Source organism: Pantherophis guttatus, chromosome 2 (assembly GCF_059756535.1).
Source record: "Pantherophis guttatus breed Tessera chromosome 2, ASM5975653v1, whole genome shotgun sequence".
NCBI classification, from domain to species: Eukaryota; Metazoa; Chordata; class Lepidosauria; order Squamata; family Colubridae; genus Pantherophis; species Pantherophis guttatus.
The window spans coordinates 102,431,230-102,563,172 of record NC_142064.1 but is presented as its reverse complement, the minus strand read 5'-3'; the positions used below and the strand labels follow the sequence as shown (position 1 = coordinate 102,563,172).

The 131,943-nt window shown below is 41.3% G+C and overlaps 3 protein-coding genes and 1 pseudogene across 7 annotated transcripts; 2 read left to right on the top strand and 2 right to left on the bottom strand.

Annotated features, from left to right (window-relative positions):
• Nucleotides 1–35,011: 35,011 nt before the first annotated feature.
• CASR (calcium sensing receptor) lies at nucleotides 35,012–76,411 on the top strand. Its single transcript, XM_060690311.2, has 6 exons — nucleotides 35,012–35,473; nucleotides 39,720–40,026; nucleotides 44,706–45,581; nucleotides 70,298–70,528; nucleotides 72,701–72,824; nucleotides 73,598–76,411. The coding sequence occupies exons 1-6, from the start codon at nucleotides 35,289–35,291 to the stop codon at nucleotides 75,025–75,027; spliced, it is 3,153 nt and encodes a 1,050-aa protein (XP_060546294.1). The 5' UTR covers nucleotides 35,012–35,288; the 3' UTR covers nucleotides 75,028–76,411.
• A 6,445-nt stretch (nucleotides 76,412–82,856) lies between these two features.
• On the bottom strand, nucleotides 82,857–99,948 carry PEX5 (peroxisomal biogenesis factor 5). Of its 5 annotated transcripts, none has more exons than XM_034411019.3 (16): nucleotides 99,756–99,948; nucleotides 98,040–98,228; nucleotides 96,928–96,963; nucleotides 96,673–96,805; nucleotides 96,338–96,472; nucleotides 94,842–94,947; nucleotides 90,949–91,039; nucleotides 89,306–89,428; nucleotides 88,979–89,071; nucleotides 88,769–88,888; nucleotides 87,535–87,678; nucleotides 86,434–86,504; nucleotides 85,907–86,122; nucleotides 85,634–85,799; nucleotides 84,779–84,936; nucleotides 82,857–84,018 (listed from the first exon to the last, which is right to left on the bottom strand). In XM_034411019.3, the coding sequence occupies exons 2-16, from the start codon at nucleotides 98,187–98,189 to the stop codon at nucleotides 83,817–83,819; spliced, it is 1,944 nt and encodes a 647-aa protein (XP_034266910.1). In that variant the 5' UTR covers nucleotides 98,190–98,228; nucleotides 99,756–99,948; the 3' UTR covers nucleotides 82,857–83,816. The 5 variants fall into 5 exon arrangements, with proteins under 5 accessions (XP_034266910.1, XP_087742637.1, XP_087742638.1 ...); XM_087886511.1 differs by having other exon boundaries at nucleotides 99,711–99,763; XM_087886512.1 differs by lacking the exon at nucleotides 99,756–99,948 and adding an exon at nucleotides 99,568–99,711.
• Nucleotides 99,949–104,321: 4,373 nt separating this feature from the next.
• LOC148115228 (uncharacterized) lies at nucleotides 104,322–105,433 on the bottom strand (annotated as a pseudogene).
• Nucleotides 105,434–117,725: 12,292 nt separating this feature from the next.
• On the top strand, nucleotides 117,726–129,673 carry LOC117661837 (solute carrier family 25 member 36-A-like). Its single transcript, XM_034411018.3, has 7 exons — nucleotides 117,726–118,900; nucleotides 125,208–125,384; nucleotides 125,987–126,064; nucleotides 126,293–126,393; nucleotides 126,608–126,674; nucleotides 127,860–128,143; nucleotides 128,241–129,673. The coding sequence occupies exons 1-7, from the start codon at nucleotides 118,809–118,811 to the stop codon at nucleotides 128,435–128,437; spliced, it is 996 nt and encodes a 331-aa protein (XP_034266909.1). The 5' UTR covers nucleotides 117,726–118,808; the 3' UTR covers nucleotides 128,438–129,673.
• Nucleotides 129,674–131,943: the final 2,270 nt, after the last annotated feature.

Genomic DNA, 131,943 nt, shown 5'->3' with positions numbered 1-131,943 from the left:
TGTTTTTGTCTCTGGACAGTGGTTGAGTGATCTCGAGATAGGGGATATAGTGATTGAACCCTTGTCATGGTCAGATCACTCCCTCCTTCGCCTGGACCTTCGAACCGCCACACCCCGCCGCAGGGAGGCGGAACCGACCAGGTGGTTCCGCCCCAGGCGCCTGATGGATCCTGAGAGATTCCAGATGGAGCTTGGGCCATTTCCTGAGGTTCTAGCACACAACTCGACTGAGGACTTAGTGGCCGCCTGGGATAGGGCGGCGGCTGATGCTTTAGACTGAGTCGTGCCTTTGCGGCCTCTGACCCGGCGCCAGTCTCACCTGGCTCCTTGGTATACTGAGGAGCTGAGGGAGATGAAGCACTGGAAAAGACGCCTAGAGAGCAGTTGGAGGGCTAGTCGTTCTGAATCCGACCGGACACTGGTAAGATCTCATATTAAGAATTACCTAGTGGCGATAAGAGTAGAGAAGAGTAACTACTTTTCTACTCTTATTGCGTCATTAGATAATCGCCCAGCCGCCCTGTTTAGGGTGACCCGCTCTCTGCTCCATCAAGAGACGTGGGAAGACCCCTTGGAGGGTAGAGCTGAGGATTTTGTACAATATCTGTATGACAAAATTGCTCAGATTCGTGAACAGCTAGATTCTGACTGGATTGATCCAGAGGAGATGACAGGGGCAGGTCCTGAGAATATTATTTGGGAAGAGTTTGATCCTGTGACTCCCGAAAGCGTGGACAGGATACTGAACAGACTAAATGCGACCACATGTTTATTGGACCCGTGTCCATCCTGGTTGGTACTGGCCTCCCGGGAGGTGACACGAGGCTGGCTCCAGGAGATTATAAATGCTTCTTTGAGTGAGGGTGTCTTTCCCACTGTCTTGAAAGAGGCGGTGGTGAGGCCCCTCCTCAATAAGCCCTCCCTGGATCCAGCTGTATTAGCAAATTATCGTCCTGTCTCCAACCTTCGATTTGTTGCAAAGGTTGTTGAGAGTGTGGTTGCACGACAACTGCCTCAGTACCTGGATGAATCGAATTATCTAGATCCGTTCCAGTCGGGATTCAGGCCCGGGTACAGCACAGAGACAGCATTGGTCGCATTGGTTGATGATCTCTGGAGGGCTCGGGACAAGGGTTGCTCCTCTGTCCTGGTCCTACTAGACCTCTCAGCGGCTTTTGATACCATCGATCATGATATCATGCTGCACCGGTTGGAAGGGTTGGGGGTGGGGGGCACTGTTCTACAGTGGTTCTCCTCCTTTCTCTCTGACCGGTCGCAGTCTGTGTTGACAGGGGGGCAGAGGTCGACCCCGAGGTCCCTTATATGTGGGGTGCCACAAGGATCGGTCCTCTCGCCCCTTCTATTCAACATTTATGTGAAGCCGCTGGGTGAGATCATCCGTGGTTTTGGGGTGAAGTACCATCAGTACGCTGATGACACCCAGCTGTACATCTCCACCCCAGACCACCCCAATGATGCCCTCGAGGTGATGTCCCGGTGCCTGGAGGCCGTACGGATCTGGATGGGGAGGAACAAACTCAGACTCAACCCATCCAAGACTGAGTGGCTGTGGTTTCCGTCGTCCCGATATAGTCAGTTGGCGCCATCTCTGACTATTGGGGGCGAGTCGTTGGCCCCCACAGATGGGGTTCGCAACTTGGGCATCCTCCTGGACTCACGGCTGTCTTTTGAAGAGCATATGACGGCTGTAGCCAGGAGGACTTTTTATCAGGTTCGCCTGATTCGCCAGTTGTATCCCTTTCTGGATCGGGACTCATTACGCACGGTCACTCACGCCCTTGTCACCTCACGCCTGGATTATTGTAATGCTCTCTACATGGGGCTCCCCTTGAGAAGCACCCGAAGGCTCCAACTGGTCCAGAATGTGGCCACGCGGGTGGTGATGGGAGCAATGTGGCGCTCTCATGTAACCCCCCTCCTGCGCGAGCTGCACTGGCTCCCAGTGGTCTTCCGGGTGCGCTTCAAGGTTTTGGTTACTATCTTTAGAGCGCTCCATGGCTCAGGACCAGGGTACTTACGAGACCGCCTCCTGCCACCAATAGCCTCTCACCGGCCAGTTCGCTCCCATAGAGAGGGACTCCTCAGGGTGCCGTCAGCCAAACAATGTCGACTGACGGCCCCCAGGGGGAGAGCCTTTTCTGTGGGGGCACCTACCATCTGGAACGGGCTTCCCCCAGAGTTATGAAACATCCAAGACTTACGCATATTCCGCCGTGCCCTGAAAACATTTCTATTCCAACAAGCTGGTCTGGCCTAACTCTCCCTTTTTAATTGGCTTTTAAACTGGCTTTTAAATTGGGTTTTTAAATCTCTTTAGATAAATTTGGATGTTTTTAATCTTTGAGCCTAAATTACTTAATCTGTTTCTTAATAGTTTTTAACTTCTATATGTATTTGTATTTATTATGGCTGTTCACCGCCCTGAGTCCTTCGGGAGTAGGGCGGTATACAAATATGAAAAATAAATAAATAAATAAATTTACAAGAGCATGTGGAACATACTGTAATGTATAATGTTGCAAGAAAGTGGAACAGCTTGCCTCTGGAAGTGGGTGCTCCATCGTTAGAAGTTTTTAAGAAGAGATTGGACAACCATTTGTCTGAAATGGTTTAGGGCGGGGTCACCAAACTTTCGGACCCCAGGGACCACTAAATTCATAATTTTAAATCCCGCGGACCACTAATATGATCTGCCTAATGACTGGCTGGGTGGACGTGGCTAGGTGGTCATGTGACTGGTTGGGCATGGCCAACTTGATCTCACTCACAGGAAGCAGTTGTTGGAGCTAAGCAGCCACCATGAGAAAGAGTTGGCAAAACAGCTGGCTCAGTTCAAATTGGATCTGATCGAGAAGGAGGCTCAGCAGAAGCACCTCACTGAGGACTGTGAGCATAGGCTTTCCAAGTAGAGGGAAGACCTGTGGGAGTGCAAGGCCAGGTGCCAGCACCTGGAGGCTCAGCAGGCCAAGATGGTAGCCAGTTCCAGGCCATGATGCAATCCCACTGGAACAAGGCCCTCCGGCTCTTCGCCACCAGCGATGCTTCCCTCCAGCCTTTGCCCAAAGCCCCGCATCAGGAGGCTGAAGCAGACCCTGAGTCAGAATTTCTGCCCCACTCCGACCCACACAAAAAGACCCTGAAGGGGGAGACTTTCTGCAGTAACACAAGCATTTATTGCACATATCCCAGGGGCCGTAGTTTGATGACCCCTGATTTGGTGCAATATAAAAAATGGAAATAATTTTTATGCGGACCACCAAAATTTTCTCATGGACCATCAGTGGTCCACGGACCCCCAGTTGATGACCGATGGTTTAGGGTCGTACTTGAGCAGGGGGTTGGACTAGAAGACCTCCAAGGTCCCTTCCAGCTCTGTAATGTTATGATATTGAGATGTCTCCTCTGTAGAAATATGCTTCTAAAGATATGAATGTATGAGCTGTGTCAGTTCATGACTTAATTCAAGAGGCTTATCCTAAAATCATTGCATATATGGCAAAAGATTTTGACTTGAAGTTGGTTCCTTTTTAGTAAATGTTCTGTAGCATGTTGCTATCATAAATTATCAAGTATTTGAAGAAGGAGGAAAAAGAACTGGAATCTTGACGAAAGCAGTCCCTAGTCATGGGAATAGATAATATCAGTAGCTCCAAATTTATTCTGAGAGTGCTTATTAAAATAATTGAACCTCTGGAGATAAATAGGAATTAAGAATTAAACCAGGATTTTCTGAGACATATGATTAGGCAACAGATTTCCTCCCTCCACCCAACCTATCTATAACACATAGGAAAACAAAAGATGGTGAAGACAGAAGTTCTTACTTTTTAAAATTTGGCTTTCTTTGTAGGTCTTTTTTTAGCACTTTAAATTCAGTGTCTCTGTGCAATTTAATAAATTCCAGTGATTTATATATAGCTGAAAACTAGACTTAAACCGACAGTCTGAGAACTTCAACATTTAATTTTTGCTATTGTAATATTATAGAAGGATATTCTCTGATAGAAATTCAAATTAACATCAGACCCTCTTCTATTGTTCAAAACCAACAGAATACTTTTCAGAGATGATATAGGACACTCTAAAAATTTTAATGTTCCAGGTTTTATCTCATATTTGTTGTCTAAGAACTCTTCAAAATATATCTGGACTCCAGAAAATAATACATGGATTTTTAGGAACATAGAAACCATCTTTACACTAAATAAAATACCCAGGATTTGATTACCTAATCTACTTGTGACACAGAAGAGAGGTTTGCTTGTTCTTAACCATTTAGTCGTGTCCGACTCTTGACGACTTTAGAGGCAAGTGTTCTCACTACCCTGTCAAGCACAGCTTCTTTCAATTGTTGTATGTTCAACTTTGTATCAGATTCTACGTTATCAGAAGAGAGGTAGGAAAAGGTAAAAACTCCCTTGAGATGACCTTGACTTCTAGTGATTTGATGGACATATCCATGGAGTAATCTTGGTAACAATATATAAATAATTTGCCATTGTTTTCTTCTGGATTATTTTCCAGTCTAAGCCTCTTATTTTCCATCCAGGTTCTAATTAAGTCTGACCTTGCTTCATTTTTCATGCTCAATCACAGGTCCGCATAGGTAGCTAACATCATGCAAGAAAAAGATTCAAAATTATCTTCAAAGCTGGTACACTGGGCAAAACTAGCATAATAAAATTCTATAGATATTAATATATATTTTTATAAAATAAAGATAATTGTTAAACTATTTAATCAAAATATTTAGGTATTGAATCATAGAGAGAAGTGAACTATTCTGAGAACATTCAGAATTATCAGTAACAAGCTGCAGTAATGGAATTTTAGGTTGTTGCACTAGTAAATGCATATGTTACAACAGATGAAGTAAGTGGTTTTTTTTTTCATTTTCTCTTGTAGTTGAGCTGTATTTGAGATTTTGTGTCAAGGTCTGGATAGTACAATTTAAGAAGGCTGCTAAAAAATGAACAGATTCAGAGATGAGTGAACAGAATATCAAGGAGGAACAGACTGAGTGGAATAGTTCAGGGAATGAAGCTTTGGTTAACCTAGAGAAAAGAAGAGAAGATTAGGGAGAAAATGTGACAGCAGATTCGTTTGCCTTAGAGAGCAGGGACAGATAGACAGTATAAGGCAAATGCTGAGTAAATATTAGGAAAATGTTATAAAAATATAAACTGTTTAGTGATATGTATTTCCTATGAAGTGTTTTATCAGGATTTAGACAACCATCTGTCAGAGATGTTATTATGACATCTTTGCAGTTCCTGCATTTAGGAAGAAATTGGATTAATCCCCTGCAAGTCTAGCCCTTTATGCATTCAGAGGAAGAATTTGGTGAGTCAGTTCTCAGATTCCAGAAGGCAGCATGTTGCCAATGCCACGTAATCAGTTGTGCACTGCTTCCTCTCTGTTACCACTGCACTTGCTAGGTCCAAGAAGCATGGTAGCTCCACCCACCACTGTCTGGGCTCACTTCTGATGTCCTTTCACTAATAGGCTATTGTTTACTCCAGCACAGAACTAATAGGATACTCCAGTAAGGTTTCCAGTTTGTAATGCTGCTAAAAAACCAAAACACTAATTAATTAGCTGGCCAAAAAGTGATGTTGCCCTTGAGTTGAATTCAGTGCAGACCTTACATGGATGCAGTGTAATCATTTTGTTTTCTTGGCAACCATATGAAACCAATTTGCCATTGGCTTCTGCTGTTAGCTGGATAGATGAGTGCCAAATATTAGTTATGCTGGCTTTAGAGTGAGCCAGCACTAAATGTCAGCATATCTTCTTATTTTCCTATTCTTTTCTCTCTTCACCAGCAGTCAGTCAGATAATATAATTGTGTCAGCCCTTGAAATTATTGTACTTGTCTCAGATGTCAGTTTCTGCTAGCTCTCAGCTGCTGACATTACATTGAAACTGAACTACACTGAGCATATTTGATGCATAGGATAACAAGACTGAATTAACTTCAGCAGAATTGAACAATTAACCTCTGTTTTTAAAAATCAAGAGTGAATTTTTAAAAATCAACATTGAGAAAGTGAGCTTCTCAATGAAATTCAATAGCTGTTACTCAGCCATTTCTGACTCTGATATTTCCTTTCTAAATTACTAAAGCTTGCCCCCCCCAAAAAAATCAAATTTAACCCACAAAAAATGTAATCATTGCAATAATATGCTTAAAGTACCAAGAAGAAAAGTTGCAAGTCAAGAAATCAGCTGTTGCCTCTCACGTTTTGATTATATAAACACCACATAAAAACCCTGGAAATATCATTGGAACATGTTCAGTTTCAATTACCATGAAAAAAGAGTCATAACTGAAGAGCAAAAATAAATGTGCCCATTATCTTTACCACTACATTTTTATACCCTATTTCGTCCTCAAGGAAAGCTTCTAGAGAAATCCATGAGGTTCTTCTTTCAATTTATTCTCACATTATCCCTAAAAGGCTGAGAGAAAATGGTCCAGTGTCATCCTGTGAACTTCATCACCAAATACATTTCAGCTCACTTAGAAACATGTTTATTCAGACTTTTTTAAAGTGTGCTCACTTATACATCTGTTTAGGATTCTGGCCTTAATTTTATGACAGAGTGTAACTGATACGACCTTGTAAGGTGAATGTTCCAGAATGAAATAAAGCATTCTGAATAAGGGGAGGGGGGTTAATAAATCATAGCTGTTGAAGACTTCTAAAAGTCAGCAGAGGGAGATGTTGACTTGATAGTAGGAACACTATTAACACCCATGGCTTTGAAGTGTTCTTGTTTATTCTTTTGTACCCTTTCCCCCCATCTTGCTTATCTTCACATCAGCCCTCAGTTGAATAAGAAGCTGAGGTAAAGTGGATGCCCCAAGGTCATTCATTGAGCTTTATAGCTGAGCAAATTTAAATCCTAGCCTACCCCTTACACAACAGCCCTGATTCTTTTTGAATACAGAATGAATCATTTGTCCTCATGGACATGGCTATTGGTAGGCAAAAATAAAAATAAAAAATGCCCACATTGATCATATTAATGTTTCGCATAGGAAGGAATTAAATTTACTGATATTAAATCATTGGAGAGCATTACAGTTATTTCCGTGATGCTTTATTGTCAACTGCAGAAAAAAATACACAATTTTCACTACAACAGTGCATTTTAACAATATTTTGAAATTTATATCTACTATAAAATGTAGCTCCCCCAGGTTTTTTTAATGCAGCGTCCTGAAAGTAATGAATGTTGAATTGGGCTTTTATTACTGATTTGCCAGTTTACTCCTATTTTTCAGTTTCAATCTTACATACACATCTTCCCCAAAGCAAGACCCCATCCTCAAGTACCCTTAGTCAAACAATAATGTGCCCTAATAAATTCTTTTAAATGCTACATCTCTGCTACCGTTTTCCACCAACAGCCAAGATAGATTGAAGTTGTCTCTAGCTGTTCTAGTTTTGAATTAGTATTTTTCTTCTTCTCTGTACTAAAACTGACCATAGATATGATTTAGCACATTTCACCACACAGAGATTGGGATCTGTCTGGTTCCTATTTAAGGTGCTGCAAGAATGTCCCTCCCTACAGTTTCAGGGCACTGCCCTTCCTGATAATCCAGTTTGGGGCTGCAGGAAGAAAGCGGTCATCTAGTTTCCACAAAGATATCTGACCTGACAATGCCTAACCACCAGTGCCTTCCAAAACACTTGTAAACTTAGACTTAGTGCTCCTTTGAAACAGTGCTATACCTCAGTGGTGGGATTCAAGTAATTTAACAACCGGTTCTCTGCCCTAATGATTTCTTCCAACAACCAGTTTGCCAAACTGCTCAGAAAGTTAACCGGTTCTCCCGAAGTGGTGCGAACTGGCTGAATCCCACCACTGCTATACCTACAATATGTTTAAAAAACAACAGTGTGAAAACTCTAGTTCATTCTGCATGAAGTTCAACTTAAACTGGGAATAGGATGCTCTCAGTTGGGTCACTGCTGTGGAATTACAGGTTTTCGGCTGCTTCTGCCAACAAAAGGGTTGCAGGGCCATGTTTTTACTGTTTTTCTTACAGAGGGAAGAAGATTGTTTCACTTACTCTATTCAATCCTATGTTTACCTAGAGTCTATTTCTAGATGCTGCCACCATGCACTGGTCTTTGCCACCACAGCCAATCTTGGGCAGCCCTGTCTGGGGATGGAGTTTGCTAATTACTGTAGTGATTCCTCCTTCCTGTTTAATCCAGTCCCCTACTCCAGGTCTCCCAGTACAGATCCCCTAGGACCTGTTGGTTGAGCAATAACAGATGGCTTAATGTGCTGGACAAAACACCTGTCTGTTGGCCTAACCTATTCATACCACACATTAGGGAAGGCTGTGGGAAGGGGTCTCCAGCTGGTAGGCAACACTTAATGGAAGGGGAAATGAAGCTGGGAAATCCTCCAGTCCATTTTCTTGCCATCTCTCACATTAAAATAATAAGAATAGGACAAGACTTAAGCTTTGTCATTGTGACAGAATAGGACTCAGCAATTGAAGGAAATTTTATAGCAATATACTTTTTTGCCAGTTCAAGGACGTATGGATAACATTTTAATCTGGCTGTCTGACTGCAGGTTTGTTCCCCAGCTAGTCAGTTTCAATTCTCAGAACTACAGGACTTCTCTGGTTGCACAATTGTGTCAAAGTCTGCCTCTATCCACCCTACAGCAATTTATGTCCCAGAGTCATCTTCTTTATTTCATATTCTTTTAACTTGGGAGATGTCCAAATGGGATGTGGGAGAAGGGCCGAAAAACCAGTTTAGGAAAGACATTCAGAATTATTGAAGTGGATTTACCCCATTCCTTTAGCAGGAATGCATTCCCTGCAGCTTGATGATGTGCTGAAATGAGGCAGAAGCTTGGCTAGAAGGGAACACCAATCATCACCACAAACCAGGATCATACCACTTGGCAGGGAGAGATTCAGAACAGATGTCACAGAGGCAGGAAAGGGATTGGTGATGGTTAGAAATGTTATGCCAATATTGCTTTGTGCTAGATGGGGGGTAATATTTTAATTCAGTAGTGGAGAAAGGCCTTGTTGACCTCAGTATGGCATTTGATTCTATTAACAGAGTCATTCTGTGGAAGAAATTGGCAGATCTAGACATGGAACCTCCTATACCTGATTAAGGCCCTCTGAAAGTCCTTACAAGAATAAATAGTACCCTAACACACACCATGCCTACTACCAGTAGTATTAGACAAGAATGTTGTTTAATATCTAGGTCCATGACATCCCAGAATTCCTCTGCTGATAGGCTGTCCACATGCCAAAGTTACTTAATACATTTATCAACATTCTGCTTCCTAAGGTCATATTCTATGGATTTTCATTTCCATATTTCATCTTAGTCATCCACCAAACCAAAGACATTTTCAACAGAGGGTCCTGGAAAGTAGTGAAATCCAAATTTTTTTACTACCGGTTTTGTGGGCGTGGCTTGGTGGGTGTGGGCATGGCTTGATGGGCATGGCAGGGGAAGGATACTGCAAAATTTTCATTCTCACCTCACTCCAGGGGAAAGATACTGCAAAATCTGCATTCCTTCCCCACTCCTGGGGGAAGGATATTGCAAAATCTCCATTCCTTCCCCACTCCTGGGGGAAGGATATTGCAAAATCTCCATTCCCACCCCACTCTGGGGCCAGCCAGAGGTGGTATTTGCTGGTTCTCTGAACTGCTCAAAATTTCCACTACTGGTTCTCCAGAACCTGCTGGATTTCACCCCTGATCCTGGATATTAGTGCTCAAGTTGACAAAGAGACACTGGGTAACATCAAATCCTTAAAATGGCTGCCCCAGAGCATTTTTCAACTAGAAATGACAGCCTTAACCAGATTTAAGCTCATGGATTCTATAGCAAAACAACAGTGATTCATCGTATCTTATCCAAATAGGAGAGAGACAGAGAAAGAGAGGGAGAAAGAGCGGGGGGAGGAGAGAGGGAGGGAGGGAAGGAGAGAGATGACATCTCTGATTATCCTCTTTGACTTCCAACTATATGCTTCAGCTACAGCCCAGCATTTAAGATTACTAATTGACAGGATAGTCCATTGGGGCACCATTAACAGGCTATCTTATCTCCTTCAAGGTACAAACATATGGGCAGTAAGAAAGACTGCCAAGTCTATAAAGCCATCCAACTGAAAGGACAGATTGGGGTCAACTGCCATGGTGATGACCTTACTGTATATGATTATTTCACTGTTTTATATATTGCTATACTCTCTATTATTTTACTCTATTTTATTTGATATGATTATTTGACTAATCAATAAATGATAAATGGATCTGAAACTGAACAGTAGTGGGAAAAGGCCCTATAGTCAATAATAATACCATAAGGAAGGTCAACAAACATGGCTTTTACGCTATATTCCGAAGGAAATCTCTTTCCAAGAACACACTATACTTGCCAATTTATTTATTGCTTTATTTATTTCCCCAAGATGGTATTGGAGTATACTGGCCAGAATTGGAACTTCCTAGCAATGAGCAGTTTTAAAAACAAAACAAAACTTTATTTCTGCAGATTATGTCTTCAAAAAAAGCAGGTTTACATTAGAATGTGTCTTCAAGAAAAACAAAGTCGTATAAGAAGAAAAGGAACCTTTTATCCAGATGGAATATAATTTCTGTCATAAGGCTTCTTTCACACTCTGTGGTATCTTGAACTTGTTAATTTTCTTCCAAAATGTTTGCTTAAAAACATCTGCTAATGCACATTTAGCTGAGCTCTTTAATGTAAGGTATTTTTCCACATCATATCTCACCACCTACTTATTATTATCAAGAGCTGTTCTGACTCTTGAGGCACATATCCTTGATCCATGAATATTACTATGGATCATTGCCTGAATGCTTCAACTCAAGAAACATTTCTATTATAAAAACAGCTGTGCAACTACAGGAAACTGAAAGGAAAAGAGGGGCAAAACAATGAGTGGGAAAATTCCAACATTCAAGTAAGTCTTGGGATATTTCATCTGATTCCTATTCCTGACTTAAATGAAAAGTAGTGAACTGCAGTCAAAATGGAACTTCTTTCACATGTGAGATCCAGGTCAGTTGTTCTCAAGTCTCCAAAAATGTAACCGGTTGCAGTGTCGTGGTGTTGAGCTCCACAGAAAACCCCATTAAACTGATTTGTATGCTGAAGAAGGAAAGGTGAGCAGACCACTCCTATGATCACTCCTCTTTTGGGCATGACAAGACAAGCCCAAGACTAGCAATCTATACGTATAAGGATAATCTGATTCGCCTCCCCAACAGAACATGGAGGAATGGATCCAGAGGCAGGTCTTCTCAATTGCTGTTCCAACTCTATAAGGTATTCTGGACACTAAAATATCATTCCACTAAGTAACAAAAGACTGGCTCTTTATGAGATCTTTTGGAGATTGAGAGCTACAGCATACAGCATAGAATAAGGTTACCAAGACAATGAACATTTGCAAACTATTCAAGACAAGCCTCCACCCAGTGGTGGGTTGCCCCCGGTTTGCACTGGTTCTATAGAACTGGTAGTAAAACTGGCGGGAGGCTCCGCCCACCAACCCCAATGTCATCAAAACGCTTCTTCATATGCGCAGAAGCTTCTGCGCTTGCGCGCGGCCCCACTGCACACCAGTAGTAAAGGTAAGTAGAACCCACCTCTGCCTCCACCCCTTTGCACTGAAAAATGCATAAGAAAACAGGCAAGAGATTTGTCACCCTAAATTGCCTATACACATAGTCCTTGATTTACAACAGTTCATTTAGTGACCGCTCAAAGTTACAACAGCACTGAAAAAAGTGACTTATGACCGCTTTCTGGGTTACCACTTTTGAAGCATCCCCATGATCATGTGATCAAAATTCAAATTCTTAGCAACTGGTTCGTACTTATGACCACTGCTGTGTCTCATGATCATGTGATCACCTTTTGCTACCTTCTGACAAGCAAAGTCAATGGGAAAGCCAGATTCACTTAACAACCAGGTTACTAACTTATCAACTGCAGTGATTCACTTAACAATTGTGGCAAGGTCGTAAAATGGGGCAAACTCACTTCAAATGTCTCACTTAGCAACAGAAATTTGGGGCTCAGTTGTGGTCGTAAATCGAGGACTACCTGCATACATTTGAAAGCACAGTATTTACTGGAATCCTTTTATTACTGCATAACCTTAATCTTCAGTATATTTCAGGGCTTTTAGATTCTTTTTGGATCGGGACTCCCTACACACAGTCACTCATGCCCTCGTCACCTCCCGCCTGGACTATTGTAATGCTCTCTACATGGGGCTCCCCTTGAGGAGCATGCGGAGGCTCCAACTGGCACAGAGTGCGGCCGCGCGGGTGGTTATGGGAGCAACATGGCGCTCCCGTGTGACACCTCTCCTGCACAAGCTGCACTGGCTCCCAGTGGTCTTCCGTGTGCGCTTCAAGGTTTTGGTTACCACCTTTAAAGCGCTCCATGGCTTAGGACCTGGTTATTTACGGGACCGCCTACTACCACAAATAGCCTCCCACCAGCCGGTACGCTCTCATAGAGAGGGGCTCCTCCGGGTGCCATCAGCCAAACAGTGTCAACTGGCGGCCCCCAGGGGGAGGGCCTTCTCTGTGGGGGCACCCACTATCTGGAACGAGCTCCCCCCGGAGATACGGAGGATCCCAGATCTGCGCACCTTCCGCTGTGCTCTTAAGAACCTCTTATTCCAGCAAGCCGGTCTGGCCTAATTTTTCTCCCCTTTCTTTTAAATTTTAAATTGAAATTTTAATTTGTTTTAAATTTATTGGGATTTTAATTGTCGTGGGCTAAATCATTTAATTTGGTTTTAAATTGTTCTTAACTTTTGTATTTCTGTATTTTATCCTGTGCCTGTTCACCGCCCTGAGTCCTTCGGGAGTAGGGCGGTATACAAATTTAATAAAACTAAAAACTAAACTAAACTTGTTCCTGAGATAACTATTTCCTGTTTAAATTGCAATGGGAGAAATCTGACATACAGTCAGGTCCAGAAATATTGGGACATCAACACAATTCTAACATCTTTGGCTCTATAAACCACCACAATGGAGTTGGAATGAAACAAACACAATGTGCTTTAACTGCAGACTGTCAGCTTTAATTTGAGGGTATATACATCCAACTCAGGTGAACGGTGTAGGATTTACAGCAGTTTGCATATGTGTCTCCCACTTGTTAAGGGACCAAAGGTAATTGGACAATTGGCTTCTCAGCTGTTCCATGGCCAGGTGTGATATTCCCTCATTATCCCAATTACAATGTGCAGATAAAAGGCCCAGAGTTCATTTCAAGTGTGCTATTTGCATTTGGAATCTGTTGCTGTCAACTCTCAAGATGAGATCCAAAGAGCTGTCACTATCAGTGAAGCAAGCCATCATTAGGCTGAAGAAACAAAACAAACCCATCAGAGAGATAGCAAGAACATTAGGCGTGGCCAAAACAACTGTTTGGAACATTCTCAAAAAGAAGGAGTTCAGCAACACCAAAAGACCCGGGAGACCACGGAAAACAACTGTGGTGGATGACCAAAGAATTCTTTCCCTGGTGCGGAAAACACCCTTCACAACAGTTGGCCAGATCAAGAACCCTCTCCAGGAGGTAGGTGTATGTGTGTCAAAGTCAACAATCAAGAGAAGACTTCACCAGACTGAATACAGAGGGTTCACCACAAGATGTAAACCATTGGTGAGCTTCAAAAACAGGAAGGCCAGATTAGAGGTTGCCAAACAACATCTAACAAAGCCTTCACAGTTCTGGAACAAGATCCTATGGATAGATGAGACCAAGATCAACTTGTACCAGAGTGATGGGAAGAGAAGAGTATGGAGAAGGAAAGGAATTGCTCATGATCCTAAGCATACCACCTCATCAGTAAAGCATGGTGGTGGTAGTGTCATGGCGTGGGCATGTATGGCTGCCAATGGAACTGGTTCTCTTGTATTTATTGATGATGTGACTGCTGACAAAAGCAGCAGGATGAATTCTGAAGTGTTTCAGGCAATATTATCTGCTCACATTCAGCCAAATGCTGCAGAACTCATTGGATGGCGCTTCACACTGCAGATGGACAATGACCCAAAGCATACTGCAAAAGCAACCAAAGAGTTTTTGAAGGGACAGAAGTGGAATGTTATGCAATGGCCAAGTCAATCACCTGACCTGAATCCCATTGAGCATACATTTCACTTGCTGAAGACAAAACTGAAGGGAAAATGCCCCAAGAACAAGCAGGAACTGAAGACAGTTGCAGTAGAGGCATGACAGAGCATCACCAGGGATGAAACCCAGCGTCTGGTGATGTCTATGCGTTCCAGACTTCAGGCTGTGATTGACTGCAAAGGATTTGCAACCAAGTATTAAGAAAGGAAAGTTTGATTTATGATTATTATTCTGTCCCATTACCTTTGGTCCCTTAACATATACGAACTGCTGTAAGTCCTACACCCGTGATGGCGAACCTATGGCACGCGTGCCACAGGTGGCACGTGACACCATATTAATGGGCACGCCAGCTCAGCTCTGGGGCGCATGCGCATGCTGGACAGTTGATTTTCGGGCCTTCTGGGCCCACCAGAAGTAGGGAAATAGGCTGTTTCCTGCCTCTGGAGGGCCTGGGGGGGTGGGGAAGGCCCGTTTTTCTTTCTTACCTGGCTCCAGATTCTTTCTATGGATCTGGGAAGGGCGAAAACAGCCTTTCCCACTCCCTTGGAAGCCCTACGGAGGCTGAAAGGGCCCATTTCCCGACTCCCGGTGGGACAGGAAGTGACATTTTTTTCTGTCCCCAGCCTCCAGAGACTCCTAGAGAGGCTCCTAGAGACTCCTAGAGAGGTTCTGGAGGCTGGGGACAGCAAAAAACATCACTTCCTGTCCCACCGAGAGTTGGGAAATGGGCCCTTTCAGCCTCCGTAGGGCCTCCAAGGGAGTGGGAAAGGCTGTTTTCGACCTTCCTAGATCCATAGAAAGGATCTGTAATCAGGTAAGAAAGAAAAATGGGCCTACCAGGCCATCATGTGCCAGGAGCGGGGGTGGGTGGGGTTGCGTGTGCATGCGCGTGGGCACATGCATGTGCGACCCTCCCCCCGCCCCCCCTCTCCTGGCACGCAATGGCAAAAAGGTTAGCCATCACTGTCCTACACCATTCACCTGAGTTGGATATACATACCCTCAAATTAAAGCTGACAGTCTGCAGTTAAAGCACATTGTGTTTGTTTCATTCCAACTCCATTGTGGTGGTGTATAGAGCCAAAGATGTTAGAATTGTGTCGATGTCCCAATATTTCTGGACCTGACTGTATATGTGTTTCCCCCATTTTTTTCTATTTTTATTCTTTTGTAAGTGTAATTTAGATGTTAGCAGCCTGGATTTTCTAATCTGAACAGGATATAAATTTTAGAAAATAAATATGTAAAATGAAAACTATAAATATGTCACCCAGAGCTGAGCTGTAGGATGGAAAGTTTCTGAATTAATTGACAATGTACTCCAGAATAAAGCATTGTGATTTCATCTGAGGTACATAATAGTGTAAAATGAAAAAAAAAAAATCCTATTACCCACATTAGTAAAAATCAATTTCTCAACATATGTATATATTTTTAAAAAAACATTTAAAAAGTGCCAGTATTCTTCTTAAAAGGTAATTTATATAACTTTGAAGGTGATTATGGCACATTTCTTGCACATTAATTTTTCTGCTAATTTACATAGATATAATCAAAGCTAGTTTGAGAGTCATCCAAGATTAAATCTAAGCCTTTAATTTAATTTTAAATTTAATATTCCCCTGGAACATTAAGAGGACTTTAACTTTCAGTATTAATAAAATTGATGGAATATGTTTCATTCTCCTTAGTATTTGGACACACTCATGTCTTAATTCCTTACTTACATCTACCAACCTAGAAACAACAGGAAGGATGCCTAAATGCTAGCTCAAGACATGTATGAAACTTGTTTGCTTCTCTCTTTGAAATTCCGAAATGGCACGCACCGCAGCCCAAAGGACCACTTTCTATTCATCTAATGAATATGCAGACCGCCTGCGCCCTCATTCAGGGCCCCGGAGCGAGCGAGTTACTTCGCGACCCCAACCGCCCGCCTCAGGGTGGAGCAAGAAACTTTTGCAATCTTGGGACGGGACTGCGGCTGCCCCCTCCTTCCCCGGCACTGAGACGGCGCCCGAACAGGGGCTCCCTTGGCCCTTTCTCCTTCTGCAGCGGTCTACCGACGGTAGCTGAAGAAACCCAGCCTCGCGAGGCCAAGGCGGGCTGGCGATGGAGAAGGCTAAGCGCGCAGGCGGCTCCCAGACAGGTGGGCTGAGGCTGGGCGCTCTGCGCGGGGCTCTGCCGGTGGGCTGGCCCTGTTTCGCTCCTCAGTTGGATGCCTAGACGGCGGGGAGCCTGCAGATCCATTTCCCTGGCAGCAGCCCGGACCCTGGACGTGCGGGTCGTCGCCGGGACAGGTGGGCGCTGCGTTCTTTCCTTTGGGGTAAGAGCTGCTGGCGTTTGAGGGTGGTCGCCGCCACCGAGCGTTGCTGCGCTCTGTGGCGCTCGCTTTTGAAGCTTTTAAGACGAGAAACTAGATGGAGTAGCCACTTGAGGGACTAGAGCTGGAGCGGAACGGCTGGATTGTTTAAAAAGGTCGCGGTTAATACGTCTGGCCTTCGCGCATGCCTTAGCTTTTGAGTAGCGCATAATGGGGGAATCTTGGACGGTGTTCCAAAAGGGATTTGCAGTTGCGATCCTATAGGCACCCATTTCCTTAGGCTTGAGATCCATCGCCTGCGGTGGAAATCAGCTGATGGACTCTTACTGGTTCTCATGCATTGGGCAGCAGCCACATCTAGACCATATTGGGGTCCCGTTAAGTTTGAGTCTAGCTAAGTTTGCATAAGAAAGCTGCCCCGTGGTTATAATTACCAATGGGCAGTCAAGGAATGGCCTTCAGTTCTGCAATTCTTACTGAACATTTTTTGAACACTGCAAATCTTGTGGTGTGCCCATGCGCACACACCCATGCATTAATGGGTCCCTAAATCCAAGAAGGAAATGCAGATGGATTAGTTACTGGTGAAATAAAACTTAAATTGGGATAACAGAAGAAAACAAGGTATTTTAATAACAGATTATTAACTGTCAAGATATACAATGGTCATTATCTTTTTTGAATTGGCCTTAAAAGTTTGGTTCCAGGGTCTGATGCAGCCACCTTCTCTAGCAATAGCATCTTAGGTAGGAATAAGGACAGCATACCAGTTGGGAATCATAGTTCCATCAGAACTGGAAGATATAAATTTGAAAAACTTTCCTTTGTGGTGATAATCCACTTCAAATTATATTGAACTGTTAAAAGGGGATCTACTTGAGATCTCACCCAGGGTTAGGCATTTCTATTGCAGAAAAAAGCCCTACTTTAGCAAGTAAGTCAGTGTTTTCATGCTAGTTCTATACATAATCACTCAGGAAAAAGTCTTGTATTTTATGAGGTTTACAACCCATGTCTGCAAATCTAGGATTGCAACTCCTTTGCACTGTGTGTTCTTGCAGACTACAGGAGCAGGAGTCTTACTTATATGGAAATTAATGCCATTAATAACAAATTTATTCTTATATGTACAATTTACTCAAAATTCATCTTGCAGCTGAAAAATGAGATTTCCTAAAAGAAAGGAATTCTGATAAAACAGTCTTTCTTTTAAAAACATTTTACTAATACTGTCATGTGATATGAAACTTTTGAAATTACGCTTTTGCTTGGTTTTCTAGTGTCTTTGAATATTCATCTATGATTTTCAGATCTATACCTGTTGTGCCCCTCTTAGGTTTGACCTGTATGTGTCAATGCAAGGTATGTAAATGGGATAATGTAAATAAACCATTGCTACTTTTGCTAAAAGCTATATTCTAAACAAAGCAAGTTTTCGATACATGGAGGAAAACGGGAAAACAAGGTTTCCTCCAAATACTCACTTCAATAAGATCTTCTAAACTATGTCATTTAAGAATGAAGAATGAAGAAACAAAATTCAGCTCCCAGAAATAAATCTCTCTTACACACATCACTTGTTCTTTAATTATAGATCTTGGCACATTTGGCTGCTGACTACAGATGAGCAGAAGATCTGACCGGTCTACTGGCCTGTATAGCCTGATTTATTTATTTAATAATAAAAATGCTTCAAGCTGTACATGTACAGGTGCCTGCTCCAATTTTTCTCCCCAACAGCTCTATAAGGATGTCTGGGCTGAGAAAGAATACCTGGCTAAAAGTCAGTGCACTTCCATGGCTGAGACTGGGGTTAAGGTTTAAATATTGATCTCCCCAATCTGCTACCTCCCCTTTATCCCTTCATGGCACATACGAGTCCAAAGAAGAATGGGGCTGGGGGGGCAACTGATGAAACCATGTCATGATGTTGCAATGTAACTCTTCCCCTTACAATCTTACCTGTGATGTTATGATTCTAGTATCATTGTGTTACGATGTCTTGACGATGTTTTATCATGTTTGCCTACTACAATTAGGAATGGATCCTTCAGCCACTGCCCCATGCTGACTGGCTGCATGGCCTGTATACATGAGTGAATGAGACTGATGAAAGATTAATTAGAGGATAGTTTTCCCCAGGATTTTTTTTCTCCAATAAAATCACTCATTGCTTTGAATTCTAGTAATTACTTCATGGGGTAACATCAGCATTATATACCAAAGACATCAAGTGATGTTCATTCTTTACCTCAGAAAGGGTGACAGCATTACAGAGATAATGTCTCACTACCATGGATTTTTTCAAGGGAGGCTCTATGAGGCGACTCTGCTTCTTTTGTACATCTGTTATGACATCATACAAGCATGATAAGGGGTGGAGCTTGCTTCATAGCACTGGCTTCATCATGCTGATTAAACCATTGGATCCTAGAGAAGCCTCTGCTCTGATAATTTTTTAAATAGATTCCGGCAGAGAAGTTCTTATTCTCTCAGTTAAATACACTTAAATAAATGATTCAATAAAATTATTGTAAATTAATTCTCTGGGTTTAGTTGAAATGTTAGAGTGAATACATGCATTTATTTCAAGCAAAAGATTTATAGTGCGTGATCTGAAGAATACACCCCCTTGATCTCTGCCTAATGTTTAAAAGCATCGCAACATTAGGGATAGTTGTAATTTATTCAAGGACAATATAATCCTATATAAATAAAATACATCACTGTTTGGTACACTTCATCGTAGCTGAAGGTACCCTAGCTATAATCTCAGCAACTTCTATATGTATATATATAGGATTATTATTTAATTCTCTTAATGATTTAGTAATTATTCAATCAAGTTTAGTAATCAGGATTGTATTATTAATAATACTGCAATTTAAACCATTTAAATATTTTAGATCTCCTATATCTTAACATTTTCATTTTATAGCTTTTTAGCTCACCCTTTATTGTATGGAATTTTCCTAGAATTTTTTTCTCCTCCTCCCTCCCAGCTTTGCAGAAGTGCAGAACTCTTTTTTGTAGAACTGTGTTTAAATTTGGTCACTGAGCTCAGTAAAAATTTACACTGTGTATTATGGTGGGAAAAGTAACTATTGTTTTACTAGATCCTGATTAAATGTTAGGATATTACGTTCATTTATTACTTCCTAAGAAACCTCCCAAGGAACTGCAAAAGATTTAGAATAGTCATATGAATAGCAATTTGTTCAGCTGAAAAAATTCAGGGATTCCTGAAAGTCAATCAACTTGGAACAATCAGATCAGCTCTTTTACTAACTTGTTTGTTCCATTATTATTGCATCTAATGAGAGGTGCATTCCAACTACAGCTAAGAGAATAGATTGAGCTCTAGATCTGAAAGTCTCTAGACTTCAAATGTACTATTAAATATTTTGGCTGAGATTATTGGCACAGATATCCAACATATTACAACAGCATTAAGTTATCTACATTAACAGGAAATAAAGCCAAGCCAAATGATCTGAGCAACAAAAGGTTTCTTTTCCACACTTGGAGGTCACAAGAAATTTGAACATTACTATCCAGTCTTATTAGGAGGTATGCTGAAGATCCATCATTTAGATTTAAGTCTCTTTATAATTAATTGAATACACTGCTCAGGTGGCAAATGCAAATTGTAAATGACTGATTTACACTCAGCACTGCGTGTAACAGTACAAATATAAATACTGATAGCATGCAATATAGTCTTGCAGTGCTATAGTAATATTATCACAGATATTAAAGATTCAATGCCTGCCAATCCCAGCTTATCTATTAGCAAAACTTCATTTAAGGTCATTCATTACAAAATATCACAAAGCTACTGCCTTGCTCTTTCCAAGGAATTGCAATTCCATTTTGAGCAGGTGGATCATCACTTAACAGGCAGATGAACCATTAGAACTTCTATCTTATCTGGTCTGAACTCTCCATTTATTGGCCCTCATTCATACCATACTCATTCATACTCAATCATAGTTCACCCTACCTGCATAGAATGGAAATGACTTACATTCACTCCACCCAGTTGCTTTCTGGAACAAGATAATCACAACTGCTATCCCTGAACACTGTGGTGTTTTTCCTCTTAGTAGTAGACTGCCAGTGCTGCAAAGATGGACTATATAACTGAAGAAGTATGGGGGCACAGATACATTTGCAGCTAGTGATTTCCAGGGAATTCAGTTATGGAAGTGGTGGTGCTTCTATTAGGAGTACTTATGATATTTGGTAACGATGAGCAAGATAACTGTATTCTACTTAGATTTAAAAACAAATGTAGAATCTGAGCTCTCCATTCTTAATGTGGTTCACAAACAAAAGGTTCTGTAAAGCTCTAGAGATGTCTGAAGGGAATGGCTAGAATTGATGAGAATAAAAACCAAGGAAGGATTCTTACAAGAGTTTGCAAGGCCATCTCCTGGAGCAGATGGAGATACCAGAAGTTTAAGGATCCTAATCAGTCCAAATCAGGTAGGCCAGATCTTCCATGAATGGATTTTTGGGATACCTTTATGTTGATGGTTTCCAGGTTTAGGGAGATGAAAGGCATTGAGAAGTTAGGGAGGAGGGGGTGACAGCATGCTGGATAAGAAACAAAAGACATGAATTCCGTCTGGTTCATGTCTGAGATGTGAGAATTGGTCATCTTTTTGGGGGGAAGAGTGCCTCTCCACTTGGCTTTCAATTGACCTTAGTAGGCAGGTCCTTGGCAATGTCTGCCCCCACAAGGGATTAAACACAAGGTAGGGCACCACCCCATGCCATGCAGAAGATCAAGTGCCCTATGCTTGATGTACTCTACCCCTTGTCAGCTCATGAACCTGCAATTTACCAAATTTAGGTAACACCCTTAATAAAGGGACAGATCTTGAACTATTAACTAGAAATTTGTCATAGATTCATAACACATATGACTGTTATTCAAAGAGTAATAGGGAAATACAGTTGTGGATTTTAGGAGAAACAATGGAATAGTGAGGAGAATGGGGGAAGGGGCCTTAAAGTGAAAAATTTTGATTGTCTGAAAGGGGAAGCTAAAGTGCAGTATTGTACTATCCTTATCTAATCAGTTATTTTAAACATTGAAATGGTTATACTTTAATAATTATAGTACTGGTGACTTTGTCTATTCATTATATGAGTATGGAATACCATTGTGTTTATTGGAGTAACATGATGTTAAAACACCATGAAAGAGTGTACAAGTATATACTTGTAAAGTATATTTTTATACTTTACAAGTACATTTAAATCTGGTGTAGAGAGTCCGCCTCCCTAATTATTTACAAGCAGGCTATGAAAGAGATAATGTACACAATAGCTTTTCATGGACATGACCATGGTGAGATTATATCAAATTTCATTAGCAGGAGACTCTTGCTACTATAAGGACTTTGAGAATTCTGAAATGTCTTTTATTGGAGGTTTCATATCTTCCTCATGGGAAATCATGACTCCCAGTAGAAACCATTCTCTGCTTGCCTCGGTGGTTGGAGCCACTGGGTCTACAGTCAGTGAGCCTATGCACTGACACAGGGAAGTTCTTAATATGTAATTTCAATTTGCTGAAATGCAAGTAGGGTGAATGTTTGGACTCAGTAAATCTTTGTGCCACTAACAATAGCAGTTTTGATTAAACTCTTGTATTTTTAATGCGTATTTATTTTTTAAAAAGAAGAAACGCTCCAAATGCAGCATTGCAGCATATATGAACTATATACAATAGATGCAGCATAAAGCAGTTGTAAATCTCAAAGGCTAAGATATTCATGAATGAACATCTATGCCATGACCCACATTCTGTTTAACAGACCAACGTGGGTTTCTCCTTAGAAAGGACAGTGCCACATTGAAATAGACTTTAGCACCTGCTAGGTCTAAAAGTTGCTGTTATTTTCCAGCACTTTGAACACATTATGAAAAGATTTGGCTCTCTTGAGAAGTCTGTAATTCTTGGAAAGATGGAAGGAAAGAGGAGAATAGACAACCACCAGTAGGGTGGATGGCCTCAACTACAGCAGTGATGGGTGCACCATTGGAAGGACAGGCTGAAGGCAAAGCAACCTAAAAAAAGTTTATCTACATAGTGGCTAAGGGTTGATGCTAACAACGTCAACCATTCCCCCCCCCCCAAAGTTTAAAGTTCTTCATGGCCCTGCCAATATTATTACATGGTCACAAATATATTAACAGTTGTAACCCACATTGTAGTTGGAGGATTTGGAGATGGCCTGCAGTAAACTGAAAGGACATCATATAAAAGATATAAAAGAATGAACAATAAAATATCAACCCATAATGCAACAAGTAGTAAGGTTAAAACATTACTGTGTCCAGATGTTCAGATCTCTCTCTTTCCATAGCCCTCTCATAATAGATTTTCACCTGCTTTAAAGAGGCTAGATCTCTTCTTGATCAACAGTACCCTGTTTCCCCAAAAATAAGACATCCCCTGATAATAAGCCCAATCGGGCTTTTGAGCTCATGGCAATAAGGCCAAGCACTTATTTCAGGGTTCAAAAAAATATAAGACAGGGTCTTATTTTCAGGGAAACACGGTATACTTCTTAGGCAGTCACTGTGCTTAAATGCCACTGATGGGAATGTACTATTTTCATGAATAGTTTTCCCCACTAATTCATTAAATATATAAGCATGCTTGGGTTTTTTTTCCTACTTAGGCTCTTTTGGCTTAAGTCTAATTATGCCTTTGTGTACTTGGTTAAAAAGCTGCTGAACATGACAAATTATTTTCCATTTGCTTTCTTATAGGAATATCACACACACGGCATATGTTCTCATAATTCTTTTTGTCCACTTCAAAAAAAACCTGATGTGCTCTGTTTCCACTAATTCCTTGCCTATTTGTAAGCATCAAGAAGGAAGTTGGTCAAGGAATTCATATCAATTTATGTATATTGACATCTTGGCTGTTTCTTCTAGGCCTCAGAACAATGATGATTCTCCACACCAATTTTGGTACAGGGGAGCAAAAACATTCTTTGTGTGTGTGACTGATCACAATTTAATCCTATATTGTTCTAAGGCAGGGAAGATTAGGGGTTCTTAGATAAGGGGTGTCAAACTTGCGGCCTGTGGGCTGGATGTGTCATGCGCTGGCCACGCCCACACCCGGTTTAGCAAAGGGGGGAAAGTCGTGATATGTCACATGATGATCCGTAATGACGTAAATTTGACACCCCTGGCTTAGATGGAGCATCCCTCTTCATTAGCCAGTTCAGCAATTGTCTAATGGCTTCTTCTAGGCTTTTCTTATTGCTGCTGTTAAGAGGTTTGGGAAAATACAGCATGATTAGATTTAAAGATAATGTCATGTAGAGACTAGAGTGCTGGACACTGAAGAAGAAGGTCAGATTCTGAACTCCAGTAAAGCTGATGGAGTGAACTACCTCTCAGCCTAAACTGCTTTACAAAATTCTTGTGTGTGGAATCCATCTGCATTGCCCTGAGTTCTACGGTGCATCTAGTGTGTAAATGTTATAAGTAAGTAATGCTATTTTATTGTAAGCAAACTTTTTCTGTAATCCCCCCCACCTAATAATAAGGTGATATCCAGAAATTTAAGATATTCTGGACATGTTCTGTTGCTCACATTTAAACTTTCCATGTCAGAGAATGAGTAGGTAGGCACAATAGCTGAAATGCTAAAAAAATAAGCCAAGTAATGTCATGCTGAAATTTATCCTCCAATTTCCAAACTTTGCCCCTCAAGTATTTTTGAACGTATATCCTTCTCCATAACCTTCTATGGCCTGCCTTGTTGCTCCTGCTTCCAGATCTGTAAAAGCCCAGTGGTAGGCATAGCTTCATGATTGGATTTAATCTGGGCATGAGAAGGTAGAAGCGCTACCGACTTCCCCAGAGAAGACTGTCTGGCAAGAAACAGCACACATACAAATCTGGTAGCCTTGTTGCTAAAATATGTGGTCTTCTGCACTTTCTAATATGTAGCCTTCTCAGCATGAGAACATAGCTACCTTTTTCTTTTTTAAAAGAAAAAAAAAATAGGAAATGAGATTTTGTCCCTTTCAGACTCAAAATGATACAGATGAATATTTGGGCCCTGCTGCTAGCCTTATAGAATATTCATTGAAAGGATGTTTTTACTAGTGTCACTCCCTCTTGCAAGGAAAAAACAGATCCTGCAGTTGACTGGCAGACATGTCCTCTGGGATGTCGGACCTTATGACTGATATTTTGACAAAGATGGATTCACATCTTACGCAAATCTATGAGCAATATGCTAAACAAGCTATAGCAGCCAATTTCACCCATCACACTACATCATAAACCAGGTTTATAAGTCATAATGGTTGGATTTCAATATCATGCTGAGCTAAAGTAATACACAATGTTGTTGTATAGTTGTTGTATAGAGACCCGAAGATCAGTTGGCTGTTGGGAGGCGTGCGCACATGTGAAGCAGAACTGGGGTGATGGCTTGCATGCCATCAGAGAGGGTGCTGCGTGCAACCTCTGGCACGCATGCCATAGGTTTGCTATCACGGCCATAACCCATTGAATCATAAACTGACCTATGTATGTAAGGTTTAAGAATGGGAAAATCTATTGACATATCTAAGAGCAGTTAAAGTTTGTGATGATGCCAAATTTTTCTGCTCTTTAAATAAATTTGCCAGTATATAATCATGGCTATATTATAAATAGCCATTCTTTTCTTTTGCAAGAGTGTTAAATGAGATTCTGTACATGTAATTATAGCATTCAACAAACTGAAAACCCCAAGGAAGCTTCTCTGTATTGAATGGAACAATTTCTTGAATATTAAAACCCTGTTCTCCATGAAAAACTTGTTCAACGTGGTAACATGATGTGACTTGTAAGTGGGCATATCATTGATACTAAATAATAGTAAATTGCAAATTTAAATAATTTAAATTTGCAGGCCAGGGCAGTATGGTATCTGTATTGTCTCCTGGCTGATGAATATATATTATGGCAAACCAAGCTACAATTCTTAATGAAAATTCCAGTATTGTCAGATAGGAAATGAATATTTTTTGAAGCATTTGTCTTTATGTTGGTTCTAAAACTTTGGTGACTATCTGTAATTTCAACTGGTCAATGACTATTATATATAATTTACACAAAAATATCACATAGGTAATAATCTTTTGCAAATTAAGTCAATTGACCCAAAGAATTAAAGTATATTGGCCATCGTTTTCTACAGAATTTGATATTAACAAGTGTATTATCTCTATAGATTTTCCTCTAATAAATTAAAAACTTATTATAGAGCTATAACCTATTGTTATTGAAAACAATAACAATATATGTAACTGGTTACCTCAACTATGGTAAGTGCCTTATGAACTATCTTAGTCTGAATTAGTGTGTCTAGTTTAGTATTGCCATTGGTTCCCCAAGGGTTTCAGAGATAGGATTTTCACAGTTCTATCTGGACAAAGCCTTACTGGAGATGAGCTAAGTTCATGGTGACTTCACGGATAAGTCCATGTGATTTTCATGGTGCAAGTATGGCTGTGATTTGCCATTACCTTCTTCCAAGCTTCTTTTTCAATATCCCAATCTGGGATACCAGGTCTGAGTCTGAGACCTGCATTTAAAGCAGAAGCTGCATCATGAAGCATCAAAGGATCTTCAAAGTTTACAGATTAGAAATCATTGTGACAAATTGCCAAATTCTGACCACTAGATTATACTCCTCAAAAAGGCCTAGGGTATTTCCAGATAAGAATTTTATTGCATCTCATATGCTTTGTAAAAATGATTTATAAACAAGGTAATCAACAAAATATGTTAAGACAGATTGTATTTAAATGGCCACTAATGGAAACAGCTTTTGCATATGTATGCACACTCAAGATGAGGATGCATTAGCGTTCCTTCTGCCCACTTGTTTTTTTACACCCTGTTGAGTTACTTTTCATATTCATAGCGTGGATGCCTGTGATGTCTAGGTGATGGATTTATTGCGTGTTACTTCCTGCTTTGTTTGTCACATACCTCCCACTCAATCTGTTTTTCTCAACGGGTGTGCCAGAAGAAGCTTGTGTAGGGATACTATATTTATTGTTCATGTCCAATACTGACACATCAACTTCCGTTTTAATACTAAAGATTAAGCGTCAGATTGAAGAAGTTAGAATGCACTACGTTCTTTTGGTGCAAAGAGGTTGTAAGCAGGGGCAAACTAATTTAACATATTTTTTAATCAGAATAACAGGATTGGAAGGACCTTGATGGTCTTGTAGTCCAACCACCTGCTCAAGCAAGAGACCCTATACCATTTCAGACAAATGGCTGTCCAATCTCTTCTTAAAAACCTCCAGTGGCAGAGCATCCACAACTTTTGGAGGCAAGTCCCTCCACTCAATTCATTAATTGTTTGAACTGTCAGGAAATTTCCTCTTAGTTCTAGGTTGCTTCTCTCCTTGATTAGTTTCCATCCATTGCTTCTTGTCTTGCATTCTGGTGCTTTGTTAGAATAGGTTGACCCCCTCTTCTTTGTGGCAGACCCTCAATTATTAGAACACTGCTGTCATCCCAGTCCTTCTTTTCATTAAACTAGACATACCCAATTCCTACATCCATTCTTCATATGTTTTACCCTTCTTATCTATACAGTAGGTCGTTGTCTGAATATTACCAGGATAGTATGAAGAAGTATTTGAATATTTCACTCTGTTCTCTATGTTTCCACTAACATAAAAGGGACCCTCTGTGATTGTCATGATATGTAATATGCAAACCCTCTTCTAACTGACCCCACATCACTTCTATGCAAATTTCAAATACCTGAGATGCCATTTTATTTAGAACGCTTGCCTTCCCAAGGGAAAAATTGAGATGACATTCCAAAATATGGAGAGGAGCCCAGAAATTCTGCCAGCCATTTTGTCCACAGTAACACAAATCACACTTGACCTGCCATGAGGCTGCAAACTGATGATGGCCACAAATCAACCAAGCACAGAAGAAGTCAATCCTTGTGAAGTATGTGAGAAAAAACATGTAATCATCAGCTTCCCACACTAAAGTACACACAGCCCAACTCACAAGGTTTAATTTAATCTAACCATCCAATCTGTCATCAGATATTAGGAAACGAAGACGAGGAGGCAGTTTACTTGCTTATGGGGAAACTTGTGGAATAAATGCACACTGATTTCTCCTCTCCCCCCCCCCAATTCCCTAACTTGCAAAATCCCAAATTATGGGAGGGGACCAATATTGAAAAGGAGTCAGTGAGGAAGATGGATGGGCAAAGATAGGGGACAAGGATGACTGTGCTCTTAGAGAAGGTAGCCACCTCAGGCAGGAGATGCTGGGAGACACTGGCAAGGTGTTAGGGAACAGATGGGAGTGGGAGGCACAATCCAACTTTCTTGCAACCTCCCCCCCAATAGCCTTCTGTTCCTGGCTGTGGGAAGGCTGCTGTTCCACTGTCATCATTCCTCCAGTCAGTTTCTGTTACTGGGAACAAGAGGGATGCTATTTTATTCTTGGCTTCAAGCAGCAAAATGTCTTTGACTAACAACAGGTGGAAAATATACAAAGTAGAGTCAAGCTTTGACACAATTACATCAAAATGGACCTTTTGCAGTGGTTGGCCAGTATCAGAGGCAAAAGAAGAACCAAAACAAGGGATATGCTGTGTGCTTCGTGGTCACAAAGCAGATCTGGTTCACTTAGGAAACTGAGGCAGCAGGGGAGTTTTGATGTGGTGTTTTAGTAAGGAGACAAAAAAATGCAATTGCTTAAGAAACGAGGTGCAAATGACAGGGGAAATACTACCTAATAATGGAGAAGGAAATAAAAGGAAGTATAAATCTTTATTTCTAACCACAAAGGTTAACCACAAAGGAGTTATTTGGAACTAAACTAGGAAAAATGGAAAGATTTTGGAGCATTGATCAATAAAAACAACTACTGTACATTATTTAAAAACAACAACAAAAGAACCGATTGAAAATCTTGCTTTCTTCACACCTGTTAATGTTTCACTCTCTTGCCTCTTGTGATGTCATTGCTTTATTAGTAGAACAGTTACCATAGAATCCATCGGTGTGGGCAAATTTTCCAAAATGTTAAAACATTTTTAGCCCTTCTTTTTACATCACTGAGACAATGGCACCTTAGCCATATTTGGTCTTAGTTTCCAATTCAGTTTTAAAGTTTTCTTGAGAGAGAGAAAAAAAAACTTGGAGGAAATGGTAATTGTTCTAAATATATAGATCTCTTTCCCAAACCAATGAGTATCTGGACTTTTATGCTTATAACCTTTGATGATTCAGCTTTGATGTTATAAACATGAAAACAAAGTTTGAAACAACGAAAATGCAAAGAACAGAATGACTGGAAGATACCTAAGCAGTGGAAATCTTACTAGAAATTAATATTTAATCATAAGTTTCTTTTTGTGACTCTAATTATTCACTTTCAGTGAATTTGATCTGTTTCATTTAGCCTTTCAGGACTAATAAGCTTTCCTCTTTGCTGACAGAGCAACCTCAGGCTTGTTATCTGAAAATCAACCTGGGCTTGTTCTGCTTCACTTCAGTATCTCCCACAGGACAACTGTTAGCATTTGAACTCATCTGGGTCTTTGAATACAAACACAGGTGCAACTTTCTCATAATGCTGACATAAAGGGAAAAAGTTGGTTAAGTAAAATGGAGTCAAAAAAACATACAGAACAAATATGGACAGGAACTTTTTAAAAACTTACATTAGAATAATAGAAAATACCAAATGGCTTGCTATGGCATTTATTGACATCTTCACTAGATTGAGAATTTTGTACATCTCTTTATTTTCCACTGTCAGATCTGGATATCCATTTCAACTATCTCATTCAGAAAATCCTTTGTTGATTTTTAGACTGCTTTGGCATTCTCCAGTTCTTATGCAAGAGACAAATCATCTAGAATACAATCTAGCATCCCAAAACTAGATGAATGTTAAATTTGGGGCGCAGCATAAAAAGCGCAGTAACAATATGATCATCAATGTATGTTTAAAAGACTTTTCCATATTGCAATATTAAAGTTGATTACATGTCTGATATTCTCTGGTTTCAGGAGCTAAGCATGGTTGCTCCTAAATAGCATTTGGGTGGGAGACCACTCAGGAGGTTGTGAGCTGCAAAAAAAGATGGGAAAATAAAACTTTAAAAAGATCCCCAAAGCAGGGAATGGCAAACTACTACTGTTCTGTTGCCAAGGAGACTGTAAAGATGTGTCCATGAAGGGTCAGATTCAGTCTTGCTAAGAATTCTGAACAACAGCAATTTTATACCAGTGAGAATGTCCTAATATTGCCATTATCTTTCCTTTCTTGCCCACCAATTGCTGAAATATAAAATGTTTCCAATTATAACTGGAAATAGTTTATACAAGCTCATACTAATGTGCTACCTCTGGATCTTTTGGGGGAACCCACAGTTGGCTATTCTCATTCATGCCTAAGTAATATTCAAATTGGCTGCTACATTTTGACCAAAACACATTTTTTGTTTCTGAGACCATCTCAGGTTGCTAGTTTCTTTTAAAGTACTAACTGACTTAGGACCAGGTGTCAGCATGCTCACATTCAGAGAAGAGTAGCAATAAACATCGTGGTAACTGGCTGTTGCAGAGAATCTCTGCTATCCATTGAGGCTTTCCTTGCTGCAGGGAGTAGGATAGATTCTTATCAGTCATTTGAAGAGCCTCAACAGATAAAAGAAACTCTGCTAGACACAGTTGTGTGCAGGGATGTTGTATTGTTCTTTCTAATCAGAAGAATGCTGAAAAGGACTGAATTTGCCCCTTTTTTAATCTGGCAGCCATAGCCATATGACTAAAAGCTGCCCTTATCCATTATACAGACTTTTTAGAGCATTTGCATGGCAGACTACTCAGGAGTCTGAGAGCTGTACAAAACCTGATAATAAATGCTTTAGAAATATAAATAAATTAACCTTTAAAATCTGTCTTACCATGTTAAAGTATATATTGCTCAAGTTTATTTTAAAAAGTTAAAAACAATTCCCATACAATATCTCTTTAAAATATCTGTTCCTCCCCAAAGATTGTATTATTGTCTAGTTATGTTCTGCCTCTTATTCTTGTTCTTTTGCCAGTAATCTTAAAATCAAATAAAAATGAGAGACATTGTCCTTAATTACACTTTAATAGATTTACAGTAATGGAGAAAAATGGAGAAAAGGGAAAAGAGAAGCAACATTTTTTCAAGTTTAGAAAGAAACAAAAGATAAAACTGATTATTACCCCTTGGCAAGATTATCATTTTTGTTAACTTAAAGGAAAACCATGTACAGTATTCAAAAGGTTTTTACACCATGTAGCATTTCATCACTTATTTTTCTTTAAGAGAAGTATCATTTTTCATCTTCTAGCTGTATTTAATAATGGCTCTTTCAAAAACTTGCTTTTAGCAGTAATCTTAAAAGCTTCTATGTGTTTCTGGAATGTGTTGCTTTGGTACATTTGTAAAATGTAGGACATTATAGCAGGAAGAATTTGCCTTCTTTGTTATAACATCCAATATCCCTATTTTTTATAGTTCTTTAAGCAATCCTGGGAAGTAGGCCGTTCTTAGAACTGGAGACTACCTAGATGAGAAGGGTGTGTGTGTGTGTGTGTGTGTGTGTGTGTGTGTGTGTGTGTGTGTAACTAATGGCAAAGTTCATCACTTAGATTTCCCCGTGTAACATTTCTCTGTATCAAGCAGAATGATTTCCAGAATAGCTACAATAGATTTGGAGGAGAGAAAACAAAAAAACTTTGAGTTGAATGAAAGCAATTAAACATTTTAAGATAAGAATCACCCATAAAACTTTGCAAAGATGCTGTGTGAATTTTGCACCTTACTTTTTCATATTTGAGGTAATACCATTCATAACATTACAGATAGCATCAGTCTTTGAAGAAACACTCTTAAGTGCATGCTTAAAACTAAAACTAAAAAAACAAAAACATAACCTCAACCAAAAACCCTTCTCTTTCCACTGGCATAAATAAGCACCACCAAGCTAGTTTTTAATCACACTCCTGCCCCTGCATTTTTCCAACCCAATTAGGCCATTACCAGAATTAAATGAGGCATAGAGCCTCCAAAAGTCACACCGTTGTCCCGGAGATGGAACGTGTACTGTGGTGGACTTGGCAGGGAGGTGAGCTGATGCTGCTCACTGGAGGGTGACTCCAGGTGTTTGTACATTCCAACCTGGGCAGAAAGATCACCTTCACAGAGATGTAACATAGTAGATATTTCCCTTCCTTCCAAGCTTGCTTGAATTTTAAATATATATTTACCAAAATCAGTCTTCAAATGATTCCTACAGCACACCTAACTGGATCAGCAAACTGTTGTGGGTGTACCAAAATAAAAACAAATGTCAGTTGATTCAATCAATTAAACCAGCGGGTTAAATTTAACCCAAAAGAGAGCTGGTCACGCATGGGTTGAACTAATGCTATCCAGTCAATTGTGTTGGAGGAACAGCTAAACTTAGGCAGTTGACCTTTACATGAGTCTCCATGTAAAAAGAACTCGAGGGGGGAAAGTGGCTGAAAAACAGAAGTCTCCATTTCTGAACTCGGTGCCAAAGCTTGAGAGCACAGAACTGAAATACAGGCCAGGCACTATAGACTAGCCTTGCTTATTCTACCTATCTGACCAATGGAGAATGGCTTGGTGATGTTGTGGCATGTTGTGTCTCCTTTGGTGGGATACTATGCACCTTTGAAAAAAAGTGAGGGAAATGCCAGTAATTTTTAAACTGCTGACTTCTGACCCAGTTAGCGTGACTGTACGTTGCCAGAATATGAGGTAAAGGGATTTCACTGGGATAGTGGCTGACTAGGTTAAGTATGCCACGAGGAAATCAGACTACTGGGTTAATAGGACTGAGATTATTATTATCCCTTAGGGAGCATGCCAGGGAAATCACATATTACTCTTCATCATAATAATGACTTGTACAGGGTGCAATAAGGATTAGATTATTATAGCCCCATATTGCACAGTTTTCGATATTTAGGCAGAAGACTTTCTTCATAGACCTACCTTGGAGTGTTATGGGGGATATATTACTGGGTCTCCATGAGTGCCCCCCCCCACCCCAGTACAAGCTCATTCCTAGTGTATGTTTAAAGCATATCTTGGCATCTGAGATGCATTACTGTTAAGTTTGGTCTTTCTGATGGAGTGGGTGGCACAAAAAAACATTCCCTATTTCTTCACTTTGCAAAGGAACTATTCCAGACTTGTTAGCTGCCACTTAGTTACTTCTTAGTCTCCTCATTTATGCTATCTTCTATCATTCATTATCTCAGAAGGATTTTCCCCCCTGAAGTTACAGAAAGAATACAACCTTTGGTGAGGCTTAAAGACAGCTATTCTGCTAAAAGCAGGAGATGCAGTCCTTTTATATGACTAATGTAGGTAATAAGTGATGCTTACAACTAAAGGAACCATTGGTACTCTCAATTTTCTTCTCCCCACCCCCCACCTCCTTATCTCAGAATTTGGAGGCTGTCTAAGGGTATGAAGACTGCAGACTCTAGTTGGTTTTGCCCTTATTCCTATTCCTTTTGTGTGATTACCAGATCTAACAATGGGAGAATGGGGATGATTTGTCCTTCAGATCAAGGAAACCCAAGGAATAAGTTTTCCTCTTTTGTTTTCTGAGCTATTTAAAATATTCAGAAATCTGTCTGACTGTGGTTCTATCAATTTTTTCCTGTATCACTTCATTCAACATACAAATACTTAAAGTGCTAACATGATGGTTTGTGTGCATTGTAGACATAAGACAGGAGTAACATTTTAGAACGGCTATGTTTTACAATTGTTTTCCTTTATTTAATTTTGCATAATGTGAAAATGAGAAATTAGAGTGAAAAATATATTGGAATTGCAAATAATGGAAAGTTATGCATTTGGTTTTATATTAAGTAGAAATGTCTGCTGGTGACTTTTTCCTTTCCTTTCCTTTCCTTTCCTTTCCTTTCCTTTCCTTTCCTTTCCTTTCCTTTCCTTTCCTTTCCTTTCCTTTCCTTTCCTTTTCTTTATAAATATTAATTTAACAACTCTTCCACCAAATGGTAGTAAATGAAGAAAAAAAATCTGTCCACCTACTGTTTTATAGCATAGGGCAGTGATGGCTAACTTTATCTGACTGAGTGCCCAAAGTGCGTGCCTGTGCGCCCGAACCCCTAAAATTCAATGCGTGTGATTCCCATGCATATGCTCCGCCCCTGCACATGCCCCTCGCATGCACCCTCGCACGCGCCCCACGCATGCACATGTGCCCACTCATGCGTGGCAGAGACCCGAAGACCAGCTGGCCAGCGGGAAGTGCATGCATGGAAGAGCTTAACTGGGGCAGTGGCTCACATGTTGACAGAAAGGGCATTGTGTGCCACCTCTGGCATGCGTGCCATAGGTTCGCCATCACAGGCATAGGGGAAGCGTCTTTGTCAAACATGAAATAGTCACTTAGTGGTGCCAAAGAGCTATGGTGGCACAGTGGTTAGAATGCAGTACTGCAGGCTAACTCACTGCTCACTCCAGGAGTTCTATTCTGAGTGGCTCAAGGTTGGCTGCTTGTGTTGACTGCTGGCTGCCTGCAATTTGGCAGTTCAAAACTCAACAAGCTCAAGGTTGACTCAGCCTTCCATCCTTCCGAGGTCAGTAAAATAAGGACTCAGATTGTTGGGGGCAATATGCTGACTCTGTAAACCACTTAGAGAGGACTGTAAAACACTGTAAAGCTGTATATAAGTCTAAGTGCTAGTGCTAGAGATCTATGTGGGTGTTGAAACCTATTTTTCTTTGTGTATTTTGGTATGGATTTCTTTATATAGACTCACTGTCATATAATAATTTCAGCAACTCATCACTGTTTCTTTAAATGGCTATACTTATGTCAATTTTAGTCATGCCAGCCACATGACCACAGAGACGCCTTCGGACAGCGCTGGCTCTTTGACTTTGAAACGGAGATGAGCACCGCCCCCTAGAGTCGGGAACGACTAGCACATATGTGCGAGGGGAACCTTTACCTTACTTATGTCTATAATCATCCTCCTTGAACTTGATGCACATTTTGGAATTTCTCATTAATTATTGTTAAATAGGAAGCACTTTAACTGGTTTTTCACTTGGGAAAAATGGATATTGAAACTAAGACATCCTTGTTAGGGATATCGTGCCTGAATTTATTTGTTTGCTATAGGTAAATATAATATGTTGGTTATTTATTTATTTTTTCCTATATGTAAAGCAAATGTGATGTTTTATGAAATAATTATAAGAAAAAAAATTAAAACAGCTTTAGAACAAGGCTGTGATTTGTGATTTGTGGACAGTTCTATGTTCCTTTGTATACATGATTTTTTTTTACATTTTAATATTGTTTTAGGAAGTCTTGAAGATGAATTCTACGTGAACTGCTAGTGATACTGAAGAAGCAAGGAATTGCTGGATCAGATAAATTGAAATGGAGAAGTCCACTGAAGAGACATCAGAGCTATCATTATTGTCCAGTGACTTATTGGACTTCAAGCCTTCCCATCTCAGCCATAGTGTATGGTGTTTCAAATAGAAAAAAACATGTCAAATTATATTAGGCTTACGTTGCTTCTTAGGTACCTGATTTGAAATTTGCAACGTAATTCCTTTTGTATAAAGGAGGAACGATGACTTTTTATAGTTTCTGTTTGATCCTCTTTGCATTTACTTGGAGTAGCTCTGCCTATGGACCAAATCAAAGGGCACAGAAGAAAGGAGACATTATTCTTGGAGGATTGTTTCCCATTCATTTTGGAGTGGCTGCTAAACACCAGGATCTGAAATCTAGGCCAGAATCAGTAGAATGCATAAGGTAAGTCCACAAATCTCCCCCAAACTCACTCATTCCCCAGATTCGCATGCCAGAGGCCTTAAAAGTTTTAAGATTTCTGCTAGATAATAGTTCTTTGTTTCAAAAAAAAAAAAAAAAAAGCACCACTTCCAAGCTTGTAGGGAAGAAACTGAACTCTATTATGTCTCCCACACCTTGTACATGGGCTTTTCTGAAGTATTTGACTGATCCCTTTTGAAGTAGGCTTTCAGTCAGACCTGGCTTTTATTTACTGAATTTGACTATATAAGCAGATTTTCAAAACAGTATGTGGCTTACAAAATAAAATATAATTGCATTTGATATAACATATTCAATTCAGCACAAAGAAATCTGTAATGAGGTTGGTTACCCTTAGAAAGCAGCTAGTACATGAAACCTCTCATTGGAGGGCATTCTATGTTTTGGGGATGACTTGTAGGAAGCCTGCTTCATGTGTAATTTGAGCCTTGCATCTCTAACCATCGGAATAGTGAGCAAAGCTTCTTAATAATGGTTTTTTATATTCTTCATCCTTAACCCAGAAGGCACTTCTATTGCTTTGATAGTAGGCAGGAATATTTATGAAGTAGGAGATTTAGAAGTTGGTTGAAAAGCTTTGATAGTAGGCAGGAATATTTATGAAGTAGGAGATTTAGAAGTAGGTTGAAAAGAAGAAGCATCTGACCCCATGCACCTGTTTCTCTTTTGGTTCTTTTAAACTGTTCCTGGCTGCTTTATCATTTTCTCTTTGGTTGATATTGAATACCAGACTGGATCAGAACGAACTGAATCAGAACAAAGGCCCCCTCATTTATTTTTAACTATCCATTTTACACATAGTAAAAGAGTGTAACCCAGGGGTGAAATCCAGCAGGTTCTGACAGGTTCTGGAGAACCGGTAGCAGAAATTTTCAGCAGTTCGGAGAACCGGTAGTGAAAATTTTGAGTAGTTTGGAGAACTGGCAAATAACCACCTCTGGCTGGCCCCAGAGTGGGGTGGGAATGGAGACTTTAAAATATCCTTCCCCCAGGAATGGTGAGGGAATGGGGATTTTGCAGTATCCTTTCCCTGGAGTGGGGTGGGAATGGAGATTTTGCAGTATCCTTCCCCTGCTACGCCCACCAAGCCACACCCAAAGAACCGGTAGTAAAAAAAAATTGGATTTCACCACTGGTGTAACCTCAGCATGGCTGGAGGAACAAGTAGAACTGAATCTCTCATTGAGGAGAATGCTGCACTGCCCTTGGAGGATCAGGTGTACGATTTGGGATTACTTACAGATTCTCTACCATCACTAGAAATATTAATGAGCTTCATGCCTGGCAGTTGGTTTTAGAACTTTATATTTTCCCCGGTTAATTAGCCTGTAACTCTAAATCTTGGCTAAGTTACCTAAAAGATCCATCCATATTTGCTTTTCTAGAGCATCATGATGGCCTCACCTGCGGCTCTTCTCTAGATGCCTCACCAAATGAGGCAAGAGAGCCCATCAGCAAAGAAAGGATCTTTTCATGAGTGGCATCTTGTTTGTGGAAAGCCTCCCAAGAGATGTTCACCTGACACTTTCATTATGGCCTTATAGGTGCTGTGTGAAGACCCAGGGCCGGATTTAGATGAAAAGAGGCCCTAGGCTATTCCACTTATGAGGCCCTTTCACCTATAGTGAAAGTGTAATTTTAATTATTTTAATTTTGCTAACAATTTGAATGTAGGCCCCTCTTGATCTTGAGGCCCTAGGCTGAAGCCTAGTTAGCCTATAGGAAAATCCGGCCCTGTGAAGACCTCTTCATTTTCATAGAGAAAAGAACTCGTGCTATTTTCTTAGTTTTAAAAAAACGTTTTGTGTTTGGTTAATTTATACACTGTCTAGAGACATTTAAGTGTCCAAATATTATAAAAAAAAGAACACACTAAATTGTACAATTCTATCCTGCAATCAGGGGTAATGATAATAAATTATCAAGATTTATAAAAATAAAAAAAAGGATTGTAAAGAGCACCTTAATGGCATTTCCAGGCTAGAGGAATGAATTTTGTAATAGGGAATGTAGTTCAGTGTAAACAAATGCAAAGTTGTGTAAATTGGATTAAAAACCTAATCTCTACACAAGGGCTAATGAAGTCCAAGCTGCCAGTGATTAAGATAATTTCTGCACTAGTAATTTGCAATTTCTTATAGCATCACTTAGCTGTGGTTGAAATGAAGTAGCCTGTTTGCTTAAGCTGTTAAATTTGGCATAATAGTTGAGTGATTCTAGAAGATGTTATAAATAGAAATCATCTAAAAAAAAGTTCTCAGTGTTACAGTATATCAATATGCTGATACAATGAAAATGTCAACCCAATGTGTTTCTTGTTTAAAATTATGAATTCCATGCTAGGATTCATAAGAATTGAAAATAAAACTACTAATCAAGGTTCTGCAATGATTTTGCTTCAGTTTTCCAATGCTTCATAGCAATCACACAGTCCTAGGAAAAACTATAGACCAGGGTTGTCAAACTCGATTTCATTGAGGGCCGGATCAGGGTTGTGTTTGACCTTGGTGTTTGACCTTGGGCTGGTGGGCATGGCCAGGGTGGGCATGGCCAGCTCGATGTCACTTGTGTCGGGGGCACCTATGGCCCAAGCACTCTGCCAGAGAAAATGGGCTCCTGCAACCCTCTGCCAGTAAAAACATGTGACCCTCCCGAGCTCTGTTTTCACTGGCAGAGGCACCACAGGCCAGTCCTTCACTGTTTCAAGGATGACCCTGTGGGCCAGATCTAAGCACCCCGCGGGCCAAATCTGGCCCCTGGGCCTTGAGTTGGACACCCCTGCTATAAACAATTATTATGTTCATGCTTCTATATACTCCAAAACACCTTTTGGAGACTGAATCTGAAGGATTATTCAGCCCTAACTGTAAAGCCCTAAAATAAGCAGATAGTGGAAGACAATATATATTTTTGGTCACAGTGCCTCAAGGGAGGGGTGGCATTGTGGCTCAGTGTTTAAGACGCAAGTTCGAGACCCAAGCACCACATGACATGATGAGCTCCCATCCTCCACCCAGCTGCTGCTAACCTAGCAGTTTGAAAGCATACAGATGTGATTAGATAAATAGGTACTACTTTGGTGTGAAAGTAACAGCACTCCGTGATGCCATGCTGGCCACATGACCGCAGAAATATTTTCAGTGCTGGTGCAATGGCCTTGAAACCGAGATGAGCACTGTCCCTATAGTCGGCAATGACTATTGGAGTAAAATACACAGGGACTTCTTTGCCTCAGGGGAATACTTTAAAAAAAACAGCTAGTATTGTTTAGTAAAGTATTACTTAGAAGGTTTTTTTAAAAAAAATAGATAAATCTATGTTAAAGTTACTAATTTTGGTGGTCACATATTACCTCATAAATTACAAGTAGGTTGCCATATAATATCAACTCTCTGGGAACCCTGCATGAAATTCTTCTATTATCCTTATGAGCTTCCTGCATAATTTGATTGGTCATTGGGTGACACAGAAGTTTGGATAAAATGGGCCTTAATATTCTGATAATATCTCATGTAATACCTCATGGATTGCCCAGAAAGTGGGATATCATATAAATGCTAACTACTTACTTCTGAAAAATTTCATAGGACAATTCTGAATACGAATAAAAATACTTTCTTGGCACAACATTCTCTAGACTATGTGTAATGGAATCATTCAAAACAAGACCTCAAAACAAGACCTAACCTTTTAGATAATAAGGATATGCTGTTAAATTGTGTCAGTGGTTGCTGAGAATTCCAGGAAGAGGGAGAGGTGAGAGAGAGAGAGAGACCATCTGCCACTGTCCAAAATGCCCATTGTTCTGATCCAACAGGGCTCTGTTTTGTATGTGGTACAGCTGCCATGGTTGTCCATTGGAGGATTCAAGGATCAACTTACGTTCTGTGCATTATTACCTCATCGCACATATGACATGCACTCTGTAATTTATATCATTTGCTTGATAATGACATAATGAAACTGATGTAAATTGCATCATTTGCACAATATAACAGTGGTCATTGTGATTTGTAATGGATGCCTATGTGAACTGGCCCTATTTTTGGTTAATTATTTTGAAATATGTAGTTGCATTTCTCTTTGGAGGAAAATGGATTTAGGAAGTGCTCTTCCATTCACTCAGAAACGATATATGTTCCTGTTTCTCTCCTCTATCTCTATATAAGACATTGTGCTTATTTCGATTTCTCTTCCTTTTTTGTAGGTATAATTTCCGGGGTTTTCGCTGGTTACAGGCAATGATCTTCGCCATTGAAGAGATTAATAACAGCCCAACTCTTCTTCCCAATATGACGCTTGGATACAGCATTTTTGATACCTGCAACACAGTGTCTAAAGCTCTGGAAGCCACACTGAGTTTTGTAGCCCAAAACAAGATTGACTCTCTGAATCTGGATGAGTTTTGCAATTGCTCGGATCATATTCCCTCAACAATTGCAGTGGTGGGAGCAACAGGCTCTGGGATTTCCACTGCAGTTGCCAATCTTCTGGGTCTCTTTTATATACCTCAGGTGAGCATATGTTGTCTCTTTCCATTGCTAGAAAGAGGATGGTCCTGGGTAGGTGAGCTTGTTAATTACAAAATGTTTCTACTGTTGCTATGGCATATTTCATCATCTCTTCAGTCAACCTCACAATGTATATAAAATCTTAAAGCGCTAATGTAGCATTTCCACATCTTCCCTTTTTTAAAAGAATAAATATCCCTTTTCCAATTTTGAACACCAACAGTATTCAACAAGTCATTGTAGCAGTCTGTGCCTATATGTCTGAGTAGCCCCTAGATTCAAAAGGGCAGCTCTACAACCCATTATAATCATACGATAATTTCTCTATAACACCTTTATTTTCTTATGCCCATATTAAATAGCATAATGCACATTGTGTATTTACATCAGCCATAGCAATTCATTTTGCAGCTTCCTGCTGAACTCTGTTTCAGCATGTAACAACCCATAATGAGATATGATTCCATCTGGCCATTGATTTTCTTTAATATATTTAAAATATTTATTGTTGTGGCTGCTGTTTTGGCCTAATTTTTAACAAGCTAGTTTGATTGGGTATTGATTGGGTGTTTGATTAAGAATTGGTTATGTCAAGTCTAGTGAAAAAAAGGTCTAGGGATGACATGATATCAGTGTTTCAATATTTGGGGGGCTGCCACAAAGAAGAGGGTGTCAAGCTACTTTCCAAAGCACCAGAAGGCAAGACGGGAAGCAATGAATGGAAACTAATCAAGGAGAGAAGCAACCTAGAATTAAAGACAAATTTCCTAACAGTGAGAACAATTAACAAGTGGAACGGTTTCCTTCAGAAGTTGTGGATGCCTCATCACTGGAAGCTTTTAAGAAGAGAATGGACAGACACTTGTCTGGATTGTATAGAGTCTCCTGATTGAGCAGGGGATTGGGCTATAAGATCTTCAAGGTTCCTTCTCATTCTATTATTCTGTTAACTGTTAAGTGATTGTGACTAAACAAATTCAGCCCAATTTCCATTCCTTAAGTCTTAAACTAATATATCTATTTTTTTCCTTAAACTAATATATCTATTTTTTTATCTAGCTGAATCTGCCAAAATTCCAGTGGTGAAATCCAAATTTTTTTACTACCGGTTCTGTGGGCTTGGGTGTGGCAGGGGAAGGATACTCCAAAATCCCCATTCCCGCCCCACTTTGGAGCCAGCCAAAGGTGGTATTTGCTGGTTCTCCAAACTACTCAAAATTTCTGCTACCGGTTCCCCGAACTGCTCAAAATTTCTGCTACCGGTTCTCCAGAACCTGTCAGAACCTGTTGGATTTCACCCCTGCAAAATTCCTAAAATAAATACAGATTTGAAAACGCACAGTGGTTGCTTCTATATGTGATTGGAAATTTTCTTATATATTGGGGATATTCTCAAAGTTCCGGATGGGCTGAGGAATATAGAAATAATATGGCCATCATTTCTAAGTACTTCTTTCTCTTTCACTGATCCAAGCAAACCACTTGATATAATGGGGAACTGAGGATGATGAAGTGGGGTGGCATAGCAATTTAACTGATAGAAGAAAAATCCTGGGATAAATGAGACACAATATGATTAGAGCCTACTTGAAGGTCTGCTCTGAAATGAAAAAATATCATAAATTATGTATTGCTTGAACAATGGGAGAATATGTGGAACAAAGGTTTAAAATTTACATTAAATTATAACTTAAAAAGAAAACTAATATAAGTTGATGTATCATTGGTACTTAACTCCAGACAAGTTGTCAAGAATATATAAAGGCATTTCAAATGAATATTGGAAATATAAATGTAAAGAACGGACTTTTTATCATTTATGGTGGACGTGTGATAAAGCAAAGAAATATTGGAGTAGGATTCATGCCTTAATACATAAAATTCTTAAAGTGAATGTAAACAGAAAACCAGAGACTTTTCTTTTGGGTTTAATAGGAAAAGATTTAGAAAAAAAATGATCTTTGATGTTATATATGTTGACAGTAGCAAGACTACTCTATGCATAGAAATGGAAGGCTACCTCGATCCCCACAATGGACAAATGGCTGCAAAAACTGATGGAGTTAACAGAGATGGCTATATTTAGTGTTTGTTCAAAGAAAAAAAATACAAATACTTTTTTTTCTACTTGGAAACCACTTCTAGACTTTGTGCTTGAGGTAGAAAAAAATAAAACTTTGATTTTGGATTTTACCGATTAGATAGATTTATTGTTACAAAAATGGCTAGTTTAAAATATTATGTAAAAGTAAACAGTTGAGGTTTTATGTTAATGTCTTATTCTACTGCACTGAAGGGAGTTGGAAGTCAATGCCTTTTCTTTCTTTTCCCCCTTTTCTTTTCCTCATTTTCTCTTCCCTTCTTCCCTCACTATCTTTCCTATTATTTACTTTTGTATTTTCTGTGTATGCTACATTATAAACTAATACAAATCGTTAAACATAAATAAATTACCATAAATTGCCAATTTACCGTTTAAAACATTCGTAAATGATTTATCATCTGATTGAGGGAACACTTCTCCCATTTGAAGGCCATTTTTCAGGATGATAGGAGAAAACTTTTCTCACATTATGGGGTGTGTTTCCTAGGAAGTAATGTTTGGTTGTCATCAGTCCAGTGGATAGATTGATAAAGACACATAATCTCAATTAGGCTTTAAAATGTTATGGTTATTAGAATGGATATTTATTTTATTTTATTTTATTTTATTTTAAATTTATATACCGCCCTTCTCCCTGAGGACTCAGGGCGGTGTACAGCCAGAATTAAAAAACATGAAATACAAATATTAAAAACAATTAAAATATATATAAATTTGGCCCAAAATTAAAAATACAAACCAATTAAAACATTTAAAATTTCTTCTTAAGCCAGCCCGGCTTGCTGGAAAAAGTGGGTTTTAAGGGCACGGCGGAAGGCGCTAAGGTCTTGGATTCTCCTTATCTCTGGGGGCAACTGATTCCAGAGGGTAGGTGCCCCACAGAGAAGGCCCTCCCCCTGGGGGTCACCAGCCTGCATTGATTGGCTGATGGCACCCTGAGGAGGCCCTCTCTGTGGGAGCGCACGGGACGATGGGAGGTCGTTGGTAGCAGCAGGCGGTCTCGAAGATAGCTAGGCCCGATGCCATGGAGCGCTTTAAAGGTGATAACCAGCACCTTGAAGCGCACCCGGAAGACCACTGGGAGCCAGTGCAGCTCGCGCAGGAGCAGTGTTACATGGGAGCGCCATGCTGCTCCCATCACTACCCGCGCTGCTGCATTCTGGACCAGTTGGAGCCTCCGGGTGCTCTTCAAGGGGAGCCCCATGTAGAGAGCGTTGCAGTAGTCAAGGCGAGAGGTGACGAGGGCATGAGTGACTGTGCACAGGGAATCCCGATCAAGAAAGGGCCGCAACTGGCGAATCAGGTGAACCTGACAAAAGGTCCCCCTGGTTACAGCTGTCAGATGTTCCTCCAAGGACAGCTGCCTATCCAGGAGGACTCCCAGATTGCGAGCCCCTTCTGTGGGGGCCAAAGACTCTCCCCCAATAGTCAGTGATGGAGTCAACTGACTATATCGGGATGCCGGGAGCCACAGCCACTCAGTCTTGGAAGGGTTGAGCTTGAGCCTGTTCCTCCCCATCCAGATCCGCACAGCCTCCAGGCACTGGGACATCACTTCAAGGGCATCATTGGGGTGGCCTGGGGTGGAGATGTACAGCTGGGTGTCATCAGCGTACTGGTGGTATCTCACCCCAAAGCCACGGATGATCTCGCCCAGCGGCTTTACATAAATGTTGAACAGAAGGGGCGAGAGGACCGATCCCTGCGGCACTCCACAGATAAGAGGCCTCGAGGTCGACCTCTGCCCCCCTGCCAACACAAACTGCGACCGGTCGGAGAGAAAGGAGGAGAACCACCGCAACACGGTGCCTCCCACCCCCAACTCTTCCAGCCGGTACAGCATGATACCATGGTCGATGGTATCAAAAGCCACTGAGAGATCTAACAGGACCAGAACAGAGGAGCAACCCCTGTCCCGAGCCCTCCAGAGATCATCAACCAATGTGACCAATGCCGTTTCCGTGCTGTGCCCAGACCTGAAACCTGACTGGAACGGATCTAGATAAGATGTTTCCTCCAGGAATTGTGGGAACTGTCACGCGACCACACTCTCAACAACCTTCGCCATAAAGCGAAGGTTGGAGCCAGGACGAAGGTTGGCCAATATTGCCGGATCCAGGGACGGCTTCTTGAGGAGAGGCCTCACCACCGCCTCTTTCAAGGCAGCGGGAAAGTGGCCCTCACTCAGCGAAGCGTTGATAACACCCTGGAGCCAGCCTCGTGTAACCTCCCGGGAAGCCAGTACCAACCAGGAGGGACACGGGTCCAGTAAACATGTGGCCGCACTAAGTCTCCCCAAAATCAATATCTCTTTTTGGATTGTTAGTTTACCTATTAAAGAGTCTTGAACTTTTTGTTTAAGGTGATCTTTCTAAGGCATAAATTTGGCAACATGCTGTCCATGTGTACCACTGCATCTGTGAGCAATTTCTTATTCACTTGAAAACCGCCCTTCTGATACAACATTTTTCCTTCTTTAAGGATGTGTTCATGGGATCACATCCTGTGTGAAATGTTTCAGAATAGTTTTTACTTAAAAGTGTTGCATAATAATTTATTCCCCTCTTTCCTTTTCCAGGTTAGCTATGCTTCATCCAGTCGGCTCTTGAGCAACAGGAACGAATACAAATCTTTCCTGAGAACTATACCTAATGATGAGCACCAAGCCACTGCTATGGCTGACATTGTAGAGTACTTCCGCTGGAATTGGGTGGGTACCATTGCAGCAGATGACAATTATGGCCGGCCGGGTATTGAAAAGTTCAGGGAAGAAACAGAGGAGAGAAACATCTGCATTGACTTCAGTGAGCTCATTGCCCAGTACTTGCCTGAGGATCAGATCCAACAGGTAGTAAAAGTCATCCAGAATTCCACTGCCAAAGTGATCGTTGTGTTCTCCAGTGCACCTGACCTAGAACCATTGATCAAAGAGATTGTCACACGGAACATCACTGGCAGAATTTGGCTGGCAAGTGAAGCCTGGGCCAGCTCGTCATTGATAGCAATGCCACAATTCTTTCATGTCATGGGGGGCACCATTGGATTTGCTCTTAAGGCAGGACAGATCCCTGGCTTTCGTGACTTTCTGCAGAAGGTAAACCCTAAGAAGTCTGCTAATAATGGATTTATTAAAGAGTTTTGGGAGGAGACGTTTAATTGCTACTTACCAGAAGGAAACAAAAATTTCCCAGGTTTTTTCCACAAAGGCTATGAAGAAGGCACTAGAGCTGGAAATGGTACAGCTTCATTCTGTCCCCCATGTACAGGGCGTGAGAACATCACTAGTGTGGAAACACCATATATGGATTATACCCACCTGCGGATATCTTATAATGTGTACTTGGCAGTATATTCCATTGCTCATGCTTTGCAGGATATATACACTTGCACTCCTGGGAAAGGACTGTTTGCCAATGGGTCATGTGCAGATATCAAGAAAGTTGAGGCATGGCAGGTAAGATTTGTTTTACTATAATTATTGTACTACATAATGTCTGATATAATTTGCAGAACAGCTAGCAGATTCTCACCTAATTGTCAGATTTGTGCTGCTATATGTATTAACATGCACAGTAGCCCTCTTCTAGGTTTAAATTAAATACAATGTGAAAGATACCCAATCAGATTAATTTCCCTTGCATTTGGAGAGCACCCAATTTTCCTATGTTCTTTTCCTTATTTAAGTGTCCCAGTCTGTTTTACAATCATGAGGGCAATGGAACAGATTCAAATGTTCTTGGTGCTTTTTATAACCTGATGGGTCAATAATAAACTCCAGAAAATCTCTTCTCTCAATATTTAAATCAGCTACATGAAGCTGCTAACTACTCCAAAAACTATTATTTGAAAGCAATGATAGCTTCTATGCAGAGTTCCTTAGTCATAAACAGTGTTAAACTGTGTTTATGGTTTCAATTTGTTTGTATTTTGGTTGGAATTTCATTCTCTGAGAATAATCATTTTAGCAGCTTGGGTGCATTTGATGACATTTTCTGTTGTAGTTTTGGTTCTTGATTAATCATCTTGAGTGATTCAGGTTTTCAAAATGAAAGGCAAGCTGTAGATAATCACGTGGGTCAACCCTATTCTCATCATTTGGTTGAAAGCAGAACTTAAAACAGTTCTTTTCATCCAGACACCAAAAAAGTTCCAGGCCAGGATGAAAAGATTTAAAAGATCAGATGAGGGAGCTGAAAAGTAAAGGGAAAGAGGCAATATTTCCCAAAACAGTTCTTAAAGTCTCAATAGTTAATCTGCATTTGTAATCAAGCCAACACCCACAATCTGCTCAGTAAATTTAGCATTAGCCAACAAGCTCATGTATACACATTGACTAACACATCTCCACAGTGTCAAACAGTTGGACTAAGAACCTTGTTCCTTCAAACATCTATAATTCGACACACCACATTTAGTGGGCCTAGAACAGGGGTGTCAAACTCACAGTCCGTGGGCCGGATGAGTCATGCCCTGGCAATGCCCTCGCCCGGTTTAGCAAAAGGGGAAAAAGTCATGATACCTCACGTGATGATGCTGTGACGACACGAGTTTGACACCCCTGGCCTAGAAACATAAAACATACTGAGATTCATCCCCACTTTACAAGCCATGCCATCCAATAACTCCTATCATTGGCATGTCTTATGCCACTGATTCTCATATAGTTGACTACCAGTTTCAATTCTGGGTTGACTGTGTAATTAATGTCAGTATTGCTCTGGAAGCATATTAATAAAGCAAAAGAAGAGAAAAATGGTGCTTGACGCCTGTGTTGATCTAAGTCCTGTTTGTTAAACTTAAAAAATTGCTTGATCCTTTTGATATTTGAAGGGGCATAATGAAGGTATTACATTGATGTGGAATTTGGTTTTTTTCTTGTTCATTGGTCAATGCAGTTATTATTGCCTTTTATGTAAACTGTAGGAGTCCAATGAAGAAGATGTAGGAGCTATTCCATGCTATTAAGGCCAGATAGAACAGAGCTGTTCCTGAAGATCCTTTGACTACTAATGGACGTGAAATATGAATGCAGTGGGAGGATATTAAAGTCTAAAATGGGTGTTTCCCTGAAGCAGAAAACATTATTAGCATGATAGATTGTAGGTTAAGGAATAGGATAAGGTGGTTTTCCAGTTTATTTGGGGAAATGTCTGGGTGTGGTCCATGCACATGAGCATTGTGTAAGATGATGAGAAGCTGATATAGCAGATGGAAGAATCTGAAGACAAGGACCAGTTGAAGGAAGGCTGACTGGTACAGATGGCAGGGAGGAAGAGTAACAGTTTACAGTGATGGGAAAGTGTATGAACAGAGTAGTTCACCTGTTATTAGAGCCAAATGAGTCAATTCTGTCTCCTATACTATGTAATACTTGCATAAAATCTGTTAGGAATTTTAGACTGGAGAATCGTTAGAATGCTATACACCCGTATTATGCCAAGTGCTTTACTGCTCTTTGCCGTCAGTGTCTTAAGACGTGTATCGCCTAAATTCATGCATTCATTTTATTATTGAATGTATTGCATTCCTGAATATAAACAGAAAGTTAGTTTACAACAATTTAAAAATAGAAATTATAAAAAGGAATACAATTGATACATTTACAGTTAAGCCAAAATTTAAAACCATATCTTTCAAAAAATAAAAACGGCTAGATTGCTAAAATTAGCCCAGGCAAATGCAGTGTTGTTAATCATGAGGAATCGGGACTCAAAGACTGGAGGCCTGACATTCTGGAATATATCACATTTCTCCTGAATGAACAGGTGCAGAGTGTCCGGGAGTGCTCCTTTATCCTCAGGTGTCAGTGGGTTCCCAGGTAACAGTTGTGGTGTGTTATACTGTTGTGTTGTTGTGACAAGGGTTTCAGCTTCATTCCAATGTAATTATTATCACATGTTTTCTGTGAAGCTGTCCTTAAATTGTCCATATGTCAGGCCCCAAAAACCAAGAATGATACAGGGAGTTATTTCTGAGTAGTTTCTTTATTCTTCACCTACAGAAACAATCTTACCATGCTAAAACAACTACGCTATATGCCAAAACTATAGATGTACTCTGTGAACTTCTAGGAAGGGTCTTTGCCCTCTTCCTGCCTACCACACCTTCCAAGCTCCGCCTCCTCTTTGCTCTCTGGGAAGTAACCCCTCCTTCTTGGGATACCAGATTACATTCCAGCATAATAAGATCCAGTTGATGCAAAATACAAGAACTAGGTTAATGATGTAAGTACTAAGATCACATGAAAGCTGTTTTAACACCTGTGTTGGTTGTGAGTTGCTTTCTAGGCACAGTGGAATAGGTTGTATGGTTGAATCTAGCATTGAAATGCAGGAGGAAGGGAATTTTTCCTAACGGGTTAAGAGGCAGATCAGCCTTGAGTCCTTGGTTTATAGAAAGAGCTCCAGAAGGCACCCTCCCTAAACCTTTATGGGATTTATCTGATAATTTTGCAGAGTATGTTTTTATCTGACAAGATTCCTGATTATGGTGGAACAGCAATAAAGAAACTATTATGAGCAATCCCTTGTGTTGTTCTTGATACCTTATGCCTGACATGTTGTATGAAGGCTTGACTTTTCCAAAATCTGGGCTTCAGGATCCCTACTAAGGTGGGTCTGAGTGAATTACTATGGAGGAAGCTGGCAGCATCTGGGTACACTAACCTATATCTATTGGACTGGAAATATTCCTTACAAAATGGAAAGTAAAGCAGATTGACTTTATACCAATCTACATATTCTTAAACACTTGATATAGATAGCATGGACTTAGACTAGAAGAGGGCGCCCAACATTTCTGGGCATAGGGAATTTTGATAATGTGTATATTCTCCTATAATGGCTATTAACAAGACCATTTTCCTGGTTATAATCACTCTCATAATGACATGACTACTTCCAAAACAAAAAGGCACAGTGGAGAAGTTGACAGAAAAATTAGTTGCCTAATATGCCAAATACAAGGCAGAAATGGGTATTTGCGCTCAAAATACAAAACCACTTTTCTAAACAAGTTCACAGAAGGAATAATTCCAAGTAGCCATCTGTGAAATAGTATCCACTTCACAGATGATGAACTGCTGGTGCACACCTATCTTGAAAAATGCATACATACCACATCAATAAAAGTATTCCCTGTATTAAACTGGGATTACAGTATTAAACTGTAATTAAATAGCCACCACAGAAGGAACACAAGCAAAACATCATTCACATCATTTTTTGCTTCTTCTACGAGGTTGCACCATTCTGTTCTAGGACAGGTCATGCATCAGAGTAACTCATGGAATTTCTATGTCAAATCCAGGCAATTACATCTCATTCAGAAAATCATTAATTTGATGTTATGAATGAATGAGGGCCAGTAAATTAAAAGTCAGTCCTAAAAATACATTGATATGTTGCTGGATGATTTGCCTCTCCAGGAAGGACAGATCAACAGTCTGTTGCAGATGGATGCTAAAAAGGATCAGTCTGCAGTCTAGATGTAAGCTAAGATCCCCCATGGTCACTGGGATCTCCAGTATCAACAATATGGTTCACCAAGGTGAGACAGGTGTGCCTGTTGTGGCCCCTCTTGTCCAAGAAGAGCCTGTTTAAACTTATCTATAGTGAAATAATTCCCAGATCAGATTACTTCTATCTGCTGCATGTGCTGCTGTCTTTTAAAGCTGCTCAGAAACTAGCAATAATTCAAAACAGAAATGATAGACCACTAACTGGGATCAGTTAATACTGCTTTAAAAAAACTCCTTTGACTCCTTGTCTGTTAGGTTCTGGGTTTTTGGAGAACTGGAAACTCCAAGTATCCATTTGTATATATACCAAGATTGGCTTTAGATGAGGCAAATGTCTGTTAAGGCAGACAGTTCCCTCAGGTATAGAATTCTCATTTTGAAGAGGCTTGTCTGCTATCTCCTTGACATGGAGCTGCCTGAGTGCCCAGTGGGCAGGAAAATGGGACCCATATATATTTTTAAAGCCCTGTAAATGTTTTTATGGAGAACATTTATTCAAGAACAATGACTTATTTATTTATTCAAAACAAGAAATGCATACAAATAGCTTACATTCCTTAATCTGTTTTCTTTTATGGCAGGCTTCATGTCCTGGCTAATTCTTCCTACTTATCTTTCTGAGTTCTTCTTATCCTAAAAATGTATTCAGTCTTTTCCCTTTTCTCCTAATAGGATCACGGTCCATTAAATCTTCATTCCTATTCTGTTTTTCCTTGCTTCTTGACTTAAAGTGGCAATTTAAGATCCTTTCATTTTTAATGCTGCTTATTGTTCTCGTCTTATGCTGTATGACAGCTTGGAAATGTTCTATATTGAAGAGCTGGCTGCAAATATTGTTTCTTTATGCAATGTTCAACCCACTTTTATTATTAAAAAAAAACAATCAGTGGATGGGCAGCTCATAAGGAAGCAGTCATGCCAGGTTCTGACCCATACAAAGCTTTGTGTTTGAGATGAGAATTTAGCAGTGTATGGCATGTGTGGAAAAGATTGGTAATGGGCAGGGGGAAAAGGCCATCTTGCGTAAGCGGGCTATTTTGTTCTGTTGTTTAAATTATGAAGAATAAGAGTAAGTCACTTCGCAAGTCATCCATAAACTATCTCATAGAGAGGCAGTCCACCTCTGCTGGTAGTTGAACTCTGTCACTGGGTTCATCTAATGAGAAACTCCTACACTGCACGGTAATGTTCCTTTCTTTCAACATATTAATTTCAGTAAGACAGGGCCATGCTGCATGTTCTAACATTTGCCTTTCCACAAATTAATGGACGTGCTTTATCAGGTGACAGAAGAATTCAGTATCAATATTGTTTTCAGTTTAGGTTGAAACAGATGGGGTCAGGACTTTAATGTTCAGATAGAAGTCCCCACATCTAGAAAGGAACTCAGGCTAATGGGCTGCTTCAGGAGAAAACACGTATCATTTTCGAAAAGTTTCCATACTGGGCATATTTGTGAAAAACCCTAGCCATTATATCATGTTTTGCCAGAATTCTCCCCAGAAGAACAGATGAACTGAGCTTTAGGTCAGAAAGAAAAAGTCCAAGAGAATATGATTTCCTTGCATTGAGAATAAAATGTATATATATGCTTTGAAAAGAAACAGGAAGAATATAAAATATTAGAGCAAATTGCCTAAAGTTAGAAAAGTCTCTGTCTTGAATCTTTTATTACATTTATGTTTACTACCTTTTTAAATGGATTTCCTGCCTAGAGCTCAAGGCAAAACAATTTGTATCCTTCCCTTCCCCCATTCTTATTCCCTCTTGGTCCTCACAATAACCTAGGTTGGGTTAAGAAAGAAGGGCCAATCTGCAATAGGATTGTAACATGAACATTTCTCAACCTATTCTTTTGGGCTGTTTTCCTTCATATTTTGCTTTTTGAGTGCTGTTTTTATGAGGTTGGAGTGGAAGCAATATTGTAATTTCTCTGTGCTACCAAGACACACCTGCTGCAATCTAGCCATTTTATAATTCCTATTGGTGATAATGGTTTAGGTGCCAAACCTGTTTTGTGACATTTTCCTCATCTTCTTCTTTATCCTCTGGCAGAGTATTAGGAGCTTTCAGGTAGCAAAGTTAGTATCACTTTTTTAAAAAAAGGATTTTAGGCCATTTTTCACTGAGCCCACATGAAATTATACAACTAAGGAACAGTACTCCATTTTTACTTTGAAGCTTGTGTTCCTGTGCAGTGATAAAGCTGTAATGGCAGTGTGATGTCCTACTTCCCTTATAATTGTAGTACAGTACTATAGATGGCTTGCAGTATTTGTTGCTTCTATAAACACAAATGCTAAGACAGAAACCAATAAATAAATTTGATTCAGAATCTGATCCAATTATACTAGGAAAAGTAGGCATTGCGACCATCTATAACATTCACAGTGCTGCAGGAAAAGCAATTCAGAAAGAAGAAATGTCTGTCTACAGTATGTCTTTTAAAATGTTTGTGTTGAGTGTAAGGGAAGGAGTTGGTTATTGTTGTTTTTGGACTAGAATACACCCAGTCAGAAATTTTCCATCAATGCCTGACTAAACTTTAAAGAACAGTTGAGTGGGGGGAATCCAATTCTCTTAAATGTTAAAAACGTTTATGAATTATGCTCAGTGCTTTCTCAGGCCTAATTTGATTTGATCCTAATTTGATCAGGAAGAAGTATTTCCTAATTCAAATCTGGAAGGCCTTTTGTCCTGAAGTGTTTTTCATAAATTGAATATTTGAATAATCTTTTAAACCTTGAAATTATCTGGGTAAGGATTATAATAGTCCTGTAGTATTATGTTGCCAATGTGGGATTGAAACTCAGAAAATACTGCAGTAACTTGCTTAAAGCTCAAAGATTTTCCCCACTGCTGAGCTGAACTGTTCACCACCTACATAATCTTGAATCAGCAGAAAGTTAGACTGGCATGAAATCGACTGTCTCCATGCCAATTCCCATCCTGTCTCTATTGTCTCTGTTCCCAGTCACTGTCATTCACCTAATTTCCTTCAAGGTGTCAGAACTATGAAGCAGCAATCAGGACTGCAAAGAAACTAATAAGCATCAAATCTGAGATCTGTTAAGTAAGATTTGTTAGAACACCACAAGAATTCTGACAAATACTCTGGCTTTCAGATGTGAGCTTTATTTACAACTAATTCAAAGCAGTTTAAGTTCTTTTATTCTTTCTCTTGCCCTTCAATGTAGGTGGGGAGAAGGCAAGTCAACCAGTACTTTGATGTAATTTACCCAATGGCTGCCTCTTTATCAGTGTGACAATATACTCCCACAATAGCTTAGCATTTCTTTAACATCTTCAATTGTGATAAATTAAGAGGAGAAATGCTAAATCATCATCATCAATTAAAATTGCATGCTGGCTGATTTTCAACGACTTTCAAACCAATCCAAGATCAAACTTGACAAGGTAACAGATTAGATCAGGGATGTCAAATTTACGGTGTCACGACGGCATCATGTGACATATCGGGACTTTTTCCCCCTTCACTAAACCGCGTGGGGGCAAAGCCAACACGTGACGCATCCGGCCCGTGGGCCGCAAGTTTGATACCCCTGGACTAGATGGATACTTTTTAAACACTTATACATCTGCAGATGTCTTAAACAGGTTCCATGGGATGGGGAAAAGAAACTGACAACATCATGGGGAAACTGCAGAGAAAATATGTTGTCAAATGATTTTGTGCCATCATGCTTTGATATAAGAGTAGAAAGGCTCTCAGTCACTTAAACTGCACAAAAATATTAGATTGTACTGTATATTATTTGGCCTAATAGGTGGCTAATTCAGTCAGAGACTGGTCTCCTACACATTTACACAGAAGTGAGTAAATGCTTCTGGCCAGCTCTGATCACCATGATACAAAAAAGATGCTGGGACCCTAGAAAGAGTGCAAAGAAGAGCAATAAAGATGATTAGGACACTTGAGGCTAAACAGTACAATGAGCAGCTAAGGAAATTAAATATGTTTAGCCTTACAAATAGAAGGCTGAGGTGTGCTATAATAGCTGTCTTCCAATATTTAAAGGGCTGTCACAGGGAAGAGATATTGATTTATTCTCCATAGCACCAGAGGGTAAAATAAGAAGAAATGAGTGGAAGCTCATCAGAGGAAGATCCAATCTGGAAATAAGGAGGAATTTCTTGACAGTGAAAACTATTAAGCAACGGAACAGCTTTCTTCCTGGAGTTGTGGATGCTCCATCAATGGAGGTTTTCAAGAAACATTGGACAATCATTTGTCTGGGATGGTATAAGAACTCCTGCCTTGGGCAGAGGGTTGCACTAGAAGATATTTAAGTTCTTTTCCAGCCCTATGATTCTGTGATTGCCACTGAGATAAATGGTGACCAGTTTTAAGTAAGTGTGCATAGGACTCCAGTCATATAAACTACAGCAGCTTAAAATATACATCTATGGAAGGAGTGTGTATCCACACATCCTGGTATACTACTCTCATCTTCAGCCTCAGCGGTCCTGTTTTGATGGAGAAAATCTGAAGAAGTATTTCAGCTATTTGTGACTAACATTGAGCTGAATGTAGACACTATATTCTTGAATTACAGCTACTTTTCAGATTATCCCAGTCAACAAGGAAAGACTAGAAATGTGGGGCAAGGCCAAAATTGTATCCCCAGCATCTTTCCTATAATCCAAATTTTCATCATTCCAAAAAGAGATTAATAAGTCGGTTTGCTTTTTAACATGACAAATAAATAGAAGTAGAAGAGATGTGTGCAGATTAAGGGGGGATGTTTTGCAAAACTGCAAAAAAAATTATTTTTTAGAAGTTGCTATGAAATTTGGAGCAAGGTAAATCAGCTAAGGGTGCTTTTCTTAAAGGAACGACTCCTGTCCATCATTCACAAAAGACATATAACTCCCTCCCCAACCGTATCATGTTCTGTCCCATTACTATGGAAAAGAATCAAAAAAGCTGCACTTGAGGAAACTCTTGTTGAGAAAAAAACTTGGGGATCTCTTGAACCAGGATTGTATCAGGACACCTGACAAAGCACAGCCACCACTTTTTGGAGCAACTTCCTACTTAATAACTATAATCCCCTTTGTTTATAATGTATTTTTAAATATCTTCTCTGTCCTTATTGCTGTGACTTTTGCACCTTTTTATAGTTACAGATTGTCAATGATTAGCCCAACTGTTTTGTGTTAAGAGCCTGTCCTCTATGTTTGTAACTAAAGATAGAAACATAAGTACCCAGGAATCTATTTCAGAGCATTTAAGAGAAGCCCAGTGCATATCAGGGAAGTCTGAACAGAGGTTACCAGGGCCAATTAAAAGAGTATATTAGATTACTGATATGACATATGGGCTTGTTTTTAAAATATGGGCTTGTTTTTAAAACAAGTCATGGAGGCTAGCTGATTGCAGTGATGTTTAGGCAGAAGGGGGCATCTAATCTTGTGACTTCCCAATTGATTCATCTAGTTCCACTTCTGGTACCAGAACATACATACAGTCCTGCTGGGAAAGGGTCATAATCATTTATCATACTAAAGAATAGGGACTCTGGGGCCACTAATGGAAAGACAAAAGATGTTAACTTCTGTTGCATTAGGTAATGAGGGAACAATTTCATGGCTTCTCCTTTCCCATTTGGTGTTCAAAGAGAGGGATTGGCAATTTGGACCATTTGGAATTTTGACAACATGAAATAGACACTCACAAAATTTCAGCATGGAAAGATACAAAATGTTATTTTACCCAAAGGCAAACTCATTATCTACACTCCAAGATGTTCCCTATCAGTTTCTGGGCCGGTAGATAGAGGTCACTGGACTTCAACCACTTAAGTTTTTTTTTTTTTTTATTGTCTATAGAGGCTGGAGACATTCATGTAAATAAAACTGACATTGTAGGTTGGGCTTTTGTTTCAGAATGTGCTAATTAAATTACACACACACACACACACACACACACACACACGAGAGAGAGAGAGAGAGAGAGAGAGGGAGGGAGGGAGGGAGGGAGAGATCACACTGCAGAATTTTTAAAGATGTCCATGTTTTTTCAAGCTGTTTCTTTGTATTGGGAGATCTGCAATTTACATATTAGAATATGATTTCTGGTGGGATTAGGGCTCATCCATCCCTAGGACCAGATTCATCTTTTCTTTTCTTCTTACTTCTTGGAAAACATTGTTACACTTTTGTTAAAAACCTGGTTCTCCTTACCCATGATAATACAAGAAAACAAGACTGAGCATTTTGAGACAGTATAATTTTTCTATCCTTTCCAAGACAACTCCAAAACAAATTAAGAAACAAACATCCTTGGTGAGACCCACCTGTAGCCATTAATCTCTTGGCAGTGAGAAAAATAATTTGATCATACTAAAAAATTTTCCCAGCACAATTTGTTACAAGGAACTCCTATTTCTGAACATTGCTCGAACCTTTAACAATTATACTTAATCAGTATTACTGACATATAAGAAACTTCAAAGAGAATGGACAAATAAAATCTCAGATTACATCTCATCCTTAGGATCTACACCAGGCAGCATTTGTTTCACCCTTTTTGGCATGAAAGAGTGCAGTCATCCTTCAGCCCTCATCTTGGCTGGGGAACAAAATGCCTATCTCAAGTCCATGGCATAACTGCCATCATTTTCTTGCCTCCATAATCTTTTTTTAACACAAGGAAGTAGAAGGAAATTTATTAGAAAGGAGATCTTCCCTTTCTAGTCCTCTACATGAAAGGAAGGCAAACAATATTCTCATGTGTGCTGCTTGAAGAGTCCACGCATGGATTTCAATTCATCTGATTGGCCAGAGACTGAGTTGCAAAATCTTTGGCCATGCCTCCTCCTCCTGGCCGAGCCTCAGTTTTTTCAACTCAGTCGGCCTAGAGAGACATATCTTCAGTTGATCATACTAATTAATAAAGCATAATTTGGAAATTGGGCATTAAAAAAAATCGGCAGTCATTTTAAAGCCACTAGAGCGCTGAGAGCGTGCTTGGGTTGCCTTCCACGCCGGGAGCACTGACGCAATTGCTGCCGCCGCCGTCATTGCCGCGTGGTCAGCTTATTTATCCAGCAAGGTAGCAGCGACCACCAGAGGTCGGAATTAGTCTTGGGAAGACCGAGGAGTCGGTCAGAGGCTGGTTGGACACAGCGTGCTGGAAGAGCTGTTCGCTGTGCTGCACAGAGATTGGAGCGCTGATAGCCACCATTTTGGGGCGGCAGCCAAGATCACCAAGCCATTGCGAGCTGCAGCAAGGGCCAAGAGGCTTGTAAGACAGCTTTGTAGCAGAGAGCGGCCATTCAACGACCGAGGCTTCAGTCAGAATCCAGGAAGACAGCCATTACGCACAAGTAAACCGTGTTGCCTGTTTCAGGAACTGATTGTGAGGTGGCATTAGTAATTGTGTTGTCGGTTTTGCTCCCTTTTCCACTGCTCTGCTTTTGCATCCTGTATTGCACAAACAAACAGTTTGGCACTTTTCTAGAGGCCTGGACTGCACAGTGAGTATCCAGCATTTTTGCTCAGTGATTAAACATTCCCTTCTAGCAAATTGATTGCAATCTGTGTGACTTATCAAGACTCTCACTACCAGCTGTTACAGCAATAATGGCAGACTGCATAGATTCAAACAGCAGTATTTCTGCTGGATCTTCCCCCAGATAGCAGATAGCTGGGTGTTCTGAGCCAAAGAAGGCAAGATCAGGAGCAAAAGGACCTTCTACCAGATCCAAGTCCAAGCATTCCAAATCAACTTCTTTAGCATCTGACAAAGATGCCAAAAGAAGATAGAAGGCCCTGGAAAAGCATTTTGCAAAAGCAGGCAGAGGCTGCAAGGAGCCCGGGGATTTCTGGTAGTGCTAGTGTGCCTTGCATGCCTTTAGCACTGGAAATACCATCACAAACACTACTGGAGGACCAGCTAAATTGGTCTCCTAATGTGATTCCAGAGGGACAGGAATTTCATGCTATTCCCTATCAGGAAGAGAGTGATCATGCCTCCGGCCTGTCTGCTTCAGGATTGCTGTATCTGTATCTGGCAACAGACCTTCCGTTCCATCTGCCATCTTTACTCCTACAGTGGCGGGGCTCCACCCTTAGGAGAATCCAGACCAGAACTTGTCTGTAGAATTATGTAATGCCATAGCACAAACTATTGCGCAAGGTATCAATGCAGCTTTCATCCAAAGGGGATTAATTGGGCCATTAAATCCAGGACCTTCGCAGTCTGGAGGCCTACATCAGAACTTGCATCCAGATAAAGGTTATTTCAGGGAGCCTCATTCCCCACCCCCATCAATGCAAAGCAAGGCCTTGCTGGTGGGGGAGGAAGAATTGGGTGGTTTTGAATTTTCTGAGGATGAAGGGGTTTCCCTAGACAAACCCTCGTATTCTGGGCTTTTCCACCCTAACCTTTTTAAGACCTTATTATTTAAGGCCAAATCAACAGCCAACATGGGTAGGACGGGGAGTGTTGATGAAATCCCCTTGGAATTTTGGGATCCCCGTGCCAGTCTCTTTACAGAGCAGGTCACAGCACAGGAAGTGATTCCTTCTCCCAAGTTCTTTGTGGATGTCATTCAAAGGCAGTGGGTCCATCCCTGCCCCTAGTGGCATTGACAAGAAAATGTACACAGCAGAGCAGGAACTAGAGGAGCTCCTACAGATTCCAACTGTGGATGCACCACTGGCCACCTTGGCTTCAGCAGCAATTCTTCCCTCAGACACTGCAGAGGGGTTGAGAGCTGAGGATAGGAAAGCAGAGCTGTCTGCCCGTAAAACTCACCAAGCAGCCACTTGGGCAATTAGATCAGCCACAGCCGCATCCTTCTTCTCTAGAACATTGCTCTTATGCCCGAGGCAGATGCAGACTAGGACCTCTTCAGAGGATACCCGTCTGCAGCAGGATATCAGTAAATTAATTGCTGCAGCTGAGTATTCAGCTGATGCAACTCTCAATGCGGCCAAATTCGCCTCAAGGGCTCTGGCGTCCAATGTTACTTCCAGACATTAGTTTTGGCTACGCCAGTGGCAAGCCAACATGAAATCCAAATGGAGATTAGCATCTGCTCCATTCAGGGGATGTCAGTTGTTTGGGGAAGTCTTAGATCCAATCCTGGTGGAGGAAAAGACAAATGAAAGGCCTTTCCTCATTCTTAAAGCAAACGGACAGGAGATCTGCTCCCTTTTATCACAGGCAGCCCTTTCATGCCTTGGAGGTGGGATTCTCCACCCCACAGTATCACAGACAGTATCCCCACAGTATGGATAGGGCACAGAACAGGTCAGCATTCCGCGACAGAGCTCGTCAATCACAATCGAGATGGCCCTATCGGGGTGCCAGTAGCCAGCCTTACCGCCACACGAAATGACTCTCAGTCACATATCCCCATTGGCGGCCAGTTACAGATGTTTGTCAGTCAGTGGCAGGATACCACTACAGATGCTTGGGCATTGCAAACAATGAAGCTTGGGCTCACTCTAGAATTTTGTTCCAACCCCCCATGACTGTTTATTCTATGCCCAGTTCCCAGGGATGCCACCAAGAGGGCTCTGATGGACGCCGAGATTCAGCACCTGCTGGACATCATGGTCATAGAACCGGTGCCAGGGGATCAGAGGGTCTTGGATTTTATTCCATCCTCTTTCTGGTCCCAAAGAGTTCGGGGGGGTCAGAGGGCCATTTTGGATTTGAAGGAACTCAATGTACATATCCAGTATAAGAGGTTCAAAATGCAATCCCTGCATACGATCCTGGGTTGCATCAGACAGGGAGATCTTTTAACATCGATAGATCTCAAAGAGGCATATCTTCATGTCCCCCTCAGACTGTCCCACAGAAGGCTCCTCAGATTCTCATATGTAGGTCACCATTGGCAATACAGAGCACTTCCCTTCGGCCTTTCCTCGGCCCCACAAACTATCACCAAACTGCTAGATGTTGTAGCAGCACATCTGTGGGCGAGGCCCATATACCTACAATGTTACCTGGATGATGTACTAATTCAGTCATTGTCCTTAAGGCAGGCGGAAGAGGACCTTCAGATCATGGTCCACACTCTCCAGGATCACGGATTTTCTGTGAACTGGGGGAAAAGCCAGTTGACACTATCCACCAGTCTAACTCACCTAGGGGAGGTGATCAACACTCAGACATCACAGGTATTCCTGTCTCAGGAACGCCGAGCCAGCATAAGAGGGATGGTGGAGCAGATCAAATCCTTAGAGCTAGTTCCTTTACTACTTCTCTCCCAACTACTGTATTAGGGAAAATGATATCTTGCCTGGCCATAGTCCCTTGGGCTCGGTTGCATACAAGGGTCTTACAATTGCTCCTTTTACCCAGTGGGAGACCAGGGTGCAGCAATTCAATGGCCAAGATCAGGGTTCCCAAGCAGATCCTCTGTTCCCTGGACTGGTGAACGTCAGTCGCCATGGAGAACAACTGTCTCTTCCGAGAACCTTCCCGACTGGTGCTGACATTGGATGCCAATCTCTTCAGCTGGGGTGCCCACCTGTACTCCAGAGTGACGCAAGTTTGGTGGTCTCAGCAAGACCTGCTCAATGACATTAATTGGCTGGAGCTGAGAGTGGCTCATCTGGCGCTACGCCACTTTCAAACCAAATTGGCAGATCAGCACGTGATTCTACTGACAGACAATGTAACAGCCAAAGCGCATGTCAACAGACAGGGAGGCACTTGCTCCAGGGTCTTGATGCGTGAGGCAAAAGACTTATATCTCTGGGCAGAGAAACATCTGCGGTCCTTACGAGCGGAAAACATTTCTGGGACGTCCAACACTCAAGCGGACTAGTTGAGCTGAACAACCATCAACCAGTCCGAATGGCATCTCCACCCAGATCTATTTCACCAAATAATAGAAAGATTCCACCTTCCAGTCCTTGATTCATTTGACAGCCCACAGAACACTCAACTTCCATGATTTTATTCCAGGTTCTGAACACCAGCAGCTGAGGGGATCAAAGCCCTCCATTGCCAGTGGTCTGCCGAACTGTTGTACGCCTTCCCTCCAACCCCCCTAATACCGAGGGTCATCAGGAAGATCTTGGAGAAGGAGGAGGTGCTGATGGTGGCATCTCACTGGCGACGGCGCTCATGGTTTGCAAACCTGGTGATACTTTCCATCTCATCCCCATAGAAAATACCGCCCCACAGGATCTCCCTCAGCCAGGGGGCCCTGCAACACCCGGACCCTCATTGGCTCCGGTTGGCCATTTGGCACTTGAAAGGGAGATCCTCAGGAAGGGACATTTCTCAGGCAAATTAATTTCGACCATCCTTGCGTCCTGAAGGGCATCAACGAACAGGATATATGAGGCTACATGGGCTTCATTTTATTGCTGGTGTACTAAGGAGAAATTAGTTCCATAGGTCTTGGACTTTTTGGAAGTGGGTCTTGATAAGGAACTATCTACAAACACCCTCTGCCGGCAAGTGGCAGCTTTGGCCACCATCCTACCTGGCAAGGGAGCAGCTCCTTTCCCAGCACCCAAGGGTGCGTAGTTTTTTGAAAGGGGTAGCCAACCTGTTATCTCCAACTGTCCATAGATACCCAACTTGGGATCTGTCAGTTGTCTTGCAGGCGCTCACATCTCCTCCGTTTGAGCCCTTAGGACCAGCCAGCATCAGACTGTTTACTTTCAAGATTGCCTTTCTTATAGCGATCACATCTGCACACAGAATTTCGGAGCTGCCAGCCCTCTCTGTGCAACAAGACTTGTGCATTTTTCACCCAGATAGAGTTGTTCTCCGTTTAGACCCAACATTTGTACCAAAGATTAACACCTGGTTTCACAGAGCGCAAGAAGTTATTCTACCAGACTTCTGTCCCAAACCCAGGCATTCGCGTGAAAAGCACTGGCATACCTTAAATGTCCACAGAGCTCTATGTAAGTACACTAAGCCTACAGCTACTTTCCAACGAACAGAATCTCTGTTCATTTCATTTCAGTCCAGGTCTATGGGCAAGAAGATGTCTCCATCTACCATCGGATGTTGGCTAAAGGTGTGCATTGCGTTGGCCTACGAACATCAGGCTAGGTCCACACCACACGTATCACAGCACATTCAACCAGAAGTGCAGCCACCACAACGGCATGGGCTACGCAAGCCTCGATTCTAGAGATTTGCAGAGTGGCCACCTGGACTTCTCCCTCACCGTTTGTGAGGAATTACAAATTGGACAAGTTTGCCTCAGTGGAGGCGGCGTTTGAAAGACGGGTGTTACAGCGGGTTCTGCCGGCCGAAGAGACCGTGGACAAATCTGTCTCCCGCCCTACGACAATTTAGCTTGGGTATATCCCATGCTTGGACTCTCTAAGAAGTGCACAGGAGAATGAAAGTTGGACTTACCTGAACGTTCGTTCTATGTGCGCTGCAGGAGAGTCCAATCTCACCTTGGTTCTGGTACAGCCCGGGGTCCAGGTGTGATCAATTTTATCAGTTGGGGCTACGTCTTCTCCAGATCTATCTATTCGTTGAAAAAACTGAAGCTCGGCTGGGAGGAGGAGGTGTGGCCAAAGATTTTGCAACTCAGTCTCTGGCCAATCAGACAAATTGAAATCCATGCTTGGACTCTCCTGCAGCGCACATAGAACGAACGTTCAGGTATGTCCAACATTCATTTTGGCATTTATAATAAACTAGAAGATCAACATCAATTTATAATACAAAATAAATATTCACAGAAGCAGAATTGCAAAGATTTACCCAGGGCAAAGAAACTGAAGCCTTACCAGCAGTAGCTCAGACAGAAGAGGCAAACCAGCAGGAATTCGTAGTAGAGAAAGACATCTTACACATTGATTCATTTTCATTCACAAACCAGGAAGCACCGTCTTCTCTGACTTCTCAGGAAAAAAAAGCCCTCTAGCTAAAGAATAATTGAAACAAAGAATAACTGAGCATCTAGAACAAAAATAATAAAGTTGCCTGCATTGAAGCTTGTTCAAAAGTAACAGCTAACATAAGCATTAAAAGATGCCAATACTGTAATATGAAATCTAAAACAACATTTGCCTATCCCAGGTCCTTAGTAAGGGATGGGGAATTGTGGTGGGTGGGAGTGTGTTTGGGGATTGTTATGTGTGTTGGACCTGGTCTTTGGGTGTTAAGTGAATTTCGTTGTATGGGTATACTGTGTATACACGTACAATGACAATAAAGTTATTATTATTGATAGACAGATAAAAATGCCAAATCCAGTTCAAACATTTGGCTGATTATGTGATGAACCATAACTATTAATAATGCAACCAATCATAATAATATAGCCCTATATAGAGATCAACATGTTCCTAGATAATAATTTCATTCAAAAGAGTGGGACAGTGATGATAGTTTGCAAGAACTAAGGCAAACTCATTTTTCCTTATCCGATTCTTGTTCTCTTATTTGTTTTTTTATACAAAACATTTAAGCCCAGAATGACTGAAATTGAATTATTTTTCTATTGCAAGTGATATGACCTTGACATGTATTTGTACAAACAGAGAATGAGGGAGGGACCTTGTAGAAGTCCCAATATTCCTTTCATTCAGACTTGGGTCTTATGGAAAACAGGCTCAACTGGCTTGCCCAGAAAGATACTGATTTAAACTTCTAGTATGTAAAACTGAGACAGCTTGGATCATATTGCTTTCTTGGCTATTATTCAGGTCACATGGAAATATTTGAAATAACACAGCAGGTAAATCAGTTCAATATTTTAATACATAGTAGGTAGAAGATAAAATGTGGAAGACATGTTCAAGATCAGCCATTAGCTAAGCCAGGGTTGATGGCATTGGCAGATTCTGCATCTTTTGTTATTCCATAGGCTATAAATAGCAGAACTACACTCTCCCTTTTTGCTTCCTTCTGCTCTTCATTTCCATTCCTGCTATTGTACTGCAAGTTAAACAGGAATAAGAACTATACAGTAGTACAAGGGAATGCGGCAATTATTGTTTGATAAGGGAATTCTAATTTTAAGAGTCACAGGCTTTGGATCATATATAATTTTTATCATAATGTTAAGTATCTTAATTTTTTCTCTGGCATTAAACTCCGAAGTGAAATCAATTTAATGAAATCCAGGTTTTAAAGCAAATTTCCTGATAAAGCACCATAAACTGCAGTGTTCTTTTTCTTACAATCCTGTAATGAGTTTGTTATATCCAGATTACTCTGCTGTGAGTGTTACACATATAGCTATCACCGGGCATCTTCAATTAATCTGAAGTATAGCTGGACTGTTTCTGGTTGAGATCAACCAAATGGAACTAACAACATCAGTCCCAAATGATGCCATGCACAGATAGTGTTTCTCAGTATAATTCAAATGTCTAGCACTTATTTTTGAAGTCCTAAATAGCTTAGGATTTCAGCCAGGTAGCTAAAGAAAAGGCTTCTTGCTTTAGGTCCTCTTGATTCATCTCAAATGTTCTCCTGCTAGTTGAAGTGAGGCAGAGAATGGGCTTTTTCTGAGATGTGGACAGTGAATTGTCCTTCCAAGGATCCTTGATCAGCATTACATTTATTAACAATCTTTGGGGGGGGGGGGTTCTTGGAAAATTTTGGAAATCAGCATGATAGGCGTGGTCAGTCTCAAATAATCTATTCAACTGTAATCGGTTACACTGCTTCTCCCAATTCTCCCAAGATGCTATGTATCACCCCAAAATATTATTGGAAACAGAGATGATGCTAAAATGGGCTTTCTTATTTGAGAGCAAGCGAGGGTTTTTTTGGGGGGGGGGGAAATAAGAAACAAATCAGAAGATTTGGGAGTTTCCTTGTACATATTGGTGTCTATGGGTATCACACTGCCCATCACAGAGAGGGCCTTTCACTAAAGCAGCCTCTCCTACCTGGCTTTAATCCAATGATATTTCTTAGCATTTTTTCTCTGGTCCAACTGCTCTGTTGTCTTATGCAGCCTTGTAAAATGTTTTTATTACTACCGGGAGCCATTTTGAGAATTTTATTAAACAAAGGCTGACATAAATACTTTTGGCCAAACAAAAGCTGTTAAATCATTGGAAAAACAATGGTGATCCTTCACCACCTCCCATCTCCATTTTGCAAGAAGCTAATCTGAGATTTTGAGAATGAATCAGGTTATCATATACTTATTTAATTTCATCTTCCATTTTACCTCTAGGCACAAAATGAATATCTCTAGTAAGTTTTCCCTATCATCTCTGATTATCAATACCACACTTTCAAGAATAGGAAATTCCATTTCTTTTTGTGGGGGAGAGAGAAGTAACAATTAATAGCAGGAATGAGCCATCCAAGTTAAAGTGCACTTACCCGTATTTTTCGGAGTATAAGATGCACCTTTTCTCCCCGTAAAAGAGGGTGGAAATGTTGGTGCGTCTTATACATCAAATACAGCCATTTTTGGCCTCCTGAAGCCATGCCCCGCTTGTTCCATTTTTGCGAAAAACAGGCCCCTTTTTTCGCCCTGATTTTTGCAAAAATGGGGGCATTTTTGCCCTCCCCCAGCCCCCAGGAACACTCTGCAAGTTTCCCAAACCCTCTCCACAGTCTGTTTTTTGCAATAACAGGCCCATTTTTTGCCCATTTTTACAAAAAACGGGCCTGTTTTTGTGAAAAATGGGGCACCAAGAGGATTTGGGAGGCCTGCAGAATGCTCCTGAAGGCCAGGGAGGGCAAAATCTTTTTTCTCTTTCTTACCTCTTCAAAATCTTGGTGCATCTTGTATACACCGGTGCATCTTATAGTCCAAAAAATACGGGTATATACAAATTTCACTTGGGCAGTTTTTTTCTGAATAAATGTCACTACAATGATGGAATCGCCTGAATTTGCTACCAAAGCAGCCAAATGCTGAAATAATCCTTGTTTATGATTTAGTGCTGGATTGGGCTTAACCAGGAAATCTTTTATCCCTGATAAAATAATATGTACTCTCTTCACATTATTTTATTTGAAATAGGGTAGAGTTAATTATGAGCTTTGGAGCTTGATCCAAATGGCTACCATATTTGAATGCTTTATTCTAAATTAAGAGTGGTAGAAATGCCAGAATTAGTAATACTATGTTGGTATTCTCAAGCCTGTTAAACAGAACTGAAGAGTGATTTTTACCTTGCTATTGACCAATCTCTGTTCGTCTTTCAGCAAAATTACCCAGTAAATGCTTTGATTTGCAGGTCACAAAATAACTGCCCAGTAAAACTCCCTTGCATAGGAGACTTTTTAAAAATGTCTAATGAGTTTGAGAGGGTTTGTCTCCAGTTTTTTAATCTCTAAAATGAATGGTCAAAATTCCAAATCCAAATTTAACTCTGAGACATGGTTTGGTTTCCAAGCTTGAGTTGGAGCTAATACCAAATTAAATGAAGGAAGTTTAGAAATAATAAAGGAGTTTGATCATGGGGATTGGCTTTGAAAAAACAATTGAAGTCTTTGTTGAAAAGAAAAGAAAGGGAGGTACAAATGACTAATTGGTGGAAGTTAGTACAAGCTGTAAAAGATTAAAGCTCTTCTAAATTTTGGTGTCTTGTGGTTTACTGATCTTCTAAGAGTGCCTCTGGGGCAAGGAGGCAAATCTCATACCTGAGGTCTAGGCAGAGCACTTTGGGTTGTATTTAATGAAACAGTTGCTCACTTGAGTTCATTTGAACTACCTGTTGATCACTTATTTCTTATTTCCAAGATACCTAAATGAGTGAAGAATGGCAAAGTGTAGGGGTAGGTGATTTGATTTCTGATTGGTGGGCTCTCTCCTTTCCTATTCCGTGGAGTGATGTTGATTAATAACTGTCCAAATTTTTAAGAAAGGAAGTAAGCTATTAAGTTAATTTCAGATCAATTAGCCATTTACTTATTAACCCGTTCATTTATTTAACACTAGCTGTACCCGGCCACGCATTGCTATGGCCCAGTCTGGTGCTTCCGCTGGGCTAAAAGAGCAAGGCTGAAGTTCCAAACTCTCCACAAACATTTGGTGGGCGTGGCCAACTCGACGTCACTCACTTTCATCAGTCACATGACAGCCCCCGAGCCACGCCTACCCAGCTGGTGATTAGGGCAGAGAACCGGTTGCTAAAAAACAATGGGAACCACAAAATCCTCCCTCTCTGTCTCCCCCTTTCTCTTTGTATCTCTCTATGTCTCTCTCTCGCCCCATCTCTCTGTATCTCTATGTCTCTCTCTTTCTCCCCTCTCTCTGTATCTCTCTATGTCTCTCTCTCCCCCTCTCTGTATCTCTCTATGTGTCTCTCTCTCCCCCTCTCTCTGTATCTGTATGTCTCTCTCTCTCCTCCTCTCTCTGTATCTCTCTCTGTCTCTCTCTCTCCCACCCTCTCTCTCTGTATCTCTGTATATGTCTCCCCCCCCCGTCTCTCTGTATTTCTCTATGTCTCTCTCTCCCTCTCTCTCTGTTTATCTCTGTCTCTGGCCCAGCCTCTTCTGCATCCCCCGCCATTGCCCTTACCTTTTCAGGCCAGGCCTTCGCAGCTCTCCGCACCACAGCAGAAACTCAAGGGACCCCTCCATCCTCCCTACACAGATGTTCTCTGGGGGCTCGACGGGGAGACGCATAGTAGGGAAGGGAAGGGGAGGGAGGGAGGGGGTGCAGCAGGTGTTCGAGGCTGGTTTGGGGCTTCCCGCCCGAAGGAAGAAAGTGGCAGCCAGGAGCCACGCACACCCCACTGGACCCCTGCTGTGCAGTTCTCCTCCCCCACCTGCCAAGGGCAGGGGAATGATTAATTCCCCGCTCTTCCAGGCGAAACAAAGGAGGACCGGCCATTCTCCCTCCTGGCTGTTTCCACACACACACCCCAAAGCCTCCTCGGAGCCCCTTTTCTGCCAGAGGCCGAAATTTTCATGTAGGCTCCGTGAACTGCCAGAGTGCCCACCTGGGAATCCAAGGCGGCGCTGGTCAAAGGCGACCCCAAGGCTCCAGTTGCCTCCATCTCCCGTTCACTGACCAGATTTGCATAATGCCGGTTAGCGGCTGGTCTTTCTGACCTCGGGATCCGTGGTAGCACTGGGCCAGATGCGATTTGGGCCAGGTGAGGGATGGAGGGTTCCCGCTCGGCGGACCCAGTCAGCCTCGTTGCCAGGTGTTCTTTGGAGGGAGCCCCGAGGGCGGCTGGCGAGGGGGATGGGCAGCAGCGGCGGGCAAGGCTAGTTCACGGGCCGGCTGGGGGAGAGGGAGGGCAGAGCCAGGCTCAGGCAGGCCCCAGCCAGCTGCCTACCTGCCGAGCCTGGTGGCAGGATATGGCCCTCGGACGTCTCTGCCTTCCAAATGCTCAGTTTCTTGGAAGCAATATGGAGAGTATAAATATAAGGAGCAGAAATCTGTTGAGCATAATCAGGGCTGGGAGGCTGCCATGTTGGTTTTACATCCAGCAGATGGCGCTGTTTTTCAAGGTTTTCAAGGTTTGTCAATGTCTTTCAATGTTTTCCAATGTTTTTCATGTTTTTACCTGTCACAGGTGTGACATGTATATAATATAAGTATATAAAAACACGCCCGTAGTCGAATGCAACATTGTGTCAAAATTTGAAAGCAATCGGTGAAGAACTTTCGGAGATGTGTGGTTATGTACAAACGGACATTTACATTTTTATTTATATAGATTATTTATATCTTATCTAAATCCTAGCAGAATCTGAGTATGGTACAACAACATAAACAATAACAACTCTACAATGACATTATAATAAATAAACCAAAATCTAAACATTGTAAATGCCAATAAAAGTAATAATATGAGTGAATGATGGAATAGGTCTATATAGCTTTTTTATAAATGCCAGCAAGGTTGGGGCCATAAGTACCTCAATTCTGACTTGGTGTTGGATGATATACTCCAATTTTACACTATAAAGAGCTTTAAATGTGGTGAACAAATCCTTGAATTGGACAAGAAATCAATCAGCATCCAATGTGACATATTCAAAATAGGTGTTATTCTAAGCTATTGAGGGTAGCCATATGACAATGATATAAATTAGGCAAATTTGTTCATTCCTTCTGACCAGTCTCGGGATACTCTATATGACTCTTTTATTGACTTAATGATAGTATTTTACCTAAGGAAAGGCTATGAGCAAAATTAGCATTCTGGACCATAAATCACTTTTTTACTTTAATTATTATGTTACATGAAAATACCTTCATGCAGGTTAGTGTTCCACCACCATAGGCTTGTCTGATCAACTCAAAAGTTAAACAAGATTACATTCTTGTTCTGCTTTTTTCTGAATTAATTCCATTACTCAAGCTTTTTTAAAAAACAAGCTTTACCCTCTCTATTGTTGGCAAAGAAACCTATATCCATCCTGTTACATGCTGACTATGCAGTTATTTTATCTTTTGACACAGGATGGCTTAAGCCTGGAGGCATTGTCTGCAAACCTAGGAGTTTATTGCAGCAATAAAAAAATAGATATTATCCCAAATTTAAGTATTCTATTTACCAAGAAGTACACTAATTGAAATCATAATTAGAGGATAAAAAATACCTGCATTGAGCGGGTTAAAGATTCTAAATGTCTTTGAGTCATCTTCCAATAATCAACATCAAAGAAACAAATACCAATGCTGAAGCTTCTAAAGCTATTAATGCAATAAACTGAATTGTCAGTTGCAGGGACAATAATTTTATACATGCAACCATTAAATTATTGAAAGCCAAAATGCTCAGCTTTCTGTTCTATGGCTCACAGTTTTGTATATTTAGGGAAGAAAAATTTTTAGAAGTAATAAAAACTAAACATATTACAGCAGTTCTATATATCCCGATGTATATCGTATGCCCTTTTGCTTTTGAAATGTGGTCTTTGCTCTGTTGAGGCTCATGTGAGAAAATGCCAACTGAAGTATTGTATAAAAGTAACTTAGGGAACTTCAGCCACCTTAATTTTTGCTAATAGGTTTACTTCTTTGCTGAAGAGAAGGCACTTTACTGTAACCTTGTAGCCAATTTCTTCTTCCAAAAAGCACATGAGAAACAAACACAGAGATTAAACAGTGTATTTTGGATACTGAGTTATAAAAGGATCAAAGCTTATTTCCCCATTTCTTTAACATTGGTTTATATGGAAGAACTTTGAAAAGATAATCTCTGTTCCTTTTAAGAAAACATTGGTTGGTTGGTTAGTTAGTTAGATAAAATGCTATATCATCTGTGGCTCTGGAGAAGAATAATAGTCCCTCAGTATTACCTTTGCCGTCTCTGTCAAAACCAGCAATATAGTAAATTTCCCATATTTTATTGTGCTCTCCTATGTATCATTATGTTGCTCTGTTGAAGAAGAAGCTTCTTGGATGAGAAGTGAAACGTCTTCAAAGAAAAACCAGAAAGTCCAGTTGCCTCTTGAAAAAAGCACCTTTGGGACATCCTCATTTGAATCTATTCTGTATTGGCTTGGGCTAGTAATTAATAAATAAGCAGTGGTGTTGTCATGCAAATTTCCAAAAAATGATTAAAATTATAGGAACCAGACAGGAGTATTTTATAAGCAAAAATCTGCATTAATTCTATTTTCTCCTTATTTCAGGAAGCTTATTGTTTTTATTTAGGGTGCCAGTGAGGCAGCCCTCTTCCAACGATGCCTCATTCACAGCAGTGATCACTTTCAGCATCTCTGGTTCTCTGTTTTTTAGGTACTGAAACATCTGCGACACTTGAACTTCACTAATAATATGGGGGAGCAAGTGGATTTTGATGAGTCAGGAGGCCTAATAGGAAATTATTCAATTATCAATTGGCATCTGTCCCCTGAAGATGGCTCCATTGTATTTGAGGAAGTTGGACACTATAATGTTTATGCCAAAAAAGGAGAAAGGTTATTTATCAATGAAAATAAGATCCTATGGAGTGGATTTTCCAAAGAGGTAAGTCTCACCCAACATTTTAACTGATATTTCTCAGATTGTCCAAGGGGATCCACAGTATCTTCCCTTTCCCTTTTCCCCTTTCCCCTTGAGATCAAGCTAGATCTGTGTGTGTGTCTGTGTGTGTGTATATATGTATTTGATACAACAGGTATCAAACAAAAACATTTTAATGTGTGTGTGTGTGTGTGTGTATGTATATATAAAACATTAAAATGTTTTTGTTTGATACCTGTTGTCAAGTAATACTGTTTTATGGTGGAAAAATAACAGCAGGTGCAACAGCTATTCTCCACAGCAACTCTGATGCTGTATTCCAGTGCAAATGAAGCCTGGCCTCATTTTGAAAAAAAAGGTTCAATTCTTCTTTGCATTGTGAATTTTTTTTTTTTTTTTTTTTGCTTCTGTGGAATTTCTTGGGTATTTGCTTCTTAAATATAATCTCATGAAAACAAAAATGGCTGATTTAAATGTTTCTATAATTCAAAACTGCTTATTCAGTTCACATGGTGCCATTCATGATCACCTCAGTTGTACTCTTCTCAAGGTGCCTGATTTTTGCAGTCTGAAGTCCTTCACATTGCTCTGGGCCCTTCAAATTGCACTGATCTCACACACACCCCGCCCCCACCCCTTGGGTGGTCGAATAGCTGTCATCATTTTGCTTTTCTGTGGGCTTTAGTACAACATCCATTTTCAGCTTGCTGATGTCAAAACTAATATTTAGCACAAAATTTAAATGGAGAAGTATTTTACTGTCCTTTAAGTGTCCTTTGTTTGTCTCTTTGTTCTTTTTTCTACCAATTGTATCTTAAAGAAAAGCTTTTTTTATAGTGTTGCTCATTCATAACGGTTGACCTTAAAAAATCCAATTCAAAAGTCAGCAGATCTTCCTTTTGGCTCCATCTTGTGGCTGTTTGGACAGTTCCAGATCTGATCTTGCTTGCAAACCTGGGATTATAGGATTACCATAGAGTTCATATTACCGTAGAGTTCATAGCTTCCTCAACTAGATGCCCTTTCTATGTTGCCCTTTTTCATTCCCAGCCAGCAATAATTAGTTGACAGTGTTAAACATTGACAGTGAGCTCATACACCCTTAGGCTAAATTCACATTTGTAGAAAGAACATGTCATGTCAAAAGCATGGTTCATACATTTATCAGATGGTGATGCTTGTCACATGGTGGAGAACTAGGTACAGTATACGCACCACCTTGTTCCCTACTTCTTATAGTACATGCTAGAATATTGGGGGGAGACTATTCCACTGTTTAAGCAGTGACCAGGAGATCCCTGGCTCTGATTTCCACTTCTGAGAAGAATGTGCATCTCCTCAGTGGGAAGGAAACTGAGCCCGTTCTGATGTGCTATCCAGTGCCAGCATAATTCCTTCTCACATCTATGGTCCAAAAGAAGTGGGCAAGTGAAAGCAGTGACTCCACCTGTTTTTTGGTGCTATGGCAGCTATTCACTAACTTGCCCAAGTGAGCAAGACATAATGCCCACCTGCCTTTTTTCTCAGGTTGATTTTATTTTATGTAGTGTGTGGCATATAATGTCAGGGAAATCTACACATGCTAGACAAACAATGCAGTCCTGATAGTGTAGAATACTAGTTCATTCTGATCAGTGGTTATGCACCTTTTCTTGGTGCACCATGGGAAGTGAACTAGTTTTTCACCAGATAATTAGTGGCACTCGGGTTGCTGGCTTTTCCAGACTCCTCCACCTGTGTCACCTTGCCTCATCTTGTGTCGCAATGCCTCACATCCAGCCATATCCAGTACCAGCTTCCTGCTTTCTGTACACATGAATGCAGCTAGATTTTCCCCACCAAAGTGGTACCCATTTATCTACTCACAATACTCAGTATACTCAGGTTGACTACCTCTCCTGGTCTGCATTGTAGCATCTCAATCACTGAGAGATTCAGCAAAGAATAGCAGTTTTGCTTCTCACCTGTTTCCTTTTCTTGTATGTAGAAGAGAAGAAAAGACCACCATTGGCCTTGTTTTGACAACTAGCTCTAGGGAGATCTTGACAGTGGATCTTCATCCAGATTGTCTCCATTAACACATGCTTGATGGACAAAGGGTTGGAAGGGTATTGCTTCACCACCAAACAGGAGAATCAACCTAGATATTAATAAAACCTATCTTTATTTCTTAAGGTACCATTCTCAAACTGCAGCAGAGACTGCCTTCCAGGTACAAGGAAAGGTATCATTGAGGGGGAGCCCACCTGCTGCTTTGAATGTGTTGAATGCACAGATGGAGAGATCAGTGATGAAACAGGTATGATCTGATTCTGAGAAAAAAAGCAGATCCCTCCTCTATTAGAAACATTTATGCAAATGGCCTCAGAATTCATTTTTGAAAGTCACCATTGATAACGACACACAGTTACAATGTGTTAATGAATTACTAACCACTTCCATCACTCCATCCAGTTAGCATATTTACGGATTAGCAGTGGATTTTGTCCCAGAAGAGAATGCAATTGGAACAGGGTAGGTTTGGGAGAAAAGCAACAAAACAGAAATGTGCTAAAAATGATTAACTGGTCTTTGGGTTTAAGAGTTGGCTCTGTATTCTGAACGTAATTCCATATACAATTCCTGGGGGCTGTACTGTATATTAAAAAATCATGAGGTAATCTCTGAGTCAAGGAGGAAAGCTAATGAACTCAATTAAACTGAAGGAGACATAAGCCACAACTGACTCTTTTCCTCCCACTTCTTCTGCCAAAACACAATCCCTTAGGAAACTTCCGTCCTACTTTTCTTTTTTCTGAAGGAGGATGGAACATACTTTCTTTCCTTTCTTTGTAAATGAACCAAACTAAGGATTAAAGATTGTACAAACAAACTATAGTTTTTTTGTACCACCTCCTAGGAGTTTCTCTTCTACAAAAGCCATGGAAAATAAAAAGTCTGAGCAAGAATAGAGCCATGGTATTTTGGCAGTATTGCATGTAGATGGTCTTTGGGCCTCTTGACAGAGATGCCACTAAGTGCAATTCCTGTTCAGATATCTTCTTTTAAGCAAGGATGTTTTGTCTTTTCCAGATGCCAGTGCTTGTGAGAAATGTGCTGAAAACTTCTGGTCCAATGAAAACCATACCTTCTGCATTCCCAAACAAATAGAATTTTTGTCCTGGACAGAACCATTTGGAATTGCTCTCACTCTTTTTGCTGTACTAGGCGTCTTCTTAACCTCATTCGTCTTGGGAGTCTTTACCAGATTTCGCAACACGCCCATTGTCAAGGCCACAAACCGTGAGCTCTCTTATCTCCTCCTGTTTTCCTTGCTCTGTTGCTTTTCTAGCTCCCTTTTCTTCATTGGTGAGCCTCAAGATTGGAATTGCCGCTTACGACAACCAGCCTTTGGTATCAGCTTTGTGCTCTGCATCTCCTGCATTCTGGTGAAGACCAATCGTGTCCTTTTGGTTTTTGAGGCTAAGATACCAACAAGCCTCCATCGCAAGTGGTGGGGACTTAACCTTCAGTTCCTCTTGGTCTTCTTATGCACATTTGTGCAAATTGTCATCTGCGTCATCTGGCTTTATACAGCTCCCCCTTCTAGCTTCCGTAATCATGAAATGGAGGATGAAATCATCTTTATCACTTGTAATGAGGGCTCCTTGATGGCACTGGGCTTCCTAATTGGTTACACTTGTCTGCTGGCCGCTATCTGCTTCTTCTTTGCTTTCAAATCCCGCAAACTGCCAGAGAACTTCAACGAAGCCAAATTTATCACCTTCAGTATGTTGATTTTTTTCATTGTTTGGATCTCTTTTATACCAGCCTATGCCAGCACCTATGGCAAATTTGTCTCAGCAGTGGAGGTGATTGCCATTCTGGCAGCCAGCTTTGGGCTTTTAGCATGCATCTTCTTCAACAAGGTATACATTATCCTCTTCAAGCCATCCCGCAACACCATTGAGGAAGTACGCTGTAGCACGGCTGCTCATGCTTTCAAAGTGGCAGCCAGAGCTACACTGCGACGCAGCAATGTGTCCCGCAAGAGGTCCAATAGTCTGGGGGGCTCCTCAGGCTCTACCCCATCCTCATCCATTAGCAGCAAAAGCAACCATGAAAAGCCCTTTTCAATGCCAACATCTGCAGAACCACAGCAAAAACATGGGTGCAAGCAGAAGGTGAGTTTTGGGGGTGGAACTGTCACCTTGTCATTAAGCTTTGAGGAGCACCAGAAAAATGCTGTAGCCAATAAAAATGCAAAGCACAGAAACTCCTTGGAAGCCCGCAATAGTGATGATAGTCTCATGCGACACAAAGCCCTACTTCCTCTGCATGGCAATGAATCACTGGAGCCCAAATTCCAGATACCCTCAAATCAAGAATCCAGCATAAAAGAATCAGTAGTGGGAGAAACCAAGCAAGGAGAACATGTAGAAGGGCCACCTTCTTTGTCAGCTGCATACCTGAGGGATTTTGTAGGCAGTGACTCCATCAAAGAGAATGCCATCCATTCATAATCAAAAGAAAAGGAACCAATTATTGAGCAATTTTCTCCTGGATGGAGAGAAGAATTGAATACATCTCTAATTCCTCTTACTGTTAGTCTCAGCAGGTTATATCCACTTTCAAAGGAAAACTGAGAGAAACAGTTCCTTAGCATGTCTTTAGCTATCCTTTTAGTGCAACCACCCATGGTTGTGGAAGATACAAGAAAGAAAACTTTGGAGGGGCAAGAATGTATCTTTCCCAGCTGTCCTGTAGAATTTCTTATTCTCCTTTCCACCACTGTCCAAATCAGCAACCTACTGGTTGTGAGTGTGTCGAAGGTTCCATTAATATGCTCTGCTTTTACATCAATGGACATTATCCCTTTTCTTCCTTGTGTATATTAATTCCCCTTTATATGTAAAACTGCTTAGCAACTTTACAACAAGATGAAACTTGCTGCTTTACATAAAACAAGTCACACAGTTTGCTTTAGAAAATATTCTCCAGTACTCATGGAAGCATGCTAAATAATGTTCAGCCAGTGGCTTGAACTTGTGAAATATTTAACATTATAAATAGTGATATTTTTACACATGAAGCCAGAGCAGATGCTTCGTATCTGAAAAATAGAATTCTGTGGTCTTCAGAGACATCACCCTGTTATCCAGTGCTGCTGTCCTGGAAATGGACATAGAGGGTCCAGATTTAATTCACCTTGAAGGCAGAAATAGGGAAGAGAAACCATATTCCTAAGGCAGTGTTTCTCAACCTTGGCAATTTTAAGATGTTCAGATTCAACTCCTAGAATTCCCCAGCTAATTGAAGTTCACATATCTTAAAGTTGCCAAGATTGAGAAACACTGTCGTAGAGAAAATACAGAGAGTGAAAATGTGTCCTTTATTTCTTGTCAGCCTTGGGTGGTATTTCTACCCTAGCAGGCCTTTAGTGCAGGGGTCTCCAACCTTGGCAACTTTAAGCCTGGCGGACTTCAAAGCTGGCTGGGGAATTCTGGGAGTTGAAGTCCACCAGGTTTAAAGTTGCCAAGGTTGGAAACTCCTGCTTTAGTGCATCAAGAGCTTCAAATGGAGAAGAGCAGATCTAAGAAGTTGGGTGTCCCACAAATTAGAAAAACAAACAAACGAAAAGTTTAGGAAATAAGAGCATAGCACACAGCAGCACGAGGATAATAGTTGAGCTAACCAGATTCTGTTATGAATCTGGCTATAGAACCAGATTCGATTATGAAAAGCTATTAACAAAGTAAGCTAGTTAAATATAATGTAGTCATGTTTTCAAAATGTATCAATTGAATCATACTTCAATAGAAAAAAAATGCAGATAGTTTAATCTTCTTCTGTGACTTTAGAAATGTTTTTAATGGGCAAATAAATGGCAGGTATAGTTAAATGTTATGTTTTGCCACATGTGGAATTAATGTCAGATTGGTCATTCTAATGTCTACAATTCCTACATTTTAAAATGTGTTTTACATACAGAAGTTGCCAAGCTGAGTTCCATAAGCTCCTATTCATACAGAAAGAACTGAGAAAGAAGCCAAGAGTAATATTAAGTCTGATTGTAATGAATTCTGATTGAATCTTCTGCTGGACCTGTATTTGCATAGCATAAGAGGGACCCCTCTTTTTCCAAAAGATCTACAGATTAATCACTTCACATTTTTCCACACACAGGAAATATAAATATAAATAAAGCAATGTTCTATGTCCATTGACAAATGCAATGGAAAGCTCCATTTGAATTGTGAGAGCATATTGCACAGTGGCTGGGTTAGTGCACTATGCTAAAGTAGGCATGCACCAAAATTTGGGCTGCAGGTACAAGGACTGCTGGTAGCTGGCATCCAATTCAGGGAACTAACTTCTTCTGGGAGCATCTGGATGGTTGAAGTCAGGTGTGGTATGTCTATGCCAAGCCCAAGCCAATTGTATTCTAGCTTAGTATGATATGTAAACTCTGCCCAATTGTACTATATTTAATTAACCCCAATGAATCAAGTCAATGCAATATGCAGCCTTATTAGCCTGCTTATCATAGATTGCAAGCAGTTGCTAAAGAGAATCAATTGTTCGAGGGGAAATGTAGATACTTCTCTATTTTTAATGCCTCTTTATGGAGTATACTCTAGTGCTTTGGAATTAACTATCCATTTATTCAGGGGTGAATGGAAGGTAATTTAGGATCTACTGAATGGTGGTGGTAGATTTGTAGTAGATTGGCAGGGATTTATGGCTTCCATTCATTGAACAAGATTTACCAGAGAATGACTGCCCCTTTCCAAAAAATGAGAGCTAAAGTGAAACCACTTGGACAACCCATGAAAGGATTTTTGCATAGCCTACAGATGAGCTCTCACTCAGTTCTGGTACTCCAAACAAATCTCTGTGCTTGCTCAGCAGCTGCTTAGATGTCCCATGTTTGTGTGTGTATACACATGCACAGAAAGAAGAAAAACATTAATCAGATGCAAAAATTAAAGAAATAGGAAAAAAACACACACATGCAAATCAGGAAGGCATATTAGAGCAAATTTACAGTATACATAACAAGAAAACCCAATCCTTAAACAGCAAACAACCTTGACCTATTATCATTGTTTGGACCTTCCACACATAAGTAGAAGACCTGTCCATATGTAGAAAGAAAACATATAACTATATCCAAAGTTTTATTACTTTATCCAGGACTATTATTATATAATTTTAATACCATGTCATTAATACCATGGCTTCTGGTTGGGAATAACAAGAAACAAATAAGTATACATTTGGATTTAAGTCACTAGTTAACTTACATAGTTATGAGAGACAGAAGGTCCATCAGGAACTAATGTTTTAATATCTTTGGACAAAGATATTACCTTGGATGTAAAAGGTATATATATTTTTCTGTGATTGCTTCAATGACAATAAGAAATTTGTAGTGGATCTCCTAAGAATGCTGGTGAATAGAAGAAACTTATCATGGACCTGATTAACTCCCCAAATCTTATCATCCCGCATACCAAAAGCTGTTCTTAAAAGTCTTCAAATCCTGTCAACTGGATTTCTTCATCAAATCTAATTTAATCCTGAAGCGGCAGATTTTGAGGAAAAAGAAAATTTAGGTTATGATTTGGGAGTCTAACAAAAAAAACGAATACAAAATGGCCTTCAGTGTTATGTATATGGTAGTTAAAATGCCCCTGGATTATTTCAAGTTTCAGTGCATTCTGAAAACATTAAATAATTGATGTGAGATATAAACACATGGTTATGCTCTTTTCCCTTGAAATTTTCAGAATGCTTGTAAATATAAGCCTAGATGATGCAGACCTTACACCTCATATTGAGGCTATAGAAAGTCATAAAATTAAGCCTGTCTGTCCCTAATAGCTTAATACATAACAAGAATTTAATGTATCTTTTACCAGAGCATTAAGGATTTTATTATCAAGATTATTTTGAACTGAAAGGGTCTGAAAAACCAACTTTTTGTCTGCTAGAAACCTCAGGGGGTTTTTATTTCTAAGTTTACTGATGCTGTTTTTTTCCCCAGACAAATAAATCTACATTCAGATTGAATGGTTTATTTAGGGCAGAATGGCTTCCCTGTGCTAGTCCTGAACTAGTCCTGGAAGCCTTTCACATTAGTCAACAGCCACCTCTCCAGCATGCATTTGAAAGCTTCCTGTGCTGTAATTCCACACAGCAAGTAAAGGTTGCCCTGGTTTGGTTCAAAATAAACAACAGGAATCCTAAGGCTGAAGACAGAAAAGCCATTTCATGTGGCTTTAAAATCTTAAAATATTCTTGTGACTTTAAAGTTGAATGAATGAAAGCAGATTGGTATCATTTGGGTTCTTCAACCAACTGTTTTTATGCTTGGTCATAAGGTGGATTGAGTATCCTCTTTTCTTCATCAGATGTTAGACTCACACATATACATATATACCAGTGGTGCTATTCAGCTGGTTCTATCCGGTAGCGGTGGCTGCGGGTGGCTCCACCCATCCACCCGGATGTCATCACGTCTTGTTCTTGACACTATGCACATGCGCAGAAAGTCCTGCGCATGCACAGAGGTAGTGCGTGCGAATGAAGCAAGCATGAGTGCTGCCATTTGCAAACTGGTAGCAAAGGTAAGTGAATACCACTCCTGATATATACAATGTTTCCCTGAAAATAAGACCCTGTCTTATATTTTTTTGAACCCTGAAATAAGTGCTTGGCCTTATTGCCATGCGCTCAAAAGCCCAATTGGGCTTATTATCAGGGGATGTCTTATTTTGGGGGAAACAGGGTACATATAAGTACACATATCTGCTTGTTCGATGTATTATATGTTTCAGTTTTTATTCAGGAGCTCAAGAAGGTATTCATAGTATTTCATCTTCAATTCTACCCTCGCTGTCGTCCTACAAGAAAACCTAACGGGGGGTGGGGGGGATAGTACTCTGTGAGGCTGATGACAGGACATTTGATCTTAAGAGTCTCCCCAGTTCTATTCCAGGGCTCTTAAGTACGGTATGACAGTTTGGAGAGCTTGGAGGTTTCCATTAGGAAAGCCACTGAGAAAAATAGACCATACCCCAAATGGCACTAGTGAGCTATATATGTTAGCAGTGTTCCATATACCTCCTGAATATCTTAATTACCTTGTAGATATTTAAAAATAATCTTGCAAGGCGTAAGGGCGGTAAAAGCAATTTGCAACAAGCCATAGTTTCTTTCTTGTGAGTGGTGGTCATACATTTGCCACTGGGGAGAAAAATGGGCCAAACGCAGGTTTTCTTCCTGAAATGGGTGGATTTCTTTGTGAAGAAGCTGGGGGAGGTCACCTCCATCAAAGTAGTTATGAATGTTCCGAACTTGACTAACCTATTTAACATTCATTGATATCTTAATCTGTTTCTACTGAGTCACACTGCTGATAGTGGTTGTTGGACAGGAACTGAGTTTCATATCTAGCAAATGCCATCATACAAAATGATTTGTTTGCTTCCCCCACTTGCAGTTGGTGCAAATACCTTGAGCAATAATTTCTGTCTGCATGCCACTTTGCTGTACCTTCATAACAACACTAGTGATATTAGTGAATTAGTTACTAAGGTCTAGCTAGACATGACATTTTAAAAGGGATTAAAAATATGTTTAGTCAATTAAGCTGCTTTTAACAACGTATATAAAAACGAAAAATAGTTTCCTTAGTTCTTAAGAAATTGAATAGTTTCCCTTTGATCATATCAAAGATTTATCTAAGCCATAATCCTGTTCCTCAGAGCTATCCCACAAATGCTTCTAAAAGCTAAGTATGAAAACAATATTCTATTGTTGCTTCTCCCTGGCATATGCTGTCTGGTTCGCATTTTCTAGGATAATCACATGAAATGGCTGTTAAAAATGTCTTTATGTATCTGTCTGCTCCCCTTTTAAAGTCATCTGTACACGTGGCCATCATATCTTCAAATATCTCCATACATTTTAACATGTATTCTAATTTCATGTTAAAACCTGTATGGCTTTGCCATGAATGCATTCCCATCCCTTTCTTTGGTGTTATCCTGAGCTCTAATGTAAGAAAAGGAGTGATTTCTCTCTCCGCTCATTACTGTATCTCACGTCATTTGTTGTCTAAAACAAAACTAAAAAGGGCTGCTTTGGAAGCATTGCGCACGGACAATGGAAGTTAAATTGGATTTTTCAAAGTACTCTAATGTGAAAAGAAATTTAAGAAATAATCAAGATTTTATATGCAGCCAAAGTCCAATAACTGTTCTAATTTTCAAAGGTAGTATGAGGACTGAATAATAATAATAAACTCAACTTCTGGGCATCACTATAGGTTGTAAATCTACCAACATCTTGCAACTGCACACAGACAGACAGACAGGCAGACACAGACACACACACACACACACACACACACACACACACACGAGGGAAAGCAGTAGATGTGCAGCACACAGCACACACAGCACTGGAGAGATGTCAAAATAGGCAGCCTTAACTACACCAGCTTTATTTCTACACAATGGCTCGATCATTCCCTTGACTCTTTTCTCTGGGCCATATAAAACGAGCTTTGTTTAAAATAAAAAAAGATCAGTATCATAAGCAGCTGTAGGTTTCTGCAACCAGCACTTGACCTTACACCACTAGGTTTGTCTGTTTTGTAATACACCACCAAGTTTCACTACTGGTTGTTTAAAGGGATGCCAAGTCTATTCTTGTATATTACAGTTAACATTTGTATTGCTTGTAATGTTTATACCATATGGCTGTGCATGTCCTCAAATCAAAGAGTACGGTTGCCTCCTGTATTTTGCAGATGTAAAATAAGCTGATAATGTGTGCCTTTTGGAGAGCTAAATAAAAGAGGACCTCTCCCAGCCTTTTAAGACTCTTTTTTTTGTACTTGCTCTTGCCTAAAAATTCTTTAAAATTAAATCATTCAGAATTACCTGTTAGAAACATGGCTAAAACTCACCCTAGAAACAAAACAGGAAACTGCAGCTAATATTAAACATAAACCATTTAATGGGGGAGGGGGAGAAACAGTGGTGGGTAGCCCCCAGTTCACACCGGTTCTATAGAACCGATAGTAAAACCGGCAGGAGGCTCCGCCTACTGACCCCAACGTCATCAGAGCTCATGCGCAGAAGAGCACACATGCAAAGTGAGCGAGCGAGCGCGGCCCCATTGTGAACCAGTAGTAAAGGTAAGTAGAACCCACTCCTGGGGGGAAACCCTCGAAATTAAGGATGTTTAGAAAAAGCAGCTTCACTAATAATGTTCGAGTTTGAAATAAGACCTCCTTATTTGGTAATTGTTAATATCTGGAGGAGTCAATGTGCATTCTCTGAACTGTGTAATAAGAAAATCAGCATCGTTCAGCTCTGTATCTATTCTAGTATTAAAATGTTGGTGGGAAAGCAAAGGAAGCATTCAGCTTCCTCCTCATGCTGGTCCTTGCCCAGAGTCAATAAAAATAGATAGGAAACTGAATAATATATTTTAGATACTGGCTGAGTTTATTCATCATGCAAAATCATAAATCAAAGGAAAAGAAGGCCAAAATGAAAGATAACCTAGTGGCCTTTTTCATTTTGGGGTCTGGAAAAATCCTCTAGAATTATTTCTTTAATAGCCATTTCTTGAGCTTTATTCCCTTTTTAAAGGAGATCTCAATACAATAAAATGCATGATAAAAGCTCTGAAAGAACTGGTTTTATAAGGCATTCCAAATGAATACTTTCCAATCTCCCCTAAATGGCCTTGGGCCTGTAATTTTAGTAACTCACAGCTTTCACCACCTGTAAATACCGTGTTTCCCCGAAAATAAGACCGTGTCTTATATTTTTTTGAACCACGAAATAAGCGTTTGACCTTATTTCCGAGGTGGTCTTATTATTTTGGGGCACGCGGAGCAAGACAGGGCTCCTCTTGCCATTTTACCTGATTTCCAGCTCTGTCTCCCTAACCCTAACCAGAGGCAATGGCAGGGACTGGCTGTGTATGCAGTTAAATATTTTCAGGGAGGGCTTATTTTCGGGGGAGGGCTAATTTCAGGGAGGGCGCATATGCTCAAAAACCTGATTGGGCTTATTATCCAGGGAGGTCTTATTTTTGGGGAAACGGTATTAGTAAAGTTCACCTAAACCTAAGAATGACTGAGGAAGCCAATTATGTCAGAAATGAGTGAAACACCTCAGAAACCTAGCTGTAAGTTGTGCAAAAAGCGTGAATTGTAATAGAAAGGGAGATTTTTCAAATATATGCAAGTTAACAGTGATAGTGGTCGGATGATGGTCCCTGATGTTTCCTGGCAAACAATGGACAAAATGAAAACCTGACAGCGTAATTTGGCAGGTTTTATTTTTTCACTTTCTATTATACAAAATACTTTACAATTTAAAAACATTTTCCCAACAAAAATCATATACATATATTTATAAAGAGCCAATTACACCAAAGGGAAAAGCCTGATGAAGAGAAATAGCCCACCCACTTTACTTATAAGGAACCAAAATGGCAGAGGGGTAATTAAGGGAAAGTTCTTGGCCCACACTTCGTGTTTCTGATAACTGCCAAGTCTGCCGTTTCCCAGATACATTCTTACTTTAATAAATACACGGCTGCTCCTTTCCCATCTCTGTGGTGGTGACATCAGCTAGGTTGCTACTTCATAAGCAGTGCTCATTCCCTTTCTGTTGTCCTTTTAACATTAGCAGCACTTTTCAAGTCCAGAGTCCAAAATTTGTATTTTGATTCATCCTTTTGCAAAAGGGCTTTTCAACGAAACCATCTTAACCGGATGTGCAAAGAACATAAATACTCTGCATAAATATTCTGTGAGAGATTTAGCAGGCAAAACTAATGTCCATCAAGGGCCACAAATCCTTTCCTTGTATCACAGAGACTGACCTATAAGAAAAAAGCCCACTACTTTTAAATCTGTGCCTAGAAGACACCACTGCAGGGAAATCTAAATACTTTTCTGCTCAAAGGGCTTTTTTTTTTTTTCCTAAACTAAATTTTGCAGGCTGGGACAGGCACACAGTAGGTACCATTCCTTGCTGGATTTGCATAGGTTAAGGAAGCTTAATTTGACAGAAATATGATCCAGCACAACATGTAAACCAGTGACCTGCCCTAAAAAGGAGACAGAAAATAGGTGTATATGTTGTTTTCAGGGACAGCTTGAGAATTAAAAGAGAAGTGTCCCTGACTCAGCCATGTTTGTCTGGGTGGGAAGAGAAAGAAGGGACTGGTATGGGGGAGGGCTCCTCCTGCATTCACAAGGGAGCCCATCAATGAGTCACTGCTGAATAGCAAAAGCCTGTAGGAGGGTAGGAAGGTCATGGGCATCTGCTGCTTCATAGAGGTTGCTGTGGCCCAGCATGGAGAGGGCCATACGGAGGGTGCTCCAGATGTTGTCAGACATGGCTCCCTGTTGGCCCCGTGGCCCGCGACTCTTCTGCTGCATCTGCAAGGCTTCCAAGAAGTGTTCTATAGCCTCTCTGTCAAGACAGCAGCATATGGTATCGAAGGGAGTTAAAGGGGATCAAGAATAGCTCACAATCAAGATTTGCCCCACAAAGATTAGCCACGGGGAGAAAGAGGGAGCAGTTCTAAGGCTTTCTTTTCCCATACACCTTAGTCGTTCTTTGTTGATTTTGCCAACACAAATACTTAACTCAGGATCATTTTCTATTTGATTTTTACCACCACCTTTGTTATTTTAAAGGTAACTCAAAGCAGTGAACATATCGAATGCTCCTATTTACCCAACAACCACCCTGTGAGGTAAGCTGAACCGAGTGTGTGTGACTGGCCCAAAATCATCCAGTCAGCTTTCAGGCCTACAGCAGGCGCAGAGTTCATAAGGCCAGCACCTTAACCACTATCCTCAATAAATAAATGAACACATATAATGTTTTTGATTCATTTGCTTAATTGGGTTCTCTTGATCTACTTTTAGAACTTGTGTGGAAAACAGATCACGTTTTAGGTCATATTTATCCAGAAATATTGAAAAGGTTCACAAACTTTTAAGCACCACAGTAGATGAGACACACCAAAAGCCAGTGAATATGACTTTTTGAAAGAGGAGGTGAAATGAGTGAAGGCACTATGAGTCAACTGGGATGCCAATTTCTCTGGGAAATACTTTCAGAGTTGCCTGATCCAACACTCACATTATAGCTCAAGTCTATGGTGGCGTCATCTAATCAAAAGCAGCAGTAGAATCAACCTCAGCTTTAAAGCTACCCAACTCACCTATGGGCCCCTAAGTTGATACAACTAATGCCTAGGTTGTAGCGAGAACGTATATAGCCAGGCTGCAGTTCCAGTGCCTGCCGGTAAGCAGCTACAGCTTCCTCACTCCGGTTCCCGTTGGCTAAGGTAGCTCCCAACTTGTTCCAAAGGAGATGATCCTAGAAGAAGGAACCAGGTTCAGTCAGACTTGGTAGAACAACTTTTGTTTTTCCTCCCCTCCCCTCCCCTTCCCATTCTTCTCAAACTTTCAAGACTATTTGCTTAGTCTTGATCTTTATATCACTGTGCTTTTCTATAGTCCTCCCTCCCATATTCCCCTTCAATAAGAATCCTGTGAAGTAGATTGGACTGACAGCGATTAAGTGTCTTAGTCATTCTACATTTATCTCTTTTCCTTTCAACGGATAAAGATTGCAGGGGAAGTAGGTTAGCTAAGGGGTTGAGATAACATCTAAAAAAAAAAAACAGCTCTTGGCTCTGCCATAGCCTTTTTGGGGGTGGGGGCAGATATTTCTCTCTCACACCCATCAGTCATGGCCAAAGGAAACAGATTCACCTCCTTTGCAAGATTGTGGTGAAGGCTGCTTGAGAATGACAGAAGTGCTCTAGCTTTTGATAGCATTCCTAAATGCTTCTCTTAGTTTTTACTGAGACGGTTGTCGCATCAAGTGACCTGCACTTCGAAATTGATGGGAAAATACCACTTTTGGTATTTTCCCATCGATTTCCATATCACTTTTGGTATGGAAGAGTCTTAAGAACCGACTCCTGCAGTCAGAAGCAGCCTCAAGCGAGAAAACAATGCCACCTTCTCCTACTACCCCTTTTCCTCTCCCCCCGCCGTGCCTTCCTTACATTTGGCCGTGAGCTCAGGGCAGCAGTGAAGCAATCCACAGCTTTCTCATACTCGCCACTCAGGTTGAAGAGAACACCCAGACCACACTGCACATCAGGGTCCACCACATCGGGGTTGCTACGGACAGCTGCCAAGAACAATTCCTTCACCTCGTGAAAAAGTGAGCTGAGGAAGGGAAGAGCGAAGAGACCAATGTGGTAGGAAGGGCAACCGCCAGTCCCATCTTGCTTCATTTGCCCAGTTCCCATTTATTGCTCATTCTGCAGACTCACTCAGTTAGGAGGGAACCCAGAATACGTTTGGAGGGCCCCAGACCTGGGCTAGAATTTTCCCCTTCTGGTTCTTTTCCCATCAGATGAGCGTAGGCCGGTTTGTGGTGCAACCAGTCGCGCAAGGTTTCACATGCCTGCTTCTGCAGCGATTCATTGGTAAAACTGACAGCTAAAGCCATGAGTGCAGTGAGGTTTCCGGGCTGCAACTCCAGGCACCTAGGGGAAAATCATACAGGTAAAACACTAAGGGAACAACTGATGTATCTGCAGCTGGTGCAACCCTATCCCTTTGATTTGCCAACCCAATTCTTTCTGTGCTAAGAAAGAAACTCCTGCTGAATCCACTTCAAAGGGCCAGCTGCAAACAATGGATTTAGTTTTGTTTCAGGTGAGGAGAAGACGCAAGGGTACAGTTTAAGTTCACCACACATCCTCAAACAGTCAGCATCATTGGCCTTTAGACTTTGGACTACCACACTGGAAGGTCCCAAGGCCTCACACTTCTGCTGGTCAGGAAGGCTACTCACTGTCGGAGGGCACTTATTGCAGCAAGCTCTTGTTCATTCTCAGCTTGGGTGGTTCCCAGGTACTGCCAAGCCTAACACAAAGACATGACAAAAACAAGAGTTCTGTTCAGAGCTGCATGGAAGAGTGGGGCGATGTTTGCAAACCTTCTTTTCTCCTCCCCATCTTTTTTGTTACTGCAGGGGGAAAATATTTCTGGGGAGGAGGAGACACACACTTGATAGCACATCAAAAGCAACCAGCTGGCCCAGAGCGCCAGTTGACTTCAGCATTCTCAAGCAGCTGCTCTGGGAACGATCAGAATAGATCAGAAGGATGAGGTATAAGGCAAAATCCCAATTAGTGCCTGAAGTAGTCACTTCTTTCCTTCTCATAGTTAACCCGGCTTGGGGAAAACATTCAGAAATCAGGACCCAGAAGGTGGCATGCACCCAGCACTGTCCAGGAAGGAGACTGAAGAACTAAAGTCTGATCTGAAGCAACTCTGCTCCAGTTCTGCTAAAGAGGAACATGATGTCAAAACTGACTCGTCTTCGTTACCTGCACCTGATTTTAGCTCACAGTTTGCCAAACAGAAACAGGAAGGGGTTTTTTTGGGGGGGGGGGGAATTCCTAGGGAGGGGGGAGGGCTAAGGAATGCATGAGAGCCTTCTGTGGCTTGAGAGGAGATACCCACCAAGGTCAAGTCCTGAAAATTTTTGAAACTGCTCAGACTGTCTTTCCAAAACAAAAGCACTGCATGTAATTGGTGGACAATCAACTGTGCGTAGACCAGGGAAGAAAAGGGAGTTTTACCTATGCTGGTTTTCGTGGGAAAACCTCAGAACTGACTTTGCTTCTGCTGTACCTTTGGATGGATCTTTTACTAAAGTTTTATTCTCAGTGAACTTTCTGGACCAAAAATTCCATTTTTAGAATGTGCCAACTGGAACGATTGACACACGAGTCCTTGGCACCCAAGTAAAGAACACCCAACTCCAGTTACAAACGTCACAAAGGAATATATCTAATTTCATGCAATCAGAGTTGGTCCTTCCTGCAGCACACAGGGGCTAAACTGCCATTTGACATAAGCCGAGAGATGCTGGCCCTCATTCACTCACCTCCATATGGTCAGGCTTTTGTTGCACAGCAGCCTCAAAGAATAAGACAGCGTTGGGGAGATGCCCCTCCTCCAGACATTTCAGCCCCTCCTCAAAAGCATGCGGGTGGTCCCGTACAGGGTTATCTTCTTCAAACTGGTATCCCTACAAGGGAGGAAGAACAAAACATTAGTTGCTTCTAAAGGCTGCTCCCCGGGTGTAAGGAAAGAGATAGGACACATGGCTACTCCACAGCAGTTTGCTGCTTATTTAAGGAACAACAAGAGGAAGGACTAGTCCATCTGCTTTTCTCTTCTGCTTGCAAGCCCAGACTGGTGCATCTTTCCTTGCCAATTAATCAGCGAGTGTGGGACAGCACTGAAGAAGGTAAGTGGAGTCTTAGGTGCAGAGGGGTAAGTAAGCAGAGAGCATCCTCTATCTCTTGACACACCTTCTACCTTCTGCAGGAAAATGAGCATAGCTCTCTTGCCTCCAAAATTCTAGAAATCATATGATGAAAAACTAACACTTGTAGAGAAGACGGAAGCAGGTAACTGCATCTAGCCATCCTCAAAATGTGCCCTTTGAACACTTTGCCAATATGGCCCCACCGCCTGCCTCAGGGCCCAGCTTCTCTCTTTTGGCTCTGGGGGGGTCCGAAGTGGCAAGCCACTGAAGGATGCATTTGGATGACCACCCAGAGCCAAGATGCACTGAAATGAGAAAAATCTGGAGGGAGGCACAGTTAGCAGGAGAGGAAGAATATGGTGCAAAGAAAAAGTTACACTCTGTTTACTCCATGTTATTTTTTAAAATAAGGATCTATTTATGCTTTCTACAGACAGCATTTCAGCTTGTTAGTTCTCAACCTTATTTTTAAATAAAATTTGCTATCCACACACTAAGTAGTAAGAGTTGTACAATCAAAAAGAAAAGTGATAACAGAAACAGAAGTTAGAAAGGAGGAGATATAAAAAAAGGAAATGGTAAAGTGGAGAGTTGTTAAAGAAGATGATGTTAAGTGTTAAGTATTAATGTTATTATATTATTATGTTATTATATTATCAATATGGTGATGAATATCACAACAAAGATGTGTAATGTGACTATCTAAACATAACTGTACCCAGAACACACACAGTTTGATGAAAATTGAATGTTATATAAATAAAACAAATAAAATATGTTTAAAAAAAACAAAAACAAAAGTGAGGGACAGACAGGACAAAGCACAGCATTCCTTCTACATCAGTACCTTGTCGTAAGTGGAGCTGGCAAGATCCTCATATTCTGATAGCCAAGGATGAGCTTCTGCATCTCGCTTGGCCATCTCTTCCCACTCAGCCTGCAATTTGTCCCAAAAATCCACATCTGACTAGAGAAAGGAGAGAAAGAAAATATCCAGTTTCCTCAATTAAATGCATTAAAAGTCTCCCTATGGCAGAAGGAGAGCCATGCCCATTACCTCCACGGCAGTCTTGGCTTGCTCAAATTCTGGATCCAGGTCCAGCGCATTCCCAGTGTGTGCAAACTGATCTACCCAGGCTTCAGATGTATCCTAAGAAGAGAAGACAGAGGGGAAAAAACCTTCCAAAAGACAGCTAAATAATGGAAAGCAACATACAACATTCAGGCTATTTTAACAGAATTATGAAGGAAATGACTCTTGTCTTGCTCCTTGTCTACAGATGCTCTGCTCAGTTCTGGGCCCCAAAACCACTTATTGGCTATATGGAGCAAGCTGCCATGAGTTCTCCTGCTGAAAGCAGCAAGCAGCAGCCAGGAATCCTACCTGCTGCTGAATAAACTCAGTTGCCCATTGCTCTGCCTTATCCTGGTCCCTGGGATTAATGGTCACCCGATTGGCCTCGATGGATACCCTCCCATCTCCAATCTGGCGAACAAATTTTAGGAACTGCATGAAGAAAGGAGACACAGGTAGAGATCGTCATTATTCATGTCCTTACACCTCCAAAATGTATCTTTTGCCTGGTTAGCCTGCATCTGGCCTGAGCAGACATTTCAAGAAAAGGCAAGAGATTTGTTCAGCTTTACTGGGCACATGGGAATCAGTGATAATTTAAAATAATTGCACAACACTAGCAATAAATCTCTAGAAAACCCTCCCAAAAGGTTACTATAAAGCCCCAAACCCAGGTTAAGTCCTGCTACAGAAGTACCCCTTTTCACCCAGTCTCATCCAAAATTTATCTTGCGCTGATAACAAGAGTAAATCTGGCCTGACAGTTCCTAAGTAATCCTTAAGAAAACAAATGCTGACCTATCATGAATGATTGCAGAGGGGAAGCAGTGTCTGTGTTACGAAAAACTCCATTATGACACTAAGGACAAGAACTACTAAGATGATCATGCCTTGTAAGGGATTCACTGATGAAAGGCAGAAGGCTGCAGCAGAGAGACGAGGTTCCAAGCATGGTTACATTTAACCCCTCATTTCCTAATGGGTTTTACTCATAATTGCCCAGCAGGTTTCATACATGAGCAAGGATTTCACTAGGAGAAATGCTAAAACTCTAGCCATTATATTACACTCTTGGCAACGAAGCACCAATCTTCTAAGACAGCCTTCCCAAATGGAGTAGTCTTCAGAACTGCTAGGTTGGCTGGAAGATGATAAATTTTGAAACCCAACGCATCCAGAGATAAGAAAGGCTATCCTTAAGAAAATCAAGAGATGTGGAATCCTTCATTTTCCATATGAGGTAACAATAGTAAATCAATCCAATGAAGCACAGAGGGTGGGAAACCTTGGCATTTCCATTTTTCAACAGGGGTGGGAAATGTGTAACCCATAACAAGCCCTCTCCCCTCATTTTTCTGCCACTGGTAACTCAACCAGTCAGATGGTCAGCAGGCTGGAGAAAACCCAGATGATTCATGGCAATGCACACTGAGTGCTTTAAACAAAGACATCTGGAAGAAAAGACGAGGCACAAGGAAGCAAAGAAGGGGCAGGGGGGCGCTTGTCTGTATAATGCAGAGGTGGGTTTCAGCAGGTTCTGACCAGTTCTGGAGAACCGGTAGTGGAAATTTTGAGCAGTTTGGAGAACCAGTAAATACCACCTCTGACTGGCCCTGCCCCCATCTATTCTCTGCCTCCCGACTCCCAGCTGATCGGGAGGAAATGGGGATTTTGCAGTAACCTTCTCTGGAGGGAATGGAGATTTTACAGTATCCTTCCCCTGCCACACCCACCAAGCCACACCCACAGAACAGGTAGTAAAAAATTTTTAATCCCACCACTGGTATAAGAGTACACATATGGCCCTTGAAGCTGAAAATGTTGCTAGCTAGTGGTGTTCAAGTGAGTTATAAGACCAAATAAGCCGGCATGCACATACCCACAATTATTTTCTCTCCAGCCTTAAAACTGTACGTTATTCCTTTTGAAGAAAATGCCAGTCACATTTTTACCTCAGAATCATTCAACTTGGGATCATCCACTTTTGAAAGAAAATCATTAGCTGTTTTTTTCAGATCGTCTTCAGGCTGGTATTCCTCATACCTACAACCAGAACAAACCAGGCAGAGACAGGATAAACCAAAACAATGCTATGTGCAAAAGTGATTTGACCCATCGGTTTATATGCACTAGATTTTTATTTATTATTTATCCCATGTTCCAGTTTGCAATTCAAACCCTAGTTTGAATTTTAACATAAAAACACAACATGAAATTTTAACTTTAAAAAATTAACATAGATCAGGGCAGTCTACAAATACATAAAAAAATAAATAAAAAACAAACTCCAGTCAATTTCATCTACAGAAGAAAATTAGAAGCACGTAACCTCAACCCTTACAACATAAATATACAGTTGCAAGAAAAAGTATGTGAACCCCTTGGGATTACATGGAGTTTTGCATGAATTGGTCATAAAATGTGCTCTGAACTTAATCTAAGTCACAACAATAGAAAAACACAGTCTGCTTAAAATAATACTACATAAACATTAGATGTTGCCATGGTAATTGAACATAACATGTAAACATTCACAATGCAGGGAGGAAAAAGTATGTGAACCTTTGGACTTAATAACTGGTTGACCCTCCTTTGGCAGCAATACCCTCAACCAAACGTTTCCTGTAGTTGCAGATCAGACCTGCACAACGATCTGGAGTAATTTTGGACCACTCCTCTTCACAAAACTGTTTCAGTGTAGCAATATTCTTGGGATGTCTGGTGTGAATCGCTCTCTTAAGGTCATGCCACAGCATTTCAATCGGGTTGAGGTCAGGACTCTGACTGGGCCACTCCAGAAGGCGTATTCTGTGCTGTTGAAGCCATTTTTTTGTTGAATTACTTGTATGCTTTGGGTCATTGTCCTGTTGCAACACCCATCCTCTGCGGAGCTTCAGTTGGCGGACAGATGGTCGTACGTTTTCCTGCAAAATGTCTTGATAAACTCTGGAATTCATTTTCCCATCAATGACAACAATCCGTCCAGGCCCTGAGGTAGCAAAGCAGCCCCAAACCATGATGCTCCCTCCGCTATGTTTTACAGTGGGGATGAGGTTTTGATGTTGGTGTGCTGTGCCTTTTTTTCTCCACACATAGTGTTGTGTGTTCTTCCCAAACAACTCAATTTTGGTTTCATCTGTCCACAGTACATTTTGCCAGTAGTGCTGTGGAACATCCAGGTGCTTTTTGCAAACTTTAAACATGCTGCAGTATTTTTTTGGGACAGCAATGGCTTCCTCCGTGGTGTCCTCCCATGTACTCCATTCTTGTTTAATGTTTTCCTTATTGTGGATGTGTCAACAAAAATGTTAGCATGTGCCAGAGATTTCTGTAGATCTTTAGCTGACACTCTAAGATTCTTCTTTACCTCATGAAACATTCTGTGCTGTGCTCTTGCAGTCATTTTTACAGGACGACCACGCCTAGGGAGAGTAGCAACAGTGCTAAACTTTCTCCATTTGTAGACAGTCTGTCTTACTGTGGACACATGAACATCAAGGCTTTTGGAGATACTTTTGTAATCCTTTCCAGCTTCATGCAAGTCAACAATTCTTGATCGTAGGTCTTCTGGGAGCTCTTTTCTGCGAGGCATGGTTCACATCAGACAGTGCTTCTTGAAACCAGTAAACCCAAAACAGGTGTGTGTTTTTAAAGGGCAGGACAGATGTCAGCAACACATCCAATATCATCACACTGATTGGAGACAAGGTTGGCTCACTCCTGGCTCCAATTAGCTCTTGGAGAAGTCATTAGGCTAGGGGCTCACATACTTTTTCCTCCCTGCACTGTGAATGTTTACATGTTATGTTCAATTAAACCATGGCAACATCTAATATTTGTGTAGTATTATTTTAAGCAGACTGTGTTTTTCTATTGTTGTGACTTAGATGAAGTTCAGAGCACAGTTTATGACCAATTCATGCAAAACTCCACGTAATCCCAAGGGGTTCACATACTTTTTCTTGCAACTGTAAAATAACTGAAATAATTCACAAACCATAACAAAACTGTTTTGTTTCTAGGGGTAAGTAGACAAAAGTCTATGTTCCAGGCATTCCCTAAGAAGGCCCTAAAAAGATCTTAGTGTTCACACAGAGACATAAGAGAACAAACAAGCTTTTTATTATCTGGAAGCTTCAAGGAGTACACAAATACACTGTTTTGCGTTCAGAATAAACTGGCTCCTAAAGGATATTTTAAACTCTGAAAAAATGTGTTTCACTTATCTAGCCCAGGTAAATGTAGTAGCTTAGTTCAATTGATACCTTAGTTTAAATGTATGAAGTGTAGTTGAATACAACCCAAAAAGAGAATGCAGCTGGGAATCAACCAAAATGAACATGTAACACAGATACCACCTGAACATCCAAAGATAAGGCTGGATTTAATGCTACCTTGAATTGTCTACAAGGGCCTTCAAGGGATATGCAACAATTATCTCTATTTAGATGAATTTCCTACATTAACACTGCCATTTATTTGACTGAACTCACTTGATAAAACTTCATCTCATCTATTGATCTTAGTCACTGCATACATAGTCAAACCTGAATCTGAGCAGAGTTGAAATATAAACTGAATTTGATCTTACCCCAAATCCTTAGATAACATCATTCAGTATTTCAAGTGGATGCCAAATTCAGCACCACAAATACCATGAGGCACATTTTGGAAACATTTGTCTAGATATGAATATATGGGTCTCTGGAATACAGTGTACCCACTCACTGTCTGAAAGCTGCTCCTATGGGATACTTTATCAAATTGTCTTTGACATCAGCTTCTAATTCTGCTTTCTTCACAGAAGGTGGGGGCAAGCTATGAAATGAATTGCCATCAGAGTTTATGCAAGCAGCCTCATTGCTAATTCACTAATTAAGAGGAGTGCAAGAGATAAGGCATGGCTGCATTTGAACTTGAATGTCTGACTCTGTATTTATTACAACTCCACCTTGAACATATATCACATATCACTGAAGACAAAAAAGTAAACTCCATGTGTGTTCTCCAACTTTTGGCTTTCAACTCTTCAAAATTGCTGAATCTAATCCATCTTCAGAGTATTTTATACATTTATCAAGAAAGAGACAATATACAGCCTGGATAGTCAGGCAGTCAGCAATGGAAACCCAATGTGCTTAAGAAAATACTGTACAGGTAGTCCTCAACATATGACAATTGAACCTCAAATTTCTGTTGTTAAATGAGACATCTATTAAGTGAATTTTGCCCCATTTTTCAACCTTTCTTGCCATAGTTATTAAGTGAATCACTGTAGTTGGTAAGTTAGTAGTCCGGTTGTTAAGTGAATCTGGCTTCCCCATTGACTTTGCTTGTCAGAAGGTTGCAAAATGTGATCACATGACCCCGGGACACTGCAATGGTCATAAGTGTAAAACAGTTGCCATGCATCTGAATTTTGATCACATGATCATGGGGATGCTGGAAAGATCATAACTTTGAAAAATGGTCATAAGACACATTTTTCAGTGCTGTTGTAACTTTGAACAGTCACCTAATGTTGTAAATTGAGGACTACCTGTACTTCTTTCCAATGTGACAGGGCTAATACAGGACAACAATTCAGTAAACTTCAGTAAACCTCCGTTGTTTAGAATCTCTTTCATAAATTCTGAAATTCTGTCCCACTATTAAAAATCCTCTGAACTGAGGACCATTTGATCCCGGCACTCCTGTTGCCGCTGGATTTTCAGAAAGATAAGCTACTGAATGGCAAAAATGGACCTGCCAATGTTGAACTTGGAAAGCCTTACCAGGTATCTGAATAAGAGTCTGTCCAAGGGGTTCACATGTAATTATGGGAAGAAGCCACAGAGATACTCACCATTTATCAGCCGACGTCTGATCTTCTGATTCACCCAGCCACAGCTTCTCCTCCGACTGCTCCAAATACTCTTCTGCCCATTTGGCAGGAGACACGGATAATGGATCTACCGTATGTAGAAATGGGATAAGAGTAAGTTAACTGAACAGCCTGGGAGAAGGAAGAAGAGGCACTGAAAGGCAACAAGCGTTATCAAGCATCATTGCACATAAGTACCTACTATCCCACTCAAAATCAGCTTCAATTATCTAGGCTAATGCCCTAGAGCTAATACCCTAGCTAATACCCAGAAATATGAGCTATTACATAAAATTATGCCATGGTGTTCCAGCTGGGACATTGTTATCTTAGTCACCATCACCCATTCTAATTTGGAAAAAGTTCAGAGAAATGCAACTGGGATTGGGAAAATGATTTCAAAAACCCAGCTGAAGGGAATCAGAAAAGCACACAGATAAGACTGAAGCAGAGCCCCACTAGCAATTCAGCCTTGTCTACCAGGGCAAAGGGAAAAAAAGTGACTTGCAACATATTTAATTTGGATATAACAAGACTAGACAAAACATTTAACTACGCAAATAACAGGACAAGATTCCAAGAAAGTTTATCACACAATCTTCCTTCTCTAAGAGGCAGTACAATTGTACCTTTAAGACCGTCTTGAAAAATTACCTGTCTATTCAGAATGCCATTTATGTATTCAAAGAAGCTCTAGTTGAGCAAATCCTATGCTACAATAAACATGTATTCAGGTGGCACATGATTGTTATTTTAACTGCAACACACCCAGAATTTATTATTAGATTTATATGCAATTTTTTATCTAACGCAACCCTTTTATCCCATGGCTGAGAATGGAATTAAACCTGAATCCCTTTGTTAATATGCTATACTGACCTCTCAAAATGTATTTTTCTAGAAACATATGTTTTCTAGAAAAACAAACTTTTCTAGGCCTACAGACTTAGTCTTCAGAAGGCAAGACAGAAGAAAAAAAAAGAGTGCCAAAAAGAAGGTAAACAAGACTTGCATGGGGAAAAGGAGATATACTTTAGTACTGTGTTTCCCCAAAAATAAGACCCTGTCTTATATTTTTTTGAACCCCGAAATAAGCGCTCGGCTTATTTTCAAGGTGGTCTTATTATTTTGGGGCGCATGGAGCAAGATGGGGCTCCTCTTGCCATCTTACCTGATTTCCAGCTCTGTCTCCCTAATCATAACCAGAGGAAATGGCGGGGACCGGATGTGCATGTGTTTAAATATTTTCGGGGAGGGCTTATTTTCGGGGAGGGGGAGTATTTTAGAGCATGCGCTCAAAAGCTCAACTGGGCTTATTATCCGGGGAGGTCTTGATTTCAGGGAAACAGGAAACTATGCAGGAAAGATCCTTTATACTGCCAATCCTGCGCCCATTCCATTTACAGGCGCTTTGTTTTTCCCACCCTGCTCCATTAGATGCAATAGAGATGCCCACATCTTCCCAATAGCAGCCTTACCTGTAACCTCGGCAATGAACTCCTGGGACCAATCGGCATCATCATAATCTGCGGAAACGTCAACTGCATTATCAGATGCACCAAGGAAGTCCTGTGCCCAGTTCTCCGAGAGAGCCAGCGCTGCCACCCCTGGAGCTGAGGAACAAGAATGAGTCCCAATAAGCGTCCCAATACACACACAAACACACACACCAATCCATACAGGTGAGACCACTACCAGACTGCTTTTTTCTATAATTCACAGCACTCTCCATCTCTTTTTAGAAACAAAAGACCGAGCCTGTCCTACTTGCCTTAGCCAAGAAGATGTTTGGCTCTTCCCTGTTCACACTTACCTCTCTGTGGGGCCTGTCGGAAATTAGATTGTTCAATTTCCTGCATCTCAGCCAACAGATCATCCATCTTGAATGTTTGTGGGCCGCGGGAGAGCATGGGACCATTCTGCTCTTGAAGGAACTCTGCCACCAGCTGTCAGAGAAAATGATGTAAGAATTTTCATGGGCAAATGTACATTAGAGGAGGAAAATAAAGTCATAGAACAAGTCAAGGATGCCAAGGAAGAAAGAAACAAGACATATGGGAAGGCTTACATCATCTCCAGTGGCTCTTCCAAGAGGTTTGGGCACCTAGAAAACAGAAGAGATGAGGTTATTGTTTTAAGCTTCCTCTTCCCTCTGAAGTTCCATTTCACTTTGGTCTTGTACAACTCTTTTAGGCAATGAGAATGGTCAATTTTAAACCAGATGGAACTGTACATGGGAAAAGAAGATATAACTGTGGTTCCACTCTCTCCACCCATCCTCAAGGAAGGATCCCTGCAGGACTAAATATGGGAGATGCAGATTATTGGCAATATTTATTACCAGTTTTCAGTTCCATCCATGCACTATGAATGTGAACCTAGCTTCGTCTGAATAACATTGTGTCTTCATAAAATATCTGTGGCAAATATGAGATTTGAAGCAGGAATTTTCCAGATCAACTTTTAACCAGTTCTTGAAACTACCACTGTGAAAAAAAATTTTTCAAAGTCTACTGACCCTATGTATGTAGTGATAACTACCCTATAAGAAGCCTAAAACCATTCAAGCCACACTATTCCACGATCTGATTCACAGCTGAATTTATATACTGTATTAAATCACATTCTTTTAATGATAATTTGTTGAATAAGCCACAATGGCTGAGTTAACTCATTGTGCTAAGCTACACAAGTTACAGTTTAGTGCAATTATAAACTCAAACATAAATGCATTTTATATCTAAAATTCCTAATTAAATGGCAGTATATGATGACTGTGACAAAGAATGAAAAAAAGAGAATACAGATATCTTCAACCTATGGATTCAGAGAGAGTTTCTAAAGGTACAGTGAACTGTTGGAGCCAACTAATAAGTCCTGGCTCAAACAAAGGTGAAATTCATACTCTTTGATGCAATAAAAAATAGATGCAATAGGAAAAAATATTCTGTACAAAACTGAGGAAAATGCAAGGCAATAGAGACAACAGACAAGATGGATGTATGGCATCAAAGTGATTAGCAGAAAGTCCAGAAATGGGACATGAATCAACATACTGAATGCTTTGTACCATCACCAGAAGTTGAATTCATTTCAGGGCCCAAAAATCCTAAATCAGCTTTATACCTATTGCAAGACAGAGCAATAGCACCCTAAACAGTCTAAGTGTGTTAAACTTACCACATCTGCTACTGGACCAGTGGGAGGCCACACTAGGGAGCCCTGGAGTCCTTCTTGTTGCAGGCCCTTGTCCTGAGTGAAGTGGCTAGCCAGCTTCATCAGAGGATTAGAGCCCCCACACTCTGGCTCCACCAACTCCCTCATTGCCATGGTAGGTGGTAGAGAACGTGACACCCACACGACCCTCACCTGTCCAAAGAATAAACATTTGCACAGATTATATTTATTTACAGTATATATAAAATTGTCTGCATGATTAGATTATCTGGTGGGGCAACTTCAAAAAGGATCATGGAATGCAATTGCTGCAGCAGATGGAACAGAGACGTCAATTTCCTTTCTAGAAGTAAAGAATTTTGGAGAACCATTCCTAAAATCTATCTAAGTCATATCCAGATTTATTTAAGTCATATCCATATATTTACTTACTTTATATGTGTGCTTAGCTATTTACATACCGTGTTTCCCCAAAAATAAGATCCTGTCTTATATTTTTTTGAACCCTGAAATAAGCGCTTGGCCTTATTGCCCTGCGCTCAAAAGCCCGATTGGGCTTATTATCAGGGGATGTCTTATTTTGGGGGGAACAGAGTAAAATATATAATATATAGTTTTATAGTGATTAATGTTGACATTATTTAACAACAAAAGATAATCCAGGAAGTCTCAGCTAACCAACCATTATTGCCCAAAATGACAATCAATGAACTATGGTTTGTTACCTTGCCATATCAGGTATTATTAGATCAGTGAGCAGATGTCTGATCTATGGCCAGCACAAGACATGGTGCAGCTCATCATGTAATACAAAATCACAATGTCAGGGTGATTAATCCAAGCCCTCATCCCAACCCCTCCCCCCAGTAACCACAAATTGAGCTGGAGCTCAAACCCAACTGTTATTGTTAGAATGGTACTCAAACACCACTTACACTGACATTATTCCTGTTTACTGGAGTTTATATAAACCAGCAAAGCACACACTATGGCTATCAAAGCACAATGTCTGTGTTCATACAACATGCTAAGGCAAATTATGGTGATTATCATTTGGTTTAGCATGTTGCACAACTCTTGGCTTAAAGCTCTACAATTACAAGCCACTCCAAAGTACATTTTACCTACACACCCACAAATGAATTAAGTGACTATAACAAACACATCTCACGTAAACATATTAACCCAGAAAGCCCGGCCGTAGAGAGTATTCCCTTTCCAGCATACGTTTAATCAATGGCAAAATCTAAGCTACGTTCTCTAGTGTTACCTAGCCGCCACTGAATCATCACCAGTATACACGCATCTTGATCACTTCATATATTCCGAGAAGCGAGCTAGACTGAAAGCCAAGTTCTGGAGCTTTCCCAGGACGGTGTCAATTGAGACACCAAGAGGCTTTCTATACTATCCTAACAGACGGCACCGAAAAAACCCGAAAGCGAGAGCGCAAGCCGGACTTGATTTCAAGAACCTCCTCGACTGAATAGCCAGTCTCCGCCGCCGGAAAAGGTTTGGGGCTGAAACCAACCAGCTCGCCAGGCTTCCAAGGCCTTGCTCCTCTCTAGTTCAGTGCTCGCATTTCCCAGCAGCCGTATAGAGCCCTTGCGAAGGATCTCCACCTCCTCCCCCAAGTGAGCCGGATCGGGTCAGCGAACAACCTGGGGTACGTACCGGGAATCTCCCGCTCCCCTTCCTCTTATCCAATGCAATACGTACCTGCACGTCCCCGTGCCTGCTTCGTTCCTACAACATTCGCAAAAAGAAGAAAGGGGGCGGAGACAGTTCTTAAAGGGCCAGCGCCGCAGTAACTGCAATGGGGAAGCAACGGCGACTCCGGGGCTTTTGCCACGCAAAGCCAACCACGTTGGGAATATTGACGTCCGGAGAAGATTTGGTTTTGATGCAGAACTAAACAAAAAAAAAATATATCAATAGAGTCCAATAGCATTTCTGGGTCAGATTACGATTTCAGTTTTGTTTAACCCCGAGTAAACCGGCTTAGAAATCGAATGATGATTTTGCAGTGAAGGTAACTGCCGGACACCCATGTCGCGGCTTTGAGTGTAGTGGATATTTTATCCGACTATGTTTCAGTAACTTCTTCCAATGCATTCAGAATTAAAGCTGTGCAAGAAAATATACAAGTGCAAGGTCAGTTCATCTTCTTTTGGCTCTGGTATAGGCTCTGGAAGGAATTGCTATTTTAAAGTAAAGTGTAAAGAAATGGGTGAAATAATCTTAACAGAATTAGGAACTTTTTTCTGAGTAACATCTAAAAAACCTTGATATCAAATCCAAATCACTTATAAACCTTGAGGACTTGAAACCACAGATATCATGCATAATGAGGAACTTAAAGTGCCATAAATAGAACTGGTTTTTAACTCTGATGTACTGTAACTACTACCATGCTTAACACTACACATACCAGGCTAATTTTCACAGGGGATGGAATATTTATTTATTTATTTTATTTTATTTATTTTTCAAATTTCTATACCACCCTTCTCCTTTTGGACTCAGGGCGGTGAACAGCCAAGATAAAAACATTTATACACAAAAGTTAAAAATAAATTTAAAATAATTAAATAAATTTGGCCCGTAATTTAAAACTTTTCAATTAAAATCCATATCAAATTTTAAAACCAACCGTAAAATCAGGACAGCCCGGCTAACTGAAAAAAATAGGTTTTTAGGGCCCGACGAAAAGTCCGGAGGTCGGAGATCACTCGTATCTCTGGGGGTAGATTGTTCCAGAGGGTAGGTGCCACCACAGAGAAGGCTCTCCTCCTGGAGGCCGTCAGCCGGCATTGTCTGGCCGACGGCACCCTGAGGAGGCCCTCTCTGTGGGAGCGAACTGGCCGGTCGGAGGCAATTGGTGGCAGAAGGTGGTCCCGTAAGTACCCCGGCCCTAAGCCATGGAGCGCTTTAAAGGTGATCACCAACACCTTGAAGCGCACCTGGAAGTCCACCGGAAGCCAATGCAGCTCGTGCAGGAGAGGAGTCACATGGGAGCGCCCCGTCGCTCCCATAATCCCCCGTGCGGCCACATTCTGCACCAGTTGGAGCCTCCGGGTGTACCCCAAGGGGAGCCCCATGTAGAGAGCGTTACAATAGTCCAGATGAGAAGTGACGAGTGCTTGAGTGATAGTGCGTAGGGAGTCCCGATCCAGAAAGGGGCGCAACTGGCGTATCAGGCGAACCTGATAAAAAGCCCCCCTGGCCACAGCCGTCATATGCTCTTCTAAAGACAGCCGTGCGTCCAGGAGGACACCCAAGTTGCGGGCCCTTTCCGTGGGGGCCAATGATTCGCACCCAATAACCAGCGATGGCGCCAGCTGGCTATACCGGGATGCCGGCAGCCACAGCCTCTCGGTCTTGGAAGGGTTGAGTCGAAGCCTGTTTCTCCCCATCTAGACCCGCACAGCCTCCAGGCACTGGGACATCACTTCCAAGGCATCGTTGGGATGGTCTGGGGTGGAGATGTACAGCTGAGTATCATCAGCGTACTGATAGAACTCCACCCCAAAACCACGGATGATCTCATCCAGCGGCTTCACATAAATGTTGAACAGGAGGGGCGAGAGGACCGACCCTTGTGGCACCCCACAAACAAGGCGCCTTGGGGTCGACCGCTGCCCCCCTCTCAACACAGATTGCGACCGGTCGGAGAGATAGGAGGAGAACCACCACAAAATGTTGCCCCCCACTCCCAATCCCTCCAGCTGGCGCAACATGATACCATGGTCGATGGTATCAAAAGCCGCTGAGAGATCTAATAGGACTAGGATAGAGGAGTAATAACTATCCCGAGCCCTCCAGAGATCATCCACCAACGCGACCAATGCAGTTTCCGTGCTGTACCCAGGTCTGAAGCCGGACTGGAGCGGATCCAAATAGACAGCTTCATCCAGGTACTGGGGAAGCTGTCACGCCACCACACTCTCAACAACCTTCGCAATAAAACGAAGGTTGGAGACTGGATGATAGTTAGCCAAAACAGCCGGATCCAGGGATGGCTTCTTGAGGAGGGGTCTCACAACCGCCTTTTTCAAGGTGGCCAGCAGGACACCCTCACTCAAAGAAGCGTTAATAATCCCTTGGAGCCAGCCTCGTGTAACCTCCCGGGAAGCCAGCACCAACCAGGAGGGACACGGGTCCAATAAACATGTGGTCGCGTTCAGCCATCCCAAGATCCTGTCCTCGTCCTCGGGAGCCACAGGATCGAACTCCTCCCAGATAACACTCTCAAGGCCTGCCTCAGGCATCTCGTCTGAACTAACCCAGTCAGCGGCCAAGTCTTCCCGAATCTGAGTTATTTTATCATACAGATACTGTACAAAATTCTCAGCTCGGCCCTGTGAGGGGTCATCCGTGCCCCTCCTGGTTGGTACTGGCCTCCCGGGAGGTTACACGAGGCTGGCTCCAGGGGATTATAGGTGCTTCTCTGAGTGAGGGTGCCTTTCCTGCCGCCTTGAAAGAGGCGGTGGTGAGGCCCCTCCTCAAGAAGCCTTCCCTAGACCCGGCTGAATTAGCTAACTATCGTCCAGTCTCCAACCTTCGTTTTGTGGTGAAGGTTGTTGAGAGCGTGGTGGCACGACAACTTTCCCGACACCTGGATGAAGCTATCTATCTAGACCCGTACCAGTCGGGCTTCAGGCGGGGGTACAGCACAGAAACGGCATTGGTCGCGTTGGTGGATGATCTCTGGAGGGCTCGGGACAGGGGTTGCTCCTCTGTCCTAGTCCTATTAGATCTCTCAGCGGCTTTTGATACCATCGACCATGGTATCATGCTGCAGCGGTTCAGGGGGTTAGGAATAGGGGGCACCGTTTTGCGGTGGTTCTCCTCCTTCCTCTCCGACCGCTCGCAGTTTGTGTTGGCAGGGGGACAGAGGTCGACCTCGAGGCGTCTCACATGGGGGGTGCCGCAAGGGTCAGTCCTCTCGCCCCTCCTGTTCAATATTTATGTGAAGCCGCTGGATGAGATCATCCGTGGTTTTGGGGTGAAGTGCCATCTGTACGCTGATGATACTCAGCTGTACATCTCCACCCCAGACCACCCCAACGATGCCCTTGATGTGATGTCTCGCTGCCTGGAGGCCGTGCGGGTCTGGATGGGGAAGAACTTGCTCAGACTCAACCCCTCCAAGACCGAGTGGCTGTGGCTTCCGGTGCCCCGATATAGTCAGCAGGTGCCATTGCTAACTATTGGGGGTGAATCTCTGCCCCCCACAGAGAGGGCTCGCAATCTGGGTGTCCTTCTGGATGCACGGCTGTCTTTAGAAGAGCATATGACGGCCGTGGCCAGGGGGGCCTTTTATCAGGTTCGCCTGATTCACCAGTTGCAGCCCTTTCTGGATCGGGACGCCCTACGCACAGTCACTCATGCCCTTGTTACTTCCCGGTTGGACTATGGTAATGCTCTCTACATGGGGCTCCCCTTGAAGAGCACTCGGAGGCTCCAACTGGTCCAGAATGCGGCCGCGCGGGTGGTTATGGGCGCAACTCGTTGTGCCCATGTGACACCCCTCCTGCGCGAGCTGCACTGGCTCCCAGTGGTCTTCCGGGTGCGATTCAAGGTGTTAGTTACCACCTTTAAAGCACTCCATGGCATAGGACCCGGGTACCTCCGAGACCGTCTTCTGCCACCAATAGCCTCCCACCGACCAGTCCGTTCCCACAGAGAGGGTCTCCTCAGGGTGCCGTCAACCAAGTTATGTCGACTGGCGGCGCCCAGGGGGAGGGCCTTCTCTGTGGGAGCCCCAGCCCTGTGGAACGAACTGCCCCCGGAAATTCGTAAGATCTCCGACCTCCGGGCGTTTCGTTGCGCACTGAAGACCCTATTATTCCGCCAGGCCGGACTAGCAACACAATAGTTTTTAAATTGGGATATTTAAATTTATTGGGGTTTTAAATCTGAGCCACTTTATTTAATTATTTTAAATTTTATATTGTTGTTTTGTTTGTGTTTTTAAACAGGCTGTACACCGCCCTGAGTCCTTCGGGAGAAGGGCGGTATAGAAATAAAATTATTATTATTATTATCCCACGCTCCCAGATGGAGGAGGGAGCGGGTCACCCTGAACAGGACGGCCAGGCGGTTATCTGATGACACGATAAGAGTGGCAAAATAGCTAGATTTCGCTTTTATCGCCACTAGGTAGGTCTTAATATGAGACCTTACCAGTGTCAAGTCAGATTCGGATCGGCGGCCCTCCAACCACTCTCTAGGCATCTTTTCTGGTGCTTCATCTCCCTCAGCTCCTCAGAGAACCAAGGAGCTAAGTGAGTTCGGTGCCCGGTCAGAGGCCGCAAAGGCACGACCCAGTCCAAAGCCCCGGCGGCCGCGCTATCCCAGGCAGCCACCAGGTCTTCAGCCGAGTCATGAGCTAGAGTCTCAGGAAATGGCCCAAGCTCCATCTGGAACCTATCAGGATCCATCAGGCGCCTGGGGCGGAACCACCTGGTCGGCTCCGCCTCCCTGTGACGGGGTGCGGTGGTCAGAAAGTCAAGTCGAAGGAGCGAGTGGTCAGACCATGACAAGGGTTCAATACCTATATCCCCTGTATCAAGGCCACTCAACCACTGACCAGAGATAAAAACTAAGTCCAGAGTGTGTCCCCCTATGTGAGTAGGGCCGTGAATTACTTGGGTCAGGTCCATGGCCGTCATGGAAGCCATGAACTCCCGAGCTACCTCAGACGTTTCACCGATAGATGGCAGGTTGAAATCCCCCATAACCACAAGTCTGGGGGTATCAGCCGCCACCTCGGCTATGATGTTGAGGAGTTCGGGCAGGGTCGTTGCCACGTGGCAGGGAGCCAGGTATCTGATCAACAAACCCATCTGCACCCCACGACCCCACTTCACAAAAAGGGACTCACATCCAGCTATCTGAGGTACAGTGGTCTCCCTCGGATCAAGACCTTCTCTTAGAATGACCGCTACCCCCCCGCTTCTGCCCTGAGCTCTCGGCTGATGAAATGCACGGAAGCCTGGTGGGCACATCTCTACGAGGGGAACCCCCCCATGGCCCAGCCAGGTCTCCGTAATACCTGCCAGGTCCGCTCCCCCCTCCTGAATAAGGTCACAAATGAGGGGGGCTTTATTTACTATGGACCTGGCATTACACAACATCAGCCGGAGACTCGGGCCCTGAGACTCTAAGCAACCTGGGGAACGGGAAGAGCTAAGGGGACCGGGGCATGCAATCACTCGGAGATAGCGAGTGTGTGTCCCCACCACATGATACGGCCCCCCATTCCCGCCATACTTGCCCCTCCCACTCAGTGTATTAATAGAGAAGCCTTCAATGGAGGGCATTCTAACAGTCCCCTTTCCCCCAGAGTCCATGCCCCCTATGGCACCATTAACTGCCGGGCCAGTCCCCATCCCCCGTGGGCTTTCCCCCAAACCCACATAACCTTCCCACCCCTCAGAACCCTTTAAAAGTCTATTTAAAAATGTCCTTTAAAAAACCCTCAATCCCCTTTTTGCGATGTGCCACCTCTCAGGGTCCCAAAACCCATCATTAAGGTGGGCCCTCGATAACATAGAGGGCCAAGCCTGCAAGAAGGGGGAGTCTTGCAGCGCAAGAAGCTTCGCCCTAGAATACATTTAAGAACACTGGAGTGATAACACAGATTTGGCCTAGACATGGCCTAGGGGTCTATAATGATGGTCTTCAATGTCCAGGAAGCAAGGCTAAATTAATCGGAAGAATCACCACTACCCTCTCACGGTAATGGGTAGGAGTCCTCACATTCTGTCCAACTGGGGGAACTATCCAAACCACCCTCTCACGGCGGTTGGCCATCCTAATCAAGGCAGGTTGAAAAAGTCCAAAACCACCCTCTCACAGTGGTTTGGCCCTATTGGCCCTGAAAGATGAACGTCCCATTAGCGGCGAACGTAGTATGGAACCGGCTCCATCAATCCTCCCATAACTGTCTTGTCTTCCGTACAGCCAGGAAACAGGACAAAAAACAGAGCCAGGTCCCAAAACTCCAGAAGTAAAAATGTCCACGTTGAAGTCAGTCAAAAGTGTCTTACAAAGGCAGATGGAAAACAGGTTGGGGGGGGGGGGAACATCTCCATCAAGGGTTCCATTTGCAGTCTTAGCCTCCAATGATATCAATAAGGAGGACCTCACCCCTAAAATAGGGGTGGAATTAATCTGCAAGAGTTCTTCAAAACCATGATGGAGGGCCCCACCAGCGTAGAACCCCTCGCCAACCTCGACACCTGAAACTCCGGCCGACCCGCTAGCCAACCGGGGTTCCGCTGGCACCGTCGTCATCGACGCAAGACCTCCAACAGCCTCCCCACCGGGACCCCCGTCCCACAGACGCCCCCCTCCTCCCACCAGGCGTCCGCGGTCCACAGTCCGGCGAGGGTCAGCCCCAGCGCCAGAGCAGCTAGCGGCGCCAGCGCTGCCCCGGCCTCAAGCCCACGGGCCATCCAGCCGGAACCAGGCCCACCACCATCCGCCATCTGCCATCGCTCGCCGCCATCCTCCACCGCAGACGACGACGCCCATGGTCGCCCACATCCGCCGCCGCCGCCCCTCCCACGCCACTGCCGCCGATTTAAATCACAAGAATATTTATGAAAGTTTAAATCATGTCTCAAAAGTCACTAATTCCCCATCCTATTGCAAATAATTATTTTCTTCATTAATATGAATATTAGTATTAGAAAAGGATAAGTTGAATAAGTATTTATAAAAATATGCTGCTTTATCTTTCATCTGTTCATAATAATTATTTTCTCAAGTAGCAGCTAATCTCAGCTTTCCCCAAATTAGATTTGTTAAAACTACAAATCCTTTTACATCAACTATTCGGTTGGAGATAGCAAAAGTTGCCATCCACCATAATTAATCGTTCCTTGTTATAAAGGCTATTACCTACAGCCAAAATAAAAGATGATTTTAAAAAAGAGAACAAAAAGGAAAACAGAACAAGATTCATATGTTTGGATTTGTGTGACAATTTCTTTACAATAATTACATTTTTACTCTTCTAACAAACTAAGTTTAAGTTAAATGGCTCGTGCAGAGTGATCTCCATTGAACTGTAACACTAAACCAATTTAAGGAAGTGATTTTATGCCAAATGATTCAATTTAACCAGTTTCTTAGTTTTTCCTGCACAAGTCCTTTTGCCAGATGGAAGTAGGGCTACGTACTGCTTCAGTCCAGAATGTCTCTTTAAACTTTAAACTTTTCTGTTAAAAGTTCACTGAACAATGTCCTTTAGAACAGTATAATAAAGTAAACCTGAAATGCTGCCATAGTCAAGATGCTGATCTGTTGGCTAACCTTTTCCAGAAGCATAAACTTTTTGCTGAAAAGTACTTTAGTCCACAAGTAGTTTATTCAAGTGGCCTAATTCCCTAGGTCCTACACATCCTGAACAGTAAGGTCACCACCCTGATTGGGTTTAAGACAAGCCTGTTTGTTGTACCTGCAAACTTAATAAGGCTTCCAGGATTGGTCTCAAAAATCATTTTTCAAGCAGCTTAAATGTTATGGTCACTTCTCAGACAGATAAAGATTTAGAAGACAATAATCTGCAAACTCCTTCCTAATTAAGTGAAAAGCTCAGTTCACACCAGGGTGGTTCCACTCTTGTGAGATTGTCACGGGGCACTTTTTAATGCAAAAAACAGGTCCAGAAGAAGACACCAATGTAACTCTTACACAGCTCAATCCAACAGATTCTCATGGGAACTGGGATGAGAGGCTACTTTCTGTTTGAGGTGCCCCAACAGTTATACCTATGGAGCCCTAGCATTGAGCCTCTCCAAAGCTGCAACAGAACAGAGAAATATCTTGTATAACTTTGTGGTTTTGTTATTTCAGCTGAATGGCATTTCTAATCCTGTTTTTTATGAGCTCCCATAAAGAATCAATTACTTTATGAAACAGACATTATAGGAGGAGAGTTGTGTTTGTCTATGGGTACCACTTTCTAACTAACACAAATTATTATTAACAGGCATAAGCTGTAAGTAAGCTACATTGGAATGGCAAGGCTGATGTAGGATTTAAATTGGGAGAAGGGGGGAGGGGGTACAAAAGAAAGGGTGGGTATGCAGATGGAAGTTACATCTGAGACAGGTGAAAGTACATTATCAATTAACAATTGTTAATGTGTTAAACACCCACATTGTTTGTTGAGACCTTCTGAGATTGCCTGAAAATTCTGAGATGAGCTCAACATTTCAAGTTCAATGGTGCTATTAAAGTCCCACTTTTCGAAAGCAGTTGCTTTGTTTTTGTTTTTTTTTTGTTTTGTTTTTTTTAAATTTGAAGTCTGCTATGGAGACTTCCGGAAGGTTAAAATGCTGATAGGTTTGTCTATTTGAAGGCTCAACAAATACAGTGAGTTTTCATCTACCTCTATTATGGAGATGAATATTAGTGACCCAGAATGCCACAAACCACTTTTACCAGACCCTAACCCCAATAAGTCCCTAACTGTAATCAGAATAATCACTTCTGGAAAATGAAAACTACCCCCAAGTGGCAGACATACTCTTCGCCTCAGTGGAACATATTTAAGAGCATCTTACTGAATTGCAGAAAAATATCTAAAATGAAATATATAAACATTTTAAACAAATATCACATGATGGTGCAGTCTAATAAAAGGCTGTTTAGTTCTAATGCAGGTAGCAAATCTTTTTGTTATAGTTTTACAAAGAGTGCCTTATTTTGCAGTTCTTTAGGCAATAACTCTACCTGTAGAATTCAAAAAGAAGAAAACTTGAGTAGCACAATTTGACCGGAATTGCGTGGTCTATCCTTTATTGTATAAGAGGAAAAATAGCAAGGGATAAACAGAGAAGGGGGATTATTGTCTCTCTTCTGCAATTTTGAATTAGCATTATTTTCTTGTGGCTTATACCTTTCTTCCTGTTTACCATGAATGATAATCTGCATTTTAATCTTATACTACTTATGATCAAAAAGTGGTCTAGATTGTGAAAACACTAGACTTGTCCACTGGAAGATTTTCTTGATCCCATGGAAAATCCCCCTCTATGATGTTCCTTTAATCTTTGCACCTCCCTCTGGCAGTTGTGATCTGCTCTTGGCCCAGTAAGGTTGACCTTGGCCCCTTAAGACTTTCTCTCTTCCTGCTGTTTATTCCTAGTAGCCCTTACCAGTAGTCCTCAATTTACAACCACAACTGACCCCAAAGTTTGTGTTATTGAGCCACTTAAGTGGGTTTGCCCCATTTTATGATTTTTCATGCCACAGTTGTTAAATGAATCACTGCGGTTGTTACAGTAAGTGAATCTGGCTTCCCCATTGACTTTGCTTGTCAGAAGGTTGCAAAAGGTGATCCCAATAAAGGAGAATATTTCAACCCTGGGTCCTCATGAGGGGTCCTCATTTCAACCCTGAGCTACAGGTGATCATATGAACCCAGGACACTGCAACTGTCATAAATACGAACCAGTTGCCAAGCATCTGAATTTTGATCATGTGACAATGTGGATGTTGCAATAGTCATTAAGTGTGAAAAATAGTCATAGGTCACTTTTTTTCAGTGCCGTTGTAACTTTTCAGTGCCGTTGTAACAATCACTAAAGGAATGGTTGTAAGTCAAGGAGTACCTGTATTGACCTGCTGAAATCAATGATGAACATGTGCTAAAGCCTTCCAATGGTAAAGATCTCATAAAGACTTGTCCCTTTAGGAACCCCCAGAAACCCCTGGACCCTCATTCTTTCCCTAGTTTCCTGCAGGCTTATATTGTTCTACCTGTTTTGCACATGAATATTTGAAAAGGATTATCGTAACTGGCGTAGTTTGCTTAGAATTAACCCATCAGAGTTCTGGTTGCCTAAATCCATTGAAGTGCCCAGCAGTCCAACCTCATTAGAGCCTTGATCATGATACAGCTGTTAATCAGCTAGTTACCTTAAGCTGCTTTATACTACATGCCTTGAGAATGTCAGATTTGCCGTACCATTTTTTTGTTTTAATAAAATATTAATATCTTTTTTATGCATTCTGATGTAATTTCATATACATATAGGCTATAGATAGGCCATATTATAAAGACTAATTACAATTAATCCTCACATAGTGACCAAAGTTACCATGGGGCCACCGCCACCCCAAAGCTACTTACAACCTGGTCCCAGAGTTCTGATGGCCACAGCCCCCCAATCATGTGACTGTATTTTGGATACTTGCCAACTGGCTGGCATTTATGACTGTCACTGTTACAATGTCCCCCAATCACATGACAACAATTTTTTGGCATCTTTTGCCAGTTTCCAGTGTTTACTTTGTTTTCAGCAAAAAAAAAAATTGAAGAAAATGGGTTTACTTAATGACCCTACAAAAAAGGAGGACTTCCGGGTTGCTGTTTGCCGCTGCCAGACGTTCCTTTGGGATCGTCAGCTTCCATCGCCTGTCAGAGCCGCCTTCACAACGGAATGGCGGCTCGAAAAAACTCCGTTTCCATGAGGAAACGGAGATAGAGCCGGCAGGGGTGGGTAGAACTCTGCGGAGTCCCAAAGGTTTTTTTTTTACTTTTGGGACGGAGCGGATGAGATGCCCCGTATCCCCAGCCGCCGCTCCGGGCTTTGGGAGACCTCTGCTGATGCAGAGCCAGGCGTCAAGGGCAAGCCTGCAAATTTAACAGACTACTCAAAGAAAATGTGAGCTGGACCTGTAATATTGAACCACAAGTATTTTACTGATTTAAAAAAAAAAAAATTACTTAAGAGAGAGGAGGAGAGGAAAGAGGAAAAAAAAAAGCCTTTTAAAATGGCGTCGGCTGGAGGAGAGGCTGAAAGGGAAAGTCTTTCCATTTTCTATTACTACAATGTAGCGGAATAAATACCACTGGCTACATTTGTAGACAAAACTTTGCTCCTGTGTCTTTTTCTCTTTTTTTTCCCCTTGGAGACCTGATATTGTTGTTGATTGGAAAGAAGTCCCTTTTTTTTTTTCTTTCTTGCTTTTTTTTTAACAAAGCCTGCCTGGGCGGAAACATGGCACTGAGACTCATAAAGTCAGATAAACAAGAAGGGGGGGGGATCCCCCCACCAACAACTTAAAGGAACAAGTCTTAATTCTTCAGTCTCAGAAACCTGATTTTAATATAATAGAATTTTTTATAGAGGAGATTGAAAGAAGGGAGGAGAGTGTGAATCAGCAATTTGAAAAATTTAAGCAGGAAATTAAAGAATTGGTGAAATCTAAGTTTGATTTTTTGGAGAAAAAACTCTCAAAAGTGGTTAATGGTTTTACAGGATTTATGATACAGTTGGACACAAATACTAATGTACTAGAGTCTAAAATGGAAGAAATTCAAGATAAATTGGACAATAGAATTCAAAAAATTGAAAATGATCTGACAAACACTCAGGATAATAGCTTAGAAGAAAAACCTAAAATGGATGCTGATCAAAAGTATGGTAATGCAGAAAATCTGCAACAGAAGATTGAAAAAGAGATTTTAATGGTACAATATAATTTCACAGAATATGCGATAAGATTAAGAGGTTTGCAGGAAAATAATAGAGATGATTTAAGGAAAATATCTTCTGAATTTCTAGCTGGGATTCTAAAGGTTCAACCTGACGAAGTGTTTTGTAGGATCGACAGAGTTTATCGAATCAACTCCTGGATTGCTAAGCAAAGGCAATTGCCTAGAGATGTGGTGATTTATTTTACAGATAAGGAAATTAGGAATAATATCGTTCAAAATTCCTTCAATTCTAATTTGCAATTGTATGGAAGAAAGATTTGGATTTACAAGGAACTCCCACCTAAGATATTGATGGAAAGGAAGAAATTTGGTTTTCTGGTTAATGAGTTAAAAAAGAGAAATATCTCCTACAGGTGGGACGCCCCAGTTGGTATTATATTTAGATACCAAGGAGAAAGATATCAGCTAAATACTGTTGAAAGAGCGGAAGAATTTTATCAAAATAGGTTGAAAATGAACTTAACATCTCCAGGTATAATACAGGATAAGCAGAAGGAGCCGGAAATAAAGGTAAAATATCGAATTACAGAGACTGTACCAGATGAATTGCCTTTGGATTTATTGGATACCCCAGCTGGACTATCTACAAATTTGAGAGAAGAGGCATCTAATCTTAATGTGATGACTTATCAAGGCAAGGATAAACATGGAAACCAATTAGGGGATATACAAGGGATAAAAAAGAAATATGAGATACAAAAGCAAAACCAACAAGACCAATCTACAAAGCAGAATAAAAACCGACCAGAAGATACACACTTTGTAGAAAGGGAACCAGGATGGAAACCAAACCCACAAAAAGAAAAGAAAAAAAGAAATAGGTGGCATAAAAACAGAAATTTCTAAATCAGGCAACAGTGAAGCCAGTGATTTTAAAATATGAACGATTATGTGTAAACACAGAAGAGGCGACGTATTGGTTAATATCATCCTGAGGTTTGTGGCAGATCTCTGCATGGCCGTAATCTGGGGACGTGAAACGAGCCTTAAACTGATGGATTTGAATTATCCATTTTGGAATTTCTTTTTGTGTTGATAAACATATTATATTATCTTGAATCACAAGGCAAGAGAATTATGCTGGGGCATGCAGAAGATTGGGTTGTTACCCACTACGATGATGGGAATTAATAATCCTGATGAAACCCATAATTATTACTATATGGAATATAATTATAATGTCACTCGGGTGGTTGTTTTTACTTTTATACTGTAGGAAGTTAGCACCCACCCCTCTCCTGGAAGAGTGAAATATTTTGGGAAATATGAAAAAGGCAGAATATTATATTTCCCTGGGAGAAGCATGTTCCCTGGGAGAAGCAGCTCCCACCTTCCTGCCCCCCACCCTTTGTTAATGGGACAGAGGCAGAAACCCAATCCTTTGTCAAAGGACATTTGCAACACAATAGCAACAGAAACTAACACAATGGGACCCATCTAGATGAGGCTCACCACATGGCACCTGGGAAGATTGCATCAGCCAGCAAGACCCCCACCCCCTGGGAGTCTGACAACCAATCAGGATACTCTTTCGTGGCCCCAAGAAATGCAGAGCCAGAGAGAGCATAAAAACTCGAAGATTTACTGCATCAGCCTCTTTTCTGTTCAGGAACTCAAGCCATGTGATCCTGTCCACCATTAAACCATCTTTCCAAGCAGTCTCCATGTTTCCAGTGTCTGTTTTCCCCACTTGGAGCAGAACCCAGAAGGATGTTTCTTCCAACAATACATATAAGAAGATATTTACTACTGATGGGGGCAGATATGATTGAAGATCCTGAATAAACTGTTGCACCAGTAAGCTATGTTACCCGATTATGGATGTTGGTTCTACCAATCCAGTGGAAAGACCTCAAAGAAGATACTATATGGATTATAAATTTAAAGTCATTGTCTTTTCTTTTTTTTTATTTAGATATAATGGAAAATATAGACATATATTTTTAAGTAGTGTGGGCAGTGAATCAAAGATGTTAAGAAATGTTGTGTATGGCAATTTTGCATGATAGTGGGTGAATAAGCTAGTTAGTAGATTGATTAGTCTAAGAAAAGGGATTTTTAAGTGTTATATTTAGGGGAGTGGAGGAAATGGATAGAGTGGAATAAATGTTAAATTAGATTTTATGGGGAAGGCCGCTTTCGAATGTTATAGTAATATATATAGAAGATTAAATGTTAAAGTAGGACTTATCGTATAGTTTTAAAGTGGAGAAGTTATTCTATAATGTCATAGTATAATGTCTTTTTTTTTTCTTCCTTTCTTTTCTCTTTTTTGATATGTATGGATAAAGGGGGATGTTATAATATTAATAATATTTTTAGTAAGTAAAGGTCAATATCTAGAGGAGGGAGTAAGTAATCTGTTATGAATTAGGTTTTTTTTTGTTATGAAGAAGTCACAGGGGGGGATGGGTGGGGAGGGGGGGTTAGGGAGGGGGAGGGAGAGGGGGAAAAAAAGGGGGAAAAATTTGTATTTGAAAACTTTTTCAATAAAAAAAAAAAGGTCATAAAATCAGGTGTGATCATATGGGGACCCTGGGCTCAATTATAGTAGTGGGTCATGGACTACATGCGTATCATAAAGGGAACATCTTCACATTGCACTCCTGATAACTTCATGGATAGATCCATGCCATTTTTCATGCCTTTTTTCTTTTTAGAATTTTATTAAAGTTTATTATAAAATACATTTTTTTAAAAAAGATCATAAGAGAATAGAGAAAAGTGAAAGAAAGGAAAGGAGGTAAGGTTAAAAAAAATATCTTCCACCTTTTTTCAATGCAAGAGAATAGAAAATACAGCTGCAGTCACAACTTTTTGCTTTCCATATTTAGTATTAGCCATTTCTAAACACAATAATCAAAATCTAAAATGGAAGTTTCATTTTTTTTTCTGTTAAAGCATAAAGTTCAGAAGCAGTTTCCAAGTGGAAACAAACTGGATATGATCTTTTGTTTAATTAAAGCAGTTAATTTAGCCATTTCTGCCAACTCTATCACTTTTTTTATCCATTCATCCATTGTGGGAATTGACATGCCTTTCCATTTTTGCGCAGATCGGATTCTCTCAGTGGTCAATGTATATAACAGTCTTCCTTTTTCCCAAGTTTTTTATTTAATAATCCTAAGAGAAAAACTTTTGATTTCAACTTTATATTTAAAATTCTGAATCTTTCTTCTTTTCTTAAATGTTTTCCAAGCCTGTTTTCCTCCCTGCACTCTTTAACATGAGCATCAAGAGGAAACAGAAAGATGAGTATCCACAGAAATATTAGAGTGGTAAAATTTGCCATGCATTTGCTATATTAAGCTTTCATTCACCGATATGTTGGCCACAATGTCCAGATCATAGAAGAAATTCCTATATAACCTAAAGCAGCAGTCCGGAGATCTCTGCAGTATCTGTTTCTTGACATGGGTGACCTTGAAAGGCTGAAAAAGGCTGATACAAATAGACATTCAGCTGTTCCTTTTACATTCATTTAATATACTTGTGTAATTAAACTGCTGTCATACCCAATAGTACCTTATTTGCTCTTTGAACATACGGTAATTATTTTTCACTACAGAATGCTTACTTCAAAATTTGAGGGCTTTTATTTTTATTTTATCAAAAAAAATGGAAGCATGCCAAGTGAATATTACATTTATAAAAAAATATTTTCGTGCCATTAGATTACAGATCACATATTGTTTTTGATAATAAAGAGTCTTTCTTCTGGACCTGATGTTCCAGGCACACAAAAGAAAACAGTCAGCACTGATGAAATTAGCAACTGAAATATTATTTTCACTGAAATAAGTAAACAGTTGGACCCCTTTCTTCAGTTTTACATCAGTCTTTTTAACACAAACACATGCTAAAATTACTGCATCAAAGGACTAGAGACATGTTTCAGCTTATCTATATTTTTAGTTTTATTAATTTTTTTAACCTCAGGCAAGAACATTCACCATTTTCCACTGTGGGAGACTTGGCTCCTTCATTTGTTTTCCAAAAATGTATGTGAGATAAAACCTTTTCCATAAAAAAACCCTTAACGTATTCCATAAAAGGTTTGAAACAAATCATCAACAACATAGTTTTTCTTTGTGCAATAAAACTTTTTTTCTCCTGGCAAGTTTATACCTTAGTTGATAATCTACTTTTAGTATAATGTCATTTGTTTTTCACACCTTCACAATTATTTTATTAAACATTTTGAGCTATCCATGAACAAATTATGACTTGTGTTTCAAAATATAATTGATAATTGACAGCCTTTATTGTGATTTAAAATAGTTCTTAGTCCTTTAAATACATAATGGATCCTTTCAACTCAAAGAGGTGAGAGAAATTTCATATTGCCTTGTTGCAACCCACCTTATATGCTAAATTGCAATGTCACAAAACTTTAATATGAATAATATATGTGGAAATATAATTTTTCACACCAAGAGCTTCAGTATAAAATGGTAAAATGGCAACTGCATTTTGAATGCTATTCTGTCCTACAATATGTATAGGACAGAATAGCATTCAAAATACAATATGTGTGGCACAATTACAATAATTTGTTCTGATTTTCTATTTGCATCCCTTTTCTTCACATCTCGAGAATTGTATTATAATCATCAAAGCAAAAGTCTAACTTTCCCACAATAGTCATGCCTTTTGAGAATACAAAGGTGATTTGTCATTATTTTGGAGATTTCCCTCGGAAGCACGAAGTCAATGTTTTAACATTCATGTCTGTCTGGTCTAAACAAAGGCACCCAACCATAGACACAATTTTATGTCCTTTTTGTTTTAAGCATCAACTATTAAGCAAGTTTAGATTTGCTCAACATTTCAAGTCTTTCAGAACATATACCAGTAGGTGCAATTCCAAAATAGTAACATCACATTTTGCTTAAGCAATTTAGGTGCAAAATATTTTGCTATCATTTGGAACTGGCCCCTTAACTCCACCCCTCTCCCCTTTGAATGCCTGCTAGAAGGGGCAGTTTCCTTATGGTACGAATACACAACTTGGGGGTGTTTTGTTGCAAGCCATCTACATGGAGAAGACATCTGACCTAATTTATATCTCCTTTCTACTTCTTGCAATTTTGATTTTTCAAAAGCAGAGAAGAGGAACCAAAGGACAGGAGGAAAAGGACTTTTTTTGAGTGGTTGCTTTTAGCTCTTGGCAAGGAGTCACCTCCAAACTCCCTGCATGGTAGGAGAATGGGGAGCTGCTTCCCAGATCAGGCATGTAGTTTTCCATATGTGTAATACTGCTTATAAAGTCAGCTTTAATCCAGAAAACAACCACTCTCACCCTCAGCCCAGTTATTTGGGCCTAAAGTTAGCCCACAAGTCTTGGGAAGGGAGGCTCAGTAATCAGTCTCTGCGGACATTTTAAAGTTAATATTGTAAACTTTATTAAATGTGCATTTTTGTATTAAGTTATCCTCTTTAACAGTTGAATAATGAATGTAATAAAATCAGCCTTTATGGTACAAACTGTGGATATAAAACTTATGCAGAGATAAATAGCAATTAATACTTTGAATTGTTAACATCACTTCAGCTAGGCAGCTCCCTATTTGGGGACGTACTTTGAAAATACACCAGAGATGGTCTGTCTTTCATAAATAATTGAGTCAATTAAAGGTCTTCACTTAGGCCTTCTAATTCCTGTTTATAAATTCTGGGAGAATATGTTCAAATTTTGCAGAGTGGACACCTGCATCGAACAATAAATGTTCAATAGTAAAACTATACGATCCTCCCGAAATTCCACCTCAAACCCAATTGAAATCTTACCCCTCTCGCCTCCCAACCATAAAATTGCCTTTATATTAAAACCGTTATATATAAACTTATAATATCAAACATTATATTAAAAACTTCTGACTTTTCTCCAAAACAAATAAAAATCTCATCCTATCCCTCAAACCATTTTCACCGATTTTACATTAAATATAGCTCCTGATACTTTGGTTCTCTCCGCTCGTCCCCTTTAGGTCAAACAGGTAAGAGACCAGTCCTGTTAAAATCCCTTCTGTACTACAGGTATATTCCAGCTCAGCGACATAAAAAACAGATCCCACCAGCTTGAGTTCAGCCGCCGTAAAGCAGTTTGAGCAGACGTGTGTTGCGATCAAGAGGCGGAGCTGCAGCAACAGCGGACAACAGCTGCCAATCACAATCACGCACAAAAGAGCCGGCTTCAAATAGTTTCTTCTGCCAAGCCAGCCGGATCGTACCATTTAACGGGGGGGAGGGAGGGTGAAAGGGAGACGGGCCACCTCGACCCCCTCCTATATTCAGCGGCAGAGTCTTGCTGTAGCAGTGGAGCCATTTTTTATGTTCGATATTGATGCTGCTTCGTCTTGCTGGGAAATCCTTGTGAGATCCAGCAGCCAGGATGCACCACGACGAGGCTAATATATATTGCACCCCAAAATATGTTGCATTTTGCTAGGCCATACGAAATAAATAAACGATGCAGTAGCATTTTTGGATTATTATGTGAGAAAGGTGCAACTAAGCACCGACAACTTCCACTTTATTTGCCTCGGATTACCTGGCGGCAAAAAGCAATTCTGCCCATTGGTGGCATTCCAAGCAGGCCTGAATCGCGGCCTTCCTTCTCCCAGTGGCTTCACCTCTCATTACTGTGGGACCCTGAGAGGCTGCCACAAAGAAGAGGGGGTCAATTTATTTTCCAAAGCACCAGAGGGCAGGACAAGAATGGATGGAAGCTCATCAAGAAAGAAGCAACCTGGAATTAAGGAGAAACTTCCTAACAGTGAGGACAATTAACCAGTGAAACGATTTGCCTTGAGAAGTTGTGGGTGCTTCACAACTGGAAGTTTTTAAGAAGAGACTGGGCAGTCATTTGTCTGAAATGGTTAGAGGGTCTCCAGCTTGAGCAGGGGGCTGGACTAGAAGACCTCCAAGGTCCCTTCCAGTCTATCCTGATTGAGTATAGAAGAAGCTGCCCAGAGGAAGTGGAGCCAAGCAATTGAAAACTCGCCGAGAGCTTCGATTTGCGCGGAGAAGGAGGCGCCGGTCCTGCGTCAGCCGGGGCAAGGCGGGACTTGTGACACTCCCTCGGCCCCAACGCGCGAGAAAGTCTGCGTTACCGGCAGTATCGGACGAGGATTCCCGCAGGCTGCAGTGACTCCAAAAAAGGAGCCGGGCCTTGTGGAGCGCAGAAAAAAGCCTGCACTGCAATCCAGGCTCCACCAGCCGTGCCGAAGAGACGGGTGGACGGAATGAGTCTTCGGCGGGAGCCCAGCCGGGCACATTGGCGCGAGTCAAGAGGGATGGCCCGCCACAGCACGGCTCTGCATCTCGTGGCAGGCGGGTGAGTGAGCCTACGGGCTTCTGAGCAAGACCCGTCGCGGGGATCCTGCGCGTGGGGCTCCGACGCGCGCCCTCTTGGCCCAGCGGCATTTGCTGCAGCGCAGCGTGTTCGGGCGAGACCAAAGTACGTGCTTGCCAGCTAGGTGACCTTCGCAGTCCTGGCCATCGCTTAATAAGCATGGCGGGGGTTCTGAACACCACTGCTAAAAATTGGCTGGGCTGCGTGCCGCTGTGAACCAGTGACGTATACATTTTAGTAAAGGCGCGAAAGCTGCACGAACTTTCTCTAGAGGTCTCTTTCCTTGGACAGTGTGCAAGGAGGTTCAGAATCAATTGCTTTCTTATCGGCATTGCTGCTCAGCTTTCGTTATAACTGAGTTAGGATTTGTTGCACACCAGCTTCTCTGTTGGTGAGATGAGTTAAAATGAGCCGGCAGCGACTCTGAAACACTCCCAGAAATTTCGTTTTCCCCTACTCAAGTGGCAGAGTCAGGATGAATGCTACTGGTAGGAAATCTTCCATAAGTTTTTTTTAGCCAGAGGTATCCTTTTTCACCCTGCCCTCCTAGCCGCGTTTGGAGAAAGAGACCCGGATATACTGTGAACACGTGGGCAGCTTTTCAAGTACCCATCCCTTCACTACTATTGAAATCAAGAAGAGATCAATTTATTTTGCCCAATTTAGAGAAGGTTTAAAACTACACCAGTGATGGGGGTGTGTGACTAAGGTCTGGACAAGATTGGCTATGAAATCAGTGTACACCTCCTCTATGCCTTCCCCTGACTCTCCCGCTTAACCTATTCTTTGCCGATGGACTGTTCCATTAGCTTCCTGAAAGCAGTCATTTATAACTCTGGCAGTTCTTCAGAACTGTTATCTTTTATTTAGAGATTTAGAAATGCTGGGAATTGCCCTGAAGGTCAAGAAAAGCTCAACTAGAGCACATGAACACTCCAAAATGCTAATGTCTTCCAAGGCACAGGGGTACCAGGCAGAAAAGTACCAGGCACAGAAACCAGAAAGAAGGATGGGGCTCAGGTCAATGCAACTGGCTGGAAGAGAAAGTTTTGAATTATTTCCTTTTGTTTTGAAGCATTGCTTAGACTTAGAGCAATAAACAATGAAAAGTAAGTTGTGAATGCTGTAAAAATGCTGAAAAAGAGGAGTAGATGCGGAGAAAAGTTAAAAATAAATATGGGGTAGTTTGTGGATGGAGAGGCTATCTGACATGTTTAATATATGTGTGGAAATTGCATCTATGCCTGAATATTTTTTAAAAATGCCATTATTCCCCCAGTGTTTTTCAACTTAAACAACTTTAAGTTTGTGGAATCTATTCCCAGAATTCTGGGAGTTGAAGCCCCCACATGGCTTAGTAGAGGGAATATTAATTGCCATTTTTGGCAACATGAGTTCCCAGTATGACTGCTGGAAAGTTTGTAGCGGTGAGTCATGCTATTCCAGTTTTCAAGCCACTGTCACAATCTGCTCTTCTGACCCACCATATTTCTCAGGGGTCGGCAATTAATTTTCCCAAGGGGCCACATGAGAAACTGGGACTGTTATGAAGGGCTGCCAGCACTGATGTTCTGCTGGCACATCTCCAACAATGATATCTGCCCCCTGCTTCTGCCACCAAATGTAGCACAGATCTAATATTTCTGCTATTTTGGGGACAAAATCCCAAGAGGACTGAAAAGATTTGATCCCCAAAGATAAGTTACCAAGTTTTATCAGTGAAAACCAAACATAAACAGAGGGAACTCCTTGATATTTGAGCAGAGGAAAGAGGAGTGTGGATAGGAAGAATCAGCATTTTTCAGCAAAGAATCCTCTAAGTACAAATAATATTTTTCTGCTATAGAAATTATTCTGTCTCTTAGCGTAGAAACTGTTACCATGGTGCCTATGCTCATGCACTACTGTTTCTATTCTCTTTCCAAATAAAAATAATATTGGCCTGCATGATTGGTTTCCTACTCTGATCTACCTTGGAAAGATGACATGGTTGTTGCCTTACAATTAGAGTTCCTTTTACACTCATATCAGACTCTCTTTCTTGTATTCCAGTTCTGCAGCCACATTTACTTTACATTCAGGCTGCACAAATCCTGACAATAGCTAGTTGACATCCAAGAGACATAGAAAACCCACATTCTTTGCAGTTATCTAGGTTGAAAGGCAAATGATCGTTTGGCAAAATATTGGGGGCGAGGGGGAATTGGATGGAACTTTTTGGCATAGCCCAACACATGTTTTACACATGTTTTACATGGCAATTAATGGAAGCTTTTCCTGTGGCTGATGACATTGGGCAGGACTCGAACTACTATCACTTTCCTTTGTGTCGTGCAATTCAGGTAGTCCTTGACTTACTAGCACAATTGGGATGGGAATTTCTGTCACTGCGAGGTGGTTGTTCAGTGATTGACACCTGATTTTGGTATTTTTTGCCATTATTGTCATTAAAAGAATCCTGTGCTTAATCCCATTAAGCAAATCCAGTTTCCCCCATTGACTTAGTTTGTCAGAAGCTGCCTGGGAAGGTTAAAAACAGTAATTACGTGACCATGCAACCAGTGTAAATCAGGGTGGATTTGATTTAAATCGAGTTGATTTAAATCATGATTTAAATCACTAGTAAAAAGGCTTGATTTAAATCAACTCGATTTAAATCATAATTTTTAAAGAGCAGCTGTCATCTCTGCTACTCCTTTGACCCACTGTTGACTCACCGATAGTCTCAGTGTTGCAGAATATACAGCCTCATGCTACATAACTAAGCTCCATTTCATGCTGAATAAACTAAATTATTGATGTATCTTAAATAGAAAACTATCTTACGATAGATTTTTACCCCAAAAGTTTTTTATTAAAATAAATTCGATAAAAATTAAAAAAATCTGATTTTTTTTGATTTTTTTAAAAAAATCATTGATTTTTATCCACCCTGGTGTGGATATATGTTGGTTACCAAGTGATATAAATATATGTTGGTTACCAAGTGCCTGAATGCTGTAGTGGTCATAAGTACAAGGACCTATTATAAATAACTTTTTTGAGCACTATTGTACCTTCAAACAGTTGCTAAACAAATTTAATTAATTTAATTTAATTAATTAAATTTATATGCCGCCCCTCTCCAAAGACTCAGGGCAGCATATGATCATAAATTGACAACTACCCATAGAGCTCTACTGTGAATGCATATTAAGAGCATATTGTAGGGGAAGAATGGTTTATGCTGAAATGATTTCCTACAGCTCTGGAGAGGGAAGCATGGCAAAGAGATTATGTGGGAGAGTCTATTTCTCCACTAGTAGTTGATTATAGTTTTATTGAAAAGCTGCCCTGGTATCTTGCTACTCTGTGCTTTGCACTGGCTGGTATCTGAAAAAAACACTTCAGTGCTACATAGTTAATTATAATTTCTCAGTATAACTTTCCATTATATTGAGGAAAAGAACAAAGAATGCCGTGAAACTTTATAGACCAATAAAGGTATGAAGGTGCTGCAGAATTCCTTTCCTGGAAGTATTTAATCAGATGCTATTGTAGATTCCATAGTACCAGAATTCTGCACTAGATAGGGTGGGACTAGATGAACTTTAAGGTCTCTTCCAACCCTTACTTTATATGATTTCTTGATGGTTTGATGTAGTAAATTAATATACAATAGCTGCTCCTCTAGGTAGGACTTGGCACTGAATTGTTCATATTGTGTTACTATCCTGGTCAAGATTAATTTAGGTGCCTGTGACCAATTTACATTACAGGTAATCCTAAACTTAAGACCACAATTGAGCCTAAAATTCCTGTTGCTAAGTGAGACATTTGTTAAGTGAATTTTGCCCCATTTTATGACCTTGCTTGCCACATTTGTTAAGTGAATCACTGCAGTTGTTAAATTAGTAACACAGTTGTTAAGTGAATCTGGCTTCCCCATTGGCTGCTTCTCAGAAGGTTTGCAAAAGGTGACCACATGACCGGGACACTGCAATCGTCATAAATATGAGTCAGTTGCCAAGTGCCTGAATTTTGATCATGTGACCATGGCGATGCTACAACTGTCATGAAAGTGAGAAACGGCCACTATTTTCAGTGCTGTTGTAACTTTGAATGGTCACTAAATGAACTGTTGTAAGTCAAGGACTACCTGTATTACAAATTTTAAAAAGGTTTTCCCAGGATGGGTTTTTTTCTCTTCATTCTCTATCTTTCCACAGGATCCCAAGTTGATTTTTCTGTTATCTGGCTTAGAGCTACCTTTTGGACTTGACGCAATCTCTGTCCAAACTGCGGCCTTACGCAATATTCATTGTTGATGACCCTGAAAGGCAGCCCGCAGGGGTTTTTTTTTTTGTCTTACGGTGCTATATTAAAAAGAAAAGAGCCTGTTGACACCATTTCTGGTTTCCTACATTAATTAAAATACAGATTAGGATCTTGTTCAACCAAAAATAATGGGATGGGTTACAATTTTTTCCCTTTTTTTCACATGTTGCTAGTTACATATATATACAGATATGTACAATACCAAACTTGTGAATTGAATCCTCCTTAAAGTCCTTGAATCAAAGCAGGGCCCTTGGGATCTCTTTAGATTCCATAATTATGATATGGTAAGAGATCGCAATTGGTCCCGGGGAGTTATGCCACTGTTGAGCCTTTCGCCCTTAACCCCTTTGTCTTCCTGGTTTCATTCTGCCTATGGAAAGGCTTTGCTTAGATTCAATATTCTTCAGTCCAATAGCCTATTTTACCTCTTTGGCCACATCAGTGTTGTTACTTTTGGTTCTATGATTGGCCACTCATTGCTTGCTCATTAATGGAATGGTGAGAAATTGTGTAGCCCAGATTTTATTCCGTGCAATTACATTTTCTTGCCATTTCCTTTTCTCTCTGGAGCTAGCTTGCAGAGGCCAGCTTAATGGAGGCTGCTCCTATAACTGCTGTTCCTTCTTTCTGCCATTCTTCTGCTAGTATTGGGGCAGATGACTACAGAGGGGAAGGTTAAAAAGTCAGCAAGAGTTCCCCATACTGCCAGAGATATTAGAATTAGCAAGTTTTGTCTTAGAGTGTTAAAAAATATCCAGCATTTGTAGAAGCCCAAATTATAGCGAAGTAGAAAAAGAGTTGTACGAACAGGCACCAAAAAGTAATTTCTAAGCCTGATTTTTTTTTTTTTTATAAACAAGCAGATGAATGTAAACCTACCCAATTGCTAGTTAACAAGGCTTTTTCTTAGCAAATCACAAGGTGAAGTTGAGTGTTATGATTAAGAAGCTGGACTAGAAACTCTGAGATTGTGAATTCTAGTTTTACTTTGGGCATGAAACACAGCTGGGTGATTTTGGCCCAGTCTCTTTTACACCAACCTACATCACAGAGTTGTTAATTGCTGTGCAAAAAAAATAAAGAGAAAAAAGCATTCTGTATACCATATTGAATTGTACAAGATAAAGTTGGGATATAAATATTTATGCATATATAAGATAGCAAAAGCTGCATTATTGCCTGAACATAGTCAATTCCATAGTACATATGGCCAAAGATTGAACAAAAAGAAGATTATTTATTGGACGACTACTGATTATTTACCGGGGTAAAGAACAGTTGCCAAAGTGCACAGTAGCAGAAATCCTGCAAGCTGTGGCAAGACATGCAGGCAGCAAAATAAAGCTTGTTGAGCAATTTCTAGAAGCAAAGTTCACGAGTTTGGGTTTCCCCCCCCCCCCCACTTTGGCATTTGCTTGGAACCATTGAACCAAGACGTCAGCATGTTAATCAACTGCAAATCTGGAAGCTGACGCATATTAATACAGCAGAGCAGTCCATGGAGAAAATAAAAATATAGGAGAGAGATGAAAATGGTGAGAGCTCCTGTGTCAGTCCTGGTGGACATAATCACACATACGATATTCCTACTTTCCCAATCAGTTTTCTTTTGATTATCATTCTTAACTGAAATGTCTAATCTCTAGACATTTCTAAAGCATCAAAGAATAAGATGCTTTAAATACAGATGCATTAATTGAGCTTGCAATCAGAATAAAATGAGGGATTCTTGATTCTTTTTCTCTATCTTCATCTCAAATTATCTTTGGTAACAGAAGTTTATTGTCCTTTTGGTTAATATGCCAAACAATGAATGACTAAATTTTCTACTGGACATAACAGATAGCAGGTATATTTTTGTCCCTAAATATATGCTCAATCAATTTTGACAATTTTGGGTGTGTGTGTGTCATACGCCCTTGATTGGTGAACCATGTTGATTGTGCATTTCTTTTCTGTACTCCCACAGGTTAGGAGGAACAGCAGGAGCCATTTTGACTTGCCCATTGGAAGTGGTGAAGACCCGCCTGCAGTCCTCCACCTTGGCCCCAAGACCTGTTTGCCTACCTGCAGTACAGTTGCAAGGAGTGAATGGAACATTTGTCCGCCCAGGACTCCCCAGGATTGGCTTTCTTGAACTACTAAGGTGAACAATGTGGGAGAACAGATCTGTGTTACATGCAGTGGTGCGATTCAAATAATTTAATAACTGGTTCTCTGCCCTAATGACCAGCTAGGTGGGCATGGCCATGGTGGACGTGGCCAGGGATATGACAGGCAACACTCAGCCTCCTGCAAAAAAGGACCGCGGGGGGGGATGCACCGCACCCTGTTTTGGGCCTAGTAGGCCTCCCTGCAGCCTCCTGGGAGTGAAAACGGGTTGCGGGGGGGGGCGCACCACACCCCCATGCCCCGTTTTGGGCCTAGTAGGCCTCTCTGCAGCCTCCTGGGAGCGAAAATGTGCTGCGGGGGGCCTACGCCGCACCCCCCTGCACCACATTATGGGCCTAGTAGACCTCCCTGCACTTACCTGGGACCCAAAATGGGGCATGTGGGGACTCCTGGGAGGGGAGGGGAGGGGGCCAGCCAGCAATTTAACTACCAGTTCATCCAAACTGGCCCGAACCGGCTGAATCCCACCACTGGTTACATGGGGAGCCTTGCTGATGTTCTCAGAAATTTCCAACTCTCCTCTACCTTGAAAGACAGGACAGAAAGTAATGTGCTCATTTACTCCTTTCTGAACAGAATCATTCTAGAGAAGGAAGGTGTACGCTCCCTGTTTCGAGGCTTGGGACCTAATCTTATTGGAGTTGCTCCTTCCAGGTAAGATGGTTTGATGGAACAGGTAATTTATCTCTAATGATCCAAGCATAACTTTACAGAGCTTCTTATTGTAAGCACCTACATATTATCAGAGAGTTCAGGTCCTTTTGATGCATGGCATCAGTGGACTCTAAAAAAGCCCATGGCCTTTATATTGTTTTCTTGGTTTGTCATCCAAATTCAACTTTGCTTGGGTTTTGAGATGCAATTTCCCCTTTCTACTTCTAGGGCCATTTATTTTGCTGCATATTCGGGAGCTAAGGAGAGACTCAACACGGTGCTTATGCCAGAGTCCAAGAAAGTTCACATGATTTCAGCAGCCTGTGCAGGTAAATTAATATCCCATGCATACAAATATGGGTTGCCACTAATCATTAAATGCCTTACCCTTAGTGAATAATCAGTATATACATCAGTATACATCAGCCTTTCTCAACCTTTTTACCTGGGAGGAATCTTTGAAATAATGTCCAGGTCTTAAGGACTTTTATAATCAATGTTTTATGTTGGCCCCTTTGGCTTTTCTTCATCTGCTGTCTGCAGGCATCACATCCGCCACTTTGACCAATCCTATCTGGTTAGTGAAGACTAGGATGCAGCTGGAGCGCAGGTAAGGGCAGTGGGAAATCCACCTGTACAGGATCCTATTTGAGTCATGATCATTTCCAGGCAACATAAAAAACATTAGTTGCTTTTAAAACAACTAATTGCAAATGTAAAAAGGGAGATTTGTCAACTGTTACAACTAATCAGAGTACAAATACAGGTAGTCCTTGACTTATGACCACAATTAGGGCCCAAAATTTCTGTTGCTAACTGAGACAGTTCTTAAGTGAATTTTGCCTCATTTTACAACCTTTCTTGCCACAGTTGTTAAGTAACTCACTGCAGTGGTTAAGTTAGTAACACGGTTGTTAAATGAATCTGACTTCCTCATTGATTTTGCTTGTAGGAAGGCCGCAAAAGAGGATCATGTGACACTGAGACACTGCAACTGTCATAAATATGCATTAGTTGCCAAGTGTCCAAATTTTGATCACCTGACCATGCTGCAACAGTGAAAAACTGTCATAAGACCTTTTTTTTCAGTGCCGTTGTAATTTTGAACAGTCACTAAATGAACTGTTTTAAATCAAGGACTACCTGTAGATTATCCTGCGCTTAAGCACGACATTCAGAGTTCTAGGAACTCCAGCCTTTTTTTAAATTTCCCTTAGAGTTACAAATAAATGCTTGAATGCCTTGGGCATTTCAGAAGCTCGATATGCACAATATTTTCCATGGTTAAAATTTCAGTTCTTACAGAGTCCCCCCGTGCCTCCTGAAGTCTACATTATGTAAAATACCATGTTTCTCGAAAAAGAAAGCCAGGTCTTATTTTCTTTTGACCCCCCAAAAAACAGCTGGGCCTTCTTTTTGGGGGGTTCTAATTATTGACTCACCTCGCGGCGGTGGCACTGACAGCCCCACCCAGCAGAAGCCCGCTGCTGGCCCACTTCTTCTGCAGCCACTTGCCACCACTCACACGCATCGCCCTGGCCTCCGTTTTACCTTCAGATGCCTGCCGGAAGGCATCTGCAGCTGATAACAGAGCTCCGGATAAGTAAATAAAGGAAATCTTCCAAAACAGGCTATTTTTAAAAATTGCTTGATTTGTCTGATTTAAATAGGTTGCAGAATGTAGGTGTTTGAATTCAAGTTTTAGCTGCAGCATTAGATACCCATTTTTAATATTGAAAAAGCATAGCCAGCGACATTGACAATACGAAGCAAAATCTTTCCTTCCTTCCTTTAGTGGCAGAAACGAGAGGTGCACCAGTGGCCTTCAGTGTGCCATGCGTGTCTACTACAGAGAAGGTCTGCGTGGCTTTTACCGCGGGGTTACTGCCTCCTATGCTGGTGTCACTGAAACAGTGATTCACTTTGTGCTTTACGAGGCTTTGAAGCAGCGACTCAGGGAACATCAGCTGCTCTTGACTCCATCAGTTGTCTTATCACTCAGTGGTCAAGACTTCTGCGGGCTGATGGCAGCAGCGGCTTTCTCCAAAACATGTGCTTCGTGCATTGCCTATCCACATGGTGAGTTGCTCTGAGCTTCATGCTCTCCATTGAACCCATCTGACCATAACGAGCTTCCTGCTATCCTTACACTCATTTTCTGTTTTACTTTCCACAGAGGTTGTTCGAACACGGCTACGTGAGGAAGGATATCGTTACCGCTCCTTTGTGCAAACTCTCCAGCTTGTGGCCAGAGAAGAAGGCCCCTTAGCTCTTTATCGTGGACTTTCAGCTCATCTTCTTCGTCAGATCCCCAATGCTGCAATTATTATGGTTACCTATGAGCTGATTATTCACTTGGCAACCAAAATGTGATTCCTTTCTATTCTTGCCAGGTGGCTTAAGCTGTTAAAGGCTTTGAAGGGCACGGTGGTTTAATGGGTGCACTTCCCCATTCCATTACAGCACATAAACCCCATAAAAGTTAGGAGCCCTTCTGTAATGGGTGGTTTTGAAGGCTTGGTAAGTGAAAGACTGTTTTCAGCTGCTCTTGGCCTTTATCAGGCATTTAAAGGCACGGACAAAAGAGCACATACAGATCACAAACCAGGACAGGTGTGGAATTTACTATGCAGATACGTTTAGAAGAAAACATCTCTGGGTGAATGCTTCCAAGGTCTCACAAGCCAGATGATCAATAGGCCCATCATGCAGTTTAGTGCACTGAAAGTGTTATGCTGTACTCTTCGTAGGGCTGGAACTGATCTGGTCAACTGAGTGGGAAAATAGTTTTTAAGAAAAACAGTACGAAGAAGACTGGACTTTTTATTGGAAGGAGATTAGTAATTTGGATCTCAAATCAGCCAGTGATAAGACCTTTATAGATACAGCAATGTTTCTGTTTTGAGCCTACCAGAATAACAAGTTGTTTATCCTCTAGGCAGGAGTCCCCAACCCCTGGGCTGCAGCCCACTACCAGGCCGCGGCCCATTCAGAACTGGGCTGTGCAAGCAGCAGGTAAGTGTGTGCACGCGCACACGAAGTGCCATTTTGCATTAGTGGTGGACACTCGCCTTCATGCGCAAAGCAACATTAGCTCCAGCGGCGTGTGCGTGTGCCTGGCACTCATGCAAATGGTGCTTCATGCACTCTCACCCGCTTACAGCTCAGAACCATCCTCTCCCCCACTGCCAGTCTGTCAAGCTGGAAAGGTTGGGAACCGCTGCTCTAAAGGTTGGTGGGGAACTTGTGCCCTCCCACTTCATGTTTTTCTCCATGTTCATAGGAAACATAGTGACATTAAGGACTGCAAAATGAGTTCCTTGAGATAATGCTGTTCATGGACTACCTTTGTGTTTAACTTCTCAGGCTTTGTTTACACTTCTTGATTTGTAGATTTTAACTTCCCAACAGGGTAAAAAAAAAAAATCAAGTGGAGAAGAAATATGTTGGCAGCTATTCAGAATTCTCCATGTGGGAGAGAGTTGTACAATGTCAGTGAAGAGAATATTCTGAAATCGGACTCTAGCACACCCTCCAGTTGAAAGCTTGTGCTGGGATTTCTGTCTGTATGAGGTTTTTAAAAATACAAAAAAAGAGTTATGAATAAAACTGCAGTTTTGAGAGTTTGTTCATACGCACTATGACATATTTTAAGAAATGAAACCAGGCTTTAAGAGAGATTGATTGGGGTTTTTATCCCACCACAATTTTGCAACTTCTAGTACTTATTTATCATAAATTAATATAAAAGAGAAATGGAAGGGAGTGACCTCCCCTTTGACTATTTCAGGTGGCATCCACAAATGGAAGCTCTGGCCTAAGAATTTCCACTTGTGAAAAATTAAAAGAATCCCATGGATTTCTCATCTCAACTCACACACATTTAGAATAAGCTCTTTAGCTCAGGTTTTCCAGGGTCCCCCTGAGACTTTGACTATCCTCCCTATAGGAACCTTTCACTCCTAATAGGTGCCACCCAATTCTGGAGCAACACACAGAGTCAGGATTTTCAAACTCTGTTTTCCATTGAATCCTTGGGTTCTGTAAGAAGTTGATGCTATTTCCTAAGAGACTAAAGGCAAAGAGAAAAAAGTTTACTTGAACTTCGCAAATTTACTACAGTACTAAGGCTTTCCTTCTAGATTGAGTTCTGAGTTTAAATTTTGAGAGAGAGAGGGAGATACACACAGATACAGAGATATACACACATATATAGCTGAATATGTAGTCGTAGGTGCTGCCTGTGATGTGGGAGACTCAGGTTCAAATCCTGGGTAGTACCTATCTTACTAGTAGGGTCCTTGGGCAAAGATCCTCTAAAATCTTCACTTGCCAACCTCAAAATATGACTGACATGAACTAGGAGAGTCACGTCAGCTCGGACATTGCCTGGATTAACAAAGTCCATGTCAGATGTTGAGGAACCAGAACGATCTGATAAGTGGGCTATTGAAGCAAACCATACTTTGATGAGACTCGAGAACCTGGAACTGGTGGAATGCTAGTACAACAGCAGACGTAATGAAAAGGATATATGAAGCGTATAAAGAAATTATGGATAGACAGAAGACCTGCATCCATACTGAGAAATAGCTAGTTATCCTATGCTTCAACACAGTGAAGAGGAAGCTGCTATTAGTTTGAAATAGGCCAGCCATACATTACATTCCAGACTCAAGAAAAGCCAGAAAAATAATGATTTGCAGCCAAACCTTGAAGCTGGAATGTCACTACTGAGTATGAGAAACTGGAGAATTGCCAGACTCTGAAGAAGGAACTGGAGAGGAAGTAGAAAGTCATGCTAAAGTGGTCCCAATGATGATAGGAGCACTTGGGGCTGTGACACCTAAATTGGGAGAGTGGCTCCAACAGATCCAAGGAACGATGTCAAAGCTCTTCGCCCAGAAGAGTGCAGTGCTAAGAAAAGCTAAGATAATATGCAGAATCCTCAGACTCTCAAGAGTTCTGGTAGAGGGGCAGAGATTGAGGAAGACATGCACCATCCACAACGGTGAGAAGGGTCTGTGTGTGTGTGTGCGTGTATACACTATAATATACAATTATATATTTCTGACATGCAAACATAGTTACATAGACACTATATATCTATACCTACGTACACATGTATATAAATATTCTGGAATATATACACCACACACACACAAAGTAACACTTCTGATTTAGGTTACCAGTTCTTTGACCAAGTAGCCTTGTCCAGCTTTTTTTTTTTTTAATTTGATTTATATGCCACCCTTCTCCGGAGACTCAGGGCGGCTTACAATGCGCTAAGCAATAAGCAATAGCCTTCATACTTTTGTATATTTATACAAAGTCAGCTTATTGCCCCCACAACTGGGTCCTCAATTTACCTACCTTAGAAAGGATGGAAGACTGAGTCAACCTTGAGCCTGGCAAGATTCGAACCTGCAGTAATTGCAGGCAGCTGGTCTTAATAACGGTGCTTTAGACCACTGTACTACCAAGGCTTCCCTAAAAGTCTTGAGCTCTGCACATTCTGCTGTTGTGCTTGCTAAATAAATCCTGCAATTCACAGACTTTAGGCAAAGGAGACTTCTGAAGTGGTCAACGGTTTTGCTCAGTGACTTCCCAGCTAGTTGCCCAAGTTTAACTCTCATTCACTTTTCCATTCCATTTTCACATATTCTCTCCCTTTTCCTAACAGAAGGTCCTGTGCTCTGGCCTGACCTCCTATACCTTCCAGGCTCTGTTGGTAGACCAGAGCTTCCTGTGGCTGGGAAAGGAACAGAGGGAGCAAGATCCAGCTATGATTAGGAGAAGGGTCCTCACTCACACACACAAGCATACACACATTTCCCTCACTTTTCTGGGCTTTAAAAGTTGAAATTTACTGGTACTCA

Excerpts from the sequence above, each read along its gene's own strand:
- CASR (XM_060690311.2), top strand. The coding sequence starts at position 35,289 with ATGACTTTTTATAGTTTCTGTTTGATCCTCTTTGCATTTACTTGGAGT. Across the intron at positions 35,474-39,719 it reads GAATCAGTAGAATGCATAAG|GTATAATTTCCGGGGTTTTC; the intron begins GTAAGTCCACAA and ends CCTTTTTTGTAG. Across the intron at positions 45,582-70,297 it reads AGAAAGTTGAGGCATGGCAG|GTACTGAAACATCTGCGACA; the intron begins GTAAGATTTGTT and ends TCTGTTTTTTAG.
- PEX5 (XM_034411019.3), bottom strand. The coding sequence starts at position 98,189 with ATGGCAATGAGGGAGTTGGTGGAGCCAGAGTGTGGGGGCTCTAATCCT. Across the intron at positions 87,679-88,768 it reads CCAGCTCCACTTACGACAAG|GGATACCAGTTTGAAGAAGA; the intron begins GTACTGATGTAG and ends CCTCCCTTGTAG. Across the intron at positions 84,019-84,778 it reads ATCAACTTAGGGGCCCATAG|AGAGGCTATAGAACACTTCT; the intron begins GTGAGTTGGGTA and ends CTGTCTTGACAG.
- LOC117661837 (XM_034411018.3), top strand. The coding sequence starts at position 118,809 with ATGAGTCTTCGGCGGGAGCCCAGCCGGGCACATTGGCGCGAGTCAAGA. Across the intron at positions 126,394-126,607 it reads GATTTCAGCAGCCTGTGCAG|GCATCACATCCGCCACTTTG; the intron begins GTAAATTAATAT and ends TGCTGTCTGCAG. Across the intron at positions 126,675-127,859 it reads AGGATGCAGCTGGAGCGCAG|TGGCAGAAACGAGAGGTGCA; the intron begins GTAAGGGCAGTG and ends TCCTTCCTTTAG.